At 44.0% G+C, this 142,649-nt stretch overlaps 8 protein-coding genes and 1 long non-coding RNA gene across 15 annotated transcripts; 7 read left to right on the forward strand and 2 right to left on the reverse strand.

The window, feature by feature from the left end:
* Positions 1-20,640: 20,640 nt before the first annotated feature.
* On the reverse strand, positions 20,641-27,341 carry LOC115186444 (uncharacterized). Its single transcript, XR_003875756.1, has 2 exons — positions 25,227-27,341; positions 20,641-25,144 (listed from the first exon to the last, which is right to left on the reverse strand). It is a non-coding gene; the product is annotated as an uncharacterized LOC115186444 (long non-coding RNA).
* A 4,935-nt stretch (positions 27,342-32,276) lies between these two features.
* LOC115186451 (FAD synthase-like) lies at positions 32,277-40,047 on the reverse strand. Its single transcript, XM_029746080.1, has 10 exons — positions 40,001-40,047; positions 38,438-38,649; positions 37,919-38,296; positions 34,346-34,459; positions 33,826-34,093; positions 33,537-33,684; positions 33,274-33,372; positions 32,842-33,031; positions 32,614-32,687; positions 32,277-32,507 (listed from the first exon to the last, which is right to left on the reverse strand). The coding sequence occupies exons 2-10, from the start codon at positions 38,609-38,611 to the stop codon at positions 32,372-32,374; spliced, it is 1,581 nt and encodes a 526-aa protein (XP_029601940.1). The 5' UTR covers positions 38,612-38,649; positions 40,001-40,047; the 3' UTR covers positions 32,277-32,371.
* A 1,012-nt stretch (positions 40,048-41,059) lies between these two features.
* On the forward strand, positions 41,060-71,766 carry LOC115186485 (SHC-transforming protein 1). 3 transcript variants are annotated; one of them, XM_029746116.1, is made up of 14 exons: positions 41,060-41,407; positions 49,700-49,746; positions 56,952-57,116; positions 57,447-57,517; positions 60,409-60,472; positions 61,125-61,244; positions 61,550-61,603; positions 63,034-63,085; positions 64,456-64,582; positions 64,680-64,830; positions 65,096-65,153; positions 67,669-67,788; positions 68,074-68,318; positions 68,446-71,766. In XM_029746116.1, exons 2-14 carry the CDS (start codon positions 49,735-49,737, stop codon positions 68,572-68,574), a joined length of 1,368 nt encoding a protein of 455 aa, XP_029601976.1. In that variant the 5' UTR covers positions 41,060-41,407; positions 49,700-49,734; the 3' UTR covers positions 68,575-71,766. The 3 variants fall into 3 exon arrangements, with proteins under 3 accessions (XP_029601976.1, XP_029601981.1, XP_029601969.1); XM_029746121.1 differs by lacking the exon at positions 49,700-49,746; XM_029746109.1 differs by lacking the exons at positions 41,060-41,407; positions 49,700-49,746 and having other exon boundaries at positions 55,369-57,116.
* Positions 71,767-72,381: 615 nt separating this feature from the next.
* LOC115186508 (lens epithelial cell protein LEP503) lies at positions 72,382-74,171 on the forward strand. 2 transcript variants are annotated; one of them, XR_003875757.1, is made up of 3 exons: positions 72,382-73,542; positions 73,629-73,659; positions 73,875-74,171. XR_003875757.1 is itself a non-coding variant. In XM_029746132.1 (2 exons), exon 1 carries the CDS (start codon positions 73,316-73,318, stop codon positions 73,505-73,507), a length of 192 nt encoding a protein of 63 aa, XP_029601992.1. In that variant the 5' UTR covers positions 72,382-73,315; the 3' UTR covers positions 73,508-73,542; positions 73,629-74,171. The 2 variants fall into 2 exon arrangements, 1 of the variants encoding a protein (XP_029601992.1); XM_029746132.1 differs by having other exon boundaries at positions 73,629-74,171.
* A 238-nt stretch (positions 74,172-74,409) lies between these two features.
* pbxip1b (pre-B-cell leukemia homeobox interacting protein 1b) lies at positions 74,410-97,468 on the forward strand. Of its 3 annotated transcripts, none has more exons than XM_029746089.1 (11): positions 74,411-74,572; positions 88,485-88,567; positions 88,735-88,825; positions 93,465-93,526; positions 93,630-94,056; positions 94,197-94,433; positions 94,661-94,684; positions 95,304-95,356; positions 95,470-95,586; positions 95,715-95,949; positions 96,133-97,468. In XM_029746089.1, exons 2-11 carry the CDS (start codon positions 88,511-88,513, stop codon positions 97,380-97,382), a joined length of 2,553 nt encoding a protein of 850 aa, XP_029601949.1. In that variant the 5' UTR covers positions 74,411-74,572; positions 88,485-88,510; the 3' UTR covers positions 97,383-97,468. The 3 variants fall into 3 exon arrangements, with proteins under 3 accessions (XP_029601962.1, XP_029601949.1, XP_029601955.1); XM_029746095.1 differs by lacking the exon at positions 74,411-74,572 and adding an exon at positions 74,688-74,707; XM_029746102.1 differs by lacking the exon at positions 94,661-94,684 and having other exon boundaries at positions 74,410-74,572.
* Positions 97,469-99,131: 1,663 nt separating this feature from the next.
* LOC115186523 (toll-like receptor 12) lies at positions 99,132-117,224 on the forward strand. The gene is made up of 13 exons (XM_029746142.1): positions 99,132-101,002; positions 101,198-101,420; positions 107,917-108,052; positions 108,150-108,808; positions 110,020-110,236; positions 110,393-110,560; positions 110,654-110,959; positions 111,605-111,865; positions 113,543-113,731; positions 114,014-114,436; positions 114,594-114,802; positions 115,863-115,980; positions 116,190-117,224. Exons 2-13 carry the CDS (start codon positions 101,212-101,214, stop codon positions 116,211-116,213), a joined length of 2,919 nt encoding a protein of 972 aa, XP_029602002.1. The 5' UTR covers positions 99,132-101,002; positions 101,198-101,211; the 3' UTR covers positions 116,214-117,224.
* Positions 117,225-118,209: 985 nt separating this feature from the next.
* Positions 118,210-119,612, forward strand: LOC115186532 (protein S100-A11). Its single transcript, XM_029746148.1, has 3 exons — positions 118,210-118,343; positions 118,641-118,771; positions 119,312-119,612. The coding sequence occupies exons 2-3, from the start codon at positions 118,643-118,645 to the stop codon at positions 119,444-119,446; spliced, it is 264 nt and encodes an 87-aa protein (XP_029602008.1). The 5' UTR covers positions 118,210-118,343; positions 118,641-118,642; the 3' UTR covers positions 119,447-119,612.
* Positions 119,613-125,182: 5,570 nt separating this feature from the next.
* On the forward strand, positions 125,183-133,543 carry LOC115186551 (protein S100-A16). 2 transcript variants are annotated; one of them, XM_029746160.1, is made up of 3 exons: positions 125,183-125,353; positions 131,251-131,375; positions 132,869-133,543. In XM_029746160.1, the coding sequence occupies exons 2-3, from the start codon at positions 131,256-131,258 to the stop codon at positions 133,025-133,027; spliced, it is 279 nt and encodes a 92-aa protein (XP_029602020.1). In that variant the 5' UTR covers positions 125,183-125,353; positions 131,251-131,255; the 3' UTR covers positions 133,028-133,543. The 2 variants fall into 2 exon arrangements, with proteins under 2 accessions (XP_029602020.1, XP_029602015.1); XM_029746155.1 differs by having other exon boundaries at positions 125,187-125,353; positions 131,254-131,375.
* On the forward strand, positions 127,294-131,244 carry LOC115186543 (uncharacterized). The gene is made up of 2 exons (XM_029746152.1): positions 127,294-129,143; positions 129,186-131,244. The coding sequence occupies exons 1-2, from the start codon at positions 127,663-127,665 to the stop codon at positions 129,208-129,210; spliced, it is 1,506 nt and encodes a 501-aa protein (XP_029602012.1). The 5' UTR covers positions 127,294-127,662; the 3' UTR covers positions 129,211-131,244.
* Positions 133,544-142,649: the final 9,106 nt, after the last annotated feature.

Below are 142,649 nucleotides of genomic sequence, written 5' to 3' on the forward strand. Positions count from 1 at the left end.
CTATTTGTGAATTTTCATGGTTTATTGGTCTTCATTTGTGTTTCTTTGTTTTACTACAGGAAGTTCTAAATCATTACAAATATAAACAATACACACACATACAAATACACACCTTTATTTGTGGAAGACATATTATGTACAATGCATAGGAGTATGTTCATAATGAGACCTCAGGGACTTCAGATGACCTTGTGGTTTCAAAGGCCATTGTAACCTGAGAAACCCAATGGAATATTGAGTTGATTTTATATTTGATGTACAGTTGGCAGAACCCTGATAAGACAGTGACATTGTATACTCCTGGGAGTAATGCTCCTCCATACATCATAGGTTACCTCAAACATCTATACAGTAAAATATGTACAGTAGTTATTTATATTCCTATCAAGACAGATAATCAACGATGAATAGAGCAATATGATTTAAAAAATGAAGACACAGTTACATCTAAATAACCCATACCTTTGAAAATACATTTACATTTATATAGGTAGTAATGTATAGGGCCATATATCCAATATCCCTGGATATGAAGTCTAATTCCTCTTATTTGATTGTTTATGATCTAACCTGATGACTCTGTAGGATTGTTTCTGGGTTTGACCTTCACTTTGGTTCCATCTTTACTTCCTTTGCGATCCCATCTCTCGTAGTTGAGTATGATTTCCCTTCCGGTATCACAAGTCCGGGTTGTGGTGTGGGTCTGGCTGGCTGACTGGCCATGGGTCTGGAGATGACTGAAGCCAGCCATGGGTCTGGAGATGACTGAAGCCAGCCATGGGTCTGGAGATGACTGAAGCCAGCCATGGGTCTGGAGATGACTGAAGCCAGCCATGAGTCTGGAGATGACTGAAGCCAGCCATGGGTCTGGAGATGACTGAAGCCAGCCATGGGTCTGGAGATGACTGAAGCCAGCCATGGGTCTGGAGATGACTGAAGCCAGCCATGGGTCTGGAGATGACTGAAGCCAGCCATGGGTCTGGAGATGACTGAACAGGCACTCAGGGCCCTGTCGTGTCTTTGGCATCATTAAACTGAAGATTCATCTTTATCAAAAATTCTCTGTAATTATTATTACGTGATTAAACTACTTATCATGTAACTGTAATTAACTAGGAAGTCGGGGCACTAAGGAAAATATTCAGATTACAAAGTTATAATTTTCCTAGTATAACTTTCAGATATTTTAATATCTGATCACTTAGTCTTCTGATTAATGAATTATTCTTTACCTCACGTTAGTCTCATTCCAAACGTCGTAAATTGTTGGTTATCTGCATGAACCCAGTCTTCACTATGAGTCATCCATACATCAATTGTCTCAATCATTTATTTACTAACTAAGTACTCACAGTGAAGGAGGAGGAGACAGAGGGAGATGGTGCAGAGGTAGGGGGATGGTGCTCGCTGTGTCCAAAGAGGGCAACGTCATGACAGCCCATGCCCATAGCGACAGCCCATAGCGACAGCCCATAGCGACAGCCCATAGCGACAGCCCATAGCATGCAGTATGGAGAGCACTGGTTCAACACTTCATGGAGGTAGTTCCATATATGTTTCTTATATTTTCATGGTATTTTGTTTTTCTCATTTTGAAGCTGAAGGCAATATCCACATTTAGAGAACAATAACAGTTTCTCTAATATTTTTATGAGAACGTTTCATTTAATTTGAATGTCCATCTTCCACTTCAGATGTTACCTTCAAATACCTTAAACTCAGGTCAGACTCCTTTCTGATTTCAAAGAGTAGTTTGATCACCAAAGGCTGTTTCTTTTGTTCCATGTGTATAAAAAGACTCAGTCTTTGACGGCTAACACTAAGGACTGTGCCTGTCTTCTGGATTCGGTGCTCCATGTACTTCAGACACAGATAGAGTAGTGCTGGGGTGAGGGGGCATTGATCCTGTAGATTTATTTTGTGACCCGAGGAACCTTCAACCATTGGGAGTAACTTCCACAAGATGTCCAAGTCCCGAGGAAGCACCTGCTTTAGGATTGTGAAGTCTCTAGGAGGAGACAGAATAATGTCAATGGACAGCAGTGCCTCTTTTAAGAAATTTGACTTAATCAATGGTTGCCTGCCCAGATAAACTATGTATGGCAAACTCTTTGGTGGTATGTTAATACTTCCTGTGAACGAGGGTTCTAGGTACATCTGCAGACGGTTGGCAAGTATTGTGGCAAATATTTTCTTCTCTCGGTTAACTGACATATTGAATCCATCAGGTATTTGTCTCTTCCCGCTGAGTATTTCATTGTATTCATGCTTTAATGTCTCTGTTTCCATGAGGTCCCCTTCCCTTGGTCCATTTGATGAGTCGGTCAGGGATTTCATTGCCACTAGGACTTCTGCCCCACTGATTTGTCCTGCTCTTCTGTCTAATTTGGTCTTGTATTTTAGTTCAGCATCGCTCAGCTTTTGATGAACATCTGTTAACGTACTTCCTATTTTAGGAACATGGATCTTCAGAGACACAGGGTTGTGATCTGAAATCCCTGAGTCAGTGTGAATCTCACAGCTCTGGGCAAATGGGGCTTTGTCCTGTTGCATGAAGAACATATCTAACCGGGAGTGGCTGGTGTTCTGAGAACGAGTGAAGGCTTCTTCTGTTGGTTGTAGTCTTGCCCATGTGTCTTGGAGGTTCAGTGAGGAAATGAAACTCTGCAGGAGAGGTTGTAGGGTTGTGTGCCGTTTATGTTCAGATGCTGTACGCTTGTCAAAGTCAAGGTCCAAAACTGTGTTGAAATCCCCCCCAATCACTAAAGTTCCAATCTTCATCTCCTGAAGATACTGAGACAGCCTCCCCAGTACTTGCTTGTCTTGTTTATGATTGTACACGTTCACAAGAGTGAAGAGTTGACCATACATCTGACAGAACAGCACAATGTAGCCACCAGCGTAATCTTCATCATGGCAGATGTACTCATAGTGTGGTTTTAGTTTTTTATTCACCAGTATGGCCACTCCTTTGCTATTCGGAGAGTAAACTGTAAAGTAAGAGGTCCAATGTCTTTCCATCTCTTCCCATCCATGTTGTTCCAGTTTTCTATAGCATGTAGGTCCAATGTGAGTTTCTTGAAGGAAGATTATGTCAGTATTCTGTTTCTTGACATATTTTATTATACCAATCAACTTATTTGGGTACCGTTTTGTTGGTTTAACACCACAAGTGTTCCAGGTGATGATAGAGAGACTGTTTTCTGTAGATAGTTCCATAGTTCTTGCTGTTTCTAGGTTGGATTCTACAACATAAAGATATCAGATTGAGTTCATAATAAGATTATTTAAATCAGACTTTCCTCCTGCTAACCAACAGATTCATCCAGATTCCGCAAGTATTTGCACAAGAACACAACTTTTTCAGAATAAAATTTAAAAAACAAAGGTTAAAGATGAATCTCTGCTTATCTATCATTAACCATCTTCAAGTAATAAGGGTGAAGTTCTTCACACACTTCTACACTCATATGCACATCAATACACATAAAAAGCAACGCATAATAACCTCACCTGTGTAGTGCTGAATGACCTGTGTAGTGCTGATCCAGGTGTGTCTTCTCTGCCGTGCTGTATGACCTGTGTAGTGCTGATCCAGGTGTGTCTTCTCTGCCGTGCTGTATGACCTGTGTAGTGCTGATCCAGGTGTGTCTTCTCTGCCGTGCTGTATGACCTGTGTAGTGCTGATCCAGGTGTGTCTTCTCTGCCGTGCTGTATGACCTGTGTAGTGCTGATCCAGGTGTGTCTTCTCTGCCGTGCTGTATGACCTGTGTAGTGCTGATCCAGGTGTGTCTTCTCTGCCGTGCTGTATGACCTGTGTAGTGCTGATCCAGGTGTGTCTTCTCTGCCGTGCTGTATGACCTGTGTAGTGCTGATCCAGGTGTGTCTTCTCTGCCGTGCTGTATGACCTGTGTAGTGCTGATCCAGGTGTGTCTTCTCTGCTGGGCTGTATGACCTGTGTAGTGCTGATCCAGGTGTGTCTTCTCTGCCGTGCTGTATGACCTGTGTAGTGCTGATCCAGGTGTGTCTTCTCTGCCGTGCTGTATGGCCTGGGCTACTCAGGTGAGTTTTAAATAATAAAGGTTGCTTGCATTCATAGAAACAACCACACCCACCCCTGCATCATAACAGCAACAACTATTAGATTGATGCCGGTAATAAGACTCATGGAATGCCCCTCGACCGTGAGTCAGACAGTTACATGAGTTTTGTTTCATTTGAGTTTCTATTTCTAATCCCAGTTTTGAATCTACCTTTACATTTGCTCAAAAAAATGGTATGTTATTGTTGAAGTACAAACGACTGCCAATGTCATCAAATATATATTTTATTTTATTAAAGTCTCATTAATATATTTTATACAACATCTCACTTGTATGTCTCTTAAACCTTTACAAGAAATGCAATCTGGAGAATTACATTTGTCTCTCTATTTGACATTCCATTGTAAGGTGTTGGATATAATTGCTGCATCCTTTGTTTTGATGAGGTGGGGGCATGTGAATTTTATAATGTTTCATTTTATTTTTGTCCTCATTTTGGAGTTAACGAATGTCTTCGAGGACAAATTACATGTCAAGTTTAGTGATGGTAGAGCAGGATGTACTAGATAACTGGGTTATGGTCTTCATTATGATGAAATGAACTTGAGGTAATTTCTATAACTTCACAAAGATCTCATGTGTTTGGTCAGTCTTTACAGGGACAATGGAGGACTACTGTGTCTTAACTCTGAAATGCTGGTCCCGTAAGCGAAAAATCAGAGCGCCATATTCATAACCAAATCTAATAATTTCTATTTCTCAAACATAGGACTATTTTACACCGTTTTATAGATACACTTCTCCTGAATCGAACCACGTTGTCCGATTTCAAAAAGGCTTTACAGCGAAAGCAAAACATTACATTATGTTAGGAGAGTACATCGTCAAAATAGCCACACCGCCATTTTCCGACCAACCACATGCATCACAAATAACCAAAAAACAGCTAAATTAAGCACTAACCTTTGACAATCTTCATCAGATGACACTCCTAGGACATCATGTTACACAATACATGCATTCTTTTGTTCGATAAAGTTCATATTTATATATAAAAACAGCATTTTACATCGGCGCGTGATGTTCAGAAAATATTTTCCCTCAAATGCTTCCGGTGAAACAGCGCTACAATTTACAAAATTACTATTCGAAAACATTGGTCAAATCTAATATTGTCATTCAAAGAATTATAGATTAACATCTCGTGAATGCAACCGCATTGCCAGATTTAAAAATAACTTTACTGGGAAATCACACTTTGCAATAAACGAGGTGCTATGCTCAGAAAAATAGGCTAGGCGATACAGGTTAGCGCCATCTTGGAACCATCTAAAATCAAATATACTATTGTAAATATTCCCTTACCTTTGTTTATCTTCATCAGAAGGCACTTCCAGGAATCCCAGGTCCACAACAAATGTAGTTTTGTTCAAAAAAGTTTATAATTTATGTCCCAATAGCTCCTTCTTGTTAGCGCGTTCCGAAGGCTACTCAAAATGTACTGTAGCATGCGGGACTTGTCGTCACGAATGTGCAAAAAATATATATTTAAGTTTGTTCAAACATGTCAAACGTTGTATAACATAAATCTTTAGGGCCTTTTTCAACCAGAGCTTCAATAATATTCAAGGGGGACGATTGCATTGTCTTACTAAACGTTTCGGAAGGGGAGGGTACCCATGGGCGCCCGCGTCATAGTAGTAATGGCCCTCCCCCTTATGACCAACTTTCCAAGCCTCTCTTTCAGTCAGTTTCTATCATAGAAGACTCAAACCACTTTGTAAAGACTGTTGGCATCTAGTGGAAGCCTTAGGAAGTGCTCAATGGTGTGTTTCATAGGTGTGTTTCATAGGCAAAGTGTTGAAGGTGATTCCACAATTCAGATTTCCACTTCCTGTTAGGATCTGTCTCGAGGTTTTGGCCTGCCATATGAGTTCTGTTATACTCACAGACACCATTCAAACAGTTTTAGAAACGTTAGAGTGTTTTCTATCCAAATCTACTAATTATATGCATATCCTAGCTTCTGAGTTTGAGTAGGAGGCCGTTTAAAATGGGCACGTATTTTTTTCAAAATTCGCTGTAGCGCCCCCTATCCTTAACGTGCGTCAAGAGGTTAAGTGGTAAATGTCCTTTTGTGATTCCCTTTACTAATTACAGTGGGAATGTTGGTGTGTCATCCCTGTCATGCTGTATTACCAGTGATACGCAGGTCTCTTTAAATATTAAAGGTTGTATGCATCTATAAAAACAGCCACACTACATTATAGTAATGTTTATGTTTATGTTTCTGAAACCTATAGAAGAAATGCAATCATGAATAACCATTGGTGTAAAGTACTTAAGTAAAATATTATAAAGTACTACTTAAGTTTGTTTTTTGGAGTACCTGTACTTTACTATTTATTATTTTGATAACTTTTACTTTTACTTCCTAAAGAAAATGTACTTTTTAATCCATACATTTTCCTGACACCCAAAAGTAATATCTAACAAGTAATCTAACATTTCCCCAACAACAACCTAATACACACAAATCTATAGGGGTGAATGAGAATATGTACATATACACTGCCATTCAAAAGTTTGGGGTCACTTATACATATCCTTGTTTTTGAAAGAAAAGCTAATTTTTTAGTCTATTAAAATAACATCAAATTGATCAAAAATACAGTGTAGACATTTTAATGTTGTTAATGACTATTGTAGCTGGAAACGGCTGATTTTTTTTTAATGGAATATCTACATAGGCATACAGAGGCCCATTTTCAGCAACCATCACTCCTGTGTTCCAATGGCACCTTGTGTTAGCTAATCTAAGTTTCTCATTTCAAAAGGCTAATTAATCATTAGAAAACCATTATGCAATTATGTTAGCAAAGCTGAAAACTGTTGTCCGGATTAAAGAAGCAATAAAACTGGCCTTCTTTAGACTAGCTGAGTATCTGGAGCATCAGCATTTGTGGGTCTCACTTTTCTCTTTCTCTTTCTCTTTCTCTTTCTCTTTCTCTCTCTCTCTCTCTCTCTCTCTCTCTCTCTCTCCTCTCCTCTCCTCTCCTCTCCTCTCCTCTCCTCCTCTCTCTCTCTCTCTCTCTCTCTACACACACACAGATGATTTCTAACAACTGAGAATCCATTCATCCTAAGTGTTCAGCATCCCTCTCAGGACGGGGAGCTGAATCGCTGCCTCGTCTCCTCTTACACAGAGAGCATACAATTGGATTAGAGACGTTCCTCTATAGAACACAAACACTATCTGAAGAACGCTTACATCTGGGGATGTTAAGGCAATAGCTCTCTACCAGATCAAAGTCTGTCGGACATTTTCACACCTTTTTCACATCAACAGTGATCTAAAGTCAAGCTGTGTCTGTATTCCATGCCATCTGTTGTGTAAATACATTCAACAAATTTCATTATGGGAAATCTGCACCATCTAGCTCCTGTTTATTAGATGGTGAAACTTTGATGGAGAAAGTTGGACATTAAATACTACAGCGAGTGAGAGTGAACGGAGCAAAGGGAGGAAGTGGAAGAGAGAGGACAGAGGTATTGAAGGAGAAAAGACATTTAGAGCATTTATTTGCAGAAAAGGACAACTGGTCAAAACAACAAAAAAGATGCAGTGTTGTCAGACCTCGAATAATGCAAAGAAAATAAGTTATTCATTTTTATACATCACAATACTAATGTTTTAACTTATGTAGAGTTCAGAAATCAGTATTTGGTGGAAAAATGTTGTCAGTAGTTTATAGAATAAAACAGGAACGTTCATTTTACCCAAACTATAAATAGTAAAACCAGAGAAACGGATCATTTTGCAGTGGTGTCTTAATTCTACAGCTCTGGAAAAAATGATGGATTGCGGTGGAGGATGGGGGAAGAGAGAGGGTGGGATGGGTTAGATGCTGTATTTGGGAAAAGGGGAAAAGTGAGTGAGGGATAAAAGAAGGGCAGAGGGAGAAAGGTTGGCAAAGAACAGAAAAGTGGGGTGAGGGGGAGAGATTGGGGGAGAGTATGATGAGGAGGGTGGGATCAGGAAGATTGGGTGCCTTCGTAGTTAATAGTAGAGCTGAGTCTGCTTCAGGTAAGCAATCTGACCCAGATTACTGAACAAACAAGACATCTGCTCCAAACACACACAGACACACACATTGCATTTGTAATTGACAACACTCTCACTTTTTCGTATGTATTTTTTTGTATCCAAATAAGGCCAATCTTAAAAAACACAGGAACAATGAAAGTTTAGCAAACTTTATTTCAAAAGTTCACCGACGACACTGCCTAAACCAGTACATGCTACGTGAATTGAACCCGAGGAATGTGAAATGGAAATCAGTTACTGGTCTGCTACGCCCTCTACTGGGATCATACTGGTTAGACTGGTCCAACTGGACTGTAACACCTGACACTCTGGGATTGGAGAATAGACGCTGCTACTCTGTAGTCATAATCTGACCATATCTTGGATTACTTGGAACTGTGGCTGGTGCTTTGCCTCTCAGATTGGGTTTGAATTAGGAGGGGCTGAGGGAGGGAGGTTTCTATCCCCCCTCCCCTTCTTGATTTGGCATGGGGACTCTCACCCCACTCCTTCTCCCTGTACCCCTGTCCTCACTTCTTCAGCCTTAAAAGACAATCAAAAGGATTCTTGGGACCCATCGGCTGATTGGCAGATGCTCCTGACCAACCAGGTGTTGAGTTATTTAGACTGTCTGCTGAGTACTTAACCAGGTGAAGCCCTCCACCTATGAGGAGAGGCTTAAGGCTGGTGTTTATTTGATATATGTTTTTGTTTTAGTGCAGTAAAGACTCTGCTTTAGGTGTATCAGTTAAATATGTATGTTTTGTAGAGGTCCAGACACATGTTGGCATCCATTCTGATTATTTTAAACATTCTGAAAAATACTCCTAATTTTTACATGGCTAACCTTTTTCACAAATGTTTACAGGTGTAGATTAACTCAGTGTGGTTATGCTTGTAGCTCTATCAACAATAACAATAGCTCTTTAGTACAGGTTACACTGTATTTTTTTTGTTATGAACATATATCATTTTATCATCTGTTTACTAAACAAATAACATAAATTAATTCAATGTTATTATCAATGCAATATATATTCATTACTTTTATGTGTAATATGTTTATCTGTTTGTTAGATATATGACATTTATGAATTTATTACTTCAATTTAATTTTCCAATCACTAAAGTCATATCAGGAAACACTAAAGTTCATTTACAGTAGAAGTATGTTACAAATATATCACAAACCAAATAAATATACAAGTTTTCTTTTCAAAAGTGTGAGATTTAACTGAAATTAACATGAATTTAATCTCACAAAAACTAGTGTATATTTAATGAAATAAATCATTCTGATTATTTGCTTACCTTAATTCAACATTAATCAGTGACAATTTACCCCCATTAATCATTCTTAAATACAGGCTTTTCTGGACTGCAGTTTTTTCCACATTCTAATGTTGTCTTTGGTCACAACGTTTATAAAACAACGTTTTCTTTCAGAATAAATATGTTGACTTATAGTTACACCTGTAAGCACTTCCTCATGAAGAGGAGTCTGTAGTATTACTTTACACACACATTTAGATAACAATATGCTTCAATAACAGTTAAATATTTTGTTCTGGTCTAAGCAGGTTATTCAGGAATGTAATGATTATTCCAGGGGTATGAACACTGATGTCCGGAACCATGTTGTGTAAATCTGGTGCTCCCAGATGTAATATTTATTACAATCAATTCATAGGAAAAAAAGATGTCGTTTTGTGTTGTTTTGTCTGTTTAATTTTTGTTTTCAAATTTTAGTGAAGAATTAAGCATTTTCTATGAAGAGCGAACTGCAATCTGAGCCCTTTTTTACAAGGTGAGGTCAAAAAAAATATTACTGCAATAAAACTGTTGAATTTTATTTTATTCGCTAGTGAATTTTCCAGGTGTATTTGTCTTCATTTTTGTTGTTTTTTGTTTTACTACAGGAAGTCCTATAATCAAGACAATATACACAAGCAAATAAACACCTTTATTTATGGACTACAAACATATGTTCAATGCTCAGGAGTATGTTCATAACGAGACCTGAGGGACTTCAGATGACCTTGTGGTTTGAAAGTGCATTGTAACCTGAGAAACCCAATGGAATATTGAGTTGAGGTTATATTTTATCTACAGTCAGCAGAACCCTGATAAGACTGAAACTATCATGACACAAGGCGAGACCCAGATTCAGACACAGGAGGCAGATGGTTGGAGTCTTACAATGTTAATTAATCAAAAAGGAGTAGGCAAGAGAATGGTCGTGTACAGGCAAAAGGTCAAAAGCAGTTCAGAGTCCAATAGGTACCGAAGGGCAGGCAGATTCAAGGTCAGGGCAGGCAGGATGATCAGGCAGGTGGGAAAGTGGTCCAGAGTCGGGCAGTGGTCAAAACCGGGAAGACTAGCAAAGAGAGTAGACAAGGAGTACGGGGAAAAATACACTGGTTGACTTGACATAAACATACAAGACGAACTGGCACAGAGAGACAGGAAACACAGGGATAAATACACTGGGGAAAATAAGCGACACCTGGAGGGGGTGGAGACAATCACAGGAGCAGGTGAAACAGATCCGGGCGTGACAGAAACATTGAATACTCCTGGGAGCACTTCTCTTCCATACATCATAGCTCATACATTGATACAGTGTAATATTTACATTTAAATACAATATAAATTTCCATTTATATACAGTGACTTCAGAAAGTATTCATACCCCTTGACTTATTCCACATTTTGTTGTTACAGCCTGAATTCAAAATTGATTAAATAGATTTTTCTCACCGATCTACACAAAAAAACAATGACAAAGTGAAAACATGTTTGTATACATTTTTGTCAATGTATTGAAATTGAAATACAGAAATATCTCATTTATGTAAGTTTTCACACCAATGAGTCAATACTTTGTAGAAGCACCATTGGCAGCGATGACAGCTGTGAGTCTTTCTGGGTAAGTCTCTAAGAGGTTTCCACACCTGGATTGTGCAACATTTAGCCATTAATCTTTTCAGAACTCTTCAAGCTCTGTCAAATTGGTTGTTGGTAATTACTAAACAACCATTTTCAGGTCTTGCCATAGATTGTCAAATAGATTGAAGTCAAAACTATAACTCGGCCTCAGGAACGTTTGCTGTGTTCTTGGAAAACAACGCCAGTGTAGATTTGGCCGTGTTTTAGGTAATTGTCCTGCTGAAAGGTGAATTCACTTCCCAGTGTCTGTTGGAAAACAGACTGAACCAGGTTTTCCTCTAGGATTTTGTCTGTGCTTAGCTACATTCCTTTTCGTTTTTATTCTGAAAACTCCCCAGCCCTTAATGATTACAAGCATATCCATAACATGATGCAACCACCACTATGCTTGAAAATATGGAGAGGGGTACTCAGTAATATGTTGTATCTGTTTTAAAGTCACCATTGGCCTAATGGTGAAATCCCTGAGCGGTTTCCTTCCACTACGGCAACTGAGTTAAGAAGGATAGCTGTATCTTTGTAGTGACTGGTTGTATTGATGCACCATCCAAAGTGTAAAAAATAATTTCTTGCTCAAAGGGGTATTCAATGTCTGCTTTTTTATTTTTACCCATTTACCAATAGGTTCCCTTTGTGAGGCATTGGAAAACCTCCATGGTCTTTGTGGTTGAATCTGTGTTTGAAATGCTCTGCTCGAGTGAGGGACCTTTTTGTGTGGGGTACTGAGGGGGAGGTAGTTATTCAAAATTCATGTTAAACACTATTATTGAACACAGAGTGAGTCCATGCAACTTATTGGGTGACTTGTTAAGCACATTTTACTCCTTAACTTATTGAGGCTTTCCATAACAAAGGGGTTGAATACTTGTTGACTTAAGACATTTCAGCTCTTCATTTTAATTAAATTTGCAAAAATTTGGGAAAAAACATGATTATACTTTGACCTTATGAGGTATTGTGTGTAGGCCAGTGACCATAAATCTAAAATTAATCCATTTTAAATTCAGGCTGTAACACAACAAAATGTGGAACATGTCAAGGGTGTGAATACTTTCTGAAGGCACTGTAAGTTGTAATGTATAGGCTGTTGTGAATCCAGATATCGAATATCCCTGGATATGAAGTGTAATGGCTCTTATTTCATGGTTTATGCTATTTAGGACTGGTTCTGGGTTTGACCTTCAGTTAGCGTCCATTTCCCCTGGTGGCTCTTATGAACCATAGCATGCCGTATGGCGGGGACCTATAGCTTAGAATCGGTAAGAGTTTGAGAATATTTTTACATATAATTTTTCACATAATTTACATATTATTTTGCATGGAATGCCAATCAAGTCATCCTAAGGTCTACCCACTCTACCTACTAGGTTGAGCCCAGATCTTATGATGAATTTTGAGAGCAGTTTTCTTAGAACAGAGTATCTGTCAGCTGGCATGTACACATATAGACACTGTCTGTGCCTGAAAACCTTCACTGTGGTATCTGGTAGATGTTGGCGGACTATGCTAGCCAGGTGTGTCAGAGAGAGTGTGATGATGGTTGGGGTGAGGGGACAGCCTTGCAGCAGCTGCTTTTAAGAACATTTAGATCCCACAACATGTGGAAGCAGTTCTTCACGACACTGAAATCCCGGAGGGCAGAGGCCGAATCGCCTTCATGGACGACAGTGCATCCTTCAAGAAGACCCAATCTATTTATGTTGTCACCTCTCGAAAGATCACACTAAAAGATAAGTTAGGTTTGAATTTTTTCTCACTATTTTTGAACGAGGGAGCTAAGAACACCCTTAACCTCTACGGGCTAGGGGGCAGTATTGAGAATTTTGGAAAAAATATGTGCCCATTTTTAACTGCCTCCTACACCAACTCAGAAGCTAGAATATGCATATTATTGTTCAGGTTTGGATAGAAAACACCCTAAAGTTTCTAAAACTGTTTGAATGGTGTCTGTGAGTATAACAGAACTCCTATGGCAGGCAAAAACCTGAGAAGGTTTCATGCAGGAAGTACCCTGTCTGACAAGGTGTTGTTGTTCTTGCTTCTGTTTATTGAAGAGTCAGGATCTTAGCTGTAACGTGACAATTCCTAGGGCTCCAATAGGCTCTCAAAACCCGGGAAAAACCTGAACGATGACGAGGCAGCCTCAGGCTGAAACACAAAATCCCCTTTTCCAAGTGGCCCATCAGAGGACAATGGAATTAGGCGCGTGCCCGATTCGACCCCGTGCAGTATTTTCCTTCGGCTGTTTAGCTAATTGCAGATTCCCGGTCGGAATATTATCGCTTTTTTACGAGAATAATGGCATAAAAATTGATTTTAAACAGCGGTTGACATGCTTCGAAGTACGGTAATGGAATATTTAGAAATGTTTTGTCACGTTCTGCGCCACGCGCACGACCGTGATTTACCATTCTGATAGTGTCTAGAACGCACGAACAAAACGTCGCTGATGGAACATAATGATGGATTATTTGGGACCAAACCTACATTTGTTATTGAAGTAGAAGTCCTGGGAGTGCATTCTGACGAAGAACAGGAAAGGTAAGACCATTTTTCTTATAGGAAATGTGATTTTGGTGAAGGCTAAACTGGGTGGGTGTCTAAATAGCTAGCCCGTGATGGCTGGGCTATGTACTTAGAGTATTGCAAAATGTGCTTCATCCGAAAAGCTATTTTAAAATCGGACATATCGAGTGCATAGAGGAGTAATGTATCTATAATTCTTAAAATAATTGTTATGCTTTTTGTGAACGTTTTGTGGAATCTTGTGGAAATGTGAATTGTAAATGTAGGACACTATAACAGGCGGAAATTGAGAAGGGGGGGGCTAGCCCGAAGAAGTTAACCTCTATAGGATCGGTGTCCCTAAACATGGACAATTGTTGATCATTATGTGATAATTTGACTAGAATGACGTTGTAAACAACAGTCAACTTTCCGGGGCACAGACATGTCTTATATGGGCAGAAAGCTTCAGTTCTTGTTAATCTAACTGCAGTGTTAATCTACCATGCTATTGTTTGAGGATAGTGCACAACAACAAAACACTTTTATCATGGCAACTGGTTTGATACATTCACCTCTGAAGGTAAATAATGTACTTACATTCAGTAATCTTGGTCTGATTTGTCATCCTGAGGGTCCCAAAGATAAAATCTAGCATAGTTCTGTTTGAAAATTTAAAAAATGATATTCAAATGTAGGATTTGGGTTCTACAGTTTTACTCCACTGCTGTCTCTGGCTCCACACCCACCCCGGCCGACCGGCCATCTAGATGTGTGAAGGTTAGTGTCTTTTTTGTATGGAAGCTAATGATCCATCATGTATGACATTCCTGGGAGTGTGTAATCTAAAAACAAATTATTACCATAGTATTTTTGCATGTTCTCTATAGTTATGTACTTGTATATATTGACCAATTCGGCACATTTGAGCAAACTCCTGGCAGACTTGATACAAAATATTGTGTAGCGAAGTAATTCATCACTGCATCAGTCTGAAGCTTTGCACACACTGCTGCCAACTTATGGACAACATCTAAATTACACCTAGAATCCTCTCTCAATGTATGGCCTTTCTCTTGCATTTCAAAGATGATGGAACAAAACAAAAAACAGAAAATGCATGTTTTTTGGTTTGTATGATCTTTTACCAGATCTAACGTGTTATATTCTCCTACATTAATTTCACATTTCCACAAACTTCAAAGTGTTTCCTTTCAAATGGTATCAAGAAAATACATATCCCTGCTTCAGGTCTTGAGCTACAGGCAGTTAGATTTGGGTATGTCATTTTAGGCGGAAATTGAAAAAAAGGGTCCAATCCTTAAGAGGTTTTAACAAACATCCACACCCACCTCTGTGTCATACCATGCTGAAGATTAGTCTTATGGAATTCCACCCAACCATCAAACAGTTACATATAAGTTTCTATTTTTAATCCAGATTTTAAATCACTACCTTTTAGTTTTGGTCATGTAAATTATATGTTATTGTTGAAGTAGGAATTACTGCCAATGTCATCAAATAATTGTTATTAAAGTCCCATGTGATTTATAGAACATCTCACATGTATGTCTCTTAAACCTTTAGAAGTAAAGCATTTGTTCTCTCTATTTGACCTTCTACTGTGTATGGTGTAATGTATAACTGTTGAAACCATTGTTTTGAGGGGGTGGGGAAGTGTGGAGTTTTATTTTCTCTTGTTTCAGAGGTAAGGAATGTCCTCTGAGAATTGTGTGTGAACACTCAGACAAATTACATTATTTTCCTACAAGTTCAGTGAAGGTAGAGCAGGATGTACTAGATAACTGGGTTATGGTCTTCATTATGATTCAATGAACTGTCTTGAGGTCATTTCTACAAATTAATTATTATTATTGTTATTATTAGTGTTACATGTACTTTTGTGATTCCCTTGACTTATAATAGTGGAAATGTTGGTGTGTCATCTCAACCTTGAGTATCCAAGGTTATGTGCAGCTACACAAACACACCCACCTCTGCATCATCATGTTAACTGTTAACCCTGTGAGTTCTCATGTGTTTGGTCATTTTTAAAAAATGGTTTCAATGTTTAATAAATAACTTTTACATTTCAGTTAAATTATTGAATGGGAATTTTGTTTCACTTCCTGAATTGACTGCCTTCAATTCAAATTGACCGCAACCCTGCAATCCACCTTGTCTTGCTTTTGCTGTTGTTACTGTATTCCTAAGACCAATCCAATACTTTCAGATCTGCCCTAGTGGATAGGAATCCATTTTCCAAAGGTGGGAACATGGATGTCTGGAACCTTGTTGCATTAAAAACTCATGAGCACCACAATGCAGATTCCACCCATGCTCTACCAAGGTTTTCCAGCACACAGCTCTGACCTACTACAGTAGCTGTGTTGGTTGTTTTTAGTAGATCTGAAACCTAACCAACCTGTCTACACATAGTTTGAATTACAATAGCAACATAGCTACTGTAGTAGGTCAAAGCTGTGTGCTGGAAAACCTTGGTAGAGCATGGGTAGTGCTTATCCAGGTGTTTCTTCTCTGCTGAGCTGTATGACCTCATACTCAGATGAGTCTATAGTTATGTAAAGGTCTTGTGCAGTCATAGAAATATCCACAACAACCTATGCGTCATCATCACCTCTCATCAGATGCCGGTGAAAAGACTCATGGAATGCCACCCGTAAAACAGAGCTACAAAGTTCATTTGAGTTTCCATTTCCAATTCTGGTTTTGAATCACTACCTTTGCAAATTATATCATATTATATCAAATCAAAATCATATCAAATGTTATTTGTCACATGCGCCGAATACAACAGGTGTAGACCTTACAATGAAATGATTACTTACAAGCCCTTAACCAACAATGCAGTTTTATGAAAAATACTTGTTAAGAAAGTATTTGCTAAATAAACTGAAGTAAAAAATGTATAGTAAATAAAAAAAATAAGAAAAGCTAAATATATGTTATTGTTGAAGTAGGAATTACTGCCAATGTCATCAAACAATTAATATTTATTAAAGTCCCTTTCTTGTATTTTATAGAACATCTCACCTGTATGTTTCTTAAACCTTTAGAAGAAATGTAATTTGGAGGGTTACATTTGTCTCTTTGTGACTTTCCATTGTAAGGTGTAGGAGAGTTATATATAGTTATATTCTCATACATTAATTTCACATTTCCACAAACTTCAAAGTATTTCCTTTGAAATGGTATCAAGAATATGCACATCCTTGCTTCGGGTCCTGAGCTACAGGCAGTTAGATTTGGGTATGTCATTTTAGGAGGAAATTGAGAAAAAGAGTCCAATCCTTAAGAGGTTTTAACAAACATCCACACCCACCTCTGTGTCATACCATGCTGAAGATTAGTCTTATGGAATTCCACCCAACCATCAAACAGTTACATATGAGTTTCTATTTTTAATCCAGGTTTTGAATCACTACCTTTTAGTTTTGGTCATATAAATTATATGTTATTGTTGAAGTAGGAATTGATGTCATCAAACAATTGTTATTAAGGTCCAATGTGATTTATAGAACATCTCACATGTACAGTTGCAGTCAGAAGTTTACATACACTTAGGTTGGAGTCATTAAAACTCGTTTTTCAACCACTCCACAAATTTCTTGTTAACAAACTATAGTTTTGGCAAGTCGGTTAGGACATCTACTTTGTGCATGACAAGTCATTTTTCCAACAATTGTTAACAGACAGATTATTTCACTTATAATTCACTGTATCACAATTCCAGTGGGTCAGAAGTTTACATACACTAAGTTGACTTTGCCTTTAAACAGCTCTGAAAATTACAGAAAATTATGTAATGGCTTTAGAAGCTTCTGATAGGGTAATTGACATAATTTGAGTCAATTGGAGGTGTACCTGTGGATGTATTTCAAGGCCTACCTTCAAACTCAGTGCCTCTTTGCTTGACATCATGGAAAAATCAAAAGAAATCAGCCAAGACCTCAGAAAAAAATTGTAGACCTCCACAAGTCTGGTTAATCCTTGGGAGCAATTTACAAATGCCTGAAGGTACCATCTGTACAAACAATAGTACGCAAGTATAAACACCATGGGACCACGCAGCCGTCATACCGCTCAGGAAGGAGATGCGTTCTGTCTCCTAGAGATGAAATGTCCTCTGGTCTGATGAAACAAAAATAGAACTGTTTGGCCATAATGACCATCGTTATGTTCGGAGGAAAAGGGGGAGGCTTGCAAGCCGAAGAACACCATCCTAACCATGAAGCATGGGAATGGCAGCATCATGGTGTGGAGGTGCTTTGCTGCAGGAGGGACTGGTGCACTTCACAAAATAGATGGCATCATGAGGCATGAAAATGATGTGGATATATTGAAGCAACATCTCAAGACATCAGTCAGGAAGTTAAAGCTTGGTCACAAATGGGTCTTCCAAATGGACAATGACCCCAAGCATGCTTCCAAAGTTGTGGGAAATGGCTTAAGGACAACAAAGTTAAGGTATTGGAGTGGTCATCCAGTGGTGATCCTAACTGACCTAAGACAGGGAATTTTTACTAGGATTAAATGTCAGGAATTGTGAAAAACTGAGTTTAAATGTATTTGGCTAAGGTGTATGTAAACTTCCGACTTCAACTGTATGTCTCTTAAACCTTTAGAAGTAAAGCATTTGTTCTCTCTATTTGACCTTCCACTGTGTAAGGTGTAATGTATAACTGTTGAAACCATTGTTTTGAGGGGGTGGGGGAGTGTGGAGTTTTCTTTTCCCTTGCTTTCAGAGGTAAGGAATGTCTTCTGAGAATTGTGTGTGAACACTCAGAGACAAATGACATTATTTTCCTACAAGTTCAGTGAAGGTAGAGCAGGATGTACTAGATAACTGGGTTATGGTCTTCATTATGATTCAATGAACTTGAGGTAATTTCTATAACTTCACTATTATTATTATTGTGTCTCAAGTGTTACATGTACTTTTGTGATTCTCTTCACTTATTACAGTGGAAATGTTGTGTCATCCCTGTGGTGCTGTATGACCAGTGATACTCAGGTGAGCATCCAAGGTTGATGAAGCCATATAAACATCCACACCCACCTGCATCATCATGTTAACTGTTAACCCTGTGAGACCCAATATTGCAAAAATACAACATTTCCTAAATTGCATCCTGTACCAGTCCTAAACTAAAGGATTATGTCAAACACTACCTAGTGCATCTACTTAGACACAGATGTATCTCTTAGTAGTATTTGTTGTGTCACTATGATTATTGTGACATCAGTAGCCTCTGAAACATGAGAAACTGTCCTCTCGTCTGACATCTCACTGGTCCCAAACACAAGCACATGTTGTAGGCTATCCATGCAAGTGCATGACTTGAAACATTTTTCATGTCTTCTCAAGATGTAATAATTATGTTGAAAAAAATAAGTTGAGAAGCAAACATTGTAAGCCAGAGCTAGAGGTCGTTTTGTAAGTGTTGTAAAAACACATCATTGGGCTTAAGGTGTTGCCAAACTGATCCAGGGCCACATTCATATGTTGATAGATAAGTTAGAGCAGTGTTTCACAACTCTCTCCTTGGGGCCAACACAGACGTTTCACATTTTTGTTTTAACCCGAAACTGGGACACCTGATTCAATTAGTCAACTAATTAAGCCTTTAACTAACTGAATCACATGTGCCTGTTCAGGACAAACTAGAGTCTATTTCAGCAGGCAGCGGAAATCTAATGAGAATAATAAAAAGTCCCCATCAAAATCCGTCAGTTTAAGCTAGAGATATCTGGTTTTTGTATTGGATGCATCTCAATCCACCGCATCCGCTGATGTCACACTTCCGCATCTTCAGTGAAAGGTGACAGAGCTAGAGCAGTGTTTGTCAGACCATGAGACATCCCGAAAATCGTTCTTCTAACAAAATGATCTATAGCATCCGAACGGTTTGGCAAGGTGAGACTCTCACGAACACAATGGTGTTCTGCTTTTGCTCTATGGCCACAAGTGTCAGGAGACTCGGTACAGCAGATCTGCCAACTTCTGCCTGTAGCCTCCAAACAGTTTGGGCTACACACTAATATAACCTCTCTGTGCAAAGGTTAGACTCTCACGAACATGTACAGGTCTCACAAGACTTGTCTGAAGGTTCCCCGGTACCAGTTGAAAAAAATGAATGGAAGTATACACATGGCCAAAAGTATATGAACACGTGCTCGTCGAACATCTCATTCCAAAATCATGGGCATTAATATGGAGTTGGTCCCCCCTTTGCTGCTATAACAGCCTCCACTATTCTGGAAATGCTTTCAACTAGATGTTGGAACATTGCTGCGGGGACTTGCGTCTTTTCAGCCACAAGAGCATTACTGATGTCGGGCACTCATGTTGGTCGATTAGGTCTGGCTTGCAGTTGGGCGTTCCAATTCATCCAAAAGGTTTTCGATGGAGATGAGGTCAGGTCTCTGTGCAGGCCAGTAAAGTTCTTCCACACCGATCCCGACAAACCATTTCTGTATGGATCTCGCTTTGTGCATGGGGGCATTGTTATGCTGAACCAGGATCTTCCCCAAACTGTTGCCACAATGTTGGACGCTTAGAATCGTCTAGAATGTAATTTTATGCTCTAGCATTAAGATTTCCCCTTCACTGGAACTAAGGGGCCGAGCCAGAACCATGAAAAACAGCCCCAGACCATTATTCCTCCTCCACCAAACTTTACAGTTGGCACTATGCATTGGGGCAGGTAGTGTTCTCCTGGCATCTTCCAAACCCAGATGACGTTTCCACTGCTCCAGAGTCCAAAGGCGGCAAGCTTTACATCACTCCAGTCGACGCTTGGCATTGCGCATGGTGATAACAGCACTTATAGTTTACCGGGGCAATTTTATGAACTGACTTGTTGGAAAGGTGGCATCCTATGACGGTGCCACGTTGAAAGTCACTGAGCTCTTCAGAATGGGCCATTCTGCTGCCAATGTTTGTCTATGGAGATTGCATTGCAGTGTGATTGATTTTAACCAGTGTAAGGGAATTCTGCCCTATGTGCACACAAGTGACCACAGGAAAAGTGATTTGATCAGAGGTTAGTTTGTTTAATAAGGATTGCAACCCGGAGTATACACTTACAGCAATTTGCAAGCTAGACACTCAGTTCAAAAGATGGTGTTTTCCCTTTTTATCCCCTACTGAGGATCACCCCGCCCAGGGTGATGTTCCTTAACTTTAATACCATGTAAACTCATAATTAAGTTGCTAGGCGGAGTTCAGCTTATTGTTATTTGCAGTTAGTTTTCCAATCCTTCTTCCTCCTATTGCTATCATGTGCTAGCAGAAGACTGGAGCATAGTATCAACAGGAACTGAAAGTATAGTTTCAACAAACAGACATATTACTTTTGTACAGTTGATCTCTTCATGCACTTAAAGTCTCTACCACTGAGTCTTAATCTCAAGCTAAAGCAAAACATTAATCATTGTACTTTTGTAATCACAGATAGAATTGTAATGTACAGATATCGTAACATTTCTTACACCAGGTGTGCAGTTATTTAGACTGTCTCCTGAGCACTTAAAGAGACTCACCTGAGTATCACCGGTCATACAGCACAACAGAGACGACACGCCAACGTTGTCTCGGTGATTAGTAAAGATAATCACAAAATAACATTTACCACTTTAGACAAACTAATCCTCCATTGTCCCTGTAAAGACTAAACAAAAACATGAGAACTTTGTGAATTTATAGAAATTACCTCAAGAAAGTTAATTGAATCATATCTGAATCAAGAATCAAATCCAGTTTTCTAGTAAATTCTGCACTTCCTTTACTGAATATATATGAAAATAATGTAATTTGTCCTCGAGTGTTCACACACAATTCTCAGAAGACCACACAATTCCTTAACTCTGAAAGGAGGACAAAAACATATATTTTTAAATTCACACGCCCCGACCCCCTCAAAACAAAGGATGCAACAATTATACATTACACCTTATAATGGAAAGTCGCATAGAGAGACAAATGTAACCCTCCAAATTACATTTCTTCTATAGGTTTTATAAAATACAAAAAAGGGACTTTAATAAATAATAATTGTTTGACATTGGCAGTAATTCCTACTTCAACAATAACATGTAATTTTCTTTTCTTCATAGAAGATGCTACCTACTTCACTAAAATGTTAAAACGAAAAAACAAAACAACTAATATTTTTTTCCTATGAATTGATTGTAATAAATATTACATCTGGCAGCACCAGCTTTATCCAACAAGGTTCCAGACATCAGTGTTCATACCCCTGGAATAATCATTACATTCCTGAATAACCTGCTTAGACCAGAACAACATTTGTAACTGTCATTAAGGAATATTGAGAACCAAATGTGTGTGTGTAAAGTAATAAAGTAATTATTAAAATTAATTTCAGTTAATTCTCCCATGCACATGTATATTTGTTTTGTGATATTTTTAACACACTTCTACGGTAAGTACACTTTAGTGTTCCCTGATATAACTTTTGTGATTGGAAAATGAAATTGCATGGAAGTAATATTCATCAATGTCATATATCTAACCAATAGATAAAACAGATATTACACAATCAAAATAAAAGTAATACATTTTAATTGCATTGATAATAAAATGTAATTCATTTGTTATTTGTTTAATGAACAGACTATAAAAAAATATATATTTTATAACTGAAGAAAATACAGGGTAACCTGTACTAAAGAGCTTGAGTTATTGTTGATAGAGGCACAAGCATAACCACACTGAGTTCATCAACACCTGTAAACATTTGTGAAAAAGTTCAGCCATGTCAAAATTGGAGATTTTTCAGAATGTTGCAAATGCTCAAAATCGATGCAAACATGTCTGGACCTCTACAAAATATCAACATTTAACTGAAACACATAAAGCAGAGTGTTCACTGCGCTAAAACAAAAACCTCCATTCAAACAAACACCAACTAAGCCTCTCCTCATTGGTGGAGGGCCTCACCTGGTTAAATATTAACGGTTGTGTGCATCTATAAAAACAGCCACATCTGCGTCATCAGATATTTTGTTTTGTTAAAGCCACATTACAGTAATTGATATGTTTATGAAACCTATTAGGAGCATTTAGAAATATTCTCTTAATTCAACTTTCCAGTGTTGTTTTGAATAGCTTAACTTTAGAGCAAATATAAGGTATACTATTAATCATGCTTAATTAATAGACAGACAGGTGTGTTGTGATATTTTCAGTTTAAGTTTTGTTTCCTGAGAAATGGCAAGACATTCTTTGAACACATGTTCAATGACATTTCAATTAGTTGTATAGATCAGTGTCTAATGCTGCATTCATAACCAAGTGGGAAGGTGGTTTTACCATGACGTAATTTCTATAACTTCACAAAGCTCTCGTGTTTGTTCAGTCTTTACAAGAACAATGGAGGACTGTTACACACAAACTGACCAATCGTTCAAGACGTTCTCAAGTACATGCACAATCAAAGACTTCTCCGCCCTATCTAGGCATACCATTCACTGAGCCGTGACAATCTTAAGGATATTGCAATTAGCAACTTCTGGATATCTTTTGCTGTGTTAATGTTCTCAGTACAAAACATGAACCCCACAAATCCAACCTATGTGAATTTTCTCATCAGTTTTAGATAATCGGTTATGAATCTGTAAGCCATGCTGCATTTAATTTGAGTGAACCCTGTGATGTCTGGTTTGAAATGCTTTTCAGAAACTCCATGTACCCCAATACAAGCAGGGGTCTAGATTTTGTTAACTGAACTCAGAACTGTGGCAAACCTGAGTATGAGAATACCATTATGTGTAGAAACCAAAGCTAGACACAAACTTAAATCACCTCACTCAGTCACACCTCACATGAGACGGTTCAAAGAGCTCTCTCTCCCTCTTTCTCTCTCTCTCCCCCAGTCTTTCTCTCTCTCCCCCTCTCTCTTTATTCTGTCTTACTTTCATCCAATTTAAATGTGACACTTTGATAGTGAACATCACATTTCCTGCATTCTGGTTGGTCGACTTTACAAGCCAATCACTTTGTGATTTGCATAGACCCAAAGGTCTCGCTCCTCTCTTTCTATCTCCACTCTTCCGCTCCTCTCTCGCTCCTCCAGATGATTTCTAACAACTGAGAATCCATTCATCCTAAGTGTTCAGCATCCCTCTCAGGACGGGGAGCTGAATCGCTGTCTCATGCTGCCTCGTCTCCTCTTACACAGAGAGCATGCAATTGGATTAGAGACGTTCCTCTATAGAACACAAACACTATCTGAAGAACGCTTACATCTGGGGATGTTAAGGCAATAGCTCTCTACCAAATCAAAGTCTGTCAGACATTTTCACACCTTTTTCACATCAACAGTGATCTAAAGTCAAGCTGTGTCTGTATTCCATGCCATCTGTTGTGTAAATAAATTCAGCAATATGCATTATGGGAAATCTGCAGGCTCCATCCCAGACAAATGGGAAAGATTGGCACCATCTAGCTCCTGTTTATGAGACGGTAAACTCTGAAAGTTGGACATTAAAGACTAGAGGGAATAAGGGTCAGCGGAGGAAAGGGAGGGATATGAGGATGGAGGAGTGTGATGGAGGATGAGAGCGAGAGAGTATGGGGTAGATCTTGGAGAAGAGGGGGAAAGTGAAAGAGGGGGACACCTGCTTCTCTGAAATAATTACATACTGAACACCTGCCACACACACACTACATTTGTAATTGACAAGCATCTTAAGCAATATAAAGTAATCACTCCCAACATACCTACATCATATTCCAGACAATCTCCTATCAAGTCCCACAATCTAACACCATTACTTTTATAATTGTAATATCTCATCTTATTGTCTCTCTTATTAATAATGATCTAATCACGGCATAACACCCAGACCGGTGAAGTTGGGGGACACGGGAGTGAGACAGAGCGAGGGCAGAGAAGGTAATTGATGGTGTAACATTGTGTGAGGCCTGGGGAGGCCTCGTAAGCGACCCGCTTGATTAGATCGGCTTGTATCGATCCCTGCTGCCGGAGCATCGACTAATCTCCTGGCGAGGAGAGGGGAATCGATACGCCGGGATTCAGTCACGCTTGAAAACAGAAAGGGTAATTTATTGTAATCAAAGAGCTAAATGAAAAACGTGAGAACAACGCTCCCGTGAGGTTGGACACTGAAACTGCATTTTAGACCTACTGTAAAATGAATGCTGTCCCATCCTGAAGCAACTGTTCTGTGAGAGAGACATAGTTAAAACCTTTCTTCTGGATGTTCTGCTTAATGGCACAGATATTTCCATATAATTAGGAATTAGAATACCAGAATGGACATAAAAGGTCTTATAACACCATACAAGGTCAGCCATTTTGGTCAGCCATGTCCAGCCAGTGTGATGTGAAGGTAGTGTAAAACAATGACTTTGAAGATTATCTGCACGTTATGTTTAGTAGCTAGCTAGCTAGCCAGCCATTTTAAGTGGAATGATTCAAATATTTGTTCTAATTAACTTCCAATATTATTCATAAAAAAGTTAAAATCTTTTCAGCAGCTGTGGCATCACCTAGGTGGGTGCTACATGTTGGGCAGTGGAGGAGCAGTAGCTACGGAGGAACTGACTGTCAGAGAAGCAGATGTGGCATCACCTAGGTGGGTGCTACATGTTGGGCAGTGGAGGAGCAGTAGCTACGGAGGAGTGGGTCCTATGGAGGAACTGACTGTCGGAGAAGCAGACTGTCTGTTTCTCTCTGGCTCTACCATCGATGCCCCCTCCCTGAAGCTACACTGCCTTTCCAATCCAAACTGCCTTAACTCCCAGCCTTTCATCCGAAGCCAAAGGAATATTCAATCTCCATCTCTACCATCTAAATTTATTGTTTGCTTATTTAGCTTTTTATGCACTTTGACATTTTCTGTAAAGAAAAGCGCTATAAAAGTTACATCTATTATTATTATTAACATTCCATACAAACAATGCAATCAATCCACAGCCACTGGCTGAAATCCGTTGATGCTAGAACTTAGACAAGTTGTAAATGTAACAGGTATGGATAAAGCATCATATTATCACACACAGCTTTCCAAGAAAACAAACATTGAGACATTTATGGTCTGTTTGCATATATTTTGGAAGATATACAGAAAATGTGTATAAAACCTATATAAACTGTAGGCCTAATTATAATTATATGACAATATTCTGGAACTTTGAGGGTTTATGACATAGCCCCTCTTGTAATTTAATAGGATCTCTATGGGTAGGTCTTTGTCGAGGTATCATAGATACATGCCTGTTTGAATTGAATGTAGATTACACTACTTTGCAGTAGCTGTAGGCCTTTTTAATTCTATGCCGTTTTAGATTGCACCATACACTATATATTAAGGCCTATGTGGATGAAATCACATCAGATGATAGCAGACACACACATAGCTGATGTTTTGGCGTGTTGGAGGTGGAACTGGGTTGGAGCCGTTAAAACAGTGAACAGCTGCTCTTGCGATCATTGTCACGAAGCCACACCCCCGTCCCGCTCACATTAGAAGTTCAGGACCAGAAAGTGTAGGCTATATAGAAACAATCATGCTCAAATTGAAAAATCATTCAATGAAATAGAGGTTTTCTATCATCATAATCAAGATTAACCTACATCTCACACTCCAGTGTTCCAACAAATCTGCATGGGATTTCTGTTAATGCGGCTCTGTGCAGCCAATGGCAATGTTCACTTTAGGTATAATGCCAGGAGCTGCTTGTGGATTTACATTTTAGTCATTTAGCTGATGCTCTTATCCAGAGCAACTTACAGGAGCAATTAAGGTTAAAGTGCTTTACTCAAGGGCACAGACAGATTTTACTGTCGGCTCGGGGATTTGAACCAACAACCTTTCAGTGACTGTTCCAATGCTTTAACTGCTAGGCTACCTGCCACCCTAATGCAGTTCCACCTCCGACACTGCCAAAACAAGCGCTATGCGGATGTCGGCTAAAGAGGATCTGATAAAATAGAGCCCTGTGTTTTTTATTTTACACCTTTTTCTTGATATCCAATTGATAGTTAGTCTTGACCCATCGCTGCGACTCCACTACGGACATGGGAGTGGTGAAAGTTGAGTTACGTGTCCTCCAAAACACAACCCTGCCAAGCCGCACTGCTTCCTAACACACTGCTCGCTTAACCCGGAAGCCAGTCACACCAATGTGTCTGAGGAAACACCGTCCAACTGGCGATCGTTGTCAGCTTGCAGGAGCCCAGCCCGCCACATGGAGTTGCTAGAGCGCGATGGGACAAGGAAATCCCAGCCAGCCAAACCCTCCCCTAATCTGGACGACGCTGGGCCAATTGCCCGCCGCATCATTCGTCTCCCGGTCACGGCAGCTGTGGCACAGCCTGGGATCAAACTCGGGGCTGTTGTGACGCCTCAACGGTTTAAGGCGATGCAGTGCCTTAGACCGTTGCACCACTCGGGAGACCGCCGAGTGTTCTTTATTGGTATACCAAATCACCTGGGCCAGTACCATAATAAATACATGTAAATGTTGACAACAAAAGGTCTGTTGTAATGACCTGTATTACTGTGTAGATAAGGTATCTCTAGATCAGCACACAATGCAGACACGAATATAGGACACGTTATCTCAGTCTAAAGTTTGTCGTCTCATTAAATATGGGTGTGCTTACACACCAGAGAGAGAGTGTGTGCTTACACACCAGAGAGAGAGTGTGTGCTTACACACCAGAGAGAGAGAGTGTGCTTACACACCAGACAGAGAGAGTGTTTGTGTGTGTGTGTGCGTACACACCAGAGAGAGAGAGAGTGTTTGTGTGTGTGTGTGCGTACACACCAGAGAGAGAGAGAGTGTTTGTGTGTGTGTGTGCGTACACACCAGAGAGAGAGAGAGTGTTTGTGTGTGTGTGTGTGTGTGCGTACACACCAGAGAGAGAGAGAGTGTTTGTGTGTGTGCGTACACACCAGAGAGAGAGAGAGTGTTTGTGTGTGTGCGTACACACCAGAGAGAGAGAGAGTGTTTGTGTGTGTGCGTACACACCAGAGAGAGAGAGAGTGTTTGTGTGTGTGCGTACACACCAGAGAGAGAGAGAGTGTTTGTGTGTGTGCGTACACACCAGAGAGAGAGAGAGTGTTTGTGTGTGTGCGTACACACCAGAGAGAGAGAGAGTGTTTGTGTGTGTGCGTACACACCAGAGAGAGAGAGAGTGTTTGTGTGTGTGCGTACACACCAGAGAGAGAGAGAGTGTTTGTGTGTGTGCGTACACACCAGAGAGAGAGAGAGTGTTTGTGTGTGTGCGTACACACCAGAGAGAGAGAGAGTGTTTGTGTGTGTGCGTACACACCAGAGAGAGAGAGAGTGTTTGTGTGTGTGCGTACACACCAGAGAGAGAGAGAGTGTTTGTGTGTGTGCGTACACACCAGAGAGAGAGAGAGTGTTGTGTGTGTGCGTACACACAGAGAGAGAGAGAGTGTTTGTGTGTGTGCGTACACACCAGAGAGAGAGAGAGTGTTTGTGTGTGTGCGTACACACCAGAGAGAGAGAGAGTGTTTGTGTGTGTGCGTACACACCAGAGAGAGAGAGAGTGTTGTGTGTGTGCGTACACACCAGAGAGAGAGAGAGTGTTTGTGTGTGTGCGTACACACCAGAGAGAGAGAGAGTGTTTGTGTGTGTGCGTACACACCAGAGAGAGAGAGAGTGTTTGTGTGTGTGCGTACACACCAGAGAGAGAGAGAGTGTTTGTGTGTGTGCGTACACACCAGAGAGAGAGAGAGTGTTTGTGTGTGTGCGTACCCAGAGTTTGCCACCAGAGAGAGAGAGAGTGTTTGTGTGTGTGCGTACACACCAGAGAGAGAGAGAGTGTTTGTGTGTGTGCGTACACACCAGAGAGAGAGAGAGTGTTTGTGTGTGTGCGTACACACCAGAGAGAGAGAGAGTGTTTGTGTGTGTGCGTACCACCAGAGAGAGAGAGAGTGTTTGTGTGTGTGCGTACACACCAGAGAGAGAGAGAGTGTTTGTGTGTGTGCGTACACACCAGAGAGAGAGAGAGTGTTTGTGTGTGTGCGTACACACCAGAGAGAGAGAGAGTGTTTGTGTGTGTGCGTACACACCAGAGAGAGGGAGAGTGTTTGTGTGTGTGCGTACACACCAGAGAGAGAGAGAGTGTTTGTGTGTGTGCGTACACACCAGAGAGAGAGAGAGTGTTTGTGTGTGTGCGTACACACCAGAGAGAGAGAGAGTGTTTGTGTGTGTGCGTACACACCAGAGAGAGAGAGAGTGTTTGTGTGTGTGCGTACACACCAGAGAGAGAGAGAGTGTTTGTGTGTGTGCGTACACACCAGAGAGAGAGAGAGTGTTTGTGTGTGTGCGTACACACCAGAGAGAGAGAGAGTGTTTGTGTGTGTGCGTACACACCAGAGAGAGAGAGAGTGTTTGTGTGTGTGCGTACACACCAGAGAGAGAGAGAGTGTTTGTGTGTGTGCGTACACACCAGAGAGAGAGAGAGTGTTTGTGTGTGTGCGTACACACCAGAGAGAGAGAGAGTGTTTGTGTGTGTGCGTACACACCAGAGAGAGAGAGAGTGTTTGTGTGTGTGCGTACACACCAGAGAGAGAGAGAGTGTTTGTGTGTGTGCGTACACACCAGAGAGAGAGAGAGTGTTTGTGTGTGTGCGTACACACCAGAGAGAGAGAGAGTGTTTGTGTGTGTGCGTACACACCAGAGAGAGAGAGAGTGTTTGTGTGTGTGCGTACACACCAGAGAGAGAGAGAGTGTTTGTGTGTGTGCGTACACACCAGAGAGAGAGAGAGTGTTTGTGTGTGTGCGTACACACCAGAGAGAGAGAGAGTGTTTGTGTGTGTGCGTACACACCAGAGAGAGAGAGAGTGTTTGTGTGTGTGCGTACACACCAGAGAGAGAGAGAGTGTTTGTGTGTGTGCGTACACACCAGAGAGAGAGAGAGTGTTTGTGTGTGTGCGTACACACCAGAGAGAGAGAGAGTGTTTGTGTGTGTGCGTACACACCAGAGAGAGAGAGAGTGTTTGTGTGTGTGCGTACACACCAGAGAGAGAGAGAGTGTTTGTGTGTGTGCGTACACACCAGAGAGAGAGAGAGTGTTTGTGTGTGTGCGTACACACCAGAGAGAGAGAGAGTGTTTGTGTGTGTGCGTACACACCAGAGAGAGAGAGAGTGTTGTGTGTGTGCGTACACACCAGAGAGAGAGAGAGTGTTTGTGTGTGTGCGTACACACCAGAGAGAGAGAGAGTGTTTGTGTGTGTGCGTACACACCAGAGAGAGAGAGTGTTTGTGTGTGTGCGTACACACCAGAGAGAGAGAGTGTTTGTGTGTGTGCGTACACACCAGAGAGAGAGAGTGTTTGTGTGTGTGCGTACACACCAGAGAGAGAGAGTGTTTGTGTGTGTGCGTACACACCAGAGAGAGAGAGTGTTTGTGTGTGTGCGTACACACCAGAGAGAGAGAGAGTGTTTGTGTGTGTGCGTACACACCAGAGAGAGAGAGAGTGTTTGTGTGTGTGCGTACACACCAGAGAGAGAGAGTGTTTGTGTGTGTGCGTACACACCAGAGAGAGAGAGTGTTTGTGTGTGTGCATACACACCAGAGAGAGAGAGTGTTTGTGTGTGTGCGTACACACCAGAGAGAGAGAGAGTGTTTGTGTGTGTGCGTACACACCAGAGAGAGAGAGAGTGTTTGTGTGTGTGCGTACACACCAGAGAGAGAGAGAGTGTTTGTGTGTGTGCGTACACACCAGAGAGAGGGAGAGTGTTTGTGTGTGTGCGTACACACCAGAGAGAGAGAGAGTGTTTGTGTGTGTGCGTACACACCAGAGAGAGAGAGAGTGTTTGTGTGTGTGCGTACACACCAGAGAGAGAGAGAGTGTTTGTGTGTGTGCGTACACACCAGAGAGAGAGAGAGTGTTTGTGTGTGTGCGTACACACCAGAGAGAGAGAGAGTGTTTGTGTGTGTGCATACACACCAGAGAGAGAGAGTGTTTGTGTGTGTGCATACACACCAGAGAGAGAGAGTGTTTGTGTGTGTGCATACACACCAGAGAGAGTGTTTGTGTGTGTGCGTACACACCAGAGAGAGTGTTTGTGTGAGTCATTAGACTCGGTTCTAGCCCCTCTCCTCTTTCTACCAAGTCACTCGGCTCCGTCATATCCTCACATGGGCTCTCCTTTCATTGCTCAACTACTCTTCTCCTTCCCCCCGTCTGACACCCAGGTGGCGACACGCATCTCTGTGTGCCTGACAGACATCTCAGCTTGGATGTGATCCCACCACCTCAAGCTCAACAAACAGAGCTGCTACTCCTCCCAGGGAAGGCCTGCCCACTCCAAGACCTCTCCGTCAGCGTTGACAACTCCACGGTGTCTCCCTCCCAGGGTGAGAACCTTGGCCACCTGTTGTCCTCGGCAAACATCAAAGCCATGACTTGCTCCTGCAGGTTCATGCTCTACAACATCCGTAGAGCACGACCTTTCCTCACACAGAAAGCGGTGCAGGTCCTTATCCAGGCACTTGTCATCTCCCGTCTAGACTACTGCAACTCTGTTGGCTGGGCTCCCCGCTTGTGCCATCAAAGCCCTGCAACTTATCCAGAATGCTGCAGCCCGCCTGGTGTTCAACCTTCCTAAGTTTTGCCATGTCACCCCACTCCCCTGCACACTCCACTGACTTCCAGTTGAAGTTCGCATCATGAAACCCGACCTCTTTGAAGAGTATGTTAAATAACGCTCACGACGCCCCAAAAAAGCCACTTGTCTTTTCCTACTAGCACTGACTTTGCTGATCGTTTGTTGAGGGAAAATGTACTTGATACGATTGTGATGTGTTGTATCACCTAGCTATCTTAAGATGAATGCACTAATTGTAAATCGCTCTGGATTAAAGCGTCTACCAAATGATTGAAATGTAAAAACATGTTCTCAGAGGAGCAGCCAGACCTGCTGGTGAGCCTCCAACACATTCATAACTCTCCTTTTCTCCCTCCCTTCTCTCGCTTCATCGTTCCTAGTCTCTTTCGCACTCCCTCTCCTACCCCACTCAAAATAATGCACAGTATATACAATATATCAGTGGAGGCTGGTGGGAGGAGGTATAGGAAGACCGGCTCATTGTAATGGGTCAAAAATGTAGTTTCCATATGTTTGATACCGTTCCATTTATTTCATTCCAGCCATTACAATGAACCCGTCCTATAGCACCTCCCACGTGCCTCCACTGCAGTATACAACTATGCTATAATATACACTGTGTCCAAAACATTAAGAGCACCTGCTCTTTCCATGGCATGGACTGACCAGCTGAAAGCTATAATCCCTTATTGATGTCACATGTTAAATCCACTTCAATCAGTGTAGATGAAGGGGAGGAGACGGGTTAAAGGGGGATTTTTAAGCCTTGAGACATAGATTGTGTATGTGTGCATTCAAAGGGTGAATGGGCAAGAGTAAATATTGAAGTGCCTTCGAACGGGGTATGGTAGTAAGTGCCAGGCGCCCTGGTTTGAGTGTTAAGAACTGCAACGTTGCTGGGTTTTTCACACAACAGTTTCCTGTGTATCAAGAATGGCCCACTACCCAAAGGACATCAAGCCAACTTAACACAACTGTGGAAACCACTGAAGTCAACATGGCCAGCATCCCTGTGGAACGCTTGACACCTCGTAAAGTCCATGCCCCAACAAATTGAGTCTGTTCTGAGGGAAAAGGGGGGTGCAACTGAATATTAGGAAGGTGTTACACAAACAAGGAAGTGACATCATTCACGTGAGTCGCGCTCCATTTCCTCATTCTCCAAGTGGTGGGCAGGTCTATAGCGGCTCACGCCCCTCCCATCCACCACTTGGAGGGCGGGGTTTCGGCAAGTGTTGTCCATGCTGCCCAATGAGGTGTACCTGTCAGGAGACGGACAGAGGACTCAGTCAGAGACTAGGACGGGGGAGAAGACAGTGAGAGGAAACAGAGGACATGCTTGATTAAGAGGTGTGTATGTCTTCTTACCCTTTATCATATAGAATACAGTAGGGCACATATAGAGTCCTCAGGAATGACCAAATATCATAATACGTCCAGTCCTGATGGAGGGAGAGCAAGAGAGACAGAGATAGAGACAAGTGGGGTAGACGAGAGAGAGAGAGAGAGAGAGAGAGAGAGAGAGAGAGAGAGAGAGAATTAGAAGTATATCACACACACCCTCAGAAAGGGAACATTGCAAGCATCATGTCTCACTAGCAGGGGGTTGACCCTCATGTAGTCCGGCCATCCAGGGTCAGTGAGACACATGGGTGTGAGTGTGTGTGAGTAGGGGTCACTCCTCCTGGTGCCCATACACACAGCTCTCAGCTCCGGCCTCCTCTCCTGTACCTCACTCAATGCCTGCCGAATACTGCCCTCCACTGAGAAAATCTCCAGGTCATACCTATGGGAGATAGGATGGAGCTCTGCTAAATAGTGAGCCAAAGTCTCTGTATAATAATACTGTAATACATTTTATTATCAGAGTTTTGTTCAAACTCAAAGATGCAATGCAGATCAAGCTACAACCATACAGACTTGTTGGGGACAGAAAAAAAGTACATAGCTAACACAGAGGTGCAGTATATAGGGATTGAGGAAACGACCTAGCGATGCTAACGCTAACTACAGAGACCGATAGCTTACCTCTTTATTGTGTCCTGGAGGAATCTCTCCATCTCTGGGAAGGGAGAGACGATGCGAATGTACAGAGCCTTTACCTTGTCCTTACCCTCCGGATACCGCCTGTGAAGGAGGGGAAGAGAGAAAGAGAGAATAAATACGAGGTAGATTTTCCCAGTAAACAATCAATTCAGACAGGATAACACAAAATATGGGTTAAAAGTCAGTCTCATTCCTTCATTCTGTGTAGACAGAAAACTATCTTTATTGCCCTCTCTCTCTCTCACCGTTTCAGTGCAGCGTAATATAGATGTAGTAGAGCAGTGCAGTCTTTGCCTCCATTGAAGCCCACACAGATCTCCCCTGCCGAATACTGATCCAGAGCAGTCTCTATGGTCTTCAGAGCGTTTGCCACTTTAACACCCAGCGGTGTGCCTATGGGAGATGGAGTTCATAGACAGTTGGGGTCATGGGAAATGTAGTCACTGTCATTTTTTATGGGTACTCTACCTGTCCCTCCCTCCACCACCCGTCCCACCTTTGCGCGCGCGCACACACACACACACACACACACACCGCTGTTGGCCAGTGTGTAGACCTCCTCAGTAGCGATGGACACAGGGTCCGTGACCAGGGGAACCACACTGCCTTTGGGCATCTCCTCCAGCAGCTGAGCCCGGGCCTTCTCCACCTCCTCAGAGCTGTCTGAATCCAGCACCAGCCTGACCCGGTGGTAGTTACTGAGCCAGTCAGGGTAGGAGCCCAGAGCCACCTTCTTCCCCCAGCCCGCCTGCAGGCGGGTCAGCACCGGGGCGATCAACGCCTCGTCTGCATCCACAAACACCTACAACACAACACGGGGGAATACATAACATTATAATAGGCATCCATTGCAGCAGTGGTCCTGTGCAGGCTTTGTTCCAGCACAAACACAGCTGATTCAGCTCATCAAGGTCTTGATGATTAGTCTCTGAGATGGAACACAAGCCTGCACACCTGTGGGTCTCCAGGACCAGGAGTGAAGTGACGTTTGTCTATATGTTGAAAACGTCCTGTCGACTGTATTGTAGTGGAGCCAGACGGTTGGTCACCTCACCTCTCGTGTGTGGAAGGTGGTCCCTGAGCCAGCGAACAGGTGCTCCAGACCGTTGAAGGCTCTCTCCAACAGAGACGGGATCCCAGGGAAGATGTAGACGTTACGCACACTCACCTGGGAATGACACAGAGACGGAACCAGGACCAGCATGACATCAAGCATCTCCAGACTCTTAAGAAAGCCAGTGGCTCCAACACACTCATATCTCCTATCATTAAAATATATTTTACCTGGTTTCAGACACTGACCATCAGGTAGAACGTTCATGTTTTCTACATGATATCATGTTATACTACAGACCGTTGAAGGCTCTATCCTACCAATCCTTTTACTCAACTGGCCTACCTGGTTAAATAAAGGTGAAATAAAAAAAACAAAAAAAACAGATCATTGTAAATGGCTTAAACACTTTCCTGTGCTTGTTCAATTAACCATAATTAATGAACATGCACCTGTGGAACGGTAGGCAATTAAGACACTAAACAGCTTACAGACGGTAGGCAGTTATGAAAACTAAAGAGGCCTTTCTACTCACTCTGAAAAACACCAAAAGAAAGATGCCCAGGGTCCCTGCTCATCTGCGTGAACGTGCCTTAGGCATGCTGCAAGGAGGCATGAGGACTGCAGATGTGACCAGGGCAATAAATTGAAATGTCCGTACTGTGAGACGCCTAAGACAGCGCTACAGGGAGACAGGACGGACAGCTGATCGTCCTCGCAGTGGCAGACCACGTGTAACACCTGCACAGGATCGGTACATCCGAACGTCACACCTGCGGGACAGGTACAGGATGGCAACAACAACTGCCCGAGTTACACCAGGAACCCACAATCCCTCCCTCAGTGCTCAGACTGTCCGCAATAGACTGGACTGAGGGCTTGTAGGCATGTTGTAGGCAGGTCCTCACCAGACATCACCGGCAACAACGTCACCTATGGGCACAAACCCACCGTTGCTGGACCAGACAGGACTGGCAAAAAGTGCTCTTTACTGATGAGTTGTGGTTTTGTCTCACCAGGGGTGATGGTCGGATTCACGTTTATTTTTGAAGGAATGAGCGTTACACTGAGGCCTGTACTCTGGAGCGGGAGCGATTTGGAGGTGGAGGGTCCATCATGGTCTGGGGCGGTGTGTCTCACAGCATCATCAGACTGAGCTTGTGATCATTGCAGGCAAATCTCACCGCTGTGCGTTACAGGGAAGACATCCTTCTCCCTCATGTGGTACCCTTCCTGCAGGCTCATCCTAACATGACCCTCCAGCATTACAATGCCACCAGCCATACTGCTCGTTCTGTGCATGATTTCCTGCAAGACAGGAATGTCAGTGTTCTGCCATGGCCAGCGAAGAGCCCGGATCTCAATCCCATTGAGCACGTCTGGGACCTGTTGGATCGGAGGGTGAGGGCTAGGGCCATCCCCCCAGAAATGTCCAGGAACTTACAGGTGCGTTGATGGAAGAGTGGGGTAACATCTCACAGCAAGAACTGGCAAATCTGGTGCAGTCCATCAGGAGGAGATGCACTGCAGTACTTAATGCAGCTGGTGGCCACACTAGATACTGACTGTTACTTTTGACTCCCCATTTGTTCAGGGACACATTATTCCATTTCTGTTAGTCACATGTCAGTGGAACTTGTTCAGTTGATGTCTCAGTTGTTGAATCTTATGTTCATAAAAATATTTACACGTTAAGTTTGCTGAAAATAAACACAGTTGACAGCGAGAGGATGTTTCTTTTTTTGCTGCATATATATATATATATATAAGAAATAATGGTCCCTCCCCCCACCTGGGATATGGATGCCCGATGAAGACTTAAGGGTCTTCATCGGGCATCCATATATGGATCTGTGCCATTCACTTTGAACTGGACTGTTTACAGCATAAGCAGTCGTGAGTAGATGAGCTTGTTTTGAGATCAAAGTGTGAGCTGCATGTAGCCACTTGTGCACATCTGTTCATATCCTCCACTAGTTAGTGAGTTATTAGTCCAGTTATAGATCATTTGTAGTCAGCAATGGGGGAGTGGTTGCTTCCTACAAGAGCACAAAATGTGTACATGTCTAGCCATCTTTGAGATGCAAGTCAGGTAAAGAGCTTTTTTGTCTTAAAATGGACAGCGTTGTATTTTGAGACAGGCTTGAATAAGATAAGTAGCCAATAGGCAGATTATGGCATAATTTGTCTGATTCTCTGTAATAATGGTGTGGGAATAATAATGCTTTTTATTTTGTAAAGTGGTTTCTTGCATCAAACAACATTTTCAGTCACCTCCTCGTCTGAAGGACAAGTAGATAAACAGGTTAATGTCAAGCCCTGCATGTTTTTTCAAAAGTCTCATGGAATGTAGGCCTACATTGAACACCACACATCGGCTGCTACTGTAGGCTGACCGATAGAACAGCTATTTCCATGTACAAATATTATGGAATACATTTTCTCCATTGTTTTTGATGGTAGGCCACTCTGGTAGGCCTACATTATAATCAAATAGCCACAGTAGCCTACTTGACCACTGTCTGAAAACTGTAACTTAAAGCGGGTACAGCCTCAGTAAATGTGCGCTGGAAGTTGCACAGAATTTTCACAACATTCAAGTTTGCGCTCAGCAGACCTGCCAAAAATGTTTTGAGGGAACATTGGTCCCTACTTTTGCAGTCATGACACGTGGCGCTATGCTGTTAAATCCTGCTACATATTTATAGTTTGACCAGCTATTTTCAGAAAATTGTATTTTTTTCATTTGGTTGTCATATTGGCAGGTTTGCTAGCAACAAACTATTTAGCTAGCTTCTAGCCTAGTGTTTGATATGCAACGCGATCTCCTCGTAATGAACAGTGTCGACTATCCTGACGAGAAGGCAAACTTTTCTAGCTATACCAGGCAAAATCGGGCATTATCAGCTCATTGTTATCGATTTATTCAAATGAATGTCAATAGAAAACATCTACTTTGCTGTTATTCTTGCTGAAGAGTTTGTGACTGTGTTAGCCATAGCTAGCTGGCTAGCTAGCAAGCAAGGGATAAGAATGTTGGCAGCGAGCATGGCAACAGGACAAAGAACAAACGACTGGGTCACGTCCATAAATATCGAACTAATCATAACGAACCACTGGGTCGAGTCTTTAGCAACCAAAATATGAGTACGAATTTGCTTATATAAGTGAAAATATCAACGACCCCCCCCACTGGTTAATGTGTGCTTAGTATTGTTTTCTTTGGCAAATGTGGTATAAACGGGATAAACTAAACAAATGCAACAAAATAAACTTTGCTGTTATTCAGCTGCAGAGGTCGGGACTGTGTTGCTGTAGCTAGTTGGCTCTGCCGTCCGTTGGTTCCAAGGTAATGTACAGAACGTGGGCGTTTATCCCTTACATTTTAAAGGAATCAGATGATGCATTTTACATCATAATGTTGATGTGACAAGTGACGCTTTACTTCTTGAAAGTCCAATATCTTGACTTGACTGCTAACATTCAAAACATTTAAGGACTGTATCAACAGTGGACTAATGACAAAAAAAATACCAAAACATATTTTTTGTTCAACAGTAGTCAGCCACTGACCAGTGGGTAGCGTAGTGGCTGTCCAGTCTGAGGGTCAGTGCCGTAGTTGAGCTTGGCCGAGCGGGGGACCATGGCTAGCTTCATGGCTGCACTCTCCCTATCCACCACCCCAAAGAACTCCTCCACCAAACGGGTCAGCTCCGGGTGTGCATGCAGCTCCTCCTCGAACGCCATGGCAACGCTCTCGAAGGTGACGTCATCGTGGGTGGGGCCTATTCCCCCAGAGGTTAGCAGGTGTGTGTACTGTGGGGCCAGGAGGGCCACCTCCTTCGAGATGACCTCCTGCTGGTCAGGGATTACTGTGACACGCTGGACACACACTCCCAGCTTCCTCAGCGCTCGCAACAGGAAGGCACTGTTAGTGTCCACCGTGTGACCCTGAGAGAGAGTGGGGGGTAGAGGGAGGGAGAGAGACCCTTTAGATTAGCTAACTCCTAAGAGATAGGGACTTGGGGAGGAGGTTGTTTTCAGAGATCAGGCATATTCCACTCAGTACCAAGCCCCCATCTCCAGTATCACCTTGAGTATCTCGTCCCCGATGATGAGGATGGCTGCTGTGACAGCACCCCCCTTCTGTTGACAGGAGGTACCGCAGCTCTGGTGATTCTGGGCCATGGTTACAGTGGTGACCTGGGCGGCCACTCTCCTCATGCGCACCGCTGCTCTACTCAGCCTGGACACAGCCTGCAGCATCCAGACCTGAGACAGAAAGAGTGGGGGAAGAGAACCAACTAGAGAAGGAGGCAGGGAAGGAGAGGGACATGGAGGGTGAGTTATGGAGGAGTAAGAAAGGGGAGAATGGGTACTGAGCAGTACATACTAGTTCCAACAAGATCAAAATGTAGTCATTGGACACCAATAAGTTTGTCATCTTATTTACATAAGGCAGGGAGGGTAGACCAGGGAAGGAGTGTTACATACACAGGATTTCACCATAAATGATTGTCCAGTTGGCTACCTGTTCTATTTGAAATCCAAGCATTAACTTGGAGTTATGGTGGCTCAAATGTGTTGCTGCCTAAGTTCAAGATACATGTATGCTGTAGTTATAAGCCACCTGCCTATCTAGAGTAGCAGCCCTCATTCTCCATATACAACACCTGTTCTGCCAGTCACATTATGTTAAAGGTCTCCAAAGCACACACATCCCTGGGTCACTCCTCTTTTCAGTTCACTGCAGCTAGTGACTGGAAACAGCTGCAACAAACACTCAAACGGGACAGTTTTATCTCAATCTCTTCATTCAAAGACTCAATCATGGACACTCTTACTGACAGCTGTGGCTGCTTTGTATTGTTGTCTCTACCTTCTTTACCTTTGTGCTGTTGACTTTGCCCAATAATGTTTGTACCATGTTTTTGTGCTGCTACCATGTTTTGTTGCTACCATGTTGTTGTCATGTTGTGTTGCTACTGTACCATGCTGTGTTGTCATGTTTTTCTGCCTTGTTATGTTGTTGTCTTAGGTCTCTCTTTATGTAGTGTTGTGTCTCTCTTGTTGTGATGTGTGTTTTGTCCAATATTTATATTGTATTCATTTTTTTAATGCCAGGTCCCCGTCCCCACAGGAGGCCTTTTGGTAGGCCGTCATTGTAAATAAGAATTTGTTCTTAACTGACTTACCTAGTTAAATAAAGGTTAAATTTAAAAAAGTAAAGGGCGATCTCGCCACGGTCATTCGGCGAGGACAAGCTAGCCACAACCATTGCATTGGACCAGATACGGAAAAGGAAGCGAGACATCCCACTCGCACATATTTTTCTGGTTCATATTAAGTCAATGAACTAAGCAGACCAGATCCGGCTGCTATCCCTAAAGCAAACCGGAACTATGACAACTGTTTTCAAAGGTAAACGGCCTGCGTAAGATATCTTCATTTGGCCTATGATGATTGGACATCATATGCTAACAGCTAGTTAGTTACCCCCTGCGCAACGCGCATATGATTTTGTATGTAACCATGATCATTAGTTTAATGGCAACGTGATACCCTTTCTACAGATCATAATGTATCTCTGCTGTGACAATAGATAGCAACAATCATGTATTTGATAACCCGTATAATCAACAGACAAGTGCTTACCCTAAAGTCGCATACGTCCTCGTAATGTATAAACCGACAAACTGCATGTCCTTCAAACACTGGGCGGCTCTGCGGAGCCAATCAAGAGCAGTAAAGTGTAATCTCTGAATCCAGAAAGCCAATGAGCTGTGAGAAGGCGGGACGGAAAGTTACAACTGTTTGTGTAGCGGATGTACAGGGTGTGCAGTGTTGCACTGATAACGTGGTTTTGTCTAGAAGGGATACAACTTTTTTTTCGTAGTAGGTTTAGCATATCGTGAGCAGTAGGTTATGAGAAATAGGTCAAGGTTCTGAAAATAGTTAGGATTAGCTAAAATAAAATAAAAAATGCTTTTAACGGCAAATTTCACAACCTGTATCCCTTTTAGACAAGACCCTGATAACATGCACCCAGAGTATGCCTACAAGATTATTTTATGATTATAACAGTATTATTATATTAACCTCGACCAAGCAAAAACACATGTTTTAAGCCTATCTGCAACAGAGTTTACAATTCTTACAATGATTTGTGATAAACCATAAGAAAAACAATAAGTAGGCGGTAGAATGTACCCTATGTAGATATGTAGACTGTCCTTTGTACTTAATTGGTAGAGCATGGCGATTGGGTTGTAGGTTCGATTCCCACGTTGGACCAGTACAAAAAATGATTAAAATATGCACTCACTACTGTAAATCGCTCTGGATCGTCTGGTAAATGTAATTTTTTTTATTTTCTAATACCGTCAAGTACAAATATTAATATGTGCGCGTGCAAATATGGTATCTACCAGCAGAGGACTCCAGTGAACAGTATTCACTATGCATAAATGACTGGGCTACATGGAATTATCTAGACTATAGGCTATTTATCATATTTTACCTATTCAATAAGGGCCTTTTCTATTATTGAACCTTATTTGGTCTCAGTGATCCAATCATAAACATTATGAACTGCTATTCAGGTTTGTTCTCGTGCTCCTCGGTCAAGAAATGTTGTAGCCTATAACATAGGCATTACAGTTGCACTATGCAAATAATAATGTGTGATTCAACAAAGACTGTCTATGTGGTTTAATGTCAGTTTACTCGGTTATACCGTAGGCTGGTTTGTTATTGTTATTCTGTCAAGGCCGCTCAACCGCGGGCCAGGTGCAGAGAACAACACAAACTGAGTGACAAATGACGTTACCATTTGTTCGCGGAAGTGGCTTTTTTGTGTTGGTAGAAAGGGGGAGGAAAGGAAGAGAAACTAAAGAAGAAAAGTTTCAGCCCTCTTTCTAAAGAAATTCATATGCGCACTGTACGACAGCTGGCGATTTGAAGCTTCACATTCAGCCACTTGTGTAATTTAGTTAGAGGTAGGCCTACGGGACAACAACAGCTGGGAGAAAACAAGAGGCACAAAAGGGACAAGGATAGCTGGTAAGTTCTCCTGACAAATGTTCAGCACACTTCTCTGGGCATGGTTTGGCCTTGAATTTTAAGGGCTGCGTGTTGTAACGTGGTAGAGAGACGTTTTAGGACATTCCAATACTAAAGCAATAACATTCTGTCTGACAGATGAATATTATTTGCTATAGGCCGATTGTAGGCAACCTAGGCTATTCCTTTTTTGTTGTGCCATCAGTTCGATGTTGGCGAAACAATCTTTTGCTGATATCTATTCTAGCAAGACTGCTGAGTTCAGTGTGGCCGTACTACGAAAAAATGTAGTTATTGTAACATTGCGAAATATAGCCTAGTGATACAAAGTAACTAGTCTAGGCCGCACATTAAACATTGTATCCATTCAACAGAAGTCGCAAACAACCGTGTTGTCACTTTTGGGTGTTTTCAAAATAAAAGTGGTTTGCTGCATAGGCTACTAGAAATAGTGAGTTCTGTAGGCCTGGGTCCCTGGGATATCATTACTTTCCTCACGCCAAGTTGTCCAACTCTGTCATTTAAACTGTTCTGGTAACACTTTATAGACCTACATGAGTACCAATACTGTAACAAGAAAAGTAACAGCATTGTTTGTATTGGCATGTTGTTTACGTACTACTATAGCAGTATGGAGTTTGTTTGTTTTTCTACACGTGGAACAGGAACTGACCACTATTCCGCTTATGTAAACTCCACAAGACCTACTATGCAATGGAAACTATGCTACTGTTCTTACTATGTAAAAACATGTTAATGTGTTACCTGTGTTACCACACAGGTTTAGAGAAACTTAATCTAAAGTCTGACTAAAAAGGCTGGTTTTGGCTTTCTGTAAATGCTCTAGTTCTTTTTCAGTGACCTAATCAGAAGTTAGGATTACACTACATTTCTGTGATCTTTAGCATATTGTCAAGATGGCATTGTCATGGAGATTACTTAATGTTTCAATAGGTCTAGGTTCTATATTGTCATGGAGATGATCTAATGTTTCAATAGGTCCAGGTTCTATATTGTCATGGAGATGATTTAATGTTTCAATAGGTCTAGGTTCTATATTGTCATGGAGATGATTTAATGTTTCAATAGGTCTAGGTTCTATATTGTCATGGAGATGATTTAATGTTTCAATAGGTCTAGGTTCTATATTGTCATGGAGATGATTTAATGTTTCAATAGGTCTAGGTTCTATATTGTCATGGAGATGATTTAATGTTTCAATAGGTCTAGGTTCTATATTGTCATGGAGATGATTTAATGTTTCAATAGGTCTAGGTTCTATATTGTCATGGAGATGATCTAATGTTTCAATAGGTCTAGGTTCTATATTGTCATGGAGATGATTTAATGTTTCAATAGGTCTAGGTTCTATATTGTCATGGAAGTGTAACTATTTGTTTCAGACAACAATGATCATTTAAATCATCTGTAACAAGCCCTGACTAAAACAGTGCTCTGTAGTTGGCTACGTGCCATACAGAACATTCAACAACAAGCTGTGATGCTGGACCCTTCATTAGCCTATGATTCGGGCTCTATTGGTGTGGCCAGATACGTAAACACACACAGTTGTTATGGTTACCTACACCTCAGTCTGTGATGGGACTACTGTTGTTCGACAGCTGGCCTGGTCCTGAGCCCTATACTACGTATGTGGTTTGAGGAGTTAGCGAGGTAACTTTGGTCAACTCTTGAGTTCAACTCGGGATAACTGGTACCACGACAGTGGCTCACCTTTTAGCCAGATACATTTCTATGGCAACAAATCCAGAACTAACCTGCCCCTGGGCAGGCTTACTCAGGGTTAACTCCATGTATCCTGAATGAAGTATCACGAGTTAAAGACCAATAAAGTAAAACGTGTGTATAACTTAATACAATTATTATATCGATAGGAGTGGGGGAAAGGTGTTCGTGTATTGATAAGCACACTAAAGAAGACATTAACGGTAGTAAAATAAAGACGGCACTTCAACAAGCCTATTTTACACCACAGCCTGCTGAATTTGCAGCATAACTCTTTTCATTTTGCACAAATGAAGACGTGGCACTGACTCGCCCATGGATGGATGTTTCAGACTTGTCTCAATGAAAAGTTTGGCGTTCGACCAGACACGTGTGGCATGCATGCACAGTTACAAGCCTGCTAGAGTTAGCAGCAGGCATATAAGCAACATCCACTGTTGTAGTACGGATGAAGCCTGAGCTGGAATGTGACTAAAGCTGGCTAGCTTTAGAAAACCCTGAGTAGATCTAGGTTTAATCATAGTATACCACTCTGATGGTTTGGAGACACCCCAGACAGACAGGAGTCAGGGATGGAGTGGATAGAGGTAGGCCTATGTGTCGGAACAGACTGCTTCATAATATGCCCAGCTCCCATATCACACTCTCACACACTCCTAAACTCACTGTCAGTGGGTTATCTCTCTGATGGTGATGAAGAGGAGGAAGGCTTGACTGACTGCTGCATGGCTGGGCCTGGGGATAATACACTCAGAGACAGAAATGTCAGTGATAGAAATGTACACACACGCACACTACCAACTAATCTATTAATCTATCTGTCAATCAAAGACATCCTGTCTGACACAGAGTTTCACAATCCACCTCAGACCCTCTCAATCAAACCGGTTCTGCCCAGTCTAATGCAGACCCTATCAATCAAAAGCAGAACCAATCAGTCCTGTCTGTGTGATAAGCTTGGCTGGGTGACACCTTTCGTTAACTCCCTTTTGATTTGTCAGACAGGTGTGTGTATCTCCGCTCAAAAATAAGTGTGTGGAGCGCGTGCACGTATGCATGTGTGCGCACGTGTGCCAGCCCTTAGTTGCAATTGGCATCAGTCTTGGATTTCACTCAGCGTCAGTTTGTGTATCAATATGAGGCAGTGTCTGACATATAGCTCACTGCCAGAGAAAAAAGCCAAGCAGCTGGCTAGATACTGCTCTGTGTTAGCTGGCAAGATACTGTTTCAGCTGTTGTGAGCAGCAGCAGCTTATCTGCATCGAGAAGAGGTTTTGTTTCCATGGTTTTAAGAACATTCATATGTATGACCTTTGACTTATTTGGGTCCTTCATTCTAACACTTAATTGTGGACCCAAATAGTTTTTAGCGTGTGTGGATCTGCTCCTACAGTGTTTATCTGGGTCTCAGTGTGTGGTTGTCCGTCTCTTACAATGTAGCGGAAGAGATGGTGAGGCCTGAGCTCCACTTCCTGCCCTGCAGCCCTGGTCTGCCTCCTACTCACTTCACATAGACACTTAGAATACATGCTGAGCTGCAGACAGATTCACTCCCACATAGATACATTTAAACTAAAGGCCTACTAGTATTTACTTGATGCACATATCCCAAAGTAATTATTATGATACCACTATTCATAGATTATTAGATTCTTTGTGATACAAAACAGGGAGGTTTATCAGGGTTGCACATGCTTCATACTCAGGCCAGTAATATACTGGTGCTTCCTGTCGGTCACATTTGGTCAGCACAGTTAGAGGGGGACATTCCTAATGTCTGTTGTTATTAACAGAAGTACATATGAACAGGGAGCGAATGGAACTCCTGTCCACTGAATGGAACCGAATTAAATGAATAGAATGGTTAGCTCCCGTACTTCCTGGTCTCCTTTATGACATCTCTGTGCCTAATCCTGTTTTCTGCCATCCTAGGTTCATTTACATTTACGTCATTTAGCAGACGCTCTTATCCAGAGCGACTTACAAATTGGTGCATTCACCTTATGATGGCATTGGGTCTGTGTGCATTCATGGCATTGGGTCTGTGTGGTGTGACCTCTGTGTTGGAGGTTTGTGAGGTTAAAAGGGAACTGTTATTGTTTCTCTGTAAAGTGTTACACTCTGAGTTCCCTATGGTGTGCAGTCTGTGTAGTGTTACACTAATAGTTCCCCTGGCTGGCTGAGCCTGTAGTCAGAGCAGTGGTGAAGGAGTTCTCTGTCTACCATACCAGTATGTTTGTGAATAAAATGATACGACTCTGAGTTTCTTCAGTCTTTGGGCTGTTGTCTTGAATTATCCAATTTATTTGGGCCATGAGTTGTGTAGGGCAGGCTATGAGTCAGAGCGAGTCTGTATAGATTTGGACAGGACAGACCTGTCCTGTGTGCTGTAAAGTATTGGTCTCTGTTAAGGCCTGTTGTTCTGGACAGTGAGGTGTGTGCGCGTGCGTTTGTGTGTACAGCATTTATTGGGCCCTGTAGAATTGGTTAATATTCATCAAAGCAGCAACACAGAAGGGAGAGGGACATGGGGAGAAGAGATGGAGAGAGACCGATGGGAGATATCTTGTTATTCAGTCAATTCTAGCAGTGACTGCCCTGATAATTTTTGGTATATATATATATATATATATATATATATATATATATATATATATATATATATATATATTTGACAGCTTTGCACACTCTTAGTGAAGACATCAAAACCAAGAAATAACTAGAAGTCGACCGATTAATCGGAATGGCCGATTTCAAGTTTTCATAACAATCGGTAATCGGTATTTTTGGCAGCCGATGTATTTTATTTATTTTTTAATATTTTTTTAAACCTTTATTTAACTAGGCAAGTCAGTTAAAGAACACATTCTTATTTTCAATGACGGCCTAAGAACGGTGGGTTAACTGCCTTGTTCAGGGGCAGAACGACAGATTTTTACCTTGTCAGCTTGGGGATGCAACCTTACGTTAACTAGCCCAACGCTCTAACCACCTGCTTTACGTTGCCAAGGTAAGTTGCTAGCTAGCATTAAACTTATCTTATAAAAAAACAATCAATCAATCATAAACACTAGTTAACTACACATGGTTGATGATATTACTAGTTTATCTAGCCTGTCCTGCTTTGCATATAATCGATGTGGTACGCATTCGCGAAAAAGGACTGTCTTTGCTCCGAAGTGTACCTAACCATAAACATCAATGTCTTTCTTAAAATCAATACACAAGTATATATTTTTAAACCTGCATCTTTAGTTAATATTGCCTGCTAACATGAATTTCTTTTAACTAGGGAAAATGTGTCACTTCTCTTGCAAACAGAGTCAGGGTATATGCAGCAGTTTGGGCCACCTGGCTTGTTGCGAACTGTGAAGACTATTCTTCCTAACAAAGACAGCCGACTTCGCCAAACGGGGGAATGATTTAACAAAAGCGCATTTGCGAAAAAAAGCACAATCGTTGCACGACTGTACCTAACCATAAACATCAATGCCTTTCTTAAAATCAATACACAGAAGTATATATTTTTAAGCCTGCATATTTAGCTAAAAGAAATCCATGTTAGCAGGCAATATTAACCAGGTGAAATTGTGTCAGTTCTCTTGCGTTCATTGCACGCAGAATCAGGGTATACAGAATCTGGCTCGTTGCGAACTAATTTGCCAGAATTTTACGGAACTATGAAATAACATTGTAGGTTGTGCGATGTAACAGGAATATTTAGACTTATGGATGCCACCCATTAGATCAAATACGGAACGGTTCCGTATGTCACTGAAAGAATAATGTTTTCGAGATGATAGTTTCCGAATTTGACCATATTAATGACCTAAGGTTTATTATATTATAGTTAAGTCTATGATTTGATATTTGATAGAGCAGTCTGACTGAGCGGTGGTAGGCAGCAGCAGGCTCGTAATAGTCAAAGGTATATGGTTTAGAGAGAAATAGTCGACGCGTCATAATTCCTGTAATAACTTGTGGCTGAACTTGAAAGGGGTTCCTGCGTTATTTTACCGTTCATGTCATCCATGGAGAATGTCTTGATCTACTTCAAATAAGGTCTGTGTTTTGTGCTTAAACCGCCTCTGCGTTTTGATACCCGTGTAAATCTCACTAGGTAACGTTTGTCAACATATTTTCATAAATCCACTCTACAAAAAAATGTATCTTCGCTTATATTGATCAGAGTTATATCCTATGGATATCTACACAGTTATAAAATTGGCAAGGTGGTGTAAGCCTAAACCAAACACAGACCTTATTTTAAGTTAATCTAAAAATATCCTATGGAATAAATGAAGGAACCGCTTTTCAGATTTTGCTAGAAGGTGTCATGGGAATTATGACTCGCACTTTGGTAGTCAATTCTTACCATGCCCATTATTAAAATAGGATTTCCTGCATATAGAAATTACAGTTTTTGTTTTCAGCATTCATCACAGGTAACTTAAACTCTATTTTTATTATTCAAACAGTTGAGAGTATTTGTCTCCTAAGCAGACTCTTCAGTATCGTTGTCACTTCAGAGCTGTGTGTGTGTGTGTGTGTGTGTATACATATAAAAAAGCATAACAATAATCGGTCCTCCAATAATCGGTATCGGTATCGGCGTTGAAAAATCATAATCGGTCGACCTCTAGAAATAACACCATTATTCTACAATGTAGGAAATAGTGAAAAGAATGAGTAGGAGTGTCCAAACTTTTGACGGGTTCTGTATATACATTTTTACACCCAGGTTAAAACACTCACTAGACAGATTATTAGGTACACCCATCTAGTACCAGGTCAGACCCACTTTACCTCCAGAACAGCCTGAATTCTTTGGGACATTCTACAAGGTGTTGGAAACTTTCCACAGGGATGTTGGTCCATGTTTGCGTCATGGCATCATGCAGTTGCTGCAGATTGGACAGCGGTACATACATGCTGTGAACAGCCCGTTCCATCTCATCCTAAATATGATCTATTGGGTTGAGCTCTGGGGACTGACCAGGCCACAACAGTAAACTGAACCCGCTGTCATGTTCCAGGTGATGTTTCCACTCCTCAATTGTCCAGTGTTGGTGATCACGTGCCCACTGGAGGCACTTCTTGTTTTTAGCTGATAGGAGTGGAACCCAGTGTGGTCAGGACAGGAGGCAGGCAGAATGGGAATGTGTGTGTGTTTGAGTAGCTAAGTGTGTGAGTCGGCAATAATACCTTCAGAATGCCTGTCCCTTTTTAATAGCCGGGCAGCGGCACACATTCCAGCAAATAAACACCTGTTTCAAATAAAGGCCGTGTCTAAATGTAAAAGTTTGCGAGTGAACTTCAGTGAGTACAGTAAAGATTGTTCAAAAGAAGATAAAGGAGAGCATTGGATGAGACGACAGTGTGGTTTCACATGGTCGGCTCAACTACGGTGGATACAAGATGCAACGAGTGAGATAATGGTGCTGAAACGTGAAATCGGGGGTGTATGATAGGCAGCCTAGTCTTTGCATGTCTGATCTGTGATGGATTTGTTATTACAATGTTTATACTGGTCACAAACAGTGTGGTAGTCTTTTCAACATTTTATTGAGCAAGAGCTGTGTGCGTTCAGGAAATAGAAGCCTGGCTCAAATAAAAGCCTGTCTCTAATAAGCGCCGGTTGTGTTCAGTGATTTTAAAGCAAATAAACGCCTGGGATATTAATTGAAGTTTTACAGTATTTGGTATTGAAGGATAGAGGAAGGGACAGACTTGGAGAACCTGAGAGGAAAAGAGAAAATCAATGAGAGACAGAGCAGACAAAAGAGAGAAAGGGAAACAGACAAGAGTAAGTGAAGGAAGGAGAGCGGATAGAGCGAGAATAAAACGAGGATAGGGACAGAGTGAGAATAAGACGAGGAGAGAGGAAGGGAGAGCGGAAGAGAGGAAGGGAGAGAGTTTCAGTTTGTTTCCCTCTATCTGTTTGTCTCACATGTAGAACTGTTAACTGGTCGGTCGGCTGGTTGGGCCTGCTGAATGCTGAAGGCCTGGCTAATCTAATATCCATATCACCCCCTAATCACATTGATATACCCCCAATAACCGGACTATTTCTGGACCTGTTCTGTCACATTCACAACACACCATCTGACAGGGTTATATGTTGTGCGTGTGTGTACACTTATGACTGATTTTGGGAAGGAAAGCTGTTGTCTGGATTTATTTGACTAGTCCCTGTAAGTAATTCCTTTCATTCCACAATGTGTGTCTGAACATGCTCAATACTCACACACACACACACAAAGACACACAGTTGTTGGTATGTGTGGATACAAAAACAGCTTGCCTAACGTGTGTGTGTGTGTGTGTGTGTGTGTGTGTGTGTGTGTGTGTGTGTGTGTGTACCTTTGTGCTCACCTGAGCACGGAGGTCACATGACTCTCTCCACAGCTGATCCCGGGAGCAGTGCATGCTCCAAGCCAAGTGTTTGTGAGGGGATCATTTAGGAGAACTATGATTCGCTACATGTACAAGTGATTGGCTAAGAGAGTGTGTACCGTGTGCTGATGTGCGCTTTGGTGTTTTTAGGGTTACAGACACTCACAGGCAGTCAGTGTTGTCCCATGGAATACGTGGTAAGAACTTGAGACAAACACACACACACAGAGGCATATGGGTTGCTGGTTGCTCCTCCCACTGTCAGTATCTCCCTGCTGTAAAGGACATTGTTTATTTGTCTGTCTAAGCCATTTAGAGGTGTGTGTGTGTGTGTGTGTGTGTGTGTGTGTGTGTGTGTGTGTGTGTGTGTGACGCTGGTGCAGGGCCTGGTGTGGGGTTGCTGGGTGTGCGTTCAACAATCACAACAATCACTCTGTATACCGCTGTGATCTGTATGGTGAACGATGTCATCACACTGTGGGTGTGCGTTCAACAATCACTCTGTATACCGCTGTGATCTGTATGGTGAACGATGTCATCACACTGTGGGTGTGCGTTCAACAATCACTCTGTATACCGCTGTGATCTGTATGGTGAACGATATCATCACACTGTGGGTGTGCGTTCAACAATCACTCTGTATACCGCTGTGATCTGTATGGTGAACGGTGTCATCACACTGTGGGTGTGCGTTCAACAATCACTCTGTATACCGCTGTGATCTGTATGGTGAACGGTGTCATCACACTGTGGGTGTGCGTTCAACAATCACTCTCTGTGGGCAACGCTTTGTAACGCTGAGGTGTTGACGTGGGTTCTGTGGTTCTCTCCCTGATTCTGTCTCTCTAGCAGTTCTGCAGTTCTAGATCTTCTTCTGTGTTTCTGTCTGAATCTCGGTTCTCATCACTGGAAGTTCTCACTTGGTTCCACTGATCACTTTGGTTTTCTCTTTTATTTTTAAGACTTTAAGAATATGTATCTTGACTGCCACATCAAGTGTATTGTTTCTGTTGTTACTGTCCTGTTTGTGAGATAATAACCTGTTCTTTACCAGCGGTGAACTCAAGTGGTACAGTAGCTGCTTGACATTGTCAGGTTAAGTGTCCATATTTGGCCGTATACATCAAGGTTATTCCCAATGCCCTCAAATCAGCCTGCATCTCTGGTCTGTGTGATATGTGTGGTCTGTCTGTTTGGTCTGTCGAGAGAGAGACTCTCCCCTCCCTCTCTTCCTCTGTGTGTTTCCCTCCTCTTTACTCTTTCCCTCCATCTCAATTCAATCTCTCCCTCTGGTTCTCAGGTTACCAAACAGGAAAAAGGGGAGGAGCCTTTTAGAGGGGGAAACAGCCCATGTGGGCTCTACTATCTCCATCCCGCTCTCCTTCCCCTCCTCCATCCATCCTGTTGTCCTTCCCCTAGTGTGTGTGTGTGTGTGTGTGTGTGTGTGTGTGTGTGTGTGTGTGTGTGTGTGTGTGAGAGAGAGAGAGAGAAAATTGCTCAGTGCACACACGTGCATATACTGTTGAATGATTTAGACTGCAAAGTGGGAGAGGGGAAAAGGGGAGGAGAGAGGGAAATGGGAACGGGAAGGAGGGAGGGAAATGGAACGAGAGAGGGAAATGGAAGGAGGGAGGGAAATGGAACGAGAGAGGGAAAGGGAAGGAGGGAGGGAAATGGAACGAGAGAGGGAAAGAGAAGGAGGGAGGGAAATGGAACGAGAGAGGGAAAGGGAAGGAGGGAGGGAAATGGAACGAGAGAGGGAAAGGGAAGGAGGGGTGAGCAGATGAGACAGAGGAAAAAAAGCAGCAGCGCATGAGAGAGAGAGAGAGAGGCGGCATCACCCAGACAGACAGATAGACAGAGAGGGAGAAGGAGAGGATAGACAGTGGGCTCGTCTCTCACTCAGACAGAGCTGGAAGGAAAGCAAAGGGGGATGAGAGAGCGAAGCAAGAGGAGGAGAGGAAGACAATGAAGGAGTGCCGTTGTTCAGCCCTGCCGTTCTGCTGTTTCACATTCCGCTGAGACGGGGGAAGAGAGGAGGAGGACAAGCGGAGGAGAGGATATGAGATCTGGCAATGACTTTGTGATTTGAACGAGTGGAAGAGAGGAGAGAGGGAGAGGGTGTTTAAACATGAATATGGTTCTGATGTGAATATGGAGCTCTGTTAATACCATGCTACGGATAATCACCTCTACTCTGTCTAACCCAAAATAAGGAACAATTGTTTTACATTTTTCATTCACTCTTGAAGCAAAGGAAGAGTTCTCAAGGAATTTATTCACAACTCAAGACAAAAAAAATTTACCTTTTTTTTTGTAAAATAAACAATTATAGGTGGAAAAAAACCTGCTCTGCAGATTATTATACAATCACCACCTTTGTGGTTACTTACCTAACAGTTAGGACTGTTCAGGAAAACATTCAGGTTGTTGTTATGCAATTTTTTTTTTGTGTTAGCTATTGTGATTAGTAAAGTTTATTGATATTAATATTGACATATATGAAAGTATTTCATCCTCTGAAGCAATATATGTTGTGTTAATCCATGTGTCCTAGCCAGTCTGGAATCAGCCAGGTTGGGATGTCAACATTGATTTGGTTTTATGGCCGGTGCGACGTGGGCCAAACTTTGATCATTTCCTGAGTGGTATTGATCCCTCCAGGAGTCTCTGGCTGGCCGACCGGCTGTAGTTTCTCCAGTTAGATGTTAAAGACCGTAATGGGTCCGTCTCGGCTCTGCTTAGCTGCTCCTGGGCTCTGATTTGTGGAAGCAGTCTGTTATCTCTTTGTCTGAGATGTTTCTGCCGCTGTCAGGATTTCTCAATATAGATCCTGAGCAGGCTTCTCTTTTAATGTCTGTTGCCACGGCAACGTACATCCGCCGCAGTCAGAGACAGACTGAGATGTAAAGTTCTTTTGAGTCTTTTTCTCTTTTTTCAAACACTGGTGCTGTTCTTTCTATACGTGTCTGTCTAGAGTGGTGATGACCAGGAGAAACAGTCCAGACAGGACCAGACTAGTGGTGGGGTGGTGATAACCAGGAGAAACAGTCTAGACTACTGGTGGGGTGGTGATGACTAGGAGAAATAGTCCAGACAGGACCAGACTAGTGTTGGGGTGGTGATAACCAGGAGAAACAGTCTAGACTACTGGTGGGGTGGTGATAACCAGGAGAAACAGTCTAGACTACTGGTGGGGTGGTGATAACCAGGAGAAACTGTCTAGACTACTGGTGGGGTGGTGATAACCAGGAGAAACTGTCTAGACTACTGGTGGGGTGGTGATAACCAGGAGAAACAGTCCAGACTACTGGTGGGGTGGTGATAACCAGGAGAAACTGTCCAGACTACTGGTGGGGTGGTGATAACCAGGAGAAACAGTCCAGACTACTGGTGGGGTGGTGATAACCAGGAGAAACAGTCTAGACTACTGGTGGGGTGGTGATAACCAGGAGAAACAGTCTACACTGGTGGGGTGTTAGTGTGTAGAACCTCTAACCTATTTATGTAAATGTAGGCTCTGTCTAGAATTCGATGCAGTGTTCTTACTGGTTTGCCATGAGGTATATCTCTCGTTGTCTCTCTTTAGCTTGTGCTGTGCCATCTTCACTGGTAACTAGCGTCCTGACCGGGACAGGTGGTATACCAAGCCAATGTCAGAAATGACTGGACTAATCTGGATTATAATCAGATGATTCTACTGATACTATATGTGGACATATCATTCACTTTGTACAGCTGTGGAACTGTGTAGTCTTAACTGGTATCGTCAACTGTGTGTTATTTATGTGTTAGTGTAGTGGTGACTTTCTCCACTTGTTGTGTGTTTTCTATGTGTGTAGGAGAATCAGGACATCTCCTCAGGTAGAGGGCGCTGTACTCTGCACTCGTCTGACCTACACTGTGTTTTATTCTGTGCACTAACATCTGGCAGGGCGAGGGTTAAACCTGCTGTACTAGCATTAACCTGTGTATGTTTGCTAACTGACTCGTTGGCTATGTTTGTGACATCTCGTCACTGTTAGCGAATGTTGCTAGCGTTTCACAATTGAACGCAACTCTATACGTTCATCTGTGTTGACATTTATATTTTAGTCATTTAGCAGGCACTCATTTCCAGAGCGACTTAGAGTTGTGAGTGCATACTTGTTTGTACTGGTCCCCCGTAGGAATCGAACCCACAACCCTGGCGTTGCAAGCCTAATGCTCCACTAGGTGAGCCACACGGGACACGTTGGCTACAGCCACTAATTGACCGTCGCGATCTGACCATCTAGCCTGCAGTTAGCATTCCACTGGTAGTGCTACAGCACTAGGACAAATAGACATTTAGAGCATAGACTATAATCAGTCAGGCTGTGCTAAGAGCCTGCCGTAGGCTGTCGTAAGACCTTCATAGCCCCTACATAGCACTTCATAGCTAATCCCAATCTGTATCCTGATGCGTTCTGGTGCTCTCTGTCTGGGAGGAGACGTTAGCTAGCGAGTGCTGTGGCAGGCTCGGTAGACAGACGCTCTGGTGCTAGACTGGTGGGATCGAGCGAGCGTCCCTCTGGCTGTTGCTAGGCAGCCAAAATCAAACGGCTAGCTGCTAGCCCTCTGCTAGCCCTCTGCTACCAAACATACAGGGCTTTAGCCGTTAGCGCTTGTTGTTGAAAGTCAACTTTCTCTGGTATCGTGAAACTTTTGGTGCCAAATTGTCAATCTGTTACAAAGTTTTATCTCAGTGGGTCAAACCTGGCAGAGTAATGGTTAGAACATGTGTAAAGTGCTGGAAACAACACTGATATGTGAGCTGACAAGCCCTGGTGTTATATTACAGCTTCAACCTCCACTATTCAGTTCAGTGAGTTGTCTTGCAGCTGGAGACTGTTCATGTAAGACAACTTTAGGTTTCTCTTTGGATGGACTGTTCGGACTGTAGTTAGCTCCTGTGTTTCTAGTTAGGCTAGTACTGGACCATACAGTGCTGTGTCAAGAAATACACATGCTTCTCTCAGGTAACTGACTATTGGCTTGGCTTGTTTAAACAAGACTATTTCTGTGGTATCAATAAGGGGAGGGAGGTTTAATTGAGTGTAATGACTGGGTGATTGAGTTCTCTAACAAGCCTCCAGTACCATTCAGGTCTCATTATCATCAAAACAATCCCACCGGTGGTGTCATCAGCCAATGACCTACATTCTCTCTTGTTACATCACCACTGTGTGTGTCACTGTTTCTGTAACCAGAAAAAGGCAACTTCTCCAACTCTAGCACTTCTGATGCTATGGTGCTCCAGAACGTATCCATCTAACCAGGGCAGCAATGTTCTAGAACAGCCATATCAGAAACTTCAGTCAGGGACAAGCCCAGCATCTGGTGTTTTCTTATTTATAGGTATTTTTCTTATCTAGTGGTGTCTGTTAATAGGTTATGTGCATTGTATAGACTCTGGCTGTAGTTACAGAGTGAGTGAGTGTGGAGAGAGACAGACAATCTTTAAAGTAGAGGGACTGTTTAAGAGGACAGTCTGGAGAACGGGAAAGGAGACGAGGGGGGGGGGGGAGGGGGAGCGAGAGATCATTTGGAAGAGAAGGCAGGAAGTGGTGGAGCGAGAGAAGGAGGAAGTGCAGCGGCTACTGAGGGAGGCACAGAAAACAGTGTGGAGGAGGAGAGAGGGATTCCAGGAGAGGATAGGAGAGGACAAGCTGAGGGGAGAGAGAAGCACAGAGAGGGGGAGAGAGACCGCCCAGGAGGTGATCTGGAGGAAGAGAGAGGAAGAGGGGGAGAAAGAGAGGGAGAAAGCCAAGGCCATCCAGAGAGGACACGAGACCATCTGGAGGAAGAGAGAGAGGGAGTGAGGAAAAGAGAGCGAGAGAGAGTGGGTAAGGAAGAGTGAGTGAAAGTACAGAGGAGGAAGAGTTAAATTACTTAGGAGTATTGTCCAGCAGCCTTGGAACCTGAAAAACAAAGCTGCTCGCAGGAGAGAAAGAGGGATAAAGAGAGAGCGGAATAAAAAGCAGGAGGGATAAAGGGAGTTTTTCCCTGCCAGAATTGGTGTCTGGCCATAGATCAGCAGGTCTTAACAGAACTTTGCTATATTAAGCTCTGCAGATAATCTTACTCTGTTGTATCGACCCGTTACTGCTGTGTCTTGGCAGTGTGTGTGTGTGTGTGTCCCTTCTGATCTACTCGTTGGCAGCTGATAGGGTTTTTATGGGCCCGTGTCAGGCAAGAGAGGCTAGTGAGCTACTGCCCCGACAGACACGCTGAAACGCGCACACACACACCACAGACTCACACACTCTGTGCCATTTACAGGCAGTAGAGTAGGTTTCTACTCCAACACATGCTAACACACACAGACACATGAGGGTAGGCCCCTTGATGCAGTAACTCGCACTACCTGAGTGTCTGTGTCAATAGACAATCACATTCTGAGGTTGTATGTGGAATCTCCATGGTGCTTAAAGATGAACAACTGGACTTAAGTGCCATGCTACATTAGTTGACATGCTGATGTGCTCAAACAGCATTGTTCAGAACAGGTGCTGCATACTTGATCACAAAAATCCTTTTTGATTCTGTCTATTGGAAAGTGGCATTCATTTCTGTGGATTGAAAGTCATAAAATGTTGTAAGACTGACAGCATAGACACCAAACAACTCTATCACTCATCAGTGTGCTGGGTTAGACTCTTAGAGAGCGATCCCCTCTGATCTTCAATCGCTCCTCTTGCTGCTCTCCTCTGTCTTGTAGATGAAGGTGGTTCTTGCGCAGTGTCTGCCGCACTGCCTGACAATGACGGGAGGAAATAAAACAGGGCGGACGGACAGACAACGGTCACTGAGAGGGAAAGAAAGACAAGAGTGTGTTTTTGAGTGAGAGACTGATAATACAGAGAAAGAGAGAATGAACCACCGTTGTTGTTCAGACTGAATCACACCAGAGAGGGTGGACTTGTTAGAGAAACACTGAAATAACATTGAACATCTCAGATCCATGATGGAGCTGGTCCCTAAAACTAAGTACACTCACTTCCGGAGTGAATCTCTCAGTTCGAATGACGATACCAACTCCAACCCTTTCTCCCTCCCCCCTTCCACCCCCGCAACCCCCCTCACCCCTCCTGGGCTACCCTCCTCCCTCTCCTCCTCCTCTCTCACCCCCATCCTCCCCCCTTCCTCCCCCCGCCGGGCCGAGAACAGCCCCACCACGCTCTGTTCCTTCTTCCCCAGGATGGGAGCCCTTCGCCTGGGCGTCTCTACCACTCTACTCCCAGGCCTCAAGGTCTCCAGCAGGCCTCAGCGGGCTCAAGCCCCCATGGGGTCTTCAGGGGGTAACAGTTCCAGCTCTCCCACTCCTCACCCCCCTCCCTGTCTAACAGCCCCCTCTCCCCCTCATCGCCCCCCTCTGCAGGATATGAACCGGCTGGGTGGGGCATCCAGGAGGGCGCGGGTGGAGGGGGGGCAGCTGGGGGGAGATGAGTGGACGCGCCACGGCTCCTTCGTCAACAAGCCCACCAGAGGATGGCTACACTCAGACCTTGTGGTCAGCACCACTGGGGTTGCCTACTCAGTACGGGTAAGAGTTGGTTGTTCTGTCTGTCTGTTTTTCAGTTTGTAGGATGTAGGCCTATAGGCTAGTACTTGCATATTTCTTTAACTTTCCATATCTGTCAATTTTTCTGTTGCTCTCTCAAAATGATCTATTCTCTTGTCTGTCCATCTTTCTGTCTGTCTCTATCTGTTCCATCTGCCCCTCCGGTCAGTGTGGGTGTTCTGGAGGAAATGGAATCCTAGTTCATATGAGTTCCTTTCCTGTTTCCTGTGTAGTGTATGGGCTGTGTGGAGAGGAGTGCTATAGGAAGTGGCATCCCTGTTCATATGCGTCTCCTCTCTATTTCCTGTGTAGTATATGGGCTGTGTGGAGGTGCTACAGTCTATGAGGGCACTGGACTTCAACACCAGAACTCAGGTCACCAGGTGAGAACCTCCAATTGTTCAAGGGATAGTTCACCCAATTACAAAATGTCATGTTGGTTTTGTTACCCTGTAAGCAGTCTATGGAAACATTATGACAATCAAAATCCCCCGGAAGTATCTAAAATTGATTTTGAAGCTCAACAAAGTCACTTTATAGATGATTTGAACATGATGTGCGGAAAATGCTAATATCGGTACCATGACTTGAATGGGATTTGTGCAACAATTGCTAAAACCTTAGCATTTGGAAACAGTGCCAGGAAAACTAAACCAAGGCATGGATTGCTGTCATACCTTGTCCTTAGACTGCTTACAGGGTAAGGAAACCAATGTGTTATTTTGTCATTTGGGTGAACTATCCCTTTAAGCTGTTGTTTAGGGCTAATGATCAAGTTACTGCATGCAGATGTACTGTGGTTAGGTAGTACAAAACAGAGCCATGTAGTTAGAGCTAAGTGCTGTATGGGTCTCTGGTTCAAAACAGAGCCATGTAGTTAGAGCTAAGTGCTGTGTAGGTCTCTGGTTCAAAACAGAGCCATGTAGTTAGAGCTAAGTGCTGTATGGGTCTCTGGTTCAAAACAGAGCCATGTAGTTAGAGCTAAGTGCTGTATAGGTCTCTGGTTCAAAACAGAGCCATGTAGTTAGAGCTAAGTGCTGTATGGGTCTCTGGTTCAAAACAGAGCCATGTAGTTAGAGCTAAGTGCTGTATAGGTCTCTGGTTCAAAACAGAGCCATGTAGTTAGAGCTAAGTGCTGTATGGGTCTCTGGTTCAAAACAGAGCCATGTAGTTAGAGCTAAGTGCTGTATAGGTCTCTGGTTCAAAACAGAGCCATGTAGTTAGAGCTAAGTGCTGTATAGGTCTCTGGTTCAAAACAGAGCCATGTAGTTAGAGCTAAGTGCTGTATAGGTCTCTGGTTCAAAACAGAGCCATGTAGTTAGAGCTAAGTGCTGTATAGGGCTCTGGTTCAAAACAGAGCCATGTAGTTAGAGCTAAGTGCTGTATAGGTCTCTGGTTCAAAACAGAGCCATGTAGTTAGAGCTAAGTGCTGTATAGGTCTCTGGTTCAAAACAGAGCCATGTAGTTAGAGCTAAGTGCTGTATAGGTCTCTGGTTCAAAACAGAGCCATGTAGTTAGAGCTAAGTGCTGTATAGGTCTCTGGTTCAAAACAGAGCCATGTAGTTAGAGCTAAGTGCTGTATAGGTCTCTGGTTCAAAACAGAGCCATGTAGTTAGAGCTAAGTGCTGTATAGGTCTCTGGTTCAAAACAGAGCCATGTAGTTAGAGCTAAGTGCTGTATAGGTCTCTGGTTCAAAACAGAGCCATGTAGTTAGAGCTAAGTGCTGTATAGGTCTCTGGTTCAAAACAGAGCCATGTAGTTAGAGCTAAGTGCTGTATAGGTCTCTGGTTCAAAACAGAGCCATGTAGTTAGAGCTAAGTGCTGTATAGGTCTCTGGTTCAAAACAGAGCCATGTAGTTAGAGCTAAGTGCTGTATAGGTCTCTGGTTCAAAACAGAGCCATGTAGTTAGAGCTAAGTGCTGTGTAGGTCTCTGGTTCAAAACAGAGCCATGTAGTTAGAGCTAAGTGCTGTATAGGTCTCTGGTTCAAAACAGAGCCATGTAGTTAGAGCTAAGTGCTGTATAGGTCTCTGGTTCAAAACAGAGCCATGTAGTTAGAGCTAAGTGCTGTATAGGTCTCTGGTTCAAAACAGAGCCATGTAGTTAGAGCTAAGTGCTGTATAGGTCTCTGGTTCAAAACAGAGCCATGTAGTTAGAGCTAAGTGCTGTATAGGTCTCTGGTTCAAAACAGAGCCATGTAGTTAGAGCTAAGTGCTGTATAGGTCTCTGGTTCAAAACAGAGCCATGTAGTTAGAGCTAAGTGCTGTATGAGGCTCTGGTTCAAAACAGAGCCATGTAGTTAGAGCTAAGTGCTGTATAGGTCTCTGGTTCAAAACAGAGCCATGTAGTTAGAGCTAAGTGCTGTATAGGTCTCTGGTTCAAAACAGAGCCATGTAGTTAGAGCTAAGTGCTGTATAGGTCTCTGGTTCAAAACAGAGCCATGTAGTTAGAGCTAAGTGCTGTATAGGTCTCTGGTTCAAAACAGAGCCATGTAGTTAGAGCTAAGTGCTGTATAGGTCTCTGGTTCAAAACAGAGCCATGTAGTTAGAGCTAAGTGCTGTATGAGGCTCTGGTTCAAAACAGAGCCATGTAGTTAGAGCTAAGTGCTGTATAGGTCTCTGGTTCAAAACAGAGCCATGTAGTTAGAGCTAAGTGCTGTATAGGTCTCTGGTTCAAAACAGAGCCATGTAGTTAGAGCTAAGTGCTGTATAGGTCTCTGGTTCAAAACAGAGCCATGTAGTTAGAGCTAAGTGCTGTATAGGTCTCTGGTTCAAAACAGAGCCATGTAGTTAGAGCTAAGTGCTGTATGAGGCTCTGGTTCAAAACAGAGTCATGTAGTTAGAGCTAAGTGCTGTATAGGTCTCTGGTTCAAAACATTGCAAATCACAAAATGTACTCTTACTAGCTACCTCATTTTCACATAATGCATTATTTATCTCCAGTTCATAACCCCCAGTTCTCTTTTTTGCCCTGTTCTATTTTGGTCCCTAGCCTCTACCCATTCAGTGTTGGCCAATCTGAAAGGACTGTATCGGTTTAACAGTATTGTGTGTGTGCCTACCGCCCTCACAACCTCTAAATTAGCATGTTCTGGAATCCTGGTGGTTTCCTTCTGCTTTTCTATGGTGATGTCTGTATCCATGGTGAGGATGAGTGTGGTTGTCAGGATGATCAAGTCTGTGTCACATGTTGCCAGATTTCATCTAATCTGCTGCACAGTGTGAAATCCGCACAAGTGTGTTACGGAGAGATTCTCACACGTGTTGTCGTTTCAGAGAGGCTATCTCAGTGGTGTGTGAGGCAGTGCCTGGAGCCAAAGGAGCCCAACGCAAGAGAAAGGTACACCAATATACACACACAGACAGAGTATTATTTATTTATGTGTTAAGTGGAGGGCCGTGGTCAGGGCGTTGTTGGGTCTGGATTTAGCTGGATTGTCCACTCTGTGGTCAGTGGTACTTCCAGGTAATTACTTCTGTCTCTCACGGTCTCTCTCTCACACATGTACACACTGCCCCTTGTATGAGGGAGACTTGTGACTAAGTTGTGTGTGCCGAGACTAAGCCAACTCCAACTGGGCCGGGCCCAGCCCGTCTTTAGTGGGGGGGGGATTCCTGTAAAACTTAAAGCATCCACCCAAACACTACATAAAACTGCTATATACACAACAGACTGGTTTGGCTAAAGCATGTCTGGCCCTGGGAGACTGTGGGAGACTGTGGGGGACTTGACTAGACAAGCTTTAGTTTGTGTTGACCATATGAACCATTGAACAGAGCAGCTCAGACATGCTTCACCCTCTCTATTGCCTTCACACACTCTTCTCTGTTTATTGTACAGTATGTTTACTATGCTCTGTTATCTGCTTTTAGAATATCTTCTGTTTAATCTTCCTTATTGGTGAAATCTTTCTTTCCCTGTTGGCCTTCTGTTTAACATGAATGGTTAATAAAGAGCTTTTAAAAGTTCCCTCCCTCCCCTCCCCCTCCAGCCGTCGTCTCGCTGTATGACGTCCATTCTGGGGAAACGTAACCTGCAGTTTGCTGGGATGACCATCAGCCTGACGGTCTCTACCAGCAGCCTCAACCTGCTGGCCTCCGACTGCAAACAGGTGACACACACACAAGCACACTCAGCATGGATCCTGAATGAGTGTTTGTTGTTATTGATCTATCTGGGTTTGTTATTACAGACTGTTACATGGTGTTAATTACATCATCCAGTCAGTTAGGTATTTAGAATACACTATATCTAACTGTCAATGGAATCAACTCCTACTGCTGAATGGAGAAACATGATCTCTCTCTCTCTCTCTCTCGCTCTACCTCTACCTCTACATCTCAACTCTTCATCATTCATCACACTATCATGCTCAAATCCCTCCCTCCCCCTCTCTCTCTCTCTCTCTTTTCACAGATAATTGCAAATCATCACATGCAGTCCATCTCTTTCGCTTCTGGAGGAGACCCAGTGAGTCATACAGCCCTCTCCCTCACTCACCTCACTATCCATCCTCTATCCCCACTCTATTTATTGCTCTGCCTCTGTCTACCCATCTACTCCTCTCTCTCTCTCTCTCTCTCCCTGCTTCACTCTGTCCACCCATCTACTCCTCTCTCTCTCTCTCTCTCTCTCTCCCTGCTTCACTGTCCACCCATCTACTCCTCTCTCTCTCCCTGCTTCACTCTGTCCACCCATCTACTCCTCTCTCTCTCCCTGCTTCACTCTGTCCACCCATCTACTCCTCTATGCCTCTCTCTCTCTCCCTGCTTCACTATGTCCACACATCTACTCCTCTCTCTCTCCCTGCTTCACTCTGTCCACCCATCTACTCCTCTATGCCTCTCTCCCTCTCCCTGCTTCACTCTGTCCACCCATCTACTCCTCTATGCCTCTCTTTCTCCCTGCTTCACTGTCCACCCATCTACTCCTCTCTCTCTCCCTGCTTCACTATGTCCACACATCTACTCCTCTCTCTCTCCCTGCTTCACTCTGTCCACCCATCTACTCCTCTATGCCTCTCTCTCTCTCCCTGCTTCACTATGTCCACACATCTACTCCTCTCTCTCTCCCTGCTTCACTCTGTCCACCCATCTACTCCTCTATGCCTCTCTCCCTCTCCCTGCTTCACTCTGTCCACCCATCTACTCCTCTATGCCTCTCTTTCTCTCTGCTTCACTCTGTCCATCCATCTACTCCTCTATCCCTGTCACGCTGCCTCTCCATCTTGCTCCGTCCATCTTTCTTTTCCTCTATCCACCTCTCTCTGTATTCCATAGCTCCTTTCCTCCCTCCTTTGTCTTCATCCACGTCAGTAGAACTCCCTACCTCTCTTCCTCAGACATGTATTCTTTCTCTTCCAGCTCTACCTCCTCCTCTCATCTCTTCTTCCTCCTCTCTAGATCATTGTGTGTTAATAGATCTTCCTCCTCCTCCTCTCTTCCTCCTCTCTAGATCATTGTGTGTTAATAGCTCTTCCTCCTCCTCCTCTCTTCCTCCTCTCTAGATCATTGTGTGTTAATAGCTCTTCCTCCTCCTCCTCCTCCTCTCTTCCTCCTCTCTAGATCATTTTGTGTTAATAGCTCTTCCTCCTCCTCCTCCTCCTCTCTTCTTCCTCTCTAGATCATTGTGTGTTAATAGCTCTTCCTCCTCCTCCTCTCTTCCTCCTCTCTAGATCATTTTGTGTTAATAGCTCTTCCTCCTCCTCCTCCTCTCTTCTTCCTCTCTAGATCATTGTGTGTTAATAGCTCTTCCGACTAAACATCTTTGCTTCCTTCTCTCTTCCAACTCACCCACTCTCCCCTTTTCTCCTCACCTACCTCTTCATATTTCCCTCTCATTTGCCCCTCCCACCCTCTCTTCCTCCTCCCCATCCCCCTCTTCTCGTTTCTCTCCCTCAGGACACAGCAGAGTATGTAGCATACGTGGCCAAAGACCCAGTCAACCAGAGAGGTGAGACTCAATGTCATCCCTCCAATAGATTTATCCAGCAGCGCATCCAGTCCTTGTTCAGTACCTTACATCAATGTCATCCCTCCAATAGATTTATCCAGCAGCACATCCAGTCCTTGTTCAGTACCTTACATCAATGTCATCCCTCCAATAGATTTATCCAGCAGCACATCCAGTCCTTGTTCAGTATCTTACATCAATGTCATCCCTCCAATAGATTTATCCAGCAGCACATCCAGTCCTTGTTCAGTACCTTACATCAATGTCATCCCTCCAATAGATTTATCCAGCAGCACATCCAGTCCTTGTTCAGTACCTTACATCAATGTCATCCCTCCAATAGATTTATCCAGCAGCACATCCAGTCCTTGTTCAGTACCTTACATCAATGTCATCCCTCCAATAGATTTATCCAGCAGCACATCCAGTCCTTGTTCAGTACCTTACATCAATGTCATCCCTCCAATAGATTTATCCAGCAGCACATCCAGTCCTTGTTCAGTACCTTACATCAATGTCATCCCTCCAATAGATTTATCCAGCAGCACATCCAGTCCTTGTTCAGTATCTTACATCAATGTCATCCCTCCAATAGATTTATCCAGCAGCACATCCAGTCCTTGTTCAGTACCTTACATCAATGTCATCCCTCCAATAGATTTATCCAGCAGCACATCCAGTCCTTGTTCAGTACCTTACATCAATGTCATCCCTCCAATAGATTTATCCAGCAGCACATCCAGTCCTTGTTCAGTACCTTACATCAATGTCATCCCTCCAATAGATTTATCCAGCAGCACATCCAGTCCTTGTTCAGTACCTTAAATCAATGTCATCCCTCCAATAGATTTATCCAGCAGCACATCCAGTCCTTGTTCAGTACCTTACATCAATGTCATCCCTCCAATAGATTTATCCAGCAGCACATCCAGTCCTTGTTCAGTACCTTACATCAATGTCATCCCTCCAATAGATTTATCCAGCAGCACATCCAGTCCTTGTTCAGTACCTTACATCAATGTCATCTCTCCACTTTGTTGCTTTTATGTATTTTGTTTTGTTGCTTTTTGTGCTATTGCTCTGTCTGCATACTCACTGCTCATTGTTTGTCTGTATTGTTATTGTAATTGTTTTTAATAACCTGCCCAGGGACTGCAGTTGAAAATTAGCCGGCTGGCTAAAACCGGCACTTTTACTGAAACATTGATTAATGTGTACTGCCCATGTAAAAATAAATACAAACTCAATATATTTATCCAGCAGCATATCCAATCCCTGTTCAGTACCTTTCTTTGGACAGCGAGGCAGTGCCAATATTCTGTTTCCTTACCTCTGCTGTTTACCCTCCTCTCTGCTTCCTTTCTGTCCAGCGTGTCATATCCTGGAGTGTTCGGAGGGCTTGGCCCAGGAAGTCATCAGTACGATAGGGCAGGCCTTCGAACTACGCTTCAAACAGTACCTGAAGAACCCCCCCAAACTGGTCACCCCCCATGACAGGTGTGTGTGTGTGTGTGTGTGTGTGTGTGTGTGTGTGTGTGTGTGTGTGTGTGTGTGTTTCTCACTCCTGAGTTCTGACTCCTCTCCCCTTTCTCAGGATGGCTCCGTTTGACGGCTCAGCGTGGGAGGAAGAGGAAGATGAGGGAGCACCGCCCCCTGCAGATGTTCCGTACTATAATAACTTCCCCGGGAAACAACCTCCTCCTGGGGGACTGGTGGACATGAGGGCCCGCCCTGGGGCTACGCTGGTGAGATATATATACACACACATCAAGTAATTGTTAGTCAATTGTATTGAATCCAGACTGCAGCTCCAGGGGAGAGAGGGCAGTTCAGCATGTAGGCTAATCATCTGGCCCAGTCTCACCCTCACATCACAGCAGCCCTTAGTCTTCCACTCTCTCTGGCACTCTCCTTATCCACCTCACAGTGTGTGTGTGTCTCGTCAGTTGGTCAGTGTAATGTATGTTTTTCCATCTGTATCTTAATTGCTTCTGGTGTGTGTGTTTTCAGCCCTATGGACAGCCGGGTCAGAATGATATTCACAAGCAGCCTCTTCCCCCTCTACCAAGTGAGCCATCTCTCTCTCTCTCTCTCTCTCTCACACACACACACACACACACACACACACACACACACACACACACACACACACACACACTCAGCTAAAGGATATGAGGTGACACATAATACAATGACTTGCAGTGAGAGAATGACACGGACACAGTGAGAGGAAATGAGTCAGATTGACCCTGTGTGTTACTCTAGGACAGTGTGTGTTACTCTAGGACAGTGTGTGTTGCTCTAGGACAGTGTGTGTTGCTCTAGGACAGTGTGTGTTGCTCTAGGACAGTGTGTGTTGCTCTAGGACAGTGTGTGTTGCTCTAGGACAGTGTGTGTTACTCTAGGACAGTGTGTGTTGCTCTAGGACAGTGTGTGTTGCTCTAGGACAGTGTGTGTTGCTCTAGGACAGTGTGTGACAGTGTGTGTTACTCTAGGACAGTGTGTGTTGCTCTAGGACAGTGTGTGTTACTCTAGGACAGTGTGTGTTTCCCTAGGACAGTGTGTGTTACTCTAGGACAGTGTGTGTTGCTCTAGGACAGTGTGTGTTGCTCTAGGACAGTGTGTGTTGCTCTAGGACAGTGTGTGACAGTGTGTGTTACTCTAGGACAGTGTGTGTTGCTCTAGGACAGTGTGTGTTACTCTAGGACAGTGTGTGTTACTCTAGGACAGTGTGTGTTACTCTAGGACAGTGTGTGTTGCTCTAGGACAGTGTGTGTTGCTCTAGGACAGTGTGTGTTGCTCTAGGACAGTGTGTGTTGCTCTAGGACAGTGTGTGACAGTGTGTGTTGCTCTAGGACAGTGTGTGTTGCTCTAGGACAGTGTGTGTTGCTCTAGGACAGTGTGTGTTACTCTAGTACAGTGTGTGTTGCTCTAGGACAGTGTGTGTTACTCTAGGACAGTGTGTGACAGTGTGTGTTGCTCTAGGACAGTGTGTGTTGCTCGCAGTGTGTGTTGCTCTAGGACAGTGTGTGTTGCTCGCAGTGTGTGTTGCTCTAGGACAGTGTGTGTTACTCTAGGACAGTGTGTGTTACTCTAGGACCGTGTGTGACAGTGTGTGTTGCTCTAGGACAGTGTGTGTTGCTCTAGGACAGTGTGTGTTGCTCTAGGACAGTGTGTGTTGCTCTAGGACAGTGTGTGACAGTGTGTGTTGCTCTAGGACAGTGTGTGTTACTCTAGGACAGTGTGTGTTACTCTAGGACAGTGTGTGTTGCTCTAGGACAGTGTGTGACAGTGTGTTGCTCTAGGACAGTGTGTGTTGCTCTAGGACAGTGTGTGTTGCTCTAGGACAGTGTGTGACAGTGTGTGTTGCTCTAGGACAGTGTGTGTTGCTCTAGGACAGTGTGTGTTGCTCTAGGACAGTGTGTGTTGCTCTAGGACAGTGTGTGTTACTCTAGGACAGTGTGTGTTGCTCTAGGACAGTGTGTGACAGTGTGTGTTGCTCTAGGACAGTGTGTGTTGCTCTAGGACAGTGTGTGTTGCTCTAGGACAGTGTGTGTTGCTCTAGGACAGTGTGTGTTGCTCTAGGACAGTGTGTGTCAACTGGTCTCTGTGTTCCCATAGGGGTGTCGTGACGTGAATTCCATTAATGCGATGACAATTATTTAATCAAATCAATTTACTACGTTTAAGTGATTAAATTAATGACGTAACAATTAACTCATTAGCAATCTTGGGGCACCACAGAAAAAGTTTGTTTAATGAGTTACCATTTCCCCGAATTGACTGAAGAATATCAGAATTATACCTTTATCATATTAGTCATCCATTAATTATTATTACCTCATATCAGTCTCATTCTGAACGTTGTTGACTTAAATCTGCAGCAACCCTAGTCTGCATGATGATTCAGCGATACACAAATTGGCTTAATTATTTATTTACTAACTAACTAAATAATCACACAGAATGAGATAAACACACACAGAATAGATTATACGTTGATTACTAACATAATGCAATGAAAAGTCCCTAGTGGACTAACCCGATTTGACGGCTGGTTACACAGTGAAAGGGCTGGGGAAAGAAAGCGGGAGAAGGAGAGATAAAGGAATTCAACTATTGTACATACAGTTGAATAATACGCTCATCGTAAATATGGATATTTAGCACCCTATCACCCGCTCATTCAGATTTAGAAATGCAATGTGCATATTTACGCTTGTATGTCTTTGTCGACTCGCTCAGCTGAAATCGCCCGATCCGTCTGTGACGAATAGTTCAACAGAAAGTCTCTGTTGACACCATGTCCTTAGGAGTTGTAGTAGGTTTCATCTAAGTGCATCTCCTCCCACTTCCCGCCACTGGACTTCCTCTTATCACTATATCTGGTAGTGAGAAGAAGTTCTAAACGGATGCCTCAGATTTATACATCCTGTGAATTATCTGGGTTCTTCTATCTGTGACATCGCAAAACAGATATTCTATATATCTGTTCTACTCTAAATGTTTCCCATCCCTGAACACCTCCCAGGTGATACTGACAGACAGTTATGTGATTAAACTCCTCTGATTGGTTGTTTCAGTGGGAGCAAAGGAGGGAGGGCGGGACCTGTGTGATGACCCCTCATACGTCAATGTGGATAAACCCCGCCCCACAACAGCTGCAGTCAATGGCAACGCTCACAGAGATGCGTTCGATATGAGTGAGTCCCAGTTGGCCCTATCAGCTAGAGTCTGTGTACAATACATCAACTGGCCCTGCAGTCTGTAGCAGTCACTATCAGTCATCTCAGATAAGACTAATTAGAATGGTTATCAGCTATATTGCAGTAATTACACTACAGTAGAAGTCATTAGTTTATTCATTTGGGTTTGGACATAGGGGAAGTTAGAATATTGGTATCCTGAATGTATCAAGAATGAATCTGGTCTGGTCGTATGGTCTCACAACGTCTCTCTCACTCTGCCCTCTCTCCTTCTCCACTCAGAGCCGTTTGATGATTCCCTGGGTGTATCAGGTCTGGGGGTCTCAGCGGCACCCCCTCTGGTGGAACAGCTGCAGTGTGAGGCCTGGTTCCACGGCAGCCTGAGTCGCAGGCAGGCTGAGAGACTGCTGACCCGTGACGGAGACTTCCTGGTCCGAGAGTCAGGCACCACCCCTGGACAGTACGTCCTCACTGGACAACAGGGGGGTCAGCCCAAACACCTACTACTGGTCGACCCAGAGGGAGTGGTGAGTTGGAGGGAGAGGTGTCTGAGTTAGAGCGAGCCACCCGACGCCTTCCCACTTATCAGCTGTGACGTGCTATGTTTTGTTGACCCTCTCTGTGTGTGTGTGTGTGTGTTGTCTTACTCCTCAGGTACGTACCAAAGACCACCACTTTGAGAGTGTGAGCCACCTGATCAGTTACCACATGGACAACAGACTGCCCATCGTATCAGCAGGCAGTGAGGTGTGTCTGCAACAACCAGTGGAGCACAGGGCCTGAACACACACACACAAATACAGCAATGCAACACACACACACACTCTCTCAGAAACACTACACATAAGCAGTGCTGACCACATTAAGGAAAGCCAAAAAAAACACCTCTGTCACTCTTTCTGCCAAAATCATTTGCTCTCTGCTTTTCCTCACACCCTCCTCTCCTCTTGGACGACTCACTGTTTCCTCCTTGATCCCTCCTTCTGTTCATCCTTCCGTCATCGAGGTCCACTCCCTCCACTTCCTCCATTCCTCCAAAGAACGTGGGAGTAACACACAGGAACACTTTATTTTCCTTCTCATTGGGACAGAAATGAATACAATTTAGTAAAAAACTGAGCGATATTAATTAAATCATGCCATAGAGTCATTCAGAAATGATACAATCATAGTAAAGGAGGACTATGGACCTTGGAGGGGAGGAGTGAAACGTAGAGAGAGGGATGGGGGGAGAGGTCTTGATCCAGACATGGCAGAGGAAACAGTTTCTCTCACCGTCACAGAAGCACTCCAAAGACTTGTCTGATGATTGGACTCATCAGAGAGCTCAGACATGGACCCTCCAATCAAATATCATTTGAACACAGGAACAGCCAATCAAATATCAGTGGAACACATGAATAACCAATCATGACTGAGATCAGGCCTCCTGTTAATATGCATAGACATTTTTGTGTCCACACCAATCAGGGCCCTCGCTCACCCTCAAGCCACTCCCATTAAAAGACCTTTCATCTTTGACCATTGACCCCCTGAGTGATACCTGGTGATGTCACGGAGGACGTCTCTGTATGCAAAAAGGGGGGTTGCTATGCCAACAACCATTGTCTCCATCTGTCCAAATATGGACAAGGTTTCTTTCCGGCCTCCGAAGGTGGAGTTTGATAAAAGGATGTGATTCATGCCCATCCGGCATCATCCTGTCTGTCTGCATGGGACTGGTCTCCCTGTCTGTCTGCATGGGACTGGTCTTACCTTTCTGCTCTGATCATGACAAAGAAAGTGGACTTGGACTGGGGCAGCAGAAACCATGGAGATGACTCATACACCAACATGCAGTGTGCTAGTTTGTATCTGTCATGTGTACTTTCATTGGGAGTATAGTGTCTTTACATAGAGAGGGATGGAGAGAAGACTGGGAAGAGGCAGGGGGGAGGTTCCACATCTAGAGATGTCATCAGACTTAGACATGATGTCATCTGAAAGAGCTCAAAACCAATTCTACGACGATGTCACAGTCAACCCAAATGCGGCTGTCACAATTTAATCGGTGCTGTGTTGGAATCGTAGTTCGGATTAATGCCAATATTTTCTTGCTTTTCAATGGATTTGTTGTTAATATCTGTTTGCCTTGACAATCTATGGCCATGTCTCTGTCTGGACGGGTGGGGGGTGGAGAGGTTGGGGGGAATACTGGATGAAGTGTGTTTAATGCCGAAAGCATCCGGTCCAGAGCATTCAAAGCAATGATCTTATCTCCTCTCCAAATGTGCTGCAACACTTGGTCAGGAGATTAGCTTTTAGCGTTAGCATTAGCATTAGTGTGTGATGTGTTTCTTCTCAGCTCACTGCAGGGAAAACTGTTATCAGCGCTGTTCACAACGAAATTTGGGAGCTTCGCAAACATTGGTCGGACGTTGGACTTTGACGTGTTGTTTTCCTTGGAATTAGAAGATAGTAGAGGGAGAGAAAGTGGAGAAATCATCCTCTCCCTCCTTCTCTTCATGATATTTTTTGTATCTTTTACTCGTGCCTTGTTTCTTCGATGCAGTCACCTCACTCCAGTGCAGTCTGTCACCTAATGTACTGTGCTTATTGTACAGTCAGTTGATGTACTTAATCCAAATGTAGTGGACCGTTGGATCCTGTCACATGGTCTCTCAGGCCATCAAAGACTCTGCAAAGAGGACACTGACTCTCACCACCCAGGTCCAGTGATGGCAATCCGCTCCTCTATTGCACATTCATTATTACTTCCTGTTGTCACTTGTTGTTGTCACGGTTGTTCGATGTCGCAGCTCTCATTGGAGGGATTTCCACTCCACCTGTAAATAACATCAGACCTGATTGGTCGGTTTGAGTTCTTGGTTCTGAAATGAAAGTCTTTATTGTTTAGATGTTATTAATAACATGGGTGGGACAGAACCAGATACTGTATTTCACATGTAATTCCCACAGAATACTTTTCTCTCTGAATCCAATTCATTTTGATTCTAGCCAATGAACCATGTCCAGGTTTTTGAGGGAGGCTGAAACCAAACTGTAAACGTGGAAGTGAAGAGTAAACTGGGATCTGCCACCTGCTGTACAAAATATTTCTGTCTGATCAGTAGGGTTGCAAAATCCCGTCGTTTTCCAGAAATCCTGGTTGGAGGATTCACGGAATTCCTGCTTATTCGCTCGTGTAATTCTATGATTATTTTAACCAGGATTTCTGGAAAACCGGGGAATTTGGGGAAAGTTATCTGAATTTTGCAACTCTAGTCATGAGAAAGGGCTCTCTGAACCTGGACAGGTAATTGTTTTATTTATCTTTCTCATTGTGCTTCTGTGTGTGTGTTGTGAGAGGATGTGTGGATGATCAGAGTTTATGGTTGGGAGTGTAGGGGATTGTGTAGTTCTTACATGGTGGCACGTGTGCTGTGTGTGAGGCCTTTGTTTCATTCTGTCACAAACACACAGGAGGGACAGCTGTGTTAGCCACCGACTGTTTAAGTGACTACAGGTCCTGGATAGGCAACAAGAAAACAAGTATACAAGCCCCAAGGTGTGTGTGTAAAAGGAATAATCTATCCTCTACATAATTTGTGAAGCATTCTAGCGTTGTCATTGTTCATCACAGTTGCCTTTGTTGCATGGAAATCCTTTTTTACAGTTTCTATATTGTTGTTGTTTTGATGTACTTTGTCATTTGAGTTTTGAAAGCAAAAGGGTTATTTTCAATTAGCCTTCACAAATATTGATTTAATTTTTTACTTTTTACAGTTCTGTTGTAATACTCTTGTTCTTTTGGGGGAAAATACATATGTTTACACCTGTATCTGAAATCACAGATTGCATATAAATGCATATATCATGAATCTTTCTTGGTGAGTTTGGTTTTAAAATGCAGTTTCTTGGTTTACTCTTTGGTCTCCTGCGATGTGTTTTCTTAAATGTTGATTCATAACTATTAAATAGAACATATCCCCTTTACTTATTTATTCTGCTAAATACAGGTGAAGACTATATATTGTTTTAATTGCAGTTCTACACTTCGAGGAGACGACCAAGGAGATTATGAGAAGACAGGACAAGGAAAGATTGGGCAGGAAGAAGTTACTTGAGTTACCACAGGGAGAGGATGAGACTAGTTGAGTTACCACGGGGGGAGGTAGAGGCTAGTTGAGTTACCACAGGGAGAGGATGAGGCTAGTTGAGTTACCACAGGGAGAGGATGAGACTAGTTGAGTTACCACGGGGGGAGGTAGAGGCTAGTTGAGTTACCACAGGGAGAGGATGAGGCTAGTTGAGTTACCACAGGGGGAGGCTGGTTGAGTTACCACAGGGGGGAGGTAGAGGCTAGTTGAGTTACCAGAGGGAGAGGATGAGGCTAGTTGAGTTACCACGGGGGGGAGGTAGAGGCTAGTTGAGTTACACAGGGAGGAGGTAGAGGCTAGTTGAGTTACCACAGGGGGGAGGTAGAGGCTAGTTGAGTTACCACAGGGGGGAGGTAGAGGCTAGTTGAGTTACCACAGGGGGGAGGTAGAGGCTAGTTGAGTTACCACAGGGGGGATGTAGAGGCTAGTTGAGTTACCACAAGGGGGAGGTAGAGGCTAGTTGAGTTACCACGGGGGGGAGGTAGAGGCTAGTTGAGTTACCACGGGGGGGAGGTAGAGGCTAGTTGAGTTACCACAGGGGGGAGGTAGAGGCTAGTTGAGTTACCACAGGGGGGAGGCTAGTTGAGTTACCACGGGGGGGAGGTAGAGGCTAGTTGTGCCTCTACATTAAGTGCCAAGGCGTACAGTAGGGTCTAGGGTTAGAGAATGTGCCTTGGTGCAGGGTCCATGTCAGCAAATGTTCTATTTTCAGACATCTGGTGAGAACATGTATAGCTGTCATTCACAGAATCATTTCAACCTGGACGATGACCACCACGCAGTCATCCAACAATATAGAAATCAGAATAGTGGGGCCTACTTATTTCAACCTGTTCAGAAGAGAGAAACAATAGGCTGTCACACAGTCCTGGATAAAGAGAGGAGGCATATTGTGCGCTTTTACAGTAGAGCTGCATTGAGCAGGTGATACTGGAACTATCCTGAGGGGTGTACTGTAGGTGGTGGATAGATTATGCTTTACATAGAGAGAGACGGAGAGCACCGAGCTAGTCTGTTCCAGACTGGCAAAAACCCTAGAGATACAGAGAGAGAGCTGGAGGGAGGGAGAGAGAGGGGTGGTGGGGTGCAGAACACACCCAGAGCCAGTGAACAGAATGGTTCATAACCAGGGGTGACTGGTGTGTCTGTGTAGAAGAATAGAATAGAGAAAGATCAGGAGCTGAGAGAACACTTCCTGGTGTTGGTAGTGTTGATGTCACTATAGGAGGAGCTCAGGACAGGAGCTCTCTGTCCACTCACACCCAGTCCAACCCTGGTCTTCTCTTCCTTTCCTCCTCAACTCCTCTGGGATTGACCTGACCCCTATTCCTCTCATCTCCCATTTCTATAATTTCTTCCTCTTGTCCTCCGTGTGGAGCAGAGCCATGCACCCCCAGCGTCCTCTCCCCCAGGCCATGCCCTCCTCCCTCGGGCAGAACCTGCGTGACATGGCCATGGGCCTAGGCAGAGGGAAGAACTTCCTTGGTGGGAACATGGCCTACGGCTTCATCCAGTCCCTCAAGGAGTGCCTCTACTTCGTACTCTGCTGCTGGTGCATCAAGGAGATACTGGACTGACTGAGACACTACGAGAGGGAGAGAGGGGCACGAGGGTGAGGTTCTCTTTCCTGCGTGTCTCTCTGGACGTGTTTCTCTCTTCCTCCTTTTAACTCTTTCTCCTCCGTTTTTCTCTCACCAGCTAAGATGTTAAACACAGCGTATGAAGTGGTGTAAGTATGAGTCTTGTCATTACATACAGTAGATACTGTACATAGTTTGACTCCAAAATAGAAGACGTTTGCCAAACTGTTTTCTGACAACATTTCCTTTCAGCTACGGTACATGTTAACTGTAAAATATTCTACCAAATATGTAGGACTGTGTAGTATGTTATGTTGTACATGTTGTACTATATGGCCCTGGTGTGTGGATTTACTCCTCTTAGTGCCCATGATGCAGTTCTGTATTCCTGTCTGGAGGCTTGAGAAACTGATGTGCTGCCTGGTGGTGTATCAGAGGTTCTCTGTTTTTCTCTGATCCTGAGTCAGTCGGTCTGGAGACCTGCAGTGTGTGTGAAGCATCGTCTTAACACCAATCAGCTGATCCTAGACCTGTGGGGAAACCAAACCTGTGAGGCAATGCACATGGCTTTTGATGCTGTTTAGGTCACATTAAATTCCAAGTTTTATTAATTTCTGTACAGTCTTAATATGCAAGGAATAAAAATGAATGTAATATCTGATTTTGTTTGTGTGTGCTAACCAGAGTCAGGTGATGTGTGTGTGAGAAACAAAAAAGTAGAGCCTGACATCTGCCAATGTCATCATAGTGTCAGGTGGCACCACTCAACATCGGAAAAGCATTGCGTATGGTATATTTTGCATACCCACTCTTATCACCTGCGTGTGTCAATCAATCTGAAAGTTTGCCCATTGAGCGACACGAGAGAGCGATGATCATTGGCGAGATGGGCAAGGAGGGGTGGGACGTCAGAGAATGTCCTTACCGGTTGGACAAGAGAGCGTGGCTCATGCAAGCTTCAAAGAGACTCTTCCAAGTTCCGAAATTGGATGCATTTAATTAATTTGGTAGAAAGGGATTGATACACAATTGCCATTTATAAGGAAAACAACGCGTTCAGAGGTAAGTGGAGTAGAAAATGTAATGTTACTTTGTTCTTGTTACCATTTTGTCGTTAGATGTTACTGTTTCCTGGTTTTCGACAGAGGTTAAAGTAACTATCTGGATTTTCGGTGGACGGGATTCAAGTTTTTCATAGTAGGTTGGCAGATAAGTTTTATCTTTAATTGAATAGTACATATTTTATACGGATGTAGTAAAGTTTCAGTATTATTTAGTTCTATATTGTGTTGCCACCGATGGTCACAATGTTGCACTCGATTATGATAATTTTGTCATGGTTCATCAGTGGAGATGCGGTGTGACAGTTGTTGACATTTCAGAGTACACACCTTCTTTGTCGACACGGAGATGGCTAACATGCAAATTAGGTGTCAGGGAGCGATGATTCACTGCCAGGCTTAGGTTGAACACTTGTTTAAACATTTTACAGCCTAGCATCGACTAGACAAGGCCAGCAGTGTAGCGTTGCGACCATTTTTGGTCATTTTCTTTCGCCGAGACAGATAAAGATATATATAATAGGCTGTTGGCACACAGACGGAAGAAGCATGTGACAACGCAAAAATAAATGTCGTTTCAGATTAAAGAGAATGAGAGAAACTCGTTTCAAAGCACATCGTTCTCTATTACCCAGGCCTATTTAAGCAAATATAAAGAGGAAAAAGTGCAGTTTGCAGTGGACGCCTGTATAGGCCAAGTGTACTACCACTGGCGCCGATGCGTTTGTTAATTTGTGAAGTTGATGGGTCAAGAGTGTGTCAGAAGTTCGCTACTCTGTCGGGAGCTCCACGGCTGCCAAATGAATACACCACTTCAGAGGTTTTGTCTAGAAGGGATACAGTTTTAGTCTAAATTGACTTTTCGTAGCAGGTTTAAGATAATTTACGCAGCAGGTTAGGCGAATGAAAATAGCAGGTTAGGTGAACTAGGTTAAGATCAGGAAAAGGTTTAGGAGTTAGCTAAAATGCAACTTTTGACTTGAATTTGACAAAAGCTGTATCCCTTCTAGACATGATCCATTTCATTGTCGAGTACGGAAGAATGAGGGTATCTTTCATTGACACCACATTTTTACAAATGTTTTTTTTCTTTAAACAAGCTAGATTTATTTTATATAGAATTATAGGCTACTTACTATAGGTCTAGAGAACATTTACAGTGGCTATTTTAACATATATATATATATATATATATATATATATATATATATATATATATATATATATTGCCCCACCAAGATTTACATCTCAACAATACATTAATTGCACTATAGTGGTGCTTTCTTTTCAGCACCATGGAATGAATCCTTACCACTGCTACACCTGGCTATCAGTGGAGTCTTGTCTGGCAGCGACAGTTAATTCAGCCTCATTTACTGTCTTTTATAAAAACATAGCTGATTTGGCTGACTTGCTTAAGGATCAGCGTCCCCGTCAACGGTACAGTTGTAAATCATGTGATAGACTGCACCCAATTTGCTGAGTAGAGTGTTGGAGGCTATTTTGTAAATGACAACGCTGAAGTCAAGGATCGGTAGGATAGTCAGTTTTATGAGGGTATGTTTGGCAGCATCAGTGAAGGATGCTTTTTTGCGAAATAGGAAGCTGATTCTAGATTTAATTTTGGATTGGATATGCTTAATGTGAGTCTGGAAGGAGAGTTTACAGTCCAACCAGACACCTAGGTATTTGTAGTTGTCCACATATTCTAAGTCAGGACCGTCCAGAGTAGTGATGCTGGACGGGCGGGCAGGTGTGGGCAGCAATCATTTTGAAGAGCATGCATTTAGTTTTACTTGCAGTTGGAGGCCACGGAAGGAGAGGTTAGTTAACAGTGTCCAAGGAAGGGCCAGATGTATACATAATAAGTGTCTTATATCGGCTGAAAGCTTAAATTCTTCTTAATATAACTGCATTGTCCAATTTACAGTAGCTATTACTGCGAAAAAATGGCATGCTATTGTTTGAGGAGAGCTCCTAACAACAAAACACTTTTTTCACCGGCAATAGGTTTGATGAATTCACCTCTGAAGGTGGAATGTGTACTTACATTCTGAAATTTTGCTCTGATTTATCATCCAAAGGGTCCCAGAGATAACATGTCCTTTTGTTAGATAAAATCCTTTTTCATGTCCTAAAAAGGTCCATATAGCATGCATGATCAATTTTGTATTTCCACTCGTTCCATTTGCAAAGAAAGGAATCTGTGAAAATCTCATCCTAAACGTTGTTAGAATGAGTCAAATCACGTTCATATGTATTCCTCAGAGATCCTAGAAGGTAACAAGACTTCACTATATCGTTAGGGGTGTAGTATATCCTATAGGACACCATATTTGGTCAGAGTGCTATGCCTTAATGGCACGCCGATGACGCGGGTGGTCATCACTTGAACTACTGTATCTTTGTCAAATAAGCACCAATCGGGGTCAAACAAGGCCAGCTAGATAGCCAATGAGCTGGGCTTTTCCATGTATTTGTCGTAAAATGTAGCTACTAACCTTGTACGACAGCATCCCTTTTCATATTGGACAAAAATTATAAGGATATTCACAGTTATGAAAACTGGTTGTTTTGCAAATGTTGAATGTATAATATGGCTACTAATACTTGGAAAGCTAAATCAAGTCCAAGTATACAGATTTGACGATATTCTTGCAGAAAAGTGTTATATGAATGTGAACGTCTCCTTCATGATTTGCCCAAATGTACCTAGGGACTTTGCAGATACACTGCTGCCGTCTTGTGGACACTATCGGAATAACAACCAGTGATAGCTACAACTGTGACCTTTCTCTTCCATTTCAAAGATGGTGGTAGAAGACCGGTTGTTGTTTTTCCTTTGTATTTTCTTCTACCAGATCTATTGTGTTTATATTCTCCTACATTCAATTCACATTTCCACAAATATCAAAGTGTTTTCTTTCAAATGGTACCAATAATATGCATATCCTTAGTTAGATTTTGGTTGGTCATTTAGGTGAAAATTGAACAAAAGGGGGCTATTCCTAAGAAGTTTTAAAACAAATGTGGTTTCTACTGACAATTGAGATGTACTAACTGTGTCATAATGGGACAACAAGCGGATAAGAAGCATTCCATAATTTCAATTAATACAATAATGAGTGAGCAAGGATGGACATAGTCAATATAACTTTGTTCAGCACTTTTGAAATGTACAGCGACAGAATTCAGAACATGGGCTGTTCCTCCGGTTCTGACTTGGTGTATAGGGAGAAAACCATGAGAAAAATAAAGGGGGCATATACGCAGACAATGAAAGCTCTTACAATATTTGATGATTACGTTTCTCTAAAACATGGCTATAGGCTACATGTGCACCACCAAGTCAGAACAGTACAGAACAGGGCGGCAGGTAACTGCCTGTAGTGGTTAGAGCGTTGGATCAGTAACCGAAAGGTTTCAAGTTCAAATCCCCGAGCTGACAAGGTAGAAAAAATTGTTCTGCTCCTAAACAAGGGAATTAACCCACTGTTCCTAGGCCGTCATTGAAAATAAGAATTTGTTCTTAACTGACTTGCCTAGTTAAATAAAGGTAAAATATATATGTTTTAATTATGAGGGGGACAGGGACCAAATTATTAGGGTGAGGCACATGGGCTACTAACAGTTTACTACACAACATATCACTTTCTTAGCTATAGTATACATATCTCCCTGGAATATTACATTTATGCAGCAGCAAACAATACATTTTTGGACTCACCTTGTTGTGTTGTGCTCACTTGAACAGGAAGGTGGCGCAGCGGTCCTTCGTGGGCAATTTCTGTCATCAAACTTTGTCATCAAAGTCTGGCATTCTCTAGATTTATGGTACTTTCTAGAAAGAGGCACAAGTCCTGACTTGTTATTTAGAGTTGGATGACTGTTCAAAACGTATTTTCCCAGTCAGAGCTCGTTTTTTTTAACGTGTTCCCAGTTGTCTGAAACTCACTGAAGTCTGAGATTTCCCAGTTCCGAGTTTCCAGTTGTTTTGAATGCTGTAGAAGTCTGGGTTGACAGCATGGCTAATGTATTCACCCTTTTGTGGCCCATGGTGTTTGAATGTTTATCCTTTGAAGCTTGGAAAAGAGACCCTTAAACCCAGACTTGGACTACACACCCTTTCCACTGAATAGCAGGCTAGTGATTGCTTTGCAATGTTTGCAGTTAGCCACTGATTCCTTCCAAACCACTCATTGTTGAATTTGACATTTCCAAATTGTTGTGTAATGTTTGTCCAATTACCGATGAGCAACGATACATTTTATGTATAATTTCTCTTCATATGACAAGTATTGAAAGGATTTGCCAGTAGATTGTTGACTTGGTTCATGATTTTTACTGCTAGCTAGGACATTGAAAGTATGATGTTGACATGATCAGTCCAATCAAAGTTTCGGTAGACATGTGATTTGAAGACATTTTATCTGTGGCCAAAGACCTTGAGCCTTCTTGGATGGGCACCCAAGAGACTTGAATTTTCAAGCTCTACCCGTAGATTTTGTGGTGACTTAGTGTCCCCATGAGACACCTGCATTTTGGAGCTGCCTTACTCAAGAAAGCAAAAAAGAGACTATGCGGCTTTATTAACTCAATGATTGTTTGCAAACTGACATTAATGCCAAAATAACATGCAAAAAAATACATGTGTGTATATATGTGTTATTTGTATATGACGGGTCGCCACTGCCTCTTTAAATGCTCCACAGTTGAGACAGTGTCGCTCCTTCAGAATGCGTGCGCATGTTTGATTGATTTACCAGGGCACTGTTCGCTCTCTCTGTCTTGGCGTCTATCTCATTAGCTCTATATTTAGCTAGGCTAATATCTATATTTAAGTCATTCCACGATATGCTCCACAATGCTCCATTGGCCCTAGGCGACGTTCAACAGGCCTCTCATGGGAAGAGCCTGATTAGAAGACCTAAATGACTGTGGGACAGAGAGACATGGGGGACTAAAGTGTGTCATGCACTGATCTGACAGAAGTGGCATGATTGAAGATGGTGTCAGACACAATGACAATAATAACCCGTGTTGGAAGTAGCCTAGAAAGTCCAATGTAATAGAAGAACATACTTTTGGAAGTAGACAGGACACTTTTATCTAGGCTTTCAATAAACGTACTAATGCATGTATGCAGTTTATTGCGCCGTTTTATAACCCAGTCCAGTATTTTCAGTCAGTTGGTTTCTGCTCCAGTAATTTCATCCTGAGTGAAGGTGCCTCCTGCACTGCCTGGCCAGACATAGAATCACAATGACTAGAATGGACTAGCTCTCTCAAATCCACCATCCACCGAATGACAATAGAATTTGCCATTTTGTGCATGTATAGTAGAACTTTGAGAAAGGCACAATAAAATAGGTTGTGGTTGGCATCAATTAATCGAACATTAAATAAATACTGGGCCTTCATGCACCTAATATGGCTCCTGGTGTAGGCCAATCCACTGCTCCTTTGGGAATGTCTGTTCTACTAATTCTACAATGGCCCGAGCCATAGTAACCCCTGTCTCTGCCAAAGCATGCGTCAGCCAGTCAGAAGCCAGGGTAGCCACAATGCTAGCAACACACACTACTACCAATGAAGGACTGAATACACTCACAGGAGTGTGCACTTCATGAACACACACACACACTTCATGTGCATGTAAAAACAGGATGTAAATGAGGAGTTTAAGCAGCAGAAGGCGGAGTGGAACAAAACTGTAGCATACTGATGCTGTAGGGCCTTCAGTAGCAGAATGAGGAGTGGAACAGTACTGTAGCACACTGATGCTGTAGGGCCTTCAGTAGCAGAATGAGGAGTGGAACAGTACTGATGCTGTAGGGCCTTCAGTAGCTGAATGAGGAGTGGAACAGTACTGTAGCATACTGATGCTGTAGGGCCTTCAGTAACAGAATGAGGAGTGGAACAGTACTGTAGCATACTGATGCTGTAGGGCCTTCAGTAGCAGAATGAGGAGTGGAACAGTACTGATGCTGTAGGGCCTTCAGTAACAGAATGAGGAGTAGAACAGTACTGTAGCATACTGATGCTGTAGGGCCTTCAGTAGCAGAATGAGGAGTGGAACAGTACTGATGCTGTAGGGCCTTCAGTAGCAGAATGAGGAGTGGAACAGTACTGTAGCATACTGATGCTGTAGGGCCTTCAGTAACAGAATGAGGAGTGGAACAGTACTGTAGCATACTGATGCTGTAGGGCCTTCAGTAGCAGAATGAGGAGTGGAACAGTACTGATGCTGTAGGGCCTTCAGTAGCTGAATGAGGAGTGGAACAGTACTGATGCTGTAGGGCCTTCAGTAGCAGAATGAGGAGTGGAACAGTACTGTAGCACACTGATGCTGTAGGGCCTTCAGTAGCAGAATGAGGAGTGGAACAGTACTGTAGCACACTGATGCTGTAGGGCCTTCAGTAGCAGAATGAGGAGTGGAACAGTACTGATGCTGTAGGGCCTTCAGTAGCAGAATGAGGAGTGGAACAGTACTGTAGCACACTGATGCTGTAGGGCCTTCAGTAGCAGAATGAGGAGTGGAACAGTACTGTAGCACACTGATGCTGTAGGGCCTTCAGTAGCAGAATGAGGAGTGGAACAGTACTGATGCTGTAGGGCCTTCAGTAGCTGAATGATGAGTGGAACAGTACTGTAGCATACTGATGCTGTAGGGCCTTCAGTAGCAGAATGAGGAGTGGAACAGTACTGTAGCATACTGATGCTGTAGGGCCTTCAGTAGCAGAATGAGGAGTGGAACAGTACTGTAGCACACTGATGCTGTAGGGCCTTCAGTAGCAGAATGAGGAGTGGAACAGTACTGGAGCATACTGATGCTGTAGGGCCTTCAGTAGCAGAATGAGGAGTGGAACAGTACTGATGCTGTAGGGCCTTCAGTAGCAGAATGAGGAGTGGAACAGTACTGATGCTGTAGGCCCTTCAGTAGCAGAATGAGGAGTGGAACAGTACTGATGCTGTAGGGCCTTCAGTAGCAGAATGAGGAGTGGAACAGTACTGATGCTGTAGGGCCTTCAGTAGCAGAATGAGGAGTGGAACAGTACTGTAGCACACTGATGCTGTAGGGCCTTCAGTAGCAGAATGAGGAGTGGAACAGTACTGATGCTGTAGGGCCTTCAGTAGCTGAATGAGGAGTGGAACAGTACTGATGCTGTAGGGCCTTCAGTAGCAGAATGAGGAGTGGAACAGTACTGTAGCACACTGATGCTGTAGGGCCTTCAGTAGCAGAATGAGGAGTGGAACAGTACTGCTGCTGTAGGGCCTTCAGTAGCTGAATGAGGAGTGGAACAGTACTGATGCTGTAGGGCCTTCAGTAGCAGAATGAGGAGTGGAACAGTACTGATGCTGTAGGGCCTTCAGTAGCAGAATGAGGAGTGGAACAGTACTGATGCTGTAGGGCCTTCAGTAGCAGAATGAGGAGTGGAACAGTACTGATGCTGTAGGGCCTTCAGTAGCAGAATGAGGAGTGGAACAGTACTGTAGCACACTGATGCTGTAGGGCCTTCAGTAGCAGAATGAGGAGTGGAACAGTACTGATGCTGTAGGGCCTTCAGTAGCAGAATGAGGAGTGGAACAGTACTGATGCTGTAGGGCCTTCAGTAGCAGAATGAGGAGTGGAACAGTACTGATGCTGTAGGGCCTTCAGTAGCAGAATGAGGAGTGGAACAGTACTGTAGCACACTGATGCTGTAGGGCCTTCAGTAACAGAATGAGGAGTGGAACAGTACTGTAGCACACTGATGCTGTAGGGCCTTCAGTAGCAGAATGAGGAGTGGAACAGTACTGATGCTGTAGGGCCTTCAGTAGCAGAATGAGGAGTGGAACAGTACTGATGCTGTAGGGCCTTCAGTAGCAGAATGAGGAGTGGAACAGTACTGTAGCACACTGATGCTGTAGGGCCTTCAGTAGCAGAATGAGGAGTGGAACAGTACTGATGCTGTAGGGCCTTCAGTAGCTGAATGAGGAGTGGAACAGTACTGATGCTGTAGGGCCTTCAGTAGCAGAATGAGGAGTGGAACAGTACTGATGCTGTAGGGCCTTCAGTAGCAGAATGAGGAGTGGAACAGTACTGATGCTGTAGGGCCTTCAGTAGCTGAATGAGGAGTGGAACAGTACTGTAGCACACTGATGCTGTAGGGCCTTCAGTAGCAGAATGAGGAGTGGAACAGTACTGATGCTGTAGGGCCTTCAGTAGCAGAATGAGGAGTGGAACAGTACTGTAGCACACTGATGCTGTAGGGCCTTCAGTAACAGAATGAGGAGTGGAACAGTACTGTAGCACACTGATGCTGTAGGGCCTTCAGTAGCAGAATGAGGAGTGGAACAGTACTGATGCTGTAGGGCCTTCAGTAGCAGAATGAGGAGTGGAACAGTACTGATGCTGTAGGGCCTTCAGTAGCAGAATGAGGAGTGGAACAGTACTGATGCTGTAGGGCCTTCAGTAGCAGAATGAGGAGTGGAACAGTACTGTAGCACACTGATGCTGTAGGGCCTTCAGTAGCAGAATGAGGAGTGGAACAGTACTGATGCTGTAGGGCCTTCAGTAGCTGAATGAGGAGTGGAACAGTACTGATGCTGTAGGGCCTTCAGTAGCAGAATGAGGAGTGGAACAGTACTGATGCTGTAGGGCCTTCAGTAGCAGAATGAGGAGTGGAACAGTACTGATGCTGTAGGGCCTTAAGTAGCTGAATGAGGAGTGGAACAGTACTGATGCTGTAGGGCCTTCAGTAGCAGAATGAGGAGTGGAACAGTACTGATGCTGTAGGGCCTTCAGTAGCAGAATGAGGAGTGGAACAGTACTGATGCTGTAGGGCCTTCAGTAGCAGAATGAGGAGTGGAACAGTACTGTAGCACACTGATGCTGTAGGGCCTTCAGTAGCAGAATGAGGAGTGGAACAGTACTGATGCTGTAGGGCCTTCAGTAGCTGAATGAGGAGTGGAACAGTACTGATGCTGTAGGGCCTTCAGTAGCAGAATGAGGAGTGGAACAGTACTGATGCTGTAGGGCCTTCAGTAGCAGAATGAGGAGTGGAACAGTACTGATGCTGTAGGGCCTTCAGTAGCAGAATGAGGAGTGGAACAGTACTGATGCTGTAGGGCCTTCAGTAGCAGAATGAGGAGTGGAACAGTACTGTAGCACACTGATGCTGTAGGGCCTTCAGTAACAGAATGAGGAGTGGAACAGTACTGGAGCATACTGATGCTGTAGGGCCTTCAGTAGCAGAATGAGGAGTGGAACAGTACTGATGCTGTAGGGCCTTCAGTAGCAGAATGAGGAGTGGAACAGTACTGATGCTGTAGGCCCTTCAGTAGCAGAATGAGGAGTGGAACAGTACTGATGCTGTAGGGCCTTCAGTAGCAGAATGAGGAGTGGAACAGTACTGATGCTGTAGGGCCTTCAGTAGCAGAATGAGGAGTGGAACAGTACTGTAGCACACTGATGCTGTAGGGCCTTCAGTAGCAGAATGAGGAGTGGAACAGTACTGATGCTGTAGGGCCTTCAGTAGCTGAATGAGGAGTGGAACAGTACTGATGCTGTAGGGCCTTCAGTAGCAGAATGAGGAGTGGAACAGTACTGTAGCACACTGATGCTGTAGGGCCTTCAGTAGCAGAATGAGGAGTGGAACAGTACTGATGCTGTAGGGCCTTCAGTAGCTGAATGAGGAGTGGAACAGTACTGATGCTGTAGGGCCTTCAGTAGCAGAATGAGGAGTGGAACAGTACTGATGCTGTAGGGCCTTCAGTAGCAGAATGAGGAGTGGAACAGTACTGATGCTGTAGGGCCTTCAGTAGCTGAATGAGGAGTGGAACAGTACTGTAGCACACTGATGCTGTAGGGCCTTCAGTAGCAGAATGAGGAGTGGAACAGTACTGATGCTGTAGGGCCTTCAGTAGCAGAATGAGGAGTGGAACAGTACTGTAGCACACTGATGCTGTAGGGCCTTCAGTAACAGAATGAGGAGTGGAACAGTACTGTAGCACACTGATGCTGTAGGGCCTTCAGTAGCAGAATGAGGAGTGGAACAGTACTGATGCTGTAGGGCCTTCAGTAGCAGAATGAGGAGTGGAACAGTACTGATGCTGTAGGGCCTTCAGTAGCAGAATGAGGAGTGGAACAGTACTGATGCTGTAGGGCCTTCAGTAGCAGAATGAGGAGTGGAACAGTACTGTAGCACACTGATGCTGTAGGGCCTTCAGTAACAGAATGAGGAGTGGAACAGTACTGTAGCACACTGATGCTGTAGGGCCTTCAGTAGCAGAATGAGGAGTGGAACAGTACTGTAGCACACTGATGCTGTAGGGCCTTCAGTAGCAGAATGAGGAGTGGAACAGTACTGATGCTGTAGGGCCTTCAGTAGCAGAATGAGGAGTGGAACAGTACTGATGCTGTAGGGCCTTCAGTAGCAGAATGAGGAGTGGAACAGTACTGTAGCACACTGATGCTGTAGGGCCTTCAGTAGCAGAATGAGGAGTGGAACAGTACTGATGCTGTAGGGCCTTCAGTAGCAGAATGAGGAGTGGAACAGTACTGTAGCATACTGATGCTGTAGGGCCTTCAGTAGCAGAATGAGGAGTGGAACAGTACTGTAGCACACTGATGCTGTAGGCCCTTCAGTAGCAGAATGAGGAGTGGAACAGTACTGATGCTGTAGGGCCTTCAGTAGCAGAATGAGGAGTGGAACAGTACTGTAGCACACTGATGCTGTTGGGCCTTCAGTAGCAGAATGAGGAGTCGAACAGCACTGATGCTGTAGGGCCTTCAGTAACAAAATGAGGAGTGGAACAGTACTGTAGCACACTGATGCTGTAGGGCCTTCAGTAGCAGAATGAGGAGTGGAACAGTACTGTAGCACACTGATGCTGTAGGGCCTTCAGTAGCAGAATGAGGAGTGGAACAGTACTGATGCTGTAGGGCCTTCAGTAGCAGAATGAAGAGTGGAACAGTACTGTAGCACACTGATGCTGTAGGGCCTTCAGTAGCAGAATGAGGAGTGGAACAGTACTGATGCTGTAGGGCCTTCAGTAGCAGAATGAGGAGTGGAACAGTACTGTAGCACACTGATGCTGTAGGCCCTTCAGTAGCAGAATGAGGAGTGGAACAGTACTGTAGCACACTGATGCTGTAGGCCCTTCAGTAGCAGAATGAGGAGTGGAACAGTACTGTAGCACACTGATGCTGTAGGGCCTTCAGTGGCAGAATGAGGAGTGGAACAGTACTGCAGCACACTGATGCTGTAGGGCCTTCAGTGGCAGAATGAGGAGTGGAACAGTACTGATGCTGTAGGGCCTTCAGTAGCAGAATGAGGAGTGGAACAGTACTGATGCTGTAGGGCCTTCAGTAGCAGAATGAGGAGTGGAACAGTACTGTAGCACACTGATGCTGTAGGGCCTTCAGTAGCAGAATGAGGAGTGGAACAGTACTGATGCTGTAGGGCCTTCAGTAGCTGAATGAGGAGTGGAACAGTACTGATGCTGTAGGGCCTTCAGTAGCAGAATGAGGAGTGGAACAGTACTGATGCTGTAGGGCCTTCAGTAGTTTTTTTTTTACATTTAGCAGATGCTCTTATCCAGAGCGACTTACAGGAGCAATTTGGGTTAAGTGCCTTGCTCAAGGGCACATCGACAGATTTGTTTTTACCTTGTCAGGTCAGAGAATCGAACCAGCAACCTTTCGGCTACTGACCCAAAGCTCATAGCCACTAGGCTAACTGCTGCCTCCACAGTGATGAACTGTAATGTATCATACTGACTCTGTAAGGCCTTCAGAAGCAGAATGAGAAGTGGAACAGTGAACTGTAATGTAGCATACTGACAATGAGCGGATGGTCGGGGGGCCGGAAACAAAATTACAAATAGTTTTAGACTGTAAATTGACCGTAAGAAGCCCAAACAGATACAGTGGCAAGAAAAAGTATCTGAAACCTTTGGAAATACCTGGATTTCTGCATAAATTGGTCATAAAATTTGATCTGATCTTCATCTAGGTCACAACAATAGACAAAGTATTCTTAAACTTGTAACACACAAACAATACGTTTTCATGTCTTTATTGAACACACCGTGTAAACATTCACAGTGCAGGTAGGGAAAAGTATGTGAACCCTTGGATGTAATAACTGCTTGACCCTCCTTTGGAAGCAATAACCTCAACCAAACGTTTTCTGTAGTTGTGGATCAGACCTGCACAACAGTCAGGAGGAATTTTGGACCATTCCTCTTTACAAAACTGTTTCAATTCAGCAATATTCTTGGGACGTCTGGTGTGAACTGCTCTCTTGAGGTTATGCCACAGCATCTAAATCGGGTTGAGGTCAGGACTCTGACTGGGCGACTCCAGAAGGCGTGTTTTCTTCTGTTTAAGCCATTCTATTGTTGATTTACTTCTGTGTTTTGGGTTGTTGTCCTGTTGCATCACCTAACTTCTGTTGAGCTTCAATTGGCAGACAGACAGCCTAACATTCTCCTGCAAAATGTCTTGATAAGCTTGGGAATTAATTTCTGTCAATGATAGCAAGCAGCCCCAAACCATAATGCGCCCTCCACCATACTTTACAGTTGGGATGAGGTTTTGATGTTGGCGTGCTGTGCATTAATTTCTCCACAGTGTTGTGTGTTCCTTCCAAACAACTCAACCGTAGTTTCATCTGTCCACAGAATATTTTGCCAGTAGCGCTGTGGAACATCCAGCTGCCCTTTTGCGAACTTCCGACGTGCAGCAATGTTTTTTTTTGTACAGCAGTGGCATCTTTCGTGGTGTTCTCCCATGAACACCATTCTTGTTTAGTGTTTTATGTATCGTAGACTCGTCAACAGATGTTCCAGAGATTTCTGTAAGTCTTTAGCTGACACTAGGATTCTTAACCTTTTCTTAACCTCCATTGAGCATTCTGCACTGTGCTCTTGCAGTCATCTTTGCAGGACGGCCACTCCTAGGGAGAGTAGCAACAGTGCTGAACTTCCTCCATTTATAGACAATTTGTCTTACCGTGGACTGATGAACATCAAAGCTTTTAGAGATACTTTTGTAACCTTTTCCAGATTTTTGCAAGTCAACAATTCTTAATCTTAGGTCTTCTGAGATCTCATTTGTTTGAGGCATGGTTCACTTTGGGCAATGCTTCTTGTGAATAGCAAACTCAAATTTTGTGAGTGTTCTTTATAGGGCAAGGCAGCTCTAACCAACATCTCCAATCTCGTCTCAGTGATTGGACTCCAGGTTAGCTGACTCCTGACTCCAATTAGCTTTTGGAGAAGTCATTAGCCTAGGAGTTCACATACTTTTCAAACCTACACTTTGAATGTTTAAATTATGTGTTCAATATAGGCAAGAAAAATCCAATAATTTGTGTGGTTATTAGTTTAAGCACACTGTTTGTCTATTGTTGTGACTTAGATGAAGATCAGATCAAACGTTATGACCAATTTATGCAGAAATCCAGGTAATTCCAAAGGGTTCACATACTTTTTCTTGCCACTATGTTTGACTAAAATAATAATTTCAAATCTTGCTTACATTTGTATACAACCACGTGTCTCTCTGTTATGCATGCGAATACTTGAGAACAGACTTATTGAATTAAAATCTCTTGGAGCTGATTTCCTGGTGTTTTTACAGTCTTTTTAGTATCTGTACATAAAGCCTATAGCAATACTATTCAGGCCCTGGGGGCCTCTCTGCAGTACTGCTGCCTTTCTCCTCTCCCTCTGGCCCTTACTCTATCAATCAATGTAATTTAATCATCCATGACATGCACACACTTGGTTTCCCAGGTTTAAATCAGTTGAAGGAAAGAATGAAAGCCAGTAGAACTGTGGACCTTGAGGCCAGGCTTTCAATATTACTGGCCTACTGTAGGCCAATCTATAGCCTGTGCTGAAGTACTGTGTATGACTTGCAGGTGCTGGACAGAGCCACGAGGGGGTAATGTCTGACAGCGGTGGTGCTGCCAACAGCAATAGCTGGACTGTCCTTACAGCAGAGGTACGCTCTCTTCACACTTTAGTGTGTGTGTGTGTGTGTGTGTGTGTGTGTGTGTGTGTGTGTGTGTGCACTGCAGAGTTTACAAAAGTTTGAGTTTTGAACATTTGTTTTTCAAATGGGATTAATGTGTCACCATATGGGTCAATGAAATAATGTGTGTGCCTCAGGAGACTGTTGCTGAGACACTGAGGCCTGTAGAGGAGAGAACAGAGCACCATGAAGATACACCCAGTCATACTGCTGCAGAGAAACCTACAGGTACACCCAGTCATACTGCTGCAGAGAACCCTACAGGTACACCCAGTCATACTGCTGCAGAGAAACCTACAGGTACACCCAGTCATACTGCTGCAGAGAAACCTACAGGTACACCCAGTCATACTGCTGCAGAGAAACCTACAGGTACACCCAGTCATACTGCTGCAGAGAAACCTACAGGTACACCCAGTCATACTGCTGCAGAGAAACCTACAGGTACACCCAGTCATACTGCTGCAGAGAACCCTACAGGTACACCCAGTCATACTGCTGCAGAGAACCCTACAGGTACACCCAGTCATACTGCTGCAGAGAACCCTACAGGTACACCCAGTCATACTGCTGCAGAGAACCCTACAGGTACACCCAGTCATACTGCTGCAGAGAACCCTACAGGTACACCCAGTCATACTGCTGCAGAGAAACCTACAGGTACACCCAGTCATACTGCTGCAGAGAAACCTACAGGTACACCCAGTCATACTGCTGCAGAGAAACCTACAGGTACACCCAGTCATACTGCTGCAGAGAAACCTACAGGTACACCCAGTCATACTGCTGCAGAGAAACCTACAGGTACACCCAGTCATACTGCTGCAGAGAAACCTACAGGTACACCCAGTCATACTGCTGCAGAGAAACCTACAGGTACACCCAGTCATACTGCTGCAGAGAAACCTACAGGTACACCCAGTCATACTGCTGCAGAGAACCCTACAGGTACACCCAGTCATACTGCTGCAGAGAAACCTACAGGTACACCCAGTCATACTGCTGCAGAGAAACCTACAGGTACACCCAGTCATACTGCTGCAGAGAACCCTACAGGTACACCCAGACATACTGCTGCAGAGAAACCTACAGGTACACCCAGTCATACTGCTGCAGAGAACCCTACAGGTACACCCAGTCATACTGCTGCAGAGAAACCTACAGGTACACCCAGTCATACTGCTGCAGAGAAACCTACAGGTACACCCAGTCATACTGCTGCAGAGAAACCTACAGGTACACCCAGTCATACTGCTGCAGAGAAACCTACAGGTACACCCAGTCATACTGCTGCAGAGAACCCTACAGGTACACCCAGTCATACTGCTGCAGAGAAACCTACAGGTACACCCAGTCATACTGCTGCAGAGAAACCTACAGGTACACCCAGTCATACTGCTGCAGAGAAACCTACAGGTACACCCAGTCATACTGCTGCAGAGAAACCTACAGGTACACCCAGTCATACTGCTGCAGAGAACCCTACAGGTACACCCAGTCATACTGCTGCAGAGAACCCTACAGGTACACCCAGTCATACTGCTGCAGAGAAACCTACAGGTACACCCAGTCATACTGCTGCAGAGAACCCTACAGGTACACCCAGTCATACTGCTGCAGAGAAACCTACAGGTACACCCAGTCATACTGCTGCAGAGAACCCTACAGGTACACCCAGTCATACTGCTGCAGAGAAACCTACAGGTACACCCAGTCATACTGCTGCAGAGAAACCTACAGGTACACCCAGTCATACTGCTGCAGAGAAACCTACAGGTACACCCAGTCATACTGCTGCAGAGAAACCTACAGGTACACCCAGTCATACTGCTGCAGAGAACCCTACAGGTACACCCAGTCATACTGCTGCAGAGAACCCTACAGGTACACCCAGTCATACTGCTGCAGAGAAACCTACAGGTACACCCAGTCATACTGCTGCAGAGAAACCTACAGGTACACCCAGTCATACTGCTGCAGAGAACCCTACAGGTACACCCAGTCATACTGCTGCAGAGAAACCTACAGGTACACCCAGTCATACTGCTGCAGAGAAACCTACAGGTACACCCAGTCATACTGCTGCAGAGAAACCTACAGGTACACCCAGTCATACTGCTGCAGAGAACCCTACAGGTACACCCAGTCATACTGCTGCAGAGAACCCTACAGGTACACCCAGTCATACTGCTGCAGAGAAACCTACAGGTACACCCAGTCATACTGCTGCAGAGAAACCTACAGGTACACCCAGTCATACTGCTGCAGAGAAACCTACAGGTACACCCAGTCATACTGCTGCAGAGAACCCTACAGGTACACCCAGTCATACTGCTGCAGAGAAACCTACAGGTACACCCAGTCATACTGCTGCAGAGAAATCTACAGGTACACCCAGTCATACTGCTGCAGAGAAACCTACAGGTACACCCAGTCATACTGCTGCAGAGAACCCTACAGGTACACCCAGTCATACTGCTGCAGAGAACCCTACAGGTACACCCAGTCATACTGCTGCAGAGAAACCTACAGGTACACCCAGTCATACTGCTGCAGAGAAACCTACAGGTACACCCAGTCATACTGCTGCAGAGAAACCTACAGGTACACCCAGTCATACTGCTGCAGAGAACCCTACAGGTACACCCAGTCATACTGCTGCAGAGAAACCTACAGGTACACCCAGTCATACTGCTGCAGAGAAACCTACAGGTACACCCAGTCATACTGCTGCAGAGAAACCTACAGGTACACCCAGTCATACTGCTGCAGAGAACCCTACAGGTACACCCAGTCATACTGCTGCAGAGAACCCTACAGGTACACCCAGTCATACTGCTGCAGAGAAACCTACAGGTACACCCAGTCATACTGCTGCAGAGAAACCTACAGGTACACCCAGTCATACTGCTGCAGAGAAACCTACAGGTACACCCAGTCATACTGCTGCAGAGAACCCTACAGGTACACCCAGTCATACTGCTGCAGAGAAACCTACAGGTACACCCAGTCATACTGCTGCAGAGAACCCTACAGGTACACCCAGTCATACTGCTGCAGAGAAACCTACAGGTACACCCAGTCATACAGTGAGCACCAAAAGTATTGAAATGTTTTGGCTCTGTACTCCGGATTTGAAATGAGGTTAAAGACTGTCAAGCTTTGATTTGAGGGTATTTTCATACATATTGGGTGAACTGTGTAGAAATAACAGCACTTGTTGTACATAGTACCCCTAGTATAGGGAACAAATTCACTTCTCTATTAAGGTAGTCAAACGTTTAGTATTACATAAAGCGTGTGACTCTACATACTTGTTGGATGCATTTGCTGTTTGTTTTGGTTGTTTCAGAAAAAAATTTGGCCATTAGAAATAAATGGTAAATTAATGAATTGTATCATTTTAAGTCATGTGTATTGTAAATAAAAATATAATATGTTTGTGAACACTTCTCCATTAATGTGGAAGCTGCCAAGATTACGGATAGTCCTGAATGAATTGTGAGAAAATAAGACGATCAAATACCCCCCCCCCCCCCCCCCCCCCCCCAAAAACAAAATGCTAACCTCTCCTGTATTTGTGATGAGAGATTAGCACGTCGTGGGGATATGATATAAAATGCTAACCTCTCCTGTTATTGTAATGGTGAGAGATTAGCACGTCGTGGGGGTATGATATAAAATGCTAACCTCTCCTGTTATTGTAATGGTGAGAGATTAGCATGTCATGGGGGTATGATATAAAATGCTAACCTCTCCTGTATTTGTAATGGTGAGAGATTAGCATGTCGTGGGGGTATGATATAAAATGCTAACCTCTCCTGTTATTGTAATGCGAGATTAGCATGTCTTGGGGGTATGAGATAAAATGCTAACCACTCCTGTTGTTGTAATGGTGAGAGATTAGCATGTCGTGGAGGTATGATATAAAATGCTAACCTCTCCTGTTATTGTAATGGTGAGAGATTAGTATGTTTTGGGAGTATGATATTTGTGCGTCTATCTTTCTGACTCATCGTTATTCACGATTCATTCAGGACTATCCATAATCATGGTAGCATCCACATGAATGTAGAAGTGTTTTGAAGTGTTTATTTACAATAAAAGTGACTACAAAATGACACTACATTATTTACCATTAATTTCCGTTGGGCACAACATAATATGAAACACAACCAGAACAAACCAGGCCTTTAACTGAGCAGTGGCTTCGGTTTGGCCACTCTACCATAAATGCCTGATTGTTGGAGTGCTGCAGAGATGGTTGTCCTTCTGGAAGGTTCTCCCATCTCCACAGAGGAACTATGGAGTGCTGTCAAAGTGACCATCGGGTTCTTGGTCACCTCCCTGACCAGGCCTTTCTCCCCCGATTGCTCAGTTTGGCCGGGCGGACAGTTCTAGGAATAGTCTTGGTGTTTCCAAACTTCTTCCATTTTTGAATGATGGAGGCCACTGTGTTCTTGTGGACCTTCATTGCTGCAGAATCTGCCTGTAGATTTTGCGTTGACATAGTGTCCCCATGAGTGGCAGAACACTGACCCAATCACGACCCAACTAGAGAACATTTCCAACCCCTTCGCTCTGTATTTTACACTGGCTGCCCCACCACCACAGAAAGCGCTGAGCCAGGCAAAAACACCTGCATTTTGGAGCTGCGTTACTCAAGAAATCTAAAGAGACCATGCAGCGTTATTAACTCATTGTTTGCAAACTGATATGTGAAACGTATTAATGTCAAATAACATACAAAACAGGTGGGGCTCTGCCCTGCCGTGAATGACGGGTCGCAACTGCAATAGTATAACCTACAGGCACTACTACTGTTATACTACTTAACCTCTAACATGTCTGTCTGTCTGTCTATCAGAGAGTAGGTCTGGGGAGGATGCAGTGTCTGCTGAAGAGTCTCACTCTGTGAAGCTACAGCAGGTTAGAGATCCATCTCTTATGACACCCCACCTAGGATCATATCTAGCTAGAGGAAACACTGACTGGTCTTGGACACTAACAGTTGTTTCACATCCATCCCCAGGAGACCCAGGAAACACAACCAGAGAGAGACAAGGATTACACCCATGACCTTCCCTTTGACCCTGTCCCTGACTCAACCCCTGCCCTTGACTCCACCTCTGCTAGTGTTGCTCCTCCGAGCTCTCTGTTAGAAGTCCCCGCCCCCACAGGCCTTGACCCAGATACACACAGCCAATCCAGAAGCCTCCCTGGGAACCCAGCCCCTCCCATCTCTGACCCTGATTCGTTCTCTGACTCCTACACCCACATTAGCTCCTCCCCCGACCTTGAAGAGCCCCCTGCCTTGCTGCTCAACACTGAGCCACCGGAAGAGGTGAGGCTTGTACAGGAAGTGGAGGGGTATATACAGGATGTGCATCATCATTATGAGGAGGGGCTTGGGCAGGAAGAGGAGGAGTCTGATCTGTCTGAGGTCAGGGCCAAGACAGGTGAGACACAAGGCATCTGTCTGGAGCACCGTAACAACATTAGCTTCACTGTCACTTCGCCTTAAAATGTAGTTTGTGTGAACTGTCCCTTTAAAACTAATGTTCAGTGGTTCTAAGTCCCCTCTTTCTCCCTGGGCCAGACTCCCATCTGGAAGCAGAGGTGGTGGGGGAGGAGGAAGGGGTGTCAGGGGTGAGGAGGAGGAGGGGGTCTCTCCTGGCGGCTCTGGAGCGGATCGGAAGGGAAGAGGAAGAGGAGGAGGAGGAGGAGGAGTTCCGGATTCCGCAGCAGAGGGAGCAAGAGGAGACTGGTTTCTCTCTCAACAAGTGCATCCTAGGAGCTGTCATACTGCTGGGCCTCGGAACCATCTTCTTCTCAGGTGTGTGTCTCTGCAGTTTCTGTTACCATGGTAACATACAATATTGTTACCTTTAAGTGAACGGTGTATGACCTACACACACCTGTATGTCACCTGTGCCTGTCTCTTCTCTATGACAGTAACACAATGTGCTTCACATAATGATGACTGATCAGACTAAAGGGATTTGTCTAAAGGAAGTTGTGGTCACAGATAAAGGTCTATCTGAGACTGTATTATGTCTACAGGTGTCTTCATGGACCTGGATGGTGGTAGGTTGTGTGTGTGTGTGTGTGTACCAGAGGAAAAGAGGAGTGTTATGCGATTAACACTCACATGCTTGGTTGACAGTGCTCTCCATGCTTTCCCAAGATGCACTGCTCTCTCTAGATCTACACTGTATATAATATTACTATTCAATGAATGTTAGAAATTGATATTCGCTTAATGATTTAGTTTTTTTTCCCCTGTGTAACTGAAGGGTTACTTAGCCAATTACAAATGACAAGTGCATGTTGATAATGATAATGTGTGTGTGCATGCTGAGGGGGCTTTGTGCAGGTGAATGTTTCCTGCCCATCCTCATGACACCGTTTGAGTGTGTTTTGATGCATCATGTTGGTTCTCAATGCTTTGATGAGGAAGCTCCTGACATGCACTGATGCACTGTGTGTTGCATTCCATCCTTGTGTTTTGTTGTCATGGTGATGGTGCATCCTAGTGTTTGTGTGTAGAGTGATGTGTATTGTCCCCAATGTATTATGTCATATGATGTCTGTGGTTGTCTCCATTGTCTTTATGATGCATTATACTTGTTATAACTGTGATATAATGCCTTGTAACATTCTGTGTCAGTCTTGTGATGCGTTATAACAGCTGTTGTCCTTCCAGAGGGGGACTATGATGCCAGGGAGCTGAGAGAAACAGAGGTGGTGGGAAAACAGGTCAGCCTCTATCGATCTATCTTATCCCCCTCTAACTTCAAAATTCAAATGGTAGTGTGTGTGTGTGTGTGTGTGTGTGTGTGTGTGTAATGTTTGTCTGTGTGTTATCAAAGGAATGGCTGAATCCTGAGGTTCCTCTTCCACCACCTGTAGATGTTGACAGTACAGACCAACTGAATAAACTGGCTAAAGAAGACCCACAGATAGCTGTACTGCAAGCCCAACTCCTGGTAGGCCCCTCGCTGTGTCTCTCTCTCTCTTCCTCTCCCCCTCTCTCTTTCTTTCTGACTTAATGTACAACTGTGTGTGTGTGCTGTCTATATTCTCAAAGGGTCGTCTTTGTTTTTAAAAAAATCAGGCACAGAAAGAGGAGCTAAAAGTAGCCCAGAAGGAGGCGGAGGATGGAGGGAAGGAGAGAAAGAAGAGGGAGGAGGTGGAGAAGGAGCACGGTAGGCTGAAGAAAGAGATGACGTCGCTCCCTGTCCTTCAGAAGGAGAACGAGAGGATGAAGAGAGAGCTGGAGTCTGTTCCTGTCTTACAGAAGGATCTAGAGACACTCAGAGCCACTGTGACTGAACTAAAACACAGCACAGGTACTTAGGAGTAGACCTGGCTTCAAATACTATTTACAATCATTTACAATACTGTACTTCAGCTGGGCTGAAGAGCTAGCTAGTGACACTAATAGCCACAGTGACTGAACTAGCACACACACACACAACATGTACATGCACACAAACACAAAAATGTCTAATTCTCTTCATTTCTTTCCTTAGCCAAAGAAGCAGCTTCACCTCCAGTCTCTGCCTCTGTCCTGCCCCCCTCTGGCCAAGCTGGGGATGACAGCCAGAACACAGCCGGAACGATAGAGAGAGAGGGCAAGAAACCAGGGAAGGGAGAGAAAAAAGAGTTGAAGGAAGAGAAGACGGATTGGAATAAGGGAGGGAAGAAGGGTTATAAGGTAGAAAAAGAGTGGAGACGTGGAAAATATGACCCGGAGAAAGAAGGAAAAGAGGAGAAAGAGTGGAAGAAGAAAGAAGACAAGAAGGGAGAATGGAAGAAAGATAAATCTAGCAGAGGGAATGAGGGCGAACCATGGAAGGACAGAGGAAACAAGATGGAATGGAAGGAGAAGAGTGAGAAAAAAGACTGGAAGGTGGAGAAAGATTGGAAAAAGGAAAAACCTGAAAGATGGAGTGATAGCAAGGAGTGGAAAAAAGGCAAGGATGAGCGGAATGGAAAAGAGGAGAAAAATCAAAGAAAAGGAGGTTATAATAAGGGCAGGGATGAGTGGAAGGGAGAGAAGGAGTGGAAGGGAGAGAAGAATGGAAAAGAGGAGAAAAATCAAAGAAAAGGAGGTTGGAATAAGGGCAGGGATGAGTGGAAGGGAGAGAAGGAGTGGAAGAGTAAGGATAACAGGAGAGAAAATGAGTGGTCTGATGGAAATAGAAAGATGGAAGGATTGAAGGAGGAGAGAAACGGTGCGAACTGGAAAAAGGACAGAGGGAATGACAAGTACGAGAAGGACCACCACTACTCCAAGGAAGGGCAGAAAGAGAGGAGAAAGAGAGAAAAGGGCCCTCCCCAAACCCACCGCCGACCCCCCCTTGAGCAACCTGACTACTGGAGTCACCAGAGAGAACGACTGCAGCACAAACCCAACCCTCAAACCCACTGCAGTTCAGTGGAGGCCTGTGCCCAGGCAGAGGGGCTGCTCCCTGTCACCATGCCGGAGTTTGAGGCCCTGCTCCTGGGTTACCTGGTCAAGGCAGAGAGGGTGGGGGTGGAGGCCTCCAAGAGGGAGGAGCTCAGTAAGCTAACCAAGGAGTTCTTCAGTGACGGAGTGTTCGTTCACGACCAGATGCGCTTCAAGGACTTTGTGGAGGATGTGGATGACATCTTAGAGGATATGGTGGAGGATGAGGAGATGGATGACTTTGAGGAAGAGGCAATGAACAGGTTTTCAGTTCCAGGGGGAGGAGAGAGGGAGAAGTGGAGGAAGGGGAGTGGGAGAAGATGGGTGTGATGGAGTGAGAAAGGGAGTCAACGCATGTCAGGAGGAGCGGAAAGATGGAGGTGGAGGAAAATAGATGGATGTGCTGCAAGGTAGAATTTAGGAGGAGCAATATATATATATATATTACGACCACCGTTCAAAAGTTTGGGGTCATTTAGAAATGTCCTTGTTTTTGAAAGAAAAGCACTTTTTTTTTTGTCCATTAAAATCAAATTGTTCAGAAATACAATGTAGACATTGTTAGTGTTGTAAATTACTATTGTAGCTGGAAACTGCTGATTTTTAATGGAATATCTACATAGGCGTACAGAGGCCCATTATCAGCAACCATCACTCCTGTGTTCCAATGGCACGTTGTGTTAGCTAATCCAAGTTTATCATTTTAAAAGGCAAATTGATTATTAGAAAACAGAGTGTCTAGTTTGAGAAACAGACACCTCACAAGTCCTCAACTGGCAGCTTCATTAAATAGTACCCGCAAAACACCAGTCTCAACGTCAACAGTGAAGAGGCGACTCCGGGATGCTGGCCTTCTAGGCAGAGTTGCAAAGAAAAAGCCATATCTCAGACTGGCCAATAAAAATAAAAGATTAAGATGGGCAAAAGAACACAGACACTGGACAAAGGAACTCTGCCTAGAAGGCCAACATCCCGGAGTCGCCTCTTCACTGTTGACGTTGAGACTGGTGTTTTGCGGGTACTATTTAATGAAGCTACCAGTTGAGGACTTGTGAGGCATCTGTTTCTCAAACTAGACACTCTAATGTACTTGTCCTCTTGCTCAGTTGTGCACCGGGGCCTACCACTCCTCTTTCTATTCTGGTTAGAGCCAGTTTGCGCTGTTCTTTGAAGGGAGTATTACACCGCGCTGTACGAGATCTTCAGATTCTTGGCAATTTCTCGCATTGAGAAATTCAATTCTCAGAACAAGAATAGACTGAGTTTCAGAAGAAAGCGCTTTATCATTTTCTCTAGATATTTTTAATGTTCTTTTACATACTAACATCATTTGAGCCGGAATACAGTGAAGAGGAGTTGAGACAGCGAGAACAAGAATTGCGAGACCAGCAAGCAGCGATGGGGAGCCACGGGCAGACTTTAACTAGTGGTGCCTATGCAGGTGCTGTCTAGCCATGCCGGCAGAAGAGAACGTGGTCCCGTGTGGCTCAGTTGGTAGAGCATGGTGTTTGCAACGCCAAGGTTGTGGGTTTGATTCCCGTGGGGGACCAGTACAGGAAAAAATGTATGCATTCACTACTGTAAGTCGCTCTGGATAAGAGCGTCTGCTAAATGACTAAAATGTAAATGTATTTCTCAGAACAAGAATAGACTGATGAGTTTCAGAAGAAAGCGCTTTTTTTTCTGGCCATTTTGAGCCGGTAATCGAACCCACAAATGCTGATGCCCCAGATACTCAAGTAGTCTAAAGAAGGCCAGTTTTATTGCTTCTTTAATCAGTACAACAGTTTTCAACTGTGCTATCATAATTGCAAAAGGGTTTTTTAATGATTAATTAGCCTTTTAAAATTGAATTAGCTAACACAGGAGTGATGGTTGCTGATAATGGGCCTCTGTTCGCCTTTGTAGATATTCCATTAAAAATCAGCCGTTTCCATCTACAGCAGTCATTTACAACATTAACAATGTCTACACTGTATTTCTAATCAATTTGATATTTTAATGGACAGAAAATGAACTTTTCTTTCAAAAACAAGGACATTTCTAAGTGACCCCAAACTTTTCAACGGGGAGATATATATATATATACATACACACACACACACACACACACACACACACACACACACACACACACAGTCTTGTATATCTAACCTTGTATAACTAACCCATTCAAAATCCTGTACCCTAACGTTAATCCTTAAACCTATCTCCTAACCACAAAACTTAACCTAGCTCCTAACCCTGAATTTAATTCTAAATCTAACCTTAACCTTAAACCCCCTAGAAATAGCATTTGTGAAAGATGTCCAAACACACACACACACACACACACACACACACACACACACACACACAATCTATTAATTTCTTTAATCTTATGCTATTTTCCATTTCAAAGTCTGAATGAGTAATGTATTACACACACACACACACCTCAGGCATTAATTTCAGAGGGATATGTGAAGTTGTTGATGGGAGTAGAGAGAGAGACTAGCAGGCCAGTGGTACTGAGGAAACAGAGACCCGTCCAGCAGTCTTAACATAGCTAGTGGGAGGGGACTAGAACTTGTCTCTCAATGGCCAATGCCAAATCAACCCCTCGCCTAACCTCTTACTGTCCCCAAGCACATAGGAAACCAAACCACCCAGGATCGCTAGCCTAAAACAGTGGTGTAACACTCTGTTTCATAAAGAGGAGTGTGTTTCCTCTGTAGATTACACTATGCATCGTGCACTGCCGAGTTAACCCTTTCACTGGCCGTGTGTAGTGTTGGTAGCTTTCATTCATGTCAATCATTTCTGTTAAGTTATTTATGAATAAGTTTATTTTTGTTTGTGAGACCTGCTCTTTAAAAGTCATTAAAGGATAGATTTACAAAGTGACTGAAGTACTGAGGAGGAGGAGTGAATGTGATGTGATGGTGATGCAGGTCTTTATTTTCATGTCAATGTTCAACAGGTTGGAAATAGTGCACTAAAACACCACACTCTTACAAAACATTTGAATGATATATTCTATTTCAAATAAAATAGAGGATTTTAGAAATGTCAAAAGGCACATTAACTTGCTTTGGAGACAATGTAATATGTTGACCATGCATCCATCCTTTTGGATAAAGAGGGAATGTATTGAAAACACTAAAACATCTTTACTTTTGGTGATGTTGCAACAGTTATTATGAAGCAACATGCTCATGGCACTTAAGATAAGGATTATCTCCAGGAAAGAAAACAGCTGGATGTTGTGGTTCAACTGGTCTTTACAGTCCTGTATTTACCAGGTATTTAGTACCAGAAAGTATGACTTGTTACCATAGTTTCATAGTAAATACCTGGTAGATACCAGATGAAGCAGGGCTGTAAAATAAAGTCTTACTGATGCCCTATGTTTACATGATGGTAACTGTGTAAAACTGATGATTGACAAGCCCATATCCACTAAAAGATTGATTGACTGGACATTCAAGTTGAACCACGTGGGCTTACAGCAGCATCTTTCAAAACTCCACTTTGTGTGCTTTAAATGTGCAAATGTAATATGGTACGATTGTGATAAAAGCAACCTAATAAATGAAGCTTTGACCTTCTGAAGAACAGTTGTCGTGTTGTTGTGTCCAAAATGTCAGCTTCATGCCAACTGATAAGAGGTGAGAATGAAAAGTATTGCTGTTCTGTCTGTTACAGGCCTGGTAATTCACCTTCAGCACTTCACAGCAACAGAGAACCTCTATCTGACTACTGATAAAGTTGTTGTGCAGGTTTAAAATAAAGACTGTTTTCACTTCCCTTTTCTCAAGACATATTTAAAGGTTGTTCTCTAGTATTCTGCACCAGACTTGCTGTCTAGGTGTCGACAGAAGTATTGTAAGCAGAAGTACAGATCTCTCCCTCCATAGAAGCACAGAGGTCTGGCAAAGGAAGACAGTTTTTAAACACGGAACACTGAGGTGAGCAGTCCTATTTCACTTTGACTGTCCTATTCTTCACTTGTATAGTCCAGTTTAGTTTCCTATCAGCTGGTATGTACTTGATATTTAATTATTGTTAATTAGGTGTTTGTTATAAGGATCATGTAATTACTGTATGCCATGTAGTTCTAATAAAAAGTGTGCTGTAACATAAACGTTCTGTGTTTCATTTAGGTCTAACACCAAGAATGACGTTTGTGTTTTGGGTGTGGAGGCCCGGTATCAGTGTGCTGCTGCTCTTGTGTGTGTGTGACGGAGCAGAGGGGGTGATCAGGCGTCACTGTGACTGCTATGAGGAGGATATGTATGCACAGAAAGACATCGGAGGGTTAATTCAGTGTTCCCTTAAGCCTGGCCTGGGACCCTATGCTGAGTGCACAGCGATCACTGACCTCAGGTAGGTTACATACAACCAGGACAATAGAACAGAGATCACTGACCTCAGGTAGGTTACATACAACCAGGACAATAGAACAGAGATCACTGACCTCAGGTAGGTTACATACAACCAGGACAATAGAACAGAGATCACTGACCTCAGGTAGGTTACATACAACCAGGACAATAGAACAGAGATCACTGACCTCAGGTTGGTTACATGCAACCAGGACAATAGAACAGAGATCACTGACCTCAGGTTGGTTACATACAACCAGGACAATAGAACAGAGATCACTGACCTCAGGTAGGTTACATACAACCAGGACAATAGAACAGAGATCACTGACCTCAGGTAGGTTACATGCAACCAGGACAATAGAACAGAGATCACTGACCTCAGGTAGGTTACATACAACCAGGACAATAGAACAGAGATCACTGACCTCAGGTTGGTTACATACAACCAGGACAATAGAACAGAGATCACTGACCTCAGGTAGGTTACATACAACCAGGACAATAGAACAGAGATCACTGACCTCAGGTAGGTTACATACAACCAGGACAATAGAACAGAGATCACTGACCTCAGGTTGGTTACATACAACCAGGACAATAGAACAGAGATCACTGACCTCAGGTAGGTTACATACAACCAGGACAATAGAACAGAGATCACTGACCTCAGGTTGGTTACATACAACCAGGACAATAGAACAGAGATCACTGACCTCAGGTTGGTTACATACAACCAGGACAATAGAACAGAGATCACTGACCGCAGGTAGGTTACATACAACCAGGACAATAGAACAGAGATCACTGACCGCAGGTTGGTTACATACAACCAGGACAATAGAACAGAGATCACTGACCGCAGGTAGGTTACATACAACCAGGACAATAGAAGAGAGATCAGCACTATACAATATTACATCCTCATACAGTCTATAGTTTGTAGTCAGATATGCTCTGTGGGCAAACAGACAGACCTGTCCTGAAAAGGCCCATATACAGTGCCTTGCGAAAGTATTCGGCCCCCTTGAACTTTTCGACCTTTTGCCACATTTCAGGCTTCAAACATAAAGAGATAAAACTGTAATTTTTTGTGAAGAATCAACAACAAGTGGGACACAATCATGAAGTGGAACGAAATGTATTGGATATTTCAAACTTTTTTAACAAATAAAAAACTGAAAAATTGGGCGTGCAAAATTATTCAGCCCCCTTAAGTTAATACTTTGTAGCGCCACCTTTTGCTGCGATTACAGCTGTAAGTCGCTTGGGGTATGTCTCTATCAGTTTTGCACATCGAGAGACTGACATTTTTGCCCATTCCTCCTTGCAAAACAGCTCGAGCTCAGTGAGGTTGGATGGAGAGCGTTTGTGAACAGCAGTTTTCAGTTCTTTCCACAGATTCTCGATTGGATTCAGGTCTGGACTTTGACTTGGCCATTCTAACTCCTGGATATGTTTATTTGTGAACCATTCCATTGTAGATTTTGCTTTATGTTTTGGATCATTGTCTTGTTGGAAGACAAATCTCCGTCCCAGTCTCAGGTCTTTTGCAGACTCCATCAGGTTTTCTTCCAGAATGGTCCTGTATTTGGCTCCATCCATCTTCCCATCAATTTTAACCATCTTCCCTGCCCCTGCTGAAGAAAAGCAGGCCCAAGCCATGATGCTGCCCCCACCATGTTTGACAGTGGGGATGGTAGGTTCAGGGTGATGAGCTGTGTTGCTTTTACGCCAAACATAACGTTTTGCATTGTTGCCAAAAAGTTTGATTTTGGTTTCATCTGACCAGAGCACCTTCTTCCACATGTTTGGTGTGTCTCCCAGGTGGCTAGTGGCAAACTTTAAACGACACTTTTTATGGATATCTTTAAGAAATGGCTTTCTTCTTGCCACTCTTCCATAAAGGCCAGATTTGTGCAGTATACGACTGATTGTTGTCCTATGGACAGAGTCTCCCACCTCAGCTGTAGATCTCTGCAGTTCATCCAGAGTGATCATGGGCCTCTTGGCTGCATCTCTGATCAGTCTTCTCCTTGTATGAGTTGAAAGTTTAGAGGGACGGCCAGGTCTTCGTAGATTTGCAGTGGTCTGATACTCCTTCCATTTCAATATTATCGCTTGCACAGTGCTCCTTGGGATGTTTAAAGCTTGGGAAATCTTTTTGTATCCAAATCCGGCTTTAAACTTCTCCACAACAGTATCTCGGACCTGCCTGGTGTGTTCCTTGTTCTTCATGATGCTCTCTGCGCTTTAAACGGACCTCTGAGACTCTCACAGAGCAGGTGCATTTATATGGAGACTTGATTACACACAGGTGGATTCTATTTATCATCATTAGTCATTTAGGTCAACATTGGATCATTCAGAGATCCTCACTGAACTTCTGGAGAGAGTTTGCTGCACTGAAAGTAAAGGGGCTGAATAATTTTGCACAGCCAATTTTTCCGTTTTTTATTTGTTAAAAAAGTTTGAAATATCCAATACATTTTGTTCCACTTCATAATTGTGTCCCACTTGTTGTTGATTCTTCACAAAAAATTACAGCTTTATGTTTGAAGCCTGAAATGTGGCAAAAGGTCGAAAAGTTCAAGGGGGCCGAATACTTTCGCAAGGCACTGTGTGTGTGTGTGTGTGTGTGTGTGTGTGTGTGTGTGTGTGTGTATATATATATGTATGTATGTATGTTATGTATGTATGTATGTGTATATATATATATACATATATATATATATATATATATATATATATATATATATATATATATATACTGCTCAAAAAAATAAAGGGAACACTTAAACAACACATCCTAGATCTGAATGAAAGAAATAATCTTATTAAATACTTTTTTCTTTACATAGTTGAATGTGCTGACAACAAAATCACACAAAAATAATCAATGGAAATCCAATTTATCAACCCATGGAGGTCTGGATTTGGAGTCACACTCAAAATTAAAGTGGAAAACCACACTACAGGCTGATCTAACTTTGATGTAATGTCCTTAAAACAAGTCAAAATGAGGCTCAGTAGTGGGTGTGGCCTCCACGTGCCTGTATGACCTCCCTACAACGCCTGGGCATGCTCCTGATGAGGTGGCGGATGGTCTCCTGAGGGATCTCCTCCCAGACCTGGACTAAAGCATCCGCCAACTCCTGGACAGTCTGTGGTGCAACGTGGCGTTGGTGGATGGAGCGAGACATGATGTCCCAGATGTGCTCAATTGGATTCAGGTCTGGGGAATGGGCGGGCCAGTCCATAGCATCAATGCCTTCCTCTTGCAGGAACTGCTGACACACTCCAGCCACATGAGGTCTAGCATTGTCTTGCATTAGGAGGAACCCAGGGCCAACCGCACCAGCATATGGTCTCACAAGGGGTCTGAGGATCTCATCTCGGTACCTAATGGCAGTCAGGCTACTTCTGGCGAGCACATGGAGGGCTGTGCTGCCCCCCAAAGAAATGCCACCCCACACCATGACTGACCCACCACCAAACTGGTCATGCTGGAGGATGTTGCAGGCAGCAGAACGTTCTCCACGGCGTCCCAGACTCTGTCACGTCTGTCACACGTGCTCAGTGTGAACCTGCTTTCATCTGTGAAGAGCACAGGGCGCCGGTGGCGAATTTGCCAATCTTGGTGTTCTCTGGCAAATGCCAAACGTCCTGCACGGTGTTGGGCTGTAAGCACAACCCCCACCTGTGGACGTCGGGCCCTCATACCACCCTCATGGAGTCTGTTTCTGACCGTTTGAGCAGACATATGCACATTTGTGGCCTGCTGGAGGACATTTTGCAGGGCTCTGGCAGTGCTTCTCCTGCTCCTCCTTGCACAAAGGCGGAGGTAGCGGTCCTACTGCTGGGTTGTTGCCATCCTACGGCCTCCTCCACGTCTCCTGATGTACTGGCCTGTCTCCTGGTAGCGCCTCCATGCTCTGGACACTACGCTGACAGACACAGCAAACCTTCTTGCCACAGCTCGCATTGATGTGCCATCCTGGATGAGCTGCACTACCTGAGCCACTTGTGTGGGTTGTAGACTGTTGTAGTCTCATGCTACCACTAGAGTGAAAGTACCGCCAGCATTCAAAAGTGACCAAAACATCAGCCAGGAAGCATAGGAACTGAGAAGTGGTCTGTGGTCCCCACCTGCAGAACCACTCCTTTATTGGGGGTGTCTTGCTAATTGCCTATAATTTCCACCTGTTGTCTATTCCATTTGCACAACAGCATGTGAAATGTATTGTCAATCAGTGTTGCTTCCTAAGTGGACAGTTTGATTTCACAGAAGTGTGATTGACTTGGAGTTACATTGTGTTGTTTAAGTGTTCCCTTTATTTTTTTGAGCAGTGTATATTAGTGCAAGTCAAAGTTTGGACACACCTTCTCATTCAAGTGGTTTTCTTTGTTTTTAAAATTTTCTACATAGTGGAATTATAGTGAAGACATCCAAACTATGAAATAACACATGGAATCATGCAGTAACCAAAAAAGTGTTAAACAAATCCAAATATATTTTATATTTAAGATTCTTCAAAGTAGCCACCGTTTGACTTGATGACAGCTTTGCGCACTCTTTGCATTCTCTCAACCAGCTTCATGAGGTAGTCACCTGGAATGCATTTCAATTAACAGGTGTGCCTTGTTAAAAGTTAATTTGCGGAATTTCTTTCCTTAATCCGTTTGAGCCAATCAATCGTGTTGGTTGACAAGGTAGGGATGGTATACAGAAGATAGCCCATATTATAGTAAGAACAGCTCAATAAGCAAAGAGAAACAACAGTCCATTATTACTTTAAGAGATGAAGGTCAGTCGATCCAGAAAATGTCAAAAGTTTTGAAAGTTTCTTCAAGTGCAGTCACAAAAACCATCAAGCGCTATGAGGAAACTGACCCTCATGAGGACCACCACAGGTAAGGAAGACCCAGAGTTACCTCTGCTGCAGAGGATAAGTTCATTAGAGTTACCAGCCTCAGAAATGAAAGCCCAAATAATGCTTCACGGAGTTCAAGTAACAGACTCATCTCAACATCAACTGTTCAGAGGAAACTGTGTGAATCAGGCTTGCTGCAAAGAAACCACTACTACAGGACACCAATAATAAGAAGCGACTTGCTTGGGCCAAGAAACACGAGCAATGGACATTCGACCGGCAGAAATCTGTCCTTTGGTCTGATGAGTCTAAATTTGAGATTTTTGGTTCCAACCGCCATGTCTTTGTGAGACGCAGAGTAGGTGAACGGATGATCTCCACATGTGTGGTTCCCACCGTGAAGCATGGAGGAGGAGGTGTGATGGTGTGGGGGTGCTTTGATGGTGACACTGTCGGTGATTTATTTCGAATTCAAGGCACACTTAACCAGCATGGCTACCACAGCATTCTGCAGCGATACACCATCCCATCTGGTTTGGGCTTAGTGGGACTATCATTTGTTTTTCAACAGGACAATGACCCAACACACCTCCAGGATGTTCAAGGGCTATTTGACCAAGAAGGAGAGTGCTGACTCAGATGACCTGGCCTCCACAATCACCTGACCTCAACCCAATTGAGATTGTTTGGGATGAGTTGGACCACAGAGTGAAGAAAAAGCAGCCAACAAGTGTTCAGCATATGTGGGAACTCCTTCAATACTGTTGGAAAAGCATTCCAGGTGAAGCTGGTTGAGAGAATGCCAAGAGTGTGCAAATCTGTCATCAAGGCAAAGGGTGGCTACTTTGAAGAATCTCAAATATAAAATATATTTTGATTTGTTTAACATTTTTTTGGTTACGACATGATTCCATATGTGTTATTTCATAGTTTTGATGTCTTCACTATTATTCTACAATTGTAACGTCTGTTTCCAACTCACACTCTCAAACACTTAGATCCCCTGAAAGCGGCTCACTCTCCAGATCCCAATCACCTGAACTCTGATCACCTGTTCACACACCTGTATGTCATTTACACACATTATTTAGTTCAGTTCTTTGCACCCCATCATTGTGAGGTATTGTTGGTTTTGATACACTTTTCTATTCGGAGCTCTGGTTTTTCCGTATTAGTCCTCCTGTGTACCATAGTTTTGGCCATCCTCACAAACGACACCTTTTAGCCTATTCCCTGCTTGTACTGTAGGCCTGATCTCCCGTACTACGTCATTAGCCTTCTCCATGCCTGTACTGTTGCCCTTTTGGACCCCCTGTGTATGACCTTCTGCCTGCCCCTGGACCCAGCTACCTGCCTCCTCCTGTGTATGACCATCTGCCTGCCCCTGGACCCAGCTACCTGCCTCCTCCTGTGGTCCTTTACAATAAACACCTGCTGCGCCCTGCGCTTGAAACCAGCTCTCTGTCTCCCATCGTGTTCATTACGACAATGAAGAAAATAGTAAAAATAAAGAAAAACCCTTGAATGAGTAGGTGTGTTCAAACTTTAGACTGGTACTGTGTGTATATATATATATATATATATATAAGAATCAATCACTAATCTTATCTTTCTTTATCTCAGGTCTGGGCTGGAGGAGGTGTTTCCTGATGTGCGTTCTCTTTGTATCCTTCACTCCGCCTCCTCCCTGCCTGCAGACTCCTTCTCTCACATTCCCCTCCTGGAGCACCTCTATTTGGATGGCTCACACCTGGCAAAGGTACACTTGTGTGTGTGTTCACACATGTATAGCTGTTATGCATTGGTTCAGAGCATATTTTTAATCCTAGATGTGTGTGTATCCCCTTTTTTCACAGGTGACCTCAGGGGCCTTCGCTGGTCTGCCCAAACTAAGGTTCCTTCACATCCTCGTCTCCTCCTCCTGGGGCGGAGTGAACGTCACTCTGGAGCCAGGGGTGTTCCAGGGCCTGTCTAGCCTGGAGGAGCTCACCCTGGCTGGGATGAGTCTGGCCCTGGCCTCCCCTGCTCTGCTGGATCCCCTGGTACGGGTGAGGAGCCTGAGGGTGGACCGGGCTGGAGTGAGAGACCTGGGGGAACTGTTCTGTCTCCTCTCCCCTGGGATGGAGAAACTAGAGACCCTGGAGCTGCCCGGCAGCATGGTCAGCTCCATCCAGAACAGAGGCTGCTCTGGATCCAATCCGTGGCCCACGGTGCTCCTGTCCAGGATCCGGATCCTGGATCTGAGTGGAAACCCGGTGCGGAGAGTAGAGCCGAATTCTCTGTCTGTGTTCCAGAACCTGTCCAGTCTGTCCCTGTCTATGGTGGATGTCTGGGTGGGCCAGCTGTGGGGGTCTGGCATGGGGAGGGTTAACAGGCTCTACCTGTCCAGTTACACCTTGAGACAGTTCACCCCCAGCCTGTCTGACCTGTGTACTCTGGTAGTAAAACATGGAGTAGAGTCCTTGGATCTGCACCTGGCCCTGATCACAGCCTTCACTGCAGAGGTCATGAAGAGGTGAGTCGCTTTAGAATGGTCAAGTCCCCTCAAACTCAACTCTGAACCTCAAAGCCAGTACCACTGAATTGTATTCATTGTTCCCCTCTAATCAGGGACTGATTTAGAACTGGGACACCAGGTGTGTGTAATTAATGATCAGGTAGAACAGGAAGCAGCAGGCTCCGGACTTCGTGGAGTTGGGTACCCCGGCTCTAGTCTATGGTTTTCTGGGGGCCTGGTTTCTGATCTGACTCATCAGACTCAAAGGACTTGGATAAAGCATAAACAGACTGGTAACCAAGCAGTTGTCATATATAATCATGGAATAACAAGCATAAACAGACTGGTAACCAAGCAGTTGTCATATATAATCATGGAATAACAAGCATATACAGACTGGTAACCAAGCAGTTGTTATATATAATCATAGAATAACAAGCATAAACAGACTGGTAACCAAGCAGTTGTCATATATAATCATAGAATAACAAGCATATACAGACTGGTAACCAAGCAGTTGTAATATATAATCATAGAATAACAAGCATAAACAGACTGGTAACCAAGCAGTTGTCATATATAATCATAGAATAACAAGCATAAACAGACTGGTAACCAAGCAGTTGTCATATATAATCATAGAATAACAAGCATATACAGACTGGTAACCAAGCAGTTGTAATATATAATAATACAATAATGTATGCCATTTAGCAGACACTTTTGTCCACATCACCAATAAACGAATATGGTCCAAGCACACCAAGACAGCTGTGAAGAGGGCACGACAAAACCTATTCCCCCTCAGGAGACTGAAAAGATTTGGCATGGGTCCTCAGAACCTCTAAAGGTTCTACAGCTGCACCATCGAGAAAATCCTGACTTGTTGCATCACTGCCTGGTATGGCAACTGCTCGGCCTCCAACCGCAAAGCATTACAGAGGGTAGAGAGTACGGCCCAGTACCTCACTGGGGCTAAGCTTCCTGCCATCCAGGACCTCTATACCAGAGGAATGCCCTAAACATTGTCAAAGACTCCAGCCACCCTAGTCATAGACTGTTCTCTCTGCTACCACACGGCAAGCGGTACCAGAGTGCCAAGTCTAGGTCCAAGAGGCTTCTAAACAGCTTCTACCCCCCAAGCCATAAGACTCCTGAGCATCTAATCAAATTGCTACCCAGACAATTTGCATTGCTATATGCTAACCCTGCTAACCCTGACTCTGTAGGTGTGGTCCTGGTCTGAGGCAGCTGTCTGTGACTTCTGAGGATCTGTCTGGTATGGACCTGGGGTTCTGGACTGGTACCGGTCAGATACAGGGTCTGATGATGGTCCTGACCAAGCTGACCAACGCCTCGTTCTGCTCTGCAGGGGGAGGGAGGGTGTGGAACCTCACCTCCCTCATTCTCCATGGCAACCACCTCACTGAGATCACCACTGATCAGGTCAGTCAGTCTGTGTCACTTCTGTTTAATGTCTATACCTCAACTAACTGAGATACAATAACTTTGCTGACAAATGTATTTGACTTGAGATATTTGTATGATGCTATATAAAATCAGTATGGCGATGAGTATGATGGTTGTCATGATCATTCTCAGTTCTCCTGTATGCCCCTGCTGGAGCGTTTGGATCTGAGTGAGAACCATATCTCCTCCCTGGCCCACCGGGCTCTCCAGGGGATGCCGCTCCTCCGCGTCCTCGACCTCACCCACAACAAAATCTCCCTGCTGGGAAAAGACGACTTTGAGGGTCTGCCTGCTCTAGAGGTCAGATCAGGGTATTTGTGTTGATGTGGTAGCTGCTATATGTTTGGAGGGGAAACAGATTTTGGTAATCAATTATTGATGATGTGACTGTAGGTTCTCCTCCTGGAAGGGAACAAGATCTCGGGGGGCATCGCTGATGGGGTGTTCCGTAGACAGCATCGACTCCAAGACCTCAGCCTGGGAGAGATAGACATTATCTACCAGCTCTACCTCAACATGCTGTTCCTGGGCTTCCCCACCAAGCTCCAGCACCTCCTCATCGACACAGGCCCAGGAACCTACCTCACCGTAGGCCATGTTCCTGCTCCTGAGTTCCCCATGGTCCTGGAACTCAGAGGGAAGATGATCCAGTCCTCTGACTGTGACAACAACATGTTCCCCATGGTCCGAGAGCTGAAGGTGGGCCAGGATGAGGAGTTACTCTGTGTTGTATCTCAATGTGATATCTAGCAGTAATCTTCAACCATGGTCCTGGCGGAAGTAAAGGTGTGCAGGCTTTTGCTCCATCCTCCAGTACTAACACACTTCCCACTGGGCAAAAACTAATTGAATCAATGTTCTTTCCACATCATTTCAAGCAACAACAAAAAATCTATGTGATGACGATGAATCAAAGTAGAAAACTGATTGGATTTGCAAAAAGTCATTAGCCTAAGAACATTTAGTATTTTCTTCACCAAACTTTTAACCTAAATCTAATGACATGGTGACATTTGTTGTTGATTTCATGTTCAATTCACATTAGTTGACAACTCAACCAAATGATGTCTGTGCCCAGTGGGTTGGTTCACCTGATCAACTTATATCAAGCTGTGGTTTCACAGGACCAGGATTGAAGAACACTGCTTTATAGCCAATCAGCAGATCTTGTACAGGAAAATGAATCATACTGGTAGCTAGTCAGAAGTTTCTGCTACTGCCAATTCATGTTATTGTCATGCCTCAACAATGTTGTGCTTTAGGACTTGGCTGCAGCAGACACTGATCTGGCTAGCTACCAGTAATTTTCCTGTAATCTTAGTAATACAAATATTCTGTAAATAGGTGGGCAAGGGGACAACATTTGACTGCAAAAACCTTTTCCTGGCCCCCTACTTCCTCAACCTGGAGTCGTTTGAGTTCTCAGCCAACCCTGAGAAGTTTGCCACCCCCTACACCACCATCAACCAGCTACGAAAGCTGAAGAGGCTCAAACTGACCAACCTGAACTTCTCCAACCACACAGACCCCAGTGTTACCTTCAGGAACCTGACGGAGCTCAGGAGCCTAGTGCTGATCAACTGTCGTCTCAACTTCCTCACCAGGGTACTAACTAGCTATTGGTCCATCGTTTTTCCAACCACTTTTAGTTTCATGCCTACTGATAATGAGCCTGGTGTCTCTACCTTCACATTGAGAGCCCTTAGATCCTTCTAGTGATGGCATCACGTGTTACTGCCAATGCTGTCTTCCACATTACTGTATCTCGCTCGCTCTCAATTCAATTAAATTCAAAGGGCTTTTTTGGCATGGGAAACATATGTTTGCATTGCCAAAGCAAGTGAAATAGATAATAAACAAAGTGAAATAAACAATAAAAAAGAACATTAAACATTACACTCACAAAAGTTTCAAAGAAATAGAGACATTTCAAATGTCATATTATGTCTATATACAGGGTTATAACGATGTACAAATAGTTAAAGAACAAAAGGGAAAATAAATCAACATAAATATGGGTTGTACAACCCCTTTTCTTGTGGAAACAGTTCACAAATCTTGCTGCTGTGATGGCGCACTGTGGGCAATGTCTCCTCTTGAGAAGCAGGTCTGCCTATGGCGACCTCTCAATAGCAAGGCTATGCTCACTGAGTCTGTACATAGTCAAAGCTTTCCTTAATTTTGGTTCAATCACAGTGGTCAGGTATTCTGACACTGTGTACTCTCTGTTTAGGGCCAAATAGCATTCCAGTTTTTTGGTACATTCTTTCCAATGTATCAAGTAATTATCTTTTTGTTTTCTCATGATTTGGTTGGGTATACTTGTGTTGCTGTCCTGGGGCTCTGTGGGGTCTGTTTGTGTTTGTGAACAGAGCCCCAGGACCAGCTTGCTTAGGGGTCTCTTCTCCAGGTTAATCTCTCTGTAGGTGATTGCTTTGTTATGGAAGGTTTGGGAATCACTTCCTTTTAGATTGTTATGGAATTTAACATATCTTTTCTGGATTTTAATCACTAGCGGGTATCGGCCTAATTCTGCTCTGCATGCATTATTTGATGTTTTACGTTGTACACAGAGGATGTTTTTGCAGAATTCTGCATGCAGAGTCTCAATTTGGTGTTTATCCCATTTTGTGAATTCTTGGTTGGTGAGCGGACCCCAGACTTCACAACCATAAAGGGCAATGGGTTCTATAACTGATTTAAGTATTTTAAAGCAAGTTCATAATTGGGATGTTCGAATTTTATATTCCTTTTGATGGCGTAGAAGGCCCTTCTTGCCTTGTTTCTCAGATCGTTCACAGCTTTGTGGAAGTTACCTGTGGCGCTGATGTTTAGGCCGAGGAAGGTATCATTTTTTTGTGTGCTCTAGGGCAACAGTGTCTAGATGGAATTTGTTTTTGTGGACCTGGCGACTGGACCTTTTTTGGAACACCATCATTTTTGTCTTACTGAGATTTACTGTCAGGGCCCAGGTCTGGCAGAATCTGTGCAGAAGATCTAGGTGCTGCTGTAGGCCCTCCTTGGTTGGGGACAGAAGCACCAGATCATCAGCAAACAGTAAATATTTGACTTAAGATCTCTCTCTGTCTCTTTCTCTTTCTCATTACTATATCTCTATCTCCCTGTCTTTCTCTCCCTCCCTAACATTGTCATTACTGTATCTCCCTCTCTCTCCTTCTCATTACTGTGTCTCTCTCTTTCTCTCCTTCTCTTTCTTTCATCCCCTCTCTTTCTCTCCCTCTCTCTTTTCCTCCCTCTCCCTCTTTCTTTCCCTCTCTCCAGTCCATGTTTACAGACCTGGTGTCTCTACGTGTGTTGAGGCTGTACAGTGAGAGCCCTCTGATCCTGTTGGAGGGGGTCTTCATTCCCCTGCTGTCTCTCTCCACGCTGGTCTTTGACCAGGTCGACTTCCGCTGTGACTGCTCCAACGGCTGGCTTCTGGACTGGGCCGACAACTCTCGTAAAACACAGGTAGAACAAGTCAGGTCCAACTAAAGCTCTGATCTGCTGACTGCTGATAACATATTGATTATTGTTGATCAATAACAGGTAACAGGTTTTTACCAGGTATCATGTATTTATGTTTGATGATTTCTGGTCTTTAACGGGTGCTGTGAACAGCAAATGATATTGATTATAATCATTCAACAACAGACAATTGATATAGTTTTGATCATTGACTATGAGGTGGTGTTGACTAGGGTTGATACAGTATATTGATTACAGATGATTAATGATTGATTATGGATTCAGGTGGTGCTCCTGCAGCAACAGCAGTGCATCTGGCACTACCAACGACTCAACTTCCTGTCCACCATGGAGCGCCTCTGCCAGACCGAAGACGACTTCCTGTCCTATGTCTCCACAACAGCCACTGTATGCACCCTCCTGTGCTTGGCGCTAGGATACCGCTTCCTCCGCTGGCCCTGTGTCGTTCTATTCTTTCGTCTGAGAGGATGGGTGGAGCGACGTGTGGGGAAGAGGTGGTGGAGGAGGAAGAGGAGGATGGGGGGAGAGGGGGAGGAGGGAGAGGAGAAGGAGGAAGAGGTGAGGTATGATGCGTTTGTGTCGTTCAGCAGTCGTGACGAGGCGTGGGTACTGGGAGAGATGGCCCCGATGCTAGAGGAGGAGGGGGAGCCACGACTACGACTGTGTCTGCACCACCGAGACTTTGAGGTGTGTGTGTGTGTGTTTGTGTGTGCGCGCTCGCGCGCTTGGACATGCAAGTGTGTGTGAGAATGGAGAATATGGTGCTATAATGGTACAAAGTACAACCACAAATACATTAGATTAGATTGATAAACAGCACCCAGCCTGTTGTGTCCTGTCCCAGGTAGGGAAGGGCATCGTGGATAACATCGCTGAGAACATCTACTGCAGCAGGAGGACGGTGTGTGTGTTGACAAGACGCTACCTGAGGAGTGACTGGTGTGGCCTGGAGATGAGAGTGGCTACACACCGCCTGTTGTCTGAGCACAGCCACAGACTCATCCTCATCTTCCTAGAACACATCTCCCCCTTCGAGCTGTCCGCCTTCCACAGGTAACACACACCAACTCATCTCCTGAATGGACTGAACTTAGAATGGAATACATTGTATATGAACAGTAGTGAGATGAACAGTAGTGATATGAACAGAAATTATATAAACAGTAGTGATATGAACAGTAGTGATATGAACAAAAATTATATAAACAGTAGTGATATGAACAGAAATGATATGAACAGTAGTGATATGAACAGTATTGATATGAACAGTAGTGATATGAACAGAAATGATATGAACAGAAATGATATGAACAGTAGTGATATGAACAGTAGTGATATGAACAGTAGTGATATGAACAGAAATGATATGAACAGAAATGATATGAACAGAAATGATATGAACAGTAGTGATATGAACAGAAATGATATGAACAGAAATGATATGAACAGTAACGATATGAACAGAAATTATATAAACAGAAATTATATGAACAGTAAATATATGAACAGTAGTGATATGAACAGTAAATATATGAACAGTAACAATATGAACTGTAGTTATATGAACAGTAGTTATATGAACAGTAGTTATATGAACAGTAAATATATGAACAGTAATGATATGAACAGAAATGATATGAACAGTAAATATATGAACAGTAATGATATGAACTGTAGTTATATGAACAGTAGTTATATTAACAGTAAATATATGAACAGTAATGATATGAACTGTAGTTATATGAACAGTAGTTATATGAACAGTAGTTATATGAACAGTAGTTATATGAACAGTAGTTATATGAACAGTAAATATATGAACAGTAATGATATGAACAGAAATGATATGAACAGTAAATATATGAACAGTAATGATATGAACTGTAGTTATATGAACAGTAGTTATATGAACAGTAAATATATGAACAGTAATGATATGAACAGAAATGATATGAACAGTAAATATATGAACAGTAATGATATGAACTGTAGTTATATGAACAGTAGTTATATTAACAGTAAATATATGAACAGTAATGATATGACCAAAAATGATATGAACAGTAACAATATGAACAGTAGTGATATGATGTACTGGGTGTTTGTGTTGCAGGCTGGCTAAGCTGGCCAGAACCCGGACCTACCTGGACTGGCCCCAGGATGAGGATGAGAGGGTAACGTTCTGGGAGCGTTTACGAAGAAACATCGCAGAGAGAGACGCAGACGAACTGGTGAGAGAAGGGGTCAGATCAGACATTGCACCATTTGTCCTGCTGTTCTCATGAAAGTAATCTATTTCTATCTGAAGTGTAACCAGTCCACTGTAATGAGTAACTTAGTAACTCAGTTACACAGACGATCAACCTGACCCTAGTACTGTTACAGTACAACATACTGTATGTGTTTTCAAATGTCCTTTCATTCTACGTTCATTTTGCAGCATGATCCTCCGGAAGCATCCTGAAGACATCTGGATGTTCCCCACGATGTTCTACAGTCTACGTTTAGAGAGAGAGAGTGTTCGCTACTGATCTCAGATAAGGGTGACGTCAAGGGACTCCTTTCTGGATTTTTTTTTTGCATAATATTTTGACGCTGATTTCTTTGCCTTCCTGCATTTGCATTTATCAGACACTCTTATCCAGAGTGACTTAGAGGGTTAAGTGCCTTGCTCTATGGCACATCGGCATATGTTTCACTTAGTCGGCTCTGGGATTCGAACCCCCAATGCTCTTAAACGCTAGGCTACCTTTCCTTTGTCTCCTTTCTTTCATTCACTGATTGTTCAATTAACTGTTCTTAGATCTGTGCTGTGTGTATTTCAGCACAAAGACAACATTAATAAGCTAAACATTCTCCCATGGAAAGAACACATTTCAATTGGTTAGATATTGTTTCCAGTATATAACCATTTGTTTTAATACATGTTGCACTCTGTAACTCATTGATGCAGTGTGATTTTATAGGGCAACACTCCTCCCATCTAAAACAGAGACCCACATAGTATAGCTGCTGTCTCAGCTATACTAACTAAAATATGGAGGTGTGTGCATGCTTGCAAGAGTGCTTGTCTGTGTGTGTGTTTGAAAGTGGTGTATGCTATCTACCTGCCCTCTCCTCAGTAAGTACCAGGGCCTGTTCGTTCTAACCCTCTGCCGCAGAAGGACAGTGTGTCTTGTCATCACTAGAGACATCCATTGCTACAGGCTGAGAGATGAGGGTTAATAAGCCATTCCGGTTTGTGTGATAGCTGCTGACTAATCATGCTGATGATGCATTTCTACAGCTTTGCATGAATAAATGGGGGACTTTTTAAGATTTGGAATAGTCTAAACCTTCAGGCAAAGCCCTGTGTGTGTGTGTTTCATTTTCAAATACATAAGATAATAGAGTAGTGTTGGACAAATGCTTTTGTAGTTATATCCTCATCGCTCTGTTTGCTCAATTATTAAACTGACATTCAACTGCAATGGAATTAAACTGTGCATTTCCTGTGAGTGTGTGAGCATGAATGTATACGTGCATGATGTCACATCAAACCCCTCACTCAGTGGAGTTGGATTCAGACTCCTCGGTGTCTCATTAGTTGTGAGGTTAATGTTAGATATAGTTTGACTAGGAGAGGAGATGCCACTCATGCTAGAGGGTGGGAATAATTTGCTACCCTTTGACTCTGGTCAGAATGAGAGACTCGCGTAACTACACTCACAGTAAATCTGACTTTATAACACTGATGTTAGATTTGAATCAAGACAGGCTCAAATCAATATAATATTCTAAATGCAAGCCAAAGGGCGAAACATGTAATACACAATCCCTCATTTGTTCCGCCCAAAGCTAAGTAAACCAGAAGGGCTATTCTGAGAGGTTTTAGCATGAGCATAGCGACTTTTTACATTCATATGGCAGCCAGACAGGAAACCTGGGTGTTGCATCAGCTGATATTGCATCATCACTCTACGTTAATATGGTGGTCTATTTAGTCCACCAGGTTCTGCACACACTTCTATGATGGCTGCCACACACAAGCTGGTGTTCTTGGTGACGTACAGTACTATTGCTGTAACATGTCTGTTTTCTGCTTACCCACCAGCCACCACAGCCTCCACCTGTTAGGTTCTGTGTTTCCTTCCTGCAGGGTGATTGGTATAGCACACCTTGCCCTCTGCCTGTAATTAATATTAGCTTAATATTATGCATGCTCTAGCAGTGAGCTACCCCGAAGGAGCAGAGCCTAACGCCTAGACTAACGTATTGTAATCTTTAATAATAAATGGTTAAATGAACACGTGTGGTTTCCTGTCTGAAGGTGAGTGCTTTTCAGTGTTGTATAAATCCAATAATCACGTCATGGAAAGAAACCAGTGGTCAGTGTGGGGTAATTTAGCTTACACTATTACAGACACCTTAACCTTGAAGTGGATGGAATGGACGCCATGACATGAGAAACATTTACAAGAGATGAGGGGGGGGGCTTGATTTTATGAAGAGGAGGTGAGTATAAGAGAGAAAGAGAGAGCGAGAGAGAGAAACTTGCCTTCACACATACCACCTCAACACACTCACCACCTCAGCCACCGGCAGCAGTGTCCAGGTGAGTTAATCATTCTAATCTCCCTCCATATTTCTCTATAAGTTGAATATACATCTATATTTTATCTCCCTCTCTGTTTAATGTTTCTCCTGTCCTCCCGTCTCTTTCTCTCCTCCTCTGTAACACTTGCTGTTTTTTCTCAATGCTGTCTTTGACTTGGTCTGTAGTATTTTATCTACGTATTTAGATGATTTTTCAGTTCAATAACCTCTCCTCTGTGTCTGTATTGCATTCTGTTTAGTCCCATTAGAACACTACCTCTTCTCCATTCTTTCTTCCCATGTCTCTCTCTGTCAGTGATGGAGTCAGCCATTGGTGTACTCGTGTCCCAGTTCAAGGCGTTTGCTGGAAGTGATGGATCCTCAGACACACTGAGCAGAGATGAGTTCCAGAGCCTGGTCAAAACACAACTCCCCAACTTCGTTAAGGTAATTACATGTTAATTATACTGTGGTAACGTTTGAGTAATACTATAATAACCAGTGATCACAGGCTTTTATTCCAGTCCAGCTATAATACAACTGATTCAGCTTGATGATTTAGTGCTGGGCTGTAACAAAAGCGTCCACCCTTTAGCTCTCTAGGAGCAGGGTTGGTGAGCCACAACATCAGTTTTTGGTCCACTTCATTTCCTCTAGATGGGGACATAGACAGCACAGATGCCTCTTGTCCTTCCAACCTCTACCTCCTGTGGTATATCAGTATGGCCATACTAAAATAGACATTTGTATTTGTGCTTGCAAAGTGCTGTACCGCCATCCTTTCTAGAATGGCCAAATAGTGACACCTAGAAAATAGCTTAATTTCCTTGTTCCCTTCTCATGACCTCAGATGGTAGAAAGGTTTCTTCTCGTCACATGGCTTTTCTGACAAGCATAATCAGATCAGTCAGTGTGGTTCTGAATCTGAGAAGAGGAAAGGAAGCCTCTTAACTAGTGATTCTGACGGCCCTCATTGCCTCCCTGTAGAACGCTGGTGACCCAGCTGTCATCGGCCGACTCATGGACTCAATTGACGAGAACAACGATGGAGAGCTCACCTTCCTGGAGTTCTGGCAGCTGATTGGACGACTAGCAAATCAACACGGCGGCTTTATCCAATAGGATGTCTCCATGTCTTGTTCTGTTACTACCATATAATTACAATGATAACTTATTCTAATGGTATGGTTATCCCCATGTTGTGTTTCTAAATTGTCAAGTGCTTCATAAAGCTATGGAGGATTGGTCCAGCAAAATAAAAACATGGATGAATCCTACAACTATAGTATCTATGACTACCTGACCTTACTCACTCTCTTTCTCTCTCTCCCTTTCTGTCACAGCCAGAATTCCCTCCTTGTTTTGAGAGTATAATTATGTCTCGCCAAACTAAAACTAAAACTAATACTGCACACACACACACAGAGCAGTGATGGCATCGGACTGTGTCTGCATTGTCTGTGTAAATTTAGAATCTTGGTGTGTAAGCAGAATTTATTCTGGCCCTGTTGTGAATGAGACTGCTAGTGTTTTCCAGGAGGTTGTACCTCTTGTCAAATGAACAGGAGGCTGTAGGACAGAACGAGAAAAACACCATTGTTAAGCGTATAGGCACTAGGCAGGAGTAAAGAATTGTGGACATAGCCTGGATGTCAGTCTTGCTGCTTCAGCCAATGATGACTGCTATGACAAAACATGTTTGGTATGACAGCAGGGAAGGAGTTGGCTGAAGCAGCAGAATATCTGGCTCCCAGACTAGGGAGAATCAATAGCAGTGAGTGGGTCAAATCAATGGGGAAGCCAAGACAGAAAAATAAAAGCCATATTACAACCTATGTGTCATGATAATTGCGTTGTTTGCTCTGTAACCTGTTAGTTCATATGCCTTGACACCGTGATATATAGGCCTAAGGCCGAGACGACAAGAAGACAGAATAAATTCAACCAAACTTTTCCGGATAGCAACCTCTGTCTAGGGAAGTTCACAAAGCATATTGTATGTACAGTAACATCACCTACAGCATGGTAAAGCAAGTTCATGTTTTTGACATTTTTGGACTACGATACAACTATTGATTTAGAACACCAGTTATCACAAAGAAATCAGGAGCTGCCTCCATTATTCCAGCACCATTTCAACGTCAACATCATCAACTCACCTCTGCTTAGTCTAATACAGTGACAACTAAAATATACCAAAAACAATGTAGTCTAATTAAATTCATCTGTGTGTGTGTGCGTGCGTGCGTGCGTGTGTGTGTGTGCGTAAGTAGAAAAAAACATGTTTACCCACCCTACTTGTAGACACACCAATGCCATCCTCCTCTCTTTCATGTTGCTGAAACAGTCTATGACTTTATCATACAGTACACGCTTTTAGTTTTTGTTGTCCTATAGGCTGGCTAAAATGCTTGCTTGCTAGTCTTACTTCCCTTCATGGGCAACGATTAGCCAGCTTGTTAATATTAGCCTACTACATCTAGCTATGTTGAACTTCCATCCTCTCAGGCCAGAGGCACAATGTATGACTTTATGGTTGGATCAGAATGGCCATTATAATCATTGGCCAGAACATAGAATCACAGTGGATTCTGAAAGTATTCAGCCCCCTTGACTTTTTCCACATTTTGTTACATTACAGCCTTATTCTAAAATGGATTAAATAACATGTTCCTCATCAATCTACACACAATACTGCATAATGACAAAGCAAAAACAGGTTTAGACATTTTTGCAAATGTATTACAAATACAAAAACAGAAATACCTTATTTACGTAAGTATTCAGACCCTTTGCTATGAGACTCGAAATTGAGTTCAAGTGCATCCTGTTTCCAGTGATCTTTCTTGAGATGTTTCTACAACTTGATTGGAGTCCACGTGTGGTAAATTCAATTGATTGGACATGATTTGGAAAGGCACACACCTGTCTATATAAGGTCCCACAGTTGACAGTGCATGTCAGAGCAAAAACCAAGCCATGAGGTCATATAGGAATTGTCTGTAGAGCTCCAAGACAGAATTGTGTTGAGGCACAGATCTGGGGAAGGGTACCAAAACATTTCTGCAGCATTGAAGGCCCACAAGAACACAGTGGCCTCCATCATCCTTAAATAGTGCTCCCGAGTGGCGCAGCGGACTAAGGCACTGCATCTCAGTGCAAGAGGCGTCACTACAGTCCCTGGTTCAAATCCAGGCTGTATCACCTCCGGCTGTGATTGGGAGCCCCTTAGGGCGGAGCACAATTGGCCCAGAAACACCAAGACTCTTCCTAGAACTGGCTGCCGGGCCAAACTGAGCAATCAGGGGAGAAGGGCCTTGGTCAGGGAGGTGACCAAGAACCCAATGGTCACTCTGAAAGAGCTCCAGAGTTCCTCTATGGAGATGGTAGAACCTTCCAGAAGGACAACCATCTCTACAGCACTCCACCAATCAGGCCTTTTTCGTAGAGTAGCCAGACGGAAGCCACTCCTCAGTAAAAGGCACATGACAGCCCGCTTGGAGTTTGCCAAAAGGCACCTAAAGGACTCTCAGACCATGAGAAACAAGATGCTCTGGTCTGATGAAACCAAGGTTGAACTCTTTGACCTGAATTCCAAGCGTCACGTCTGGAGGAAACCTGGCACCATCCCTACGGTGAAGCATGTTGCTGGCAGCATCTTGCTGTGGGGATGTTTTTCAGCAGCAGGGACTGGGAGACTAGTCAGGATCGAGGGAATGATTTACAGAGCAAAATACAGAGCGATACTTGATGAAAACCTGCTCCAGAGCACTCAGGACCTCAGACTGGGGCAAAAGTTCACCTTCCAACAGGACAACAACCCTAAGAACACAGCCAAGAAAACGCAGGAGTGGCTTCGGGACAAGTCTCTGAATGTCCTTGAGTGGCCGAGCCAGAGACTGGACTTGAACCTGATCTAACATCTCTAGAGAACGGAAAATAGTTGTGCAGCGATACTCCCCATTCAATCTGACAGAGCTTGAGAGGATCTGCAGAGAAGAATGGAAGAAACTCCCCAGATACAGGTGTGCCAAGCTTGTAGCGTCATACCCAAGAAGACCCAAGGCTGTAATCGCTGCCAAAGGTGCTTCAACAAAGTACTGAGTAAAGGGTCTGAATACTTATGTAAATGTGATATTTCCGTTTTTTATTTTTTTGCAAACATTTCAAAAAACCTGTTTTTGCTTTGTCATTATGGGGTACTGTGTGTAGAATAAGGCTGTAACGTAACAAAATGTGCAAAAGGTCAAGGGTTCTGAATACTTTTCCAAATGCACTGTAAGTAAAACCACAAGTCCAAATCCCTCTCCATCCATGGCTATTTTAGGAAAGGGACAATTTTAGCTAGCTAGCTAGCCAGCAGAGGACAACAACACAACAAGATGCAACAATTCAAGTCTTTTCTGTCAATGACGTTTGGCTTTTGATTATTTTAAATTCACCTTTATTTAACCAGGTAGGCTAGTTGAGAACAAGTTCTCATTTGCAACTGCAACCTGGCCAAGATAAAGCATAGCAATTCGTCACATACAGCAACACAGAGTTACACATGGAATAAACAAAACATACAATCAATAATACAGTTGGACAAAAGAAAACAAAGTCTATATACAGTGAGTGCAAATGAGGTAAGTTAAGGCAATAAATAGGCCATGGTGGCGAAGTAATTACAATATAGGAATTATACACTGGAATTGTAGATGTGCAGAAGATGAATGTGCAAGTAGAGCTACTGGGGTGCAAAGGAGCAAGATAAATAAATAAATACAGTATGGGGATAAGGTAGGTAGATAGATGGGCTGTTTACAGATGAGCTATGTACAGGTGCAGTGATCTGTGAGCTGCTCTAACAGCTGGTGCTTAAAGATAGTGAGGGAGATATGAGTCTCCAGCTTCAGAGATTTTTTCAGTTTGTTTCAGTCATTGGCAGCAGAGAACTGGAAGGAAAGACGACCAAAGGAGGAATTGGCTTTGGGGGTGACCAGTGAGATATACCTGCTGGAGTGCGTGCTACGAGTGGGTGCTGCTATGGTGACCAGTGAGCTGTGATAAGGCGGGGCTTTACCTAGCAGAGACTTGTAGATGACCTGAAGCCAGTGGGTTTGGTGACGAGTATGAAGCGAGGGCCAGCCAACGAGAGCGTACAGGTCGCAGTGGTGGGTAGTATATGGGGCTTTGGTGACAAAACGGATGGCACTGTGATAGACTGCATCCAGTTTGTTGAGTAGAGTGTTGGAAACTATTTTATAGATGACATCACCGAAGTCGAGGATCGGTAGGATGGTCAGTTTTACGAGGGTATGTTTGGCAGCATGAGTGAAGGATGCTTTGTTGCGATATAGGAAGCCGATTCTAGATTTAATTTTGGATTGGAGATGTTTAATGTGAGTCTGGAAGGAGAGTTGACAGTCTAGCCAGACACCTAGGTATTTGTAGTTGTCCACATATTCTAAGTCAGAGCCGTCCAGAGTAGTGATGCTGGACGGGCGGGCAGTGATCAATTGAATAGCATGCATTTAGTTTTACTTGCGTTTAAGAGCAGTTGGAGGCCACGGAAGGGGAGTTGTATGGCATTGAAGCTCGTCTGGAGGTTAGTTAACACAGTGTCCAAAGAAGGGCCAGAAGTATACAGAATGGTGTCGTGTTGATGTGATGTGATTGGTGTGAAGCCAAATCCAAACTGGCTGCCCTTGACACTTTTTCAGGCTGGGCCAGGACCATTCACAGCTGAGTTTACTTAGCCAATCAGCGTTGAGATAAACTATCATTGTATAATTTTTTTATCAAGGGAGGCCAAATGCTCACTGGCTTCCCTTGCATTCAGTGCTACAGGCGGCAACAATATCATTCTCTTTTTGAGTAGACAGCATCAGATAGATGGGCTACACATACAGAGACAGAGGGGCGCTGTTTCGCTCGCTTGGATGCTTTCTCCGGTGAGATCTATTCAACCTCTTGTGAATTGAAGGGAAAAAACGTATGAAACACAGAGACAAAAGATACATTCTTTTATCGGCTTATTTTTTTGGTCCATTTCTTGGTGAAGCCTGGCTTCCCTTGGCATCCATGAATACATGCCACGGGAGAATGTAGCCAACGTGTAAATAACCAACTGACTAAAAACATGGCTGTGAATATGTCCTTAATGAATCTGTCTGAGTTCTACATGACTAAGTTTCTCCTTGCTTTGTGAATAATTATACATTATGGTTTGTGTGTCTGAGCAATGTGGTTGAATAATCTCGAACTGATGTTGACTTTAAGGGTGTGGTGGAAATATGACTCGGTCTACTACCATGCACAGACACACAACTTATTGCCTGTTCAAACTTGCTCACTCAAGGTGCTGATGCAATGTGGTGGCTAAAATATTTCCGCCATCCCTAACATTGATCTGTGGAAAGTCATTTTTAAGTAACTTTTTACGTTTTGTGGAGGGTTCATGATAGCATACCTAAGTTTATCATATTAAGGCTACAAATTGTTTCATTTTTTCTAAATACAACATTGCATTATGTTTTTAGAATCAAACTATAGGCTATAGTCTACAATAAACCATCTATTGTAAACATGAAAATAAAATAACTGCTAAACTATAGAGTAGTTATTAACACCCCATTCAGAACCAATCAGTCGATATAATCGAGGAAATCATCAGAAATCACGCGATATGAATCAGACAGTGGGGCGCCGCCTGACCCACTAGTTGATCAGAAGGTTCAAATCAACGTTTCATATCGTAAAGAGTAGTTATTAACACCATAAAATGAATCTGTTGGCAGCCCTTCCCCCTTCGTCTATCTCCCTTGCTCTTTCCCAGCCACTCGCCTCCCTTTCCCAGCCACACGCCCTTCTATGACACAATACAAAAAAGTTTGGGGAAGAAAAAGTCTATCACGGAAGAGATTCTTTTGAGTGCAACTAGTTGATCAAGTTTGAGCCTTGAGACGAGTGACTGAGAAACAGAGAGAGCCTGGACAAGATAACTGACATCGAGCACATTTGTTTTTTCTCATTCCCAATCTAACGGTGAGTAGATAAAGTAACTGAAGTATGTAGCCTAGCTTGTTTGTCAGAAGTTCCGTTGACTCAAACAGGCCATTGCGCTGATGGATCCAAATGGGCCTCCCAGAACATGTTCCTCCGTCCGAACATTAATAATGTATAGTTTGCGAGCGGATCTATTGTCCTAAACCCACCTAGCATGATAGCACAGGGATCGGCTTGTCCTGGTCGGTAACCCAATCCCCAACCCCTTTACAATTCAGGACAAACCAGAGAGCCCGTCTTTATTTATTTATTTCCCCTGTCCGTCTTACCTCGGGACCACTCTACAAATCGACCGGATTAGTTCGGCTAAAGGCGGGGGGCGCAAAACCACGGTGGGTAAGCTACCCACAATCGTCTCAGATGATGCACGAGCCGGTGAACGGTTCGGTAGTTGTTGTCGTTACAAGCTTGTGGACAATGACATCCGTTCGAGTCTGTACAACCTCAACACCGACGTGGCCCTGTGTAACAGCAGCTAGGACAGCTCGCTCTAGTCTTTTCACCCTGAATTATTCACCAACGGTAAGACGTTGGTAGCGCGGGGAGAAATGGCTTGTGGAAAACGCCGTTGACAGCACCGTGCAGGTATGGTTGCCTGAAGTGAGTCAGTCACACCTTGTAACTTATTGAACACATCACATCCCCGCTGATTGATTTTGCTTGGCCGTTGAAATAATCAAAGCTCATGCAGGTGAAACGAGTCCACTGAACCGAGCTTCACACAGTTCATAGGCATGGAGAGAGTGAGTAGACTTGGCTCGAAATAAACTATTGTGTGAAAGTCTGCCCATTTATTTAGTTAGGCCTGTAGCAGTGCTTCTCAAACGTTGCTGTGACCCACCCAAAGCCTTCTGAATATGATTATCCTCATTAGACTGCAGCAAGTTCTCTCCGCCACATTCAGCCTGCCACATGACTATCCCCTAAATGTGTTGGGAAAGGAGACAAATATGTACATTTTCAGGTTGATGATCACCTTGCAAGCCATGCCATCCCAGGTCAAGCCAGGTATAACCCACAATGCTTTATAGACACACAACCCACTCGGCACACTGGTTGAATTAACGTTGTTTCAACATTATTTGCCAACGTATTGTGACGTGAAAGTATTGTATTGTGACATGGTCAACCAGTACTGTTTTCATGTCGTTTCAACCAGCATTGAAACATTGAAATGTGGGTAAAACTTCAACTTAAATACATTGACTTAACCTGACGAAAAGGTTATTACATTACATCAGTCTAATTTCAACATAATAATCAGAACCATGTATAAGTTGAAATCCTGTTAAATTCCACTTAAAAACATAAATATTTTCATCATTCAATATGGATGAAATTACGTTTCATATTTGATTAGACATATTTTACAACGTCATTGTTTCAACGTCATGCCATCAACCTAAATATAGAGGTACATTGAAATAAAAAGTGACGCCACAGTCCTACAGTTCCTGCCTGAACATTGTCTCCTAGTGGAATACAGGAGGTAATTCACTTCAGTCACATCAAGTCTACCATCCAGATACATACCTCTATTGTACCCTGCTTAGCTATGGAAGCCAGCTGTTATCATGTCAACACATATAAACATTATTCAGTGTAGACTACCTAATTCATGTTCAATAGTTGAAAGTAACTCCTAACTTCTCTTACACAAGTTGGATGTGAAAGTAAATTCAGAGGGAGGTTTATTAAACATGTCTGTCTCCCGAGTGGCACAGCGGTCTAAGGCACTGCATCTCAGTGCTTGAGGTGTCAGTACAGACTCCCTGGTTTGATTCCAGGCTGTATCACAACCGCCCGTGATTGGGAGTCCCGTAGGGCGGTGCATAATTGGCCCAGCGTCGTCCGGGTTTGGCCGGTGTAGACCGTCATTGTAAATAATAATTTGTTCTTAACTGACTTGCCTCGTTAAATAAAGGTTCAATTTGAAAAATATAAATATAAAAAACGGTCTTGTTGGAGCCAGAGTTGACCTGGTTTTCCCAACGCAGTGCTTCAAACATAAAACACCAAACTAGTGTCACCTACTGAACTCTGGTCTCTTAACTTCTCCTCTCCTCCCTCCCGCTGACCGAGTCCTGTCCAGGGTTCTGTATTCTGGTGCAGCCCGGGCAGCTTGGTTTCACACCAGTTAGTCTCATTACATCCTCTGTTTGGGTCTAAAAAGATACTCATGGATCGATCTGCTCATCAATCACTCTGATCTAGGGCTCACACACACACACACACACACACACACACACACACACACAATATATATATAACAAGGATGGGTAGACATCATGAGGTGCCACAGTAGCTTGCGGGTCTGCGTACCCACATCCATACTCACACACTTAGGGCCCCCCTTTTGGGTCGGTAATTTGACCATGATTACACGTTTAGATAGCTGGCTGCTAGACTCATTGACCAATATAACATGTTTAGTTAGCTGGCTGCTAGACTCATTGACCAATATAACATGTTTAGATAGCTGGCTGCTAGACTCATTGACCAATATAACATGTTTAGATAGCTGGCTGCTAGACTCATTGACCAATATAACATGTTTAGATAGCTGGCTGCTAGACTCATTGACCAATATAACATGTTTAGATAGCTGGCTGCTAGACTCATTGACCAATATAACATGTTTAGATAGCTGGCTGCTAGACTCATTGACCAATATAACATGTTTAGATAGCTGGCTGCTAGACTCATTGACCAATATAACACGTTTAGATAGCTGGCTGCTAGACTCATTGACCAATATAACACGTTTAGATAGCTGGCTGCTAGACTCATTGACCAATATAACATGTTTAGATAGCTGGCTGCTAGACTCATTGACCAATATAACACGTTTAGATAGCTGGCTGCTAGACTCATTGACCAATATAACACGTTTAGTTAGCTGGCTGCTAGACTCATTGACCAATATAACACGTTTAGATAGCTGGCTGCTAGACTCATTGACCAATATAACACGTTTAGATAGCTGGCTGCTAGACTCATTGACCAATATAACACGTTTAGATAGCTGGCTGCTAGACTCATTGACCAATATAACACGTTTAGATAGCTGGCTGCTAGACTCATTGACCAATATAACATGTTTAGATAGCTGGCTGCTAGACTCATTGACCAATATAACATGTTTAGATAGCTGGCTGCTAGACTCATTGACCAATATAACATGTTTAGATAGCTGGCTGCTAGACTCATTGACCAATATAACATGTTTAGATAGCTGGCTGCTAGACTCATTGACCAATATAACACGTTTAGATAGCTGGCTGCTAGACTCATTGACCAATATAACATGTTTAGATAGCTGGCTGCTAGACTCATTGACCAATATAACATGTTTAGATAGCTGGCTGCTAGACTCATTGACCAATATAACACGTTTAGATAGCTGGCTGCTAGACTCATTGACCAATATAACATGTTTAGATAGCTGGCTGCTAGACTCATTGACCAATATAACACGTTTAGATAGCTGGCTGCTAGACTCATTGACCAATATAACACGTTTAGATAGCTGGCTGCTAGACTCATTGACCAATATAACATGTTTAGATAGCTGGCTGCTAGACTCATTGACCAATATAACATGTTTAGATAGCTGGCTGCTAGACTCATTGACCAATATAACATGTTTAGATAGCTGGCTGCTAGACTCATTGACCAATATAACATGTTTAGATAGCTGGCTGCTAGACTCATTGACCAATATAACATGTTTAGATAGCTGGCTGCTAGACTCATTGACCAATATAACATGTTTAGATAGCTGGCTGCTAGACTCATTGACCAATATAACACGTTTAGCTGACGTGGCTAATTGAGTGACTGACATAACAATATAACATGTTTAGCTGACGTGGCTAATTGAGTGACTGCCATAACAATATAACATGTTTATCTGACGTGGCTAATTGAGTGACTGACATAACAATATAACATGTTTAGCTGACGTGGCTAATTGAGTGACTGACATAACAAGAGAAACAGCTGATGCACAACCACATTTAGAAATGTCACCTTGTGTTTCTACTATTGTAACTCAACAGTAAGTTGAGACCCTGACAGAGTTCCTGAAGTATGTGTGTGGAAATTGATCCGTGGGCCTACAAAAGGGGTCCAGTTGCCCATCCCTGATGTAATAATATATACCATTTAGCAGACTGTTTTATCCAAAGCGACTTAGTCATGCGTGTATACAAACCCACTACCTGGTGTTACTGGCACCATGCTTTACCAACTCAACTACAGAGACCACACACAGTGTGTCCTATTATGGGCCATGTGCGTAGAAGGTGTCTCTTGCTCGGGACACCCGCAGGCTGGTGAAATAGTGATGAGGGATGAAGATGATGATAGATGTCCAGCCGTGTGGGTCTGTGGTTGGCTAATGTGTTTGTTACAGCAGAACTCCAACAGGATAGTGTGTATGTGGCATCAAGGTGGGATATGAAACAGAATCCTACACCTGGCATCAGACCATGGGTGTGTTCTGCTCTCACTCACCCACTAATTAGGCTAATGTAAGAACAGTCCTAATTGGCCTAGGCCCAGGGGACAGGTGTGTGTGTGTGGGTATGCGCATGCATTTTGGTGTGTGCGCATTCAGGTGTGACAGTATCAGATGGGAGATTTACCTGTGGGTTGGGGCTCTAGGGTTACCCTCATCAGGACATCACCCTTCATCCTTACCCTCATCAGGACATCACCCAACCTACCCTCAGGACATCACCCGACCTACCCTCAGGACATCACCCGACCTACCCTCAGGACATCACCCGACCTACCCTCAGGACCTCACCCAACCTACCCTCAGGACATCACCCGACCTACCCTCAGGACATCTCCCGACCTACCCTCAGGACATCACCCGACCTACCCTCAGGACATCACCCGACCTACCCTCAGGACATCACCCGACCTACCCTCAGGGCATCACCCGACCTACCCTCAGGGCATCACCCGACCTACCCTCAGGGCATCACCCGACCTACCCTCAGGACATCACCCGACCTACCCTCAGGACATCACCCGACCTACCCTCAGGACATCACCCGACCTACCCTCAGGGCATCACCCGACCTACCCTCAGGGCATCACCCGACCTACCCTCAGGGCATCACCCGACCTACCCTCAGGGCATCACCCGACCTACCCTCAGGGCATCACCCGACCTACCCTCAGGACATCACCCGACCTACCCTCAGGACATCACCCGACCTACCCTCAGGACATCACCCTAATGTTAAAAGAGAAGGGGTTAGAGATACTGTAGAGGGGGTAGGGTAGCGCTATATATATATATATATATATATATATGAGAGAGAGTAACAGACAGGTCTTAGCTGTAGTAATGTGAACCCATAGCCTTCTGCTGGCTTATGGTGATCAGGTATCCCTCTCTCCATCAGACATCACAGCTCCCATTGTTTACCTCAGACTCCTCCCGTCCCTCTCTCTCGCTCCATCCTTTCCTCAGTTTACCTCACCGGGCTCTCCTTATCTTCCTCCATCCCTCTTTCATTCTTTCCTCTATTCTGACGTCCTCTTTCTACACCCTTAGATAAAAAGGTACGATCTAGAACCTAAAAGGTTTGAATAACCCTTTTTTGTTCCAGTTCGAAACCATTTGGTTCCAAGTAGAACCCTTTTGCGTTCCATGCAGGACCCTTTCCACAGAGTTTTCTATGTGGAATCAAAAATGATTTTCCTATGGGGACAGCGGAAGAACTCTTTAAGAACCCTTTGTTCTAAGAGTGTACCTTGTCTTAACAGTTCCAGCTAGTTCCAGTGAAACAGTTTCTGCATTCAATTGTCTAAACTTGAGATTTTTCTGCACCCCCCCATCCTCTCCTCTCTCCTAGTAGCTATGGAGTCGGCCATCCAGACAGTGGTAGGAGTGTATCTGAAGTCTGCCAAAGGGAAGGGCAGTCTCGGAGATAAGGACTTCCAGGGCCTCGTCAATAAACAGCTCGGCAACATCATGACTGTAAGTTCCACCTATCCTTGTATCACTACTCCTCAACCCTGACCCTGTGTTCATGTCCACTTCCTGGTTAACCGCGAGCCTCAACCACAACCCTGACCCTGGGTTCATGTCCTGGTTAAACCCGAGCCTCAACCACAACCCTGACCCTGGGTTCATGTCCTGGTTAAACGCGAGCCTCAACCACAACCCTGACCCTGGGTTCATGTCCTGGTTAAACGCGAGCCTCAACCACAACCCTGACCCTGGGTTCATGTCCACGTCCTGGTTAAACGCAAGCCTCAACCACAACCCTGACCCTGGGTTCATGTCCACGTCCTGGTTAACCGCGAGCCTCAACCACAACCCTGACCCTGGGTTCGTGTCCACGTCCTGGTTAAACGCGAGCCTCAACCACAACCCTGACCCTGGGTTCATGTCCACGTCCTGGTTAAACGCGAGCCTCAACCACAACCCTAACCCTGGGTTCATGTCCACGTCCTGGTTAAACGCGAGCCTCAACCACAACCCTGACCCTGGGTTCACGTCCTGGTTAAACGCGAGCCTCAACCACAACCCTGGCCCTGGGTTCATGTCCACATCCTGGTTAAACGCGAGCCTCAACCACAACCCTGACCCTGGGTTCGTGTCCACGTCCTGGTTAAACGCGAGCCTCAACCACAACCCTGACCCTGGGTTCATGTCCACGTCCTGGTTAAACGCGAGCCTCAACCACAACCCTGACCCTGGGTTCATGTCCACGTCCTGGTTAAACGCGAGCCTCAACCATAACCCTGACCCTGGGTTCACGTCCTGGTTAAACGCGAGCCTCAACCACAACCCTGACCCTGGGTTCATGTCCACGTCCTGGTTAAACGCAAGCCTCAACCACAACCCTGACCCTGGGTTCACATCCTGGTTAAACGCGAGCCTCAACCACAACCCTGACCCTGGGTTCATGTCCACGCCCTGGTTAAACGCGAGCCTCAACCACAACCCTGACCCTGGGTTCATGTCCACGCCCTGGTTAAACGCGAGCCTCAACCACAACCCTGACCCTGGGTTCATGTCCACGTCCTGGTTAAACACGAGCCTCAACCACAACCCTGACCCTGGGTTCATGTCCACGTCCTGGTTAAACGCGAGCCTCAACCACAACCCTGACCCTGGGTTCATGTCCACGTCCTGGTTAAACGCGAGCCTCAACCACAACCCTGACCCTGGGTTCACGTCCTGGTTAAACGCGAGCCTCAACCACAACCCTGACACTGGGTTCGTGTCCGCGTCCCGGTTAAACCCGAGCCACAACCACAACCCAGGTTCGTGTTCGCTTCCCGGTTAAACCCGAGCCTCAACCACGACCCAGGTTCGTGTCCACGGCCCGGTTAAATCCGAGCCTCAACCCTAGTCATAATACAAATCAGCACCAGGTGTTATTGGGGAAGTAATCTTTAATGATAGACTCTTTCTCTCTCTGTATCCCCACTCTCTTCCTCTCTCCCCCTCTCACCTCATAGGGAACAGACAGTTCCTCTGCAGTGAAGGAGATGCGTAAGGGATTGGACGAGAACAAAGATGGGAAGGTCAGCTTCCAGGAATACATGACTCTGATTGGCTACGTGGCAAACACCCTCAGCGAGCAGAGGACTGCAGCCAACACCACACCTGCCTCATAGGAACTACATATGGCTTCATAGACACTATAAGATGTCTTATGCAGTCTATAAGGCAGGGTTCTTCAATCCTGGTCCTAGTGACCCACAGGGTGTGCAGGCTTTAGTTCCATTCCAGCACTGACACACCAGATGAAACTCGTGAAGGCTTTGATGGGATTGATTACAGTGTGTGTGTGACCACAGGGCCAGAATTGAAGAACCCTGCCATAAGGCCCCATGTACCTATAGAGGCTCATAGACCTGTCATGGACTGTCATCTCCCTTGGCTGTATATCACTACATAATCACTACATAATCAGACTTAACTTCATCTCAACATATTTTATATGCTTACAATACACTACCAATCTTCATCTCAGTTATAACAATGTTACTGGTTTTATAAACACATTATGAAGGCATTTTTGACATTAAGTTTAACAGTTCACATGTTTTAGTATAACTACTCTAAATCAACACTTCTACAGTAAATGGTTTGTTATCATGTTGAAATAAAAGCCATGGCAATGTTTTAAAGTCATGTCGTCTTTCACTGCTCTAACATTCCCTAAATGACATTCTCCAGGTCGCCCTGTGTCATGAGGAAGACACACACCTTATAGAACCAATATGTTGACACCTGCTTCCATGGCCACCAGCGGCCCCGTCTAAATTTAGTCGTGTTACACTCCGTGGCCCACGATGCACCAGAATATTGAAATTGGACACCAATGTACAACAGCACCTATTGTGCACAGCAAGGATACACGCACACGTCTTCTGCCAACAGAATACAATGCTGCATTGCACCAGGGAGAGATAAACAAGTCTATACTGTAATACAGGCAGATCTATACAATCCTACTTTCCGCTCCCCCGGGGCTAGCAGCCTCAGAGCTGTAGTGGGTGCAACATACAAGTACTGTATGTTACATTAACATTCAGACTTAAAAAACAAGACGTGCACAGACACTACAATTCAGTGGTTGTATAAACCTGAGGCTTGGTCAAAGAAACAGCACAGATTAACAAGGAGACATTTAGTTTGCTGTTTTGGTTTGTGGAGTGCAGTTGTCATTAAAATATACATTATTACAATAGCTATGCATTTGTATCAATGTAGGATTTGTGTGTAATTTTGTTTGCTTGTATAAGTTTGTGTGTGTTACAGAAGTGATAGCTATGCATGGCTGCCTGTCAAGGGTGTTGTCTCCATTCAGTTAGTACCCTCTGATCCTGTATCAGGTACCAGCTTCCCTTTCAAACAGCCTCAGGCCAGACACACCCACTAGGCTAACCACAGCATCAGGTCTGTTGAGCTGTTTACATTATAGACCCCCTCTGGATCTCCTATATTTCCCTAACGCCGTTCCAACATGTTCTGCACTTCATTTCAATAACCACTACCATCTAACCTACTGGGAGACAGAACCATTGTTTCAGGCCTTAACCTAATCACCAGCTGAAATTGGCTGCTACCAATCTGGGTCCAACACAGCATTTGGAAACACACAGTACCAGGCCAAGCAGGGCAGCTGTTGGGCCAGGCCCAGCCAACAAGGTCATCACACCACACGCTCTGAGGGGAACAGACACAGTTCACTGAGCAGATGCTTGAGAATGACAGATTACAGTTTTTCCCAATTGTTTACACACTAAAATTGGAACTTGAAACGCAATCACCGAAACCTGAAACTCATGTACCAAATCCTTAAACCAAGTCTGCAAAATTGCAAGCTCTATAAACCAATTGGCAACACCCACTCCTCACAGGTGTAAACACAAGTTGCCTTATTGTTCACTTAGAAATCAGAGCTTTAGCACTATAAAAGGCCACAGATGAGCTCTCCTGTTTTGGAGGAAAATGGAAGTCAATGGTGAAGCAAGAGCTAGAGGTGAAGGAGTGAGAAGAGGAGGAAGAGGAAGGACAGTTGTCTGAGATGAGATCAGGGCCACGTTGGTTGACCATGTGCTCCACCATGGATTGAGTATGATTGAGGCTGGGCAGAGTTCAGCCCAACCTGAGCCGCTACACGGTTGCATCTATCATCCGTACATTCAGAAATGACGACCGGTAAGTTACCTACCATCCACACTATGCTCTTTATGTTTACTGCAGTCTGACATACCAGTAGGCCTATGTTACTCTAGGATCGTTGCCCAACGTTACAGTAATGTCATTTGATATTGAAATAAAATAGATTATTTTAGCTTACTGTAACCAATCATATCATATTTGTGGATCTTCTGCAGAACTGAGACGGCCAGGCCATGGTGGAAGACACCGTCTGTTCACACCAGAACAGGAGACCGCTATTGTGAACATGGTGGTGGCAAACAATACCATTAGACTACGAGAAATCCAGAACTACAATTTCAGACAACACAATATTCAATAACATTCACCAGGTGGGCTTGTCTACATTGGACCGTGTATTACAGCACAACCGAATCCGGATGAAACAGGTCTACAGGGTGCCATTTGAGCGACACTCAGAGGGTTAAAGAACAGCACTATGAATATGTGCTGTTCATATCAGCACTGTATAGACACATTAGAGTACTGTAATCCAGTGTATTGTGCCTCACCATATTGACTGCTCTAGGTCTATGTCACATTGTCTTGTCTGTTTCAGTCTTGGAGCTGGATGCTAGCCTAAAGAAGGGGACGGGGACAGAACATTATTGGCCACCGTGCCATTGTGAATGTCCCTGGACAGCGTGGAGGGAATATCACCATGTGTGCAGCCGTTAGCCAGCAAGGCGTCCTCCATCACCATGCCAACCTTAGTCCCTACAACACCGCCCTTCTCATCACATTCCTGGACACACTACATGGCTTCCTCATTCCAGCCGAGCAGAGGGGTGGACCAGAGCAGCCCAGGTATGTTGTCATCTGGGACAACGTGAGTTTCCACCGGGCTGCTCTGGTCCCCAACTGGTTCATCGACCACCCACAATTTATTCTATACCTCCCACCATATTCCCCATTCCTAAACACAATTGAATAGTTTTTTCGGCATGGCGATGGAAGGTGTATGACCGCCATCCCCTCGCACGCGTACCTCTTCTCCAGGCAATGGAGGATGCATGTGGTGAAGTTGATGTGGGGGCTTTCGGCGGCTGGATCCGTCACTCCAGAAGATTCTTTCCCTGCTGTTTAGCCAGGGAGAACATGGCTTGTGATGTAGATGAGGTGCTGTGGCCAGACCCAAATAGGAGGCAGGTGTAATGAACACGAGGGGTGACAGAGCTGGTTTCAAGCTTTGTTTATTGCAAAGGACCACAGGAGGAGGCAGGTAGCTGGGTCCAGGGGCAGGCAGAAGGTCATACACAGGGGGTCCAAAAGGGCAACAGTACAGGCAGGGAAAAGGCTAGTAACGTAGTCCGGGAGATCAGGCAATAGGTAGATAACAGGAAATCCGATAGACTAAAGTACAGGCAGGGAATAGGAAAAAGGTGTCGTTAGTGAGGCAGGCAAAAGTATCATACACAGGAGGAGCTGATCACAGAACCACAGGGCTCTGCAAGCCGTGTGTCACAAAACAACCAATGCCTCACAGTGATGGGGTGCAAAGAACTGAACTAAATAGTGTGTGATAATGACATACAGGTGATCAGAGTTCAGGTGATTGGGATCTGGAGAGTGAGCTGTGTTCAGGGGATCTATGTGTTTGAGGGTGTGAGTTTTAAGCAGACATTACAGCAGGATGCAGCCTAATGTCTTTTTTTCTTACATTTTGCATTTGTTTTTGTCTTTTTGTCTTTAGAGTTTTGAAAGAATGAGCCACTTTCATTTTTTATTTTTGTACAGAAAACCCTTTATCTTACTGAATGTTTTTCCTGTTTTTCTCCTGTTGGGTATGGAAAGTGTTACATACAAAAGACAAGTGTTCAAAAATACTGCATTTTGGAAATAAATGACAGTGACTTTGTTACTGTATTGCATTTGTGTGTTTATTTATGTATTTAAAAAAAAAAATTTAACCTGTGTATTTGAGTAGGTATACATTACTGTAACAATCTTTTACAACCGGCTACAGTGTAACACTGATGATGCAAAAGGCATAAACCTACTGCTGGAATATTCATAGTAGTGTTTTGTGTTGAGCACATCATAAACCTACTGCTGGGATATTCATAGTAGTGTTTTGTGTTGAGCACATCATAAACCTACTGCTGGGATATTCATAGTAGTGTTTTGTGTTGAGCACATCATAAACCTACTGCTGGGATATTCATAGTAGTGTTTTGTGTTGAGCACATCATAAACCTACTGCTGGGATATTCATAGTAGTGTTTTGTGTTGAGCACATCAGTGTGTTGTTGGTTGGTAGACAGATCTATTCACATGACACGTGTCATTTTGATGCAAAAAAAAAAACCTTATGGAAAGCGATAAAACAGTTTTGAATGCAGTGTTTGCTTTTGCTATAGATTTGTAAAGTTTTGTGTTTAGAGTTTTGGGAAAATGGGCCAAAGATTCAGCAAACGAGTGTAAACAATTGTGGAAAACTGTAAATGAAATATTTTCCATTTCAGAGTATAAGTATTGAAATGGTCTGTATTTTTATCTTGTGGATGGCATGCATCTTTGAAAGAATATTGCCGGCGCCATAGCAGGGCCTCTCACCTTCCTCCAGGGTTTCTCCTGTTGTTGTGGTGTTTATCTAAACACGCTTTCACTGCTTCCCCTGGCCTATGTTTTGACACGCAGTACAATATGGTTACAGGCCCGGGCCATGTTAATCCACTGCTACAATAGCACACTGACTGAGTGATAAAATCATTTATATGTTTAAAGATTTACATTTTACATTTACATTTAAGTCATTTAGCAGACGCTCTTATCCAGAGCGACTTACAAATTAGTGGATTCACCTTATGATATCCAGTGGAACAGCCACTTTACAATAGTGCATCTAAATCTTTTAAGGGGGGGGGGGGGGGGGTTAGAAGGATTACTTTATCCTATCCTAGGTATTCCTTAAAGAGGTGGGGTTTCAGGTGTCTCCGCAAGGTGGTGATTGACTCCTCTGTCCTGGCGTCGTGAGGGAGCTTGTTCCACCATTGGGGTGCCAGAGCAGCGAACAGTTTTGACTGGGCTGAGCGGGAACTGTGCTTCCTCAGAGGTAGGGAGGCGAGCAGGCCAGAGGTGGATGAACGCAGTGCCCTTGTTTGGGTGTAGGGCCTGATCAGAGCCTGAAGGTACGGAGGTGCCGTTCCCCTCACAGCTCCGTAGGCAAGCACCATGGTCTTGTAGCAGATGCGAGCTTCAACTGGAAGCCAGTGGAGAGAGCGGAGGAGCGGGGTGACGTGAGAGAACTCGGGAAGGTTGAACACCAGACGGGCTGCGGCGTTCTGGATGAGTTGTAGGGGTTTAATGGCACAGGCAGGGAGCCCAGCCAACAGCGAGTTGCAGTAATCCAGACGGGAGATGACAGATAAAGATAATGATGAAATAATTCTACCCTGAAACGTAACCATTAGGGATTATAGTTTATGTAGCATTTCTAAGGAATAATTAAAGTATTAAACATAAGTCCAACTAGGTTGGACTGGGAGAGAGATAAATGTGTGTGTATGTGTGTGCCGAAGAAAATACCAAGAACAATTAAAACTGTGTTTAACTCGACCTGGCTAGAACTCTGGGAAAATGATGATAGGACAGGGAGTACTTCTCAAGGTTTCTCTACTCTCGGGGGAATGGAACGGACAGCGCTGGGTAGTGATAAACAGTGGTGAGAACACTGAGAAAATGATGATAGGACAGGGAGTACTTCTCAAGGTTCCTCTACTCTCGGGGGAATGGAACGGACAGCGCTGGGTAGTGATAAACAGTGGGGAGAACTCTGGGGAGGGATACAACTCACCTACTGTTCGTGTGTATGTATGTGCGTAGGATATCTACTGTTTGTGTGGAAGTATGTGCGTAAGTAGGGAGCAAGTTATAAAATGGATGTCTTTGTGTTATGAACTTCAGAACGTTCTCTGAATAAACTGTACAGACCATTTGCAGAAGCTGAGTCTTTGACTAATTATTATTAACCCAATGTCTTACAAACCTTGCGGATTGGTCAAAGCTTATTGATTGTTAGTTATTATCATTGGGATAGAAAATTCTCGTGACACTGAGACAGTAAGTAATACCCCATTGTGACTCTCTCTGTACCTTTGCTACATTGTGGCTCTCTCTGTACCTTGGCCCCATTGTGGCTCTCTCTGCACCTTGGCTCCATTATGGCTCTCTCTGCACCTTGGCTCCATTGTGGCTCTCTCTGCACCTTGGCTCCATTGTGACTCTCTCTGCACCTTGGCTCAATTGTGACTCTCTCTGTACCTTGGCTCCATTGTGGCTCTCTCTGCACCTTGGCTCAATTGTGGCTCTCTATGCACCTTGGCTCCATTATGGCTCTCTCTGCACCTTGGCTCCATTGTGGCTCTCTCTGCACCTTGGCTCCATTATGGCTCTCTCTGCACCTTGGCTCCATTATGGCTCTCTCTGCACCTTGGCTCCATTATGGCTCTCTCTGCACCTTGGCTCCATTGTGACTCTCTCTGCACCTTGGCTCCATTGTGACTCTCTCTGCACCTTGGCTCCATTGTGGCTCTCTCTGCACCTTGGCTCCATTATGGCTCTCTCTGCACCTTGGCTCCATTGTGGCTCTCTCTGCACCTTGGCTCCATTGTGACTCTCTCTGCACCTTGGCTCCATTGTGGCTCTCTCTGCACCTTGGCTCCATTGTGACTCTCTCTGCACCTTGGCTCCATTATGGCTCTCTCTGCACGTTGGCTCCATTGTGACTCTCTCTGCACCTTGGCTCCATTGTGACTCTCTCTGCACCTTGGCTCCATTGTGACTCTCTCTGCACCTTGGCTCCATTGTGACTCTCTCTGCACCTTGGCTCCATTGTGGCTCTCTCTGCACCTTGGCTCCATTGTGGCTCTCTCTGCACCTTGGCTCCATTGTGGCTCTCTCTGCACCTTGGCTCCATTGTGGCTCTCTCTGCACCTTGGCTCCATTGTGACTCTCTCTGCACCTTGGCTCAATTGTGACTCTCTCTGTACCTTGGCTCCATTGTGGCTCTCTCTGCACCTTGGCTCAATTGTGGCTCTCTATGCACCTTGGCTCCATTATGGCTCTCTCTGCACCTTGGCTCCATTGTGGCTCTCTCTGCACCTTGGCTCCATTATGGCTCTCTCTGCACCTTGGCTCCATTGTGGCTCTCTCTGCACCTTGGCTCCATTGTGACTCTCTCTGCACCTTGGCTCCATTGTGGCTCTCTCTGCACCTTGGCTCCATTGTGACTCTCTCTGCACCTTGGCTCCATTGTGACTCTCTCTGCACCTTGGCTCCATTGTGACTCTCTCTGCACCTTGGCTCCATTGTGGCTCTCTCTGCACCTTGGCTCCATTGTGGCTCTCTCTGCACCTTGGCTCCATTGTGACTCTCTCTGCACCTTGGCTCCATTGTGGCTCTCTCTGCACCTTGGCTCCATTGTGACTCTCTCTGCACCTTGGCTCCATTGTGACTCTCTCTGCACCTTGGCTCCATTGTGACTCTCTCTGCACCTTGGCTCCATTGTGACTCTCTCTGCACCTTGGCTCCATTGTGGCTCTCTCTGCACCTTGGCTCCATTGTGGCTTTCTCTGCACCTTGGCTCCATTGTGGCTCTCTCTGCACCTTGGCTCCATTGTGGCTTTCTCTGCACCTTGGCTCCATTGTGACTCTCTCTGCACCTTGGCTCCATTGTGGCTCTCTCTGCACCTTGGCTCCATTGTGGCTCTCTCTGCACCTTGGCTCCATTGTGGCTCTCTCTGCACCTTGTCTCTGTGGCCAAAGTGGATAAATAGGCTACACCACATCGTTCCCCTCTCCTCCTCTTATCCTCTTCTGCTTTCTCTCTCCTCCTCTCTTCCTATTTTCCTTTTCTGCTTTCCCTCTGCTCCTCTCCTCTTCTGCTTTACCTCTCCTCATCTCCCTGGCTTTGTCAAAAACTTCTTGAAGGATAATTCATGATTTCATTAAGATTTAATTCACATTTCTCACAGGTGAAACTGCTAGAGTGTTCTCCAGTATTCTCGACACCAGGTCAAGCACTGTACCATACTCTACAGTAATGAGTATGTTACACCAGTAGGGGTAATATTTCATACTAATAATGTAAATGTGATCATCCTGAGGTAGTGATGTGGTGTCATGTCTGACAGCTTTTATGATGGATGGATCTTATCTGTCCATCACAGGAGGGCAGATGTCCGTCGTGTAAACAGAGAAGGAGGAGAGGAGACGGGGGGATGGGACAGAGAAGTGGAGCAACAGGTGGAAGAAGAGAGGGATGGAGGAGGGGGGAGAGAGGTAGAGTGGGAGGAGGGAGAGAGGCGGAGTGGGAGGAGGGGAGAGAGGCGGAGTGGGAGGAGGGAGAGAGAGGCGGAGTGGGAGGAGGGAGAGAGGCGGAGTGGGAGGAGGGAGAGAGAGGCGGAGTGGGAGGAGGGAGAGAGACAGAGTGGGAGGAGGGGGAGAGAGGCGTAGTGGGAGGAGGGAGAGAGACGGAGTGGGAGGAGGGAGAGAGACGGAGTGGGAGGAGGGAGAGAGAGGCGGAGTGGGAGGAGGGAGAGAGAGGTGAAGTGGGAGGAGGGAGAAAAGTATTTAAGAGGCTGTCCATCTCCCCCTCCTCACCGTTCTTCGTTACTCTCCCTCTACGTGTCCAACAGCAGGCCAGCACTCCTCCTTTGCTCAGGTAAGGAAGAAAGGTTGACTCAGGAATTAATGCAGTTTTTCAGCAACAGGCAAAACAATTCAGCCCTTTTGCTCTTCAGGAGGTAGTTCTGTCTAGCACGGTAATATGTGTAGCAGATGAAATACATTTCAGCTGTTTGTGATCTAGAGACAATGATACAAAGTTTGCATTGCTGTAACCCTAAACGACGTCAATATAACTCTTACAGAAAGGGGAAAGCACACAGCCTGTACTGTAGACTTCACTGCTCTGTGTGTTTGGTGATTTCATGTCTATTCCCTGGTCTATATCGGTGTGATGTTAGCCTCTATAGAGTTTCTGACCTGTTGTGTTTCCTCTGTCCTGACCTCTCTGTTCTTTTTCTTCTTTATTTTCTGTTTATGTAAATATCTTGCTCAAAGGAGGCAAATCTATATTTTTCCTAAACAAGAATGACCTCAGATTTCTGTTGGGATAAAGTGAATTTGATACAGTGTAAATGTAATTGTAGGGAAAGAAGTAGAGTGGTCAGGGAAGAGGGGTGGGAGAGGTGGAGGTAAGATGGAGAGGTGGGGAAGGGATGGGGAACGAAGGGAAGGTGGAGGGGTGGGATGGGATGGGATCGACAGATAGATGGAAGGGGAGGTGGAGGGGTGGGATGGAGAGGTAGAGGGGTGGGATAAAGAGATGGAGGGGTGGGATAAAGAGATGGAGGGATAGAGATATGGAGAGATGAGGGGTGGGATAAAGATATGGAGGGGTGGGATAAAGATATGGAGGGGTGGGATAAAGAGATGGAGGGGTGGGATAAAGAGATGGAGGGGTGGGATAGAGATATGGAGGGGTGGGATAAAGAGATGGTGGGGTGGGATTAAGAGATGAGGGGTGGGATAGAGAGATGGAGGGGTGGGATAAAGAGATGG

This window comes from Salmo trutta, chromosome 3 (assembly GCF_901001165.1).
Source record: "Salmo trutta chromosome 3, fSalTru1.1, whole genome shotgun sequence".
NCBI lineage: Eukaryota > Metazoa > Chordata > Actinopteri > Salmoniformes > Salmonidae > Salmo > Salmo trutta.

What these genes read in the sequence shown, in the direction of transcription:
- LOC115186508 (XM_029746132.1), top strand. Translation starts at nt 73,316, where the DNA reads ATGCACCCCCAGCGTCCTCTCCCCCAGGCCATGCCCTCCTCCCTCGGG.
- LOC115186523 (XM_029746142.1), top strand. Translation starts at nt 101,212, where the DNA reads ATGACGTTTGTGTTTTGGGTGTGGAGGCCCGGTATCAGTGTGCTGCTG. An exon ending in CTGAGATCACCACTGATCAG is followed by an intron (nt 110,237 to 110,392) that starts GTCAGTCAGTCT and finishes GATCATTCTCAG; the next exon opens with TTCTCCTGTATGCCCCTGCT. An exon ending in GTCTCAACTTCCTCACCAGG is followed by an intron (nt 111,866 to 113,542) that starts GTACTAACTAGC and finishes CCCTCTCTCCAG; the next exon opens with TCCATGTTTACAGACCTGGT.
- LOC115186532 (XM_029746148.1), top strand. Translation starts at nt 118,643, where the DNA reads ATGGAGTCAGCCATTGGTGTACTCGTGTCCCAGTTCAAGGCGTTTGCT. An exon ending in AACTCCCCAACTTCGTTAAG is followed by an intron (nt 118,772 to 119,311) that starts GTAATTACATGT and finishes GCCTCCCTGTAG; the next exon opens with AACGCTGGTGACCCAGCTGT.
- LOC115186543 (XM_029746152.1), top strand. Translation starts at nt 127,663, where the DNA reads ATGAGGTGCCACAGTAGCTTGCGGGTCTGCGTACCCACATCCATACTC. An exon ending in GACTCATTGACCAATATAAC is followed by an intron (nt 129,144 to 129,185) that starts ATGTTTAGATAG and finishes GACCAATATAAC; the next exon opens with ACGTTTAGCTGACGTGGCTA.
- LOC115186551 (XM_029746160.1), top strand. Translation starts at nt 131,256, where the DNA reads ATGGAGTCGGCCATCCAGACAGTGGTAGGAGTGTATCTGAAGTCTGCC. An exon ending in AGCTCGGCAACATCATGACT is followed by an intron (nt 131,376 to 132,868) that starts GTAAGTTCCACC and finishes CTCACCTCATAG; the next exon opens with GGAACAGACAGTTCCTCTGC.
- pbxip1b (XM_029746089.1), top strand. Translation starts at nt 88,511, where the DNA reads ATGTCTGACAGCGGTGGTGCTGCCAACAGCAATAGCTGGACTGTCCTT. An exon ending in ACTCTGTGAAGCTACAGCAG is followed by an intron (nt 93,527 to 93,629) that starts GTTAGAGATCCA and finishes ATCCATCCCCAG; the next exon opens with GAGACCCAGGAAACACAACC. An exon ending in CAGAGGTGGTGGGAAAACAG is followed by an intron (nt 95,357 to 95,469) that starts GTCAGCCTCTAT and finishes GTGTTATCAAAG; the next exon opens with GAATGGCTGAATCCTGAGGT.
- LOC115186451 (XM_029746080.1), bottom strand. Translation starts at nt 38,611, where the DNA reads ATGCTGCAGGCTGTGTCCAGGCTGAGTAGAGCAGCGGTGCGCATGAGG. An exon ending in TCGGGGACGAGATACTCAAG is followed by an intron (nt 38,297 to 38,437) that starts GTGATACTGGAG and finishes ACTCTCTCTCAG; the next exon opens with GGTCACACGGTGGACACTAA. An exon ending in AGCCACTACGCTACCCACTG is followed by an intron (nt 34,460 to 37,918) that starts GTCAGTGGCTGA and finishes TGTCATTCCCAG; the next exon opens with GTGAGTGTGCGTAACGTCTA.
- LOC115186485 (XM_029746109.1), top strand. Translation starts at nt 56,535, where the DNA reads ATGATGGAGCTGGTCCCTAAAACTAAGTACACTCACTTCCGGAGTGAA. An exon ending in AGACCCAGTCAACCAGAGAG is followed by an intron (nt 63,086 to 64,455) that starts GTGAGACTCAAT and finishes CTTTCTGTCCAG; the next exon opens with CGTGTCATATCCTGGAGTGT. An exon ending in CCCGCCCTGGGGCTACGCTG is followed by an intron (nt 64,831 to 65,095) that starts GTGAGATATATA and finishes GTGTGTTTTCAG; the next exon opens with CCCTATGGACAGCCGGGTCA.